This window comes from Cherax quadricarinatus, chromosome 56 (assembly GCF_038502225.1).
Source record: "Cherax quadricarinatus isolate ZL_2023a chromosome 56, ASM3850222v1, whole genome shotgun sequence".
In the NCBI taxonomy this organism is placed as follows: Eukaryota; Metazoa; Arthropoda; class Malacostraca; order Decapoda; family Parastacidae; genus Cherax; species Cherax quadricarinatus.
Window position 1 is genome coordinate 28376591 of NC_091347.1, and position 107377 is coordinate 28483967.

The following is a 107377-nucleotide window of genomic DNA, read 5'->3' on the forward strand; positions in this document are numbered from 1 at the left end:
GACGACTCTATGACTGAAGAAATACTTCCTAACGTCCCTATGACTCGTCTAAGTCTTCAGCTTCCAATTGTGACCCTTTGTTTCAGTGTACCCTCTCTGGAACAACATGTCTCTGTCTACCTTATCTATTCCACGCAGTATTTTGTATGTCGTTATCATGTCTCCCCTGACCCGCCTGTCCTCCAAGGTCGTCATTCCGATTTCCCTCAACCTTTCTTCGTAAGACATACCCCTGAGCTCCGAAACTAGCCTTGTTACAAACCTTTGCACTTTCTCTAATTTCTTGACGTGTTTGCCCAGGTGTGGGTTCCAAATTAGAGCTGCATACTCCAGTATGGGCCTGATGTACAAAGTGTGCAGTGTCTTGAACGATTCCTTACTAAGGTATCGGAACGCTATTCTCAGGTTTGCCTGGCGCCCGTATGCTGCAGCAGTTATCTGGTTGATGTGTGCCTCCGGAGACATCCTCGGTGTTATGGTCACCCCAAGATCTTTCTCCTTGAACGAGGTTTGCAGTCCTTGGCCACCTAGTCTATACTCTGTCTGCGGTCTTCTTTGCCCTTTTCCGATCTTCATGACTTTGCACTTGGCAGGGTTGAATTCGAGAAGCCAGTCGCTGGACCACGTGTCCAGCCTGTCCAAGTCTCTTTGAAATCCTGCCTGGTCTTCATCTGATTTAATTCTCCTCACTAACTTCACATCATCTGCGAACAGGGACACCTCTGAGTCTATCCCTTCCATCATGTCATTCACATATACCAATGTGTGTGTGTGTGTGTGTGTGTGTGTGTGTGTGTGTGTGCGTGTGCGTGTGCGTGTGCGTGTGTGTGTGTGTGTGTGTGTGTGTGTGTGTGTGTGTGTGTGTGTGTGTGTGTGTGTGTACGTATGTGCGTGCCCACGGGTGCCTATCTATACAATTGAAACATTCACGCAGTGTCAAAACTGCATCGTTCACATAACATTTACAAAACATATACTATTCTAATTTTTCAGCTTTATCTATTGTCTCTTTCACATCAATACGCTATACTATATTAATCATTTGACTATTAATGGATGTCTTCTGTGGGTGGCTGACATTTACTAATCTTACTGAAGCAAAAAGTGTCAGTTCTTAGATAGGAATCCGTGGGCTTAAGAACAGTTGTTTGAGATAAGTGTGTGTGTGTATGTATATATATATATATATATATATATATATATATATATATATATATATATATATATATATATATATATATATATATATATATATATATATATATATATATATACTATATATATATGCAAGGAATTCGCAAGAGCAGGCGAAATATACACAAACACTGATCTCTGGCTGCAGGAGACTTGAACTTTACCAATCTACCGACTCGACTTTACCAATCTACCGACTCGACTTTACCAATCTACCGACTCGACTTTACCAATCTACCGACTCGACTTTACCAATCTACCCACACTGGACCAATACCTTGGAGTCCAGCTTGCGCTAGACTTTGATCCAAGGCAGCCAGCTTTCAGGAAGAAGGCTTACAGCTTTTCGTCTCATCCCCTGCATACATCAGCCTTACTAGAGATATTAACAATGCAAGGAATTCGCAAGAGCAGGCGAAATATACACAAACACTGATCTCTGGCTGAAGGAGACTCGAACCTACGAACCTTAGGACAAGGTACGCAGTGCTTTACCAATCACTGCGCACCTTGTTCCAAGGTTCGTAGGTTCGAGTCTCCTTCAGCCAGAGATCAGTGTTTATATATATATATATATATATATATATATATATATATATATATATATATATATATATATATATATATATATATATATATATATATATATATATATGTCGTGCCGAATATGTAAAACTGGTCATTTAGCAAGAACTCATTTAAGATTAAGTCCTTTCTAAAATTTTCTCTTATACGTTTAAAGATATATTTTTTTCATTAATGTTAATGTAAAAATTTATAATTTTGCACCAAAAGGAACTTAGAAAACTTACCTAACCTTATTATAACAAGCTCAATTTATTTTAGCCTAACCCAACTAAATATATTTTAGATTTGTTTACAATAATTTAATACTAAACAAACACAGTGAAATATATTTTTTTCGTTAGGTTCAGAATGATTTTGGCGAAATTATTGCATACACAAATTTTCACTTGTCCTATATGGCAAGATGAGCGTTGCTATTTAAGCCAAGATGGCAAGTTCTGCCTATTCGGCACGACATATATATATATATATATATATATATATATATATATATATATATATATATATATATATATATATATATATATATATATATATATATATATATATATATATATATATATATATATAGTTTACTTTAATACGCATGTTAAGGACTAAAGTATTCTTGTCTGGCGAAGAAAATATTAGGTGCAACCTTGATGATCCTCGTTTAGTGGGTAAGTTTTAAACCCTATTAACCAGAACACAATGGCTCGTTCTAACCAGTGGTAAAGTGAGATTACATTTTCTGTAGCCTTATTTGCACTATCACCACCACCACTGCTAGTACCAACACCGCTATCACCACCACCACTGCTAGTACCAACACCGCTATCACCACCACCACTGCTAGTACTAACACCGCTATCACCACCACCACTGCTAGTACCAACACCGTTATCACCACCACCAATGCTAGTACCAACACCGCTATTACCGCCACCACTGTTAGTACCAACACCGCTATCACCACCACCACTGCTAGTACCAACACCGCTGTTACCGCCACCACTGCTAGTACCAACACCGCTATCACCACCACCACCACTGCTAGTACCAACACCGCTATCACCACCACCACTGCTAGTACCAACACTGCTATCACCACCACCACTGCTAGTACCAACACCGCTATTACCGCCACCACTGCTAGTACCATCACCGCTATCACCGCCACCACTGCTAGTACCAACACCGCTATCACCACCACCACTGCTAGTACCAACACCGCTATCACCACCACCACTGCTAGTACCAACACCGCTATCACCACCACCACTGCTAGTACCAACACCGCTATCACCACCACCACTGCTAGTACCAACACCGCTATCACCACCACCACTGCTAGTACCAACACCGCTATCACCACCACCACTGCTAGTACCAACACCGCTATCACCACCACCACTGCTAGTACCAACACTGCTATCACCACCACCACTGCTAGTACCAACACCGCTATCACCACCACCACTGCTAGTACCAACACCGCTATCACCACCACCACTGCTAGTACCAACACCGCTATCACCACCACCACTGCTAGTACCAACACCGCTATCACCACCACCACTGCTAGTACCAACACCGCTATCACCACCACCACTGCTAGTACCAACACCGCTATCACCACCACCACTGCTAGTACCAACACCGCTATCACCACCACCACTGCTAGTACCAACACCGCTATCACCACCACCACTGCTAGTACCAACACCGCTATCACCACCACCACTGCTAGTACCAACACCTCTATCATCACTATCATCCCCTGATAATCAAAACGTTTTCCTTGAAAACGTTATCTTACATAACACAAGGGTTTCTTTTATAATAGGTCATAATTACACACCTTGTTTTTAAGACTAAGCATTATGATAACCACCATCATCACAGAGCAACCATCACAACAACCATTACCATCATACAAAGTCTTGATAAGATTGTTATTAATTAATTCGTCAGGAAAGAAAACAAGTGACTCCTAACACGAATCTTTATCATTTAGATGACCCATTTTATATATATATTTAGTATATATATATATATATATATATATATATATATATATATATATATATATATATATATATATATATATATATATTGTGATGGTAAGGGCGTAGTGTTGGTGAGATCATAGTGTTGGCGAGGGCGTAGTGTAAGGAACTATGAGAGACACTGACAAATATTAAGAAGACGGTAACCATCCTTATCTTGACTAGTCTCGTGCCGAGAAATACTGGAAAAAAATTAACTTTGCCCTCTGAGATATTAGGATACTAATTAAGGGTGCTACCATCATATCCTATTTTTTTAATGGTTTTTTTAAAACCAGCTAGGATAAGTTGGGGAATCCAAACCTCAAAACAGATAAGGTAACCACTCGTGTCAGGGGACACTGCGCTGATTGCTGACGAATTAAACACCATCTGCAGCACTTCAGGCTGTCCAGAGTTCTCCGTCGAATCCTACCCACAGGGAAGCGATGAGATCACTACTGAGAAATGGTTCTAGTCTGAATGTCCTGGTCTGGCTTGCATTGGAATCCCTATGAATTTCAACCCTTTTGATGCAATGTAGGTAGAAACCACTACAAAATGTCGCTTTTTAATATGTATAACTAAATACAAGTTAATGATTAAAACCAAATTACAAATTAATTATAGTATATACAATTTAATTAAATAACTAAATTAATCAGTACGAGTATTTACATATAACAATAGTTTAACTATAAAGTTTAACATCTATAACGATTTTTTTGACGAATGATTTAGTAAGCAGGCACTGAACACTGTCATTTAACCACATATTTTGCGATATGTTAATATAGTCTACAATATAACTGTTTACATTACCTTGTGCCTGAGGGAGCTGCCGCTGTTAAAATTAGTCATAAAATTAAAGGTCAGTTCGCGTGAGGAACACAGGTATATACACCGAGAAGTGAATTTCTCTCAGTGAATTAATACTGAGAGTTCTTTAATCGCTATTTCAGAGAATAAGGTATTCTTGGGTGGTGAAAAAATGTTATATGCAGTTTTAATATCCCTCGTGTAGTCGATAAGCTTTAAGCCACATTAACCAACCTTTAACGTGATGAATTAATATATAAATTAACACGCATTGCCCGAAAAGACAATCCTTGCCACTATGATACACTTCTTTATCTTCATGTTTAAAATGTGCCATCTTGAAGTGATGCTCATATAACTGTGTTGTAACGTTGGCCATTGTTATGTAGCCTGAACACAATACTATGAAAGTTCTCCATAAAATTCACCAACATACTGAAAAAACAGCTTCGCTATTCTTTAAAAAAAATAGTTTGGAGATGGAGACGCACTTAGTAACAGCAGCGGCGACCAGCTTGCCACAAGGCCAGATGCCCCCGGCCAGAGAGAATTCTCTCTTCCTTTAAACCTTACACTTCTTACTACCACATTTCTCTTGATAACCCACGATTTACTGTTGTGATTTAGCATTTAGACCACTGCCAGAAATGTTCATGTAAATATTATTCATTTACATACTATCGGTATATTGCACCAGTGTATTAACAATATTGCTCATGGTGTCAGTCTCAAAGCACCATTATAAGTTCAACAACAACTCGTGGTTTACAGGTTACACCTGTGTGTTGGCGGCAGCTACCCACGCGGCCCTACCCACATTTTTATACAGGCCAAATTGGCTTGATATTGAGTTTGTATTGCTTGCAGTTGCATCTCCGCTTTTTACATGGAGCCTAATACATTCTAGCTTGTACGTATCAACATACTAAGAGACGTGTTTAACGTGTGCATACATTAACACTCACTTAAAAGAGCTTGGGAGTTCGGCTAAACAAAAATCTGAAGCCAAGACAGAATCTAAGCGTGCATAATAAAGTTAACAGATTTCTTGGATTTATATCAAGAAGTATAAGAAACAGGAATACAGCTCTACTACACTATGCAGTGCAGTTCTGATCTTCATATTACAGAAGATACAAATGCATTAGAGATGCTGAAAAGGATGACTAAATTAATCCACTGTATAAAGAATATTTCATATGATAGACTGAGAGCGCTGGACCTATGTTCTCATCCGAGTTATAATGAGGGGAGACATGATTGAATTCACAAATAACCAGCACTTAGGGCAAGAAACTTATGATGTACAAGTTTCCTCTCTTAAGTGCGAATTATTTGTGAGCTGTTCCAGTCACGCTATTATGACTTATATATGACTGAAGTATACAGGTGGAAGACAAGTGTGGAAAATACTGTATATATTTTCTAGAAATTTAGTATTTATATGTAAATAGATGGCCATACTGTATTTAATAATATTTATATCATAGAAAACGGAAAGCCTGCATATGCGCAGACGAGACTCGCCATCTTGGTTTTGAATTTGGATACAACGTTGGTGTAATGGGAAGAATTTTTCGTGCTCTAGAGGTTAAAATTGTGTTGACACCTCTCAAATAGGAGGCGAAATTGGTGGATGTGCATTCCTGCATAACTTGAGATATCAGATGACTGGACAAGACAGCTCCAGGAACCTCAGATAAGCTCTCTAGATTTGTGTGTAATTCTGGCCAGCATTATTTTCATAGATTTAGTTAGAGTGAGGTTTTCTGAGTATGATACACATTAATCTCCAGTCAAATTGATGAGTGATATTAAGATATATTTTCCTTCTGTTATGAAATTGTGTATATATATAACCATTTATTATTTTTAATATACAGTCCACAAATTTATATATTTACCAGTATTCCTGGTGTATGTATATTTCATTTAATTAATAGGTCCAGAGCAACTTGTGGATATGACAGTGGTAGGTTTCGAAGGGGGACATTTTTGCGACCTAGGTGTCCCAAATTCCTACTTGTCTATGTAACTCTGATAAATAATAATTATCTTTGTTATCATTTACTGTTATGTACATAATGGGTTACATTCAGATAAATGCAATTTTCCACAACAAGTATAAATAAAGGAGAGGAGATATAAATGGGATGGTGAGAATACCCAACCAAGCTATAACATGAAACAACTGACTAGATATAACCACTACCTCGATGCAACCATCTTAAAACATTAGACCATCATTAGGGCGTTTACGCAACCACCGCGATACAACCCTTTCCTTGAGGTGGCCATATTGGGAGAAATGACTAGCTTTCCCCGAGGTGGCCAAATAGGGACAAGACTAGCTTTCCCCGAGGTGGCCAGGTTAACGTTTATCATGAGAGATGATAATTTCAACATAATTTCAACCCCAGCTCTGCTGAGGCAAAACATTTGTAACTCCCATACCTATACAACCATTAGTGAAATACTAACGACATGCTCATCGCTATAACATAGTCAGGCTGATAGATTTTAGTGCCTCATTTATTCACCAACCTTCCTGTGTGGCGGAATATCACAAGGAAACATATCCAGATTTAGTTCCCTAAATGTAACTCGTTAAATAAAACAAGTTTAAGACTAGACCCATGTCGCAGCCATGTTGGAACACAAGACCCCCCTCAGCATAATACACCCACTCACGCCTCACATACCTTTTTTTTTTATCCCTTTAGGAAACTTGTCTGGGGAAAATGGCAAGCGAGGTTTTGCAGAGGAAGTGGGCGGGCCTGTCCGCTCACGCTTCTCACCTTGCTGGAAGAGAAAAAAAAATACTATTGCTATCTCCAACGTAAATGTGACCAGATGAACTTTCATTCAGCTGAAATGTGTCTTTTGTGTATATGCATGTACTTGCCTGTTTGTGGCTGCAGGGGTCGATTATCGGCTCCACTTCACGCCACTCCACTACTCAAGATACAAGTACAAATCTTGATTCATAAAATTATTAGCCATAAGTGTGCTAATACAGAAGTGTATAACTGTTACAGTCACACTATGTTCAGTGTGTCGGTCGCACATTATTGCTGACCGCAGGAACCCTATCATATATGCTGTTAAAACGTTGTATCATGGAATCTACTTCCAGCAAATCCTCGTCCAGATTGCTCCCCTTCCTCCAGCACTGTATGACCCTAGTGGGTTTAGCGCTTCTTTTTTACTATAATTCCTAACCACTTTCAAAATGAAACATCATTTTCTGACACTGTTGTGACATCTGTGTGTGCATGTACGTATTGTTTGGAATTATTACACAATACAAGTGATAGCAAGAATCAGGAGTTTGGAAAAGACAGGCAGTAGAGAGCAGTAAAACAAAAATTGTAATCTCACCACCCACAAGATGGAGATGAGTGAAAAATAAATATGTTAAAAATAAATATGTTAAAAATAAAGCTATTAAAAATAAAGCTATTAAAAATAAAGCTATTAAAAACAAAGCTATTGCAGTAACTAGACAGAAAGAGTTTTAATAGAGTAATTTTAGTAACGAGTGATATTTTTTCCATGTTAATAATGTTATTTTACTAAAATCCGTAACGGTTTTCAAAACGTGTAAACATGTCCTCAAATACTCTCCATTGAATATTTATTTCTATCTGAAGTACATCATGAATGTCGTCAAAAATATCGACAATGAACCAGTCGTCAAACTTTCATCATTTTTAGAAGTTATTTTAGCAAATAATTGCCTTATGTTTTTTAATATTACTGTTATCTGTAATCCTCCAAGTGGGGTGCCTGTTTAAATGTTTATCAAGTGTTCTTGACACCTTATAAGGCCAGTTACCTTTCCCTAACTAGACGCTGTATGAACCCTGTTGGTTTAGCGCTTTGCCATATTAATATTGTCAAGATAATTCCTGTTTTTATGTGACCAAAACCACGCAGGAGTTGCAAAACGAATTTAGTATACAGTTTGTGAGATGACAAGAGTCACAGTACTGTGGCTGCAGCACCTCACAAATACCCCTACACTTCAGAGAGGGAATAAATACAAGGAGAGGTTTCGGTCCCACCTGGACCATTCTCATGTCACATCTTGTACAGTGTGGTCGAGTGGAGGTAGCAGGCTGCTCTGGAGAGGTCAGGGAAGGAGGCAGTGGACACCGGTTGGGCAGGGTTCAACGACTGATAAGCGTGGATAGGACAATACGGTGCGTGGGTGTAGAACACAGAAGTAACCCACGCAGGCCAGCCAGAGCATGTTATGGGAGAGGTAGATCCAAGTTATGTACTGCCGACAACAGTTAGATAAAACACCTATCGGTATCTAAACCCTGAGAATTGTAGGTATCCTTAGTTATATCATATATTAACTGACTACCCTGGCGAGGCTTAACGATAGGCGTCTCCTCATCTGTCTTGCACCTGCCTTCCCCGTTCACCTAGCAGTAAACAGATACTCAAGTTTTCCACTATTGTTGGTCGCATCCTAGGCCAGGACTCCATCTTCCGGTTAGCCAGCGGAAGGCGTCGGTGAGATGACCAAAAGCTCCAACGGCAGGTCATCATCTGACTAAGACCCGCGTCAGAAAACACTTCTCCTGTTTCCTGGCGAACCTTACCTAATCTAACCTTTAAACTTTTGTATTATAGTGAATATTGCTTACAGAAATGTTTGAAATGATTTTGGTTTGTGCAAGTTTTAATTTGCCAGTTTAATTTCCTTGGTTTTCATGCAAATACAGAAGTATACCTCTTATGATCAGCTTTAAATCTTAAATACTGGTGCAAGATACGATCAAATTTTTCGGATTTTTAGCCCAGAGGGTTAGCCATCCAGGGAGCCTTGATGCTGGTTCTTGAACCCGCATCAAGGCTCCCTGCTTGATGGAGTCAGACTCAAGACACCCTCCTTGAACCATTATTATCAAGGGGAGCACTAAACGGATTATACAGAGCCTGTAGGGGGTGAAAAGCATTCAGGGAACTGGAGCACAGATCCAATTCCCTAGATCAAGAGCCCCTCACCAGCGTCAAGGAACCTCCCTTGAGGGGTCTCCTTGAACCAGCATTGAGGCTCCCTCCTTAAAGGAACCAGCATCAAGGTGCTCTTCTGGAAGGGACCAGCATCAAGGCACTCCCTGAAGGAACCAGCATCAATGCACCCTTCTTGAAGAAACCAGTATCAAGGCACCCTCCTTGAAGGAACCAGTATCAAGACACTCCTCGAAGGAACCAGTATCAAGACACCCTCCTTGAAGGAACCAGCATCAAGGCACCCTCGAAGGAACCAGTGTCAAGGCACCCTCCTTGAAGGAACCAGCATCAAGGTATTCTCCTTGAAAGAACCAACATCAAGGTACCCTCGAAGGAACCAGTATCAAGACACCCTCCTTGAAGGAACCAGCATCAAGGTATTCTCCTTGAAGGAACCAACATCAAGGCACCCTCGAAGGAACCAGCATCAAGGTATTCTCCTTGAAGGAACCAGCATAAAGATATTCTCCTTGAAGGAGCCAGCATCAAGGCACCCTCGAAGGAACCAGTATCAAGACACTCCTTGAAGGAACCAGCATCAAGGCACCCTCGAAGGAACCAGTATCAAGACACTCCTTGAAGGAACCAGCATCAAGGGACCCTCAAAGGAACCAGTATCAAGACACCCTCCTTGAAGGAACCAGCATCAAGGTACCCTCGAAGGAACCAGTATCAAGACACTCCTTGAAGGAACCAGCATCAAGGCACCCTCCTTGAAGGAACCAGCATCAAGGCACCCTCCTTGAAGGAACCAGCATCAAGGCACCCTCCTTGAAGGAACCAGCATCAAGGCACCCTCCTTGAAGGAACCAGCATCAAGGCACCCTCCTTGAAGGAACCAGCATCAAGGCACCCTCCTTGAAGGAACCAGCATCAAGGCACCCTCCTTGAAGGAACCAGCATCAAGGCACCCTCCTTGAACCAGTATCAAGACACCCTCCTTGAAGGAATCAGCATCAAGGCACCCTCGAAGGAACCAGTATCAAGACACCCTCCTTGAAGGAACCAGCATCAAGGCACCCTCGAAGGAACCAGTATCAAGACACCCTCCTTGAAGGAACCAGCATCAAGGCACCCTCGAAGGAACCAGTATCAAGACACCCTCCTTGAAGGAACCAGCAGGCAATAGTAATAATCCTAAAAAGTTTTCTAATTCTATCCAGCCGGGAACGTGAAAAAAGAAAATTGGAATTACATATTATAGCTTCCCTTGTATTTTTATCATTTTCTTTTACACCAAGCATTATAGAGAATGTTTTTTTTTCTTCACACAGATATGTGGTATAACATAAACAAATTCGGTTGAATTCTCAGTTTATAGGAAGTCCACTCGCACTGCCAACTATGTTCATTTCTACAGCCACCATTCAATCCAGATTAAGAAGAGCACCATCTCAAGCCGTTCTTACGTGCACCCAGGATATGCAGCCCCTCAAAGTTGGGCCAAGAAAAAAAATCCTTAGAACACAGTTTTCCAAATTAGGATAACCTGCCTGGTTTATTAAACAAGGAGAAAAGAAAGCAAACATCAACCATTACGAAATTTCAGTTCACAAAAACTCAACCCCATCCAGCAAATCTCAACTCATGGAACCCTACCACCAAGGTACAGTCAATCGTCTTACCAAAGTGACTAACATAATCACGTTCTATCCCAACAAACTAGGGAATCTCTTTTCCAATAAACACAAACATTCAGCAACGCAAGACACACCAAGAATTTACCAGATGCCATGTAAAGACTGCAACCAAGCATACATAGGACAGACAGGCCGAACACTATCTACAAGAATCATTGAACACCAGAGGGCAATACGTTATGCACAGGATAATTCGGCCATTTTTCAACATGTCACCATCACTCACAATATTCACTGGGAGGCTGCCACCATCAAACACAAATCACACTGCAGCTACAAACGTAAAATCATAGAATGTACCTTCCTAGCTAACACTCCCAATTTCAACATCTCAGAGGGACAATGGAAACCAGACGTCATTTCAAAATTCGCCCTCAAGAAATACATACCATCGCCCAATCTAACAGAGAGCCAGCACATCAGGGGTTATATAGCACAAAGGAACTTACTACCTAAATTTTTAGCTTCACTTCGGGACCTGTCTTCACCCATCCACTGCCTGACACGTTCCAAACCCACTCACGCGTACGAAGTAAGGTGTAACCTTCCCTATATATTCTTGTCATTTTATTTATGCATCTGCTGAAGAAGACCCCGGAAAGGAATCGAAATATACAGACCCATTAATCTTCTGTTTTTCTGTCCATGTGGGTTATTGCTGAGCACTGACAAGTGTTCATTACACTTTAGTTATCCATAAACAAACATCTTTATTTCTATAAAGTGGAGACTGTATGTTTCATTCACAGATTACGTTAAGATAATATTTGTTTAGATCTGTATCCCGGAGTGTTAGCCACCTAGGATAACGCAATAAAGTCAGTGCGCCATTGAGGACTGCTTGTCTTATTTCCATTGGGGTCCTTTAATCTTGTCCCCCAGGATGCGATCCACACCAGTCGACTAACACTCAGATACCTACTTACTGCTGCGTGAACAGGGGCAACACGTGTAAAGAAACACACCCAACTTTTCCACCCGTGCCGGGGATTGAATCACTAACACTCGGTGTGTGAGGCGAGTGCGTTACCAACCGAGCCACGAGACGTAAGTAGTTTTCAGAAATGGTTGTCCTTTCCTTGATGCTGATAAGGAACTCTTGGTCCAAGGAATTGGATTTGTCCTACTCTTTCTTGAATTGTACCTGATTGCCTCCCAGGTGCTGTATATCCCCATACGGGGTTAGTGCTTCCCTCTAAATAAGCAACCGATGTATGAGGCAAAATATTATTATTGGGATAGTGATGATTACTGATCATGATTTAACCTAATGTAACAAACACAGATAATATATTATTGATTTGTATCCTTTATAGGTCCTTATAAGACCTAATAGATGCTAGTCCATATTAATTACCAATACCACAAGATATATACACCGAGAAGTGTATGTCTCTCAGTGTATATACACTGAGAGGTGCATGTCTGTATATACACTGAGAGGTGTATGTCTGTATATACACTGAGAGGTGTATGTCTGTATATACAGAGGTGTATGTCTGTATATACAGAGAGGTATGTCTGTATATACACTGAGAGGTGTGTCTGTATATACACTGAGGTGTGTCTGTATATACAGAGAGGTGTATGTCTGTATATACACTGAGAGGTGTATGTCTGTATATACACTGAGAGGTGTATGTCTGTATATACACTGAGAGGTGTATGTCTGTATATACACTGAGAGGTGTATGTCTGTATATACAGAGAGGTGTATGTCTGTATATACACTGAGAGGTGTATGTCTGTATATACACTGAGAGGTGTATGTCTGTATATAGAGGTATGTCTCTCAGTGTATATAGGTGTGTATGTCTCTCAGTGTATATAGGTGTGTATGTCTCTCAGTGTATATAGAGAGGTGTGTATGTCTCTCAGTGTTTATACACTGAGAGGTGTATGTGTCTCAGTGTAAATACACCAAGAAGTGTATATGGGCTGAGAGTTTATTTAGTCCCTATTTTAAGGATTACTTAGTCTGGTGGCGAGATGCAGCCTAATGACCCCCCCCCCCCTCCATGCAGTTAATGTAGGTACATGCACAAACCATGACCTTCACGTACACGTCATGGCTTCTGCTAAAGCTGCATGACACATAAATGCTATACTGACCTTAAAACACATGTGTAAAGCCATCACCATGAGGAATTCACCGCTGAAACATCAACCACAAACTTAACACTTCCTCAACCTAACCCTCCAGCCTCCATGCTGACCATTTGTTCTTGTATATACTTATTAAATGTTATAATAATAGGAGAAGCGCAATAAAAACAATCCTATAAATAAATTCTTAAATATTATGTTGATTTTCTGCCAAAATTTCCACTTTAATATTGCGGAATCTTAGTTGCCATGAAATTCAGTCTCGAACGCTACACATTGCAGTCACTCCTCAATAATAATTAATTTCCTGTGAGGGCTCTTCACTTCACTATTACTTGTAGTAATAAAGATTATTATTATTATTATTATTATTATTATTATTATTATTATTATTATTATTATTATTATTATTATTATTATTATGTTTGTACAGAGATGGGTGACATTTGAATGTGCATGCAGAAAACCCATAGATGGCCAGATTTTTTTAATGCGGTACTCACAACAAGTTATTTTAAGTCAAGGGCTCTACCTGACCTAATTGGTAACATATAGCGTGATTTCACTGATGTAGACTGATCAGTCACAATTCTAACCCTCTCTTAATAGGACGGGTTGGGAACTAACAAGGACCCCAGTGGAAATAAGTCACTTTGTCTGAGATAGCTGAGTTACCCTCGATAATTGACACACATGTTATTAAGCATGATAATTGTACTTATGTGCACCTGTTCCTCAGTAAATTTAATCCAATGGAAGTAACTCAAGGATCCCAATGCATCGACACCATGCCTAACCCTTCTAGGGTAGGGTAGGTGCCTGAGCCCGAGCCTTTAGCTCATAAGACTGTCATTCCCATTAGCCCCCTTGGGGCGGGGATGGCAGACCAGAGAGGCCTGGTTTGTGGCTAGGCCTGGGGACAGTTGGTCCCAAAGATGAGGAGGTACTTGTGCCTCCTCCCATGGGAGACTTAGGTCTCAGACACTCCCTAAAGAGGGAGCCAAGGCCGGGCCACCACTTGGAAAAGGCCCGGGCCGGGAGAATACCGGCTAATCTTTAATAATAATAAAGGATCCCAATGGAAATAAATCACTTTGACTTTTTTGGAGGGTTATCCTAAATAATTTACACAGGTATGATAATTTGCGTAACTGTATTTATGTGTACTTACCTACCTGTGCCTAAATAAACCTAGAGGCAGACAGAGTAAGTGAGGTGGGTCGTAGTGGCCCTTAAGTCTCAGTGGATCTTAAGTTTTAGTAGCCCTTAAGTTATAGTGATCTTTAAGTTTTAGTGGCCTTTTAAGACCCCACAACACAGTCACTCCTGGCTGGGTCATAATAATGGCTCTCTCAGCTTTCTCACATACATCCCACACATTATTCACCAGTGTAACCAGGCTATGTATACCCTCCTTAGCCACTTTCATTTGGCCACTGGGTAATTATTGAAGGACTTTAATGGAAATAAGCTTCTTCAAGGCTTGTTTTTATCCTTGTTTAAATTGTATTGTGATTGGTCCTGTGCCGTAATATTTCTTTTTTGTAAAATAAATTTGTGTAATAGTGATTCACACAACTAAATATCAGTCAATTTGATAAATATAAGTGATTAACATCGGTAGTTAATGGGGTAAATATTTTTGTTAATATCAACCAACATTGGTAGAGAACATGAAGTTAAAACTGTTAGTTTAGTTTAATTTTCATATAGTGTATTTTATCATCTATTTGGGGACATTATATATAGATACAGTGCATGTTATAGCCTTTTTCACAAAGCTTGCATCTTTTATGCCTTTTTTTTTAAATAAAATTATGTTAAAGTCTTCCTGTAGAAGATTTTGATTATTAACCCAGGATAAAATGCAGTGTTAATATGTTTGTTCAAATAATAAAACTACAATATACCCTCTTTTTCTTTTTTATCACAATGAGGATTTCATGTTTGATTATTGTGCCATTTTTATGCTGCAAATTAGTAAATTTATTCAGGTATACACAATTACATAATCATACATATGTGTACAGAACCTAGGATAACCCAGAGAAAAGTCAGAGCGACATTTCCATTGGGGTCCTTGCGATAATATTTATATATAAAAGTTAAAAAAGTGTTAAGTATCTTAACTATGTAAAAGCAGATATACTAGGAGAGAGATCCAAATTAGTTATTTTCATACAAGAAATCACTCTCCTCCCTTTCTGTAGCCTTTGCACTATATATTTCTCAATAATATTTTAAAACTAAAAGTTGTCACTCATTCCTGCATACCAAATTCCATTACTGTAGTTTGACCTGGTTTCCTTCTTCGACTTTCCAGGTTCACGTCACCTATATGCTCCAGCTTCAATGGGACTTGAAAACTTTGTATCCCTGAGACAGAAGACTGAGATTCAGTTTACCAATAAGAAAGAAAAATTTAAAGAAAAAATGGATAAGCTGATGCATTCTAATGATAATGTCATGGTATTCACAGAAGATCTTAAGAGTGCTGTATTTCTAGCAGAGGCGACAGAGAAAGATCTTTCTCTGGTTTTAGAAATGGCAAAGAAGTAAGTAGTTCAGTAAGGTTAAAAAATAGAAAGTCAAAATGTATGTCTAATTTTCAGTCTATCCATAGAATTGAAATTGTTAATGAACTTCCAGTATGTGGTTATTTGGTATCTTTGGGGATGTTGCATTTTGGTGGATCTTTTAAATTGTGTTGGTGAACATGTCCTCCTTTGGGTTGCTCTGCCTTGGTGAAAAATGGCCATTGTGTTTAAAAAATAAATACGTATACAGTGGTACCTCGAGTTTCGAACAGCTCCCAACTCGAACAATTACGTAAGTGTATTTTTGTAAGTGCTTTTGTAAGTGTATTTTTGGGGGTCTGAAACAGACTAATCTAATTTGCATTATTCCTTATGGGAACAAATTCATTCGGTAACAGCACTAAAACAGCCTTCTGGAACGAAATATTAGTTAACTATATAAATACAAAACAGTGTCATGTTGGGGTTCAAAGTTGTGCCTTGCACTGTTTAATAGTTCTACAATTAGAATGATATTTGTGGAAAATGAGGAAAATATAAAGCTGATTCACTGTCTGTATATATTTGAAAGAAGCTTATGAGAGTTAAAATAGAAAAAAGTTAGGGAAGGGTTGCGCTGTATGACTCTTGTAGGTTTAGTGCTTCTTTTTCGTTATAATAATAATAGGGAAGGGTTTGAGAGTATAATGATAAAAGAGCAAAAACTTTCACTAAATATTGTAGGACCTAGGAGACCCCAGTAGTGGTGTGGCCAGTTGGTTTGCCCTTGAAGCTTAAGTAACATTAGATTGTATGTTTGCACATTGGTTTTCACATTTGGGAAGGAGGAGGAGGAGGGCTTTTAACTTTTGTGGGAGAGGATAGAGGGGATATGATTAATGGCAATGCTTGTAAAAACTGATGACTGGAGTATGAGACAGCAGTTGCTCTAGAGATTGGTGGAAATGACTTAAGGAACTTAAAGGCAAATACAGATAAAAGAGATAAGCAGTAATATTTGATTAAAGGAACCAGTGTAAAGAAAATGGATAGATGAAGAGCTTGAATAGAGTACATCATTCAAAGTATAGCATGTATATGCAGTAACTTTTGCCAAGATTGCAGGATGAATGTGGGATACCCAAAAAATCTTCAAGATAGATAACTGGCAGGAGTATTGACAAGGGCAGAAATAAGTTTGAAAGTGCAGCTAAGCATGTTGGAAGGCATAATCTGCTTACTGTAATGTATGGGTTTATAATACCAGAATAATATGACTAAGAGGGTATGGAGAGGTAGGGGTCATCCCAGGAAGAGCTAGAGGGTGGGGTAAAGGAAGTTTTGTGTTAGGGGATTGACCGTTCTGCAGTCTTGTTTGAGTTCATTAGATCAGAGTGGTGGCAAGTAATTTTTATGGCTTGATATGCTGTTGGAGTGTGAGCAAAATAACAAAATAACAGACTTGAGTCCTGGAGGTGGAAGATAGTGCCTATGCTTTGAAGGAGAGGTGAGGATGTTGAAGTTCAGAGGAGAATCTGAACTGTGATTTCAGCACACCTCTGGCAGGACAACAGTTGAAAGAAAGATGGTGAATGTGTTTTCTCCCTTTTTTGGGTCACCCTATCTTGGGAAGAGATGGCCTGTGTGTTGCAAAAATGGAATAAAGGTAATGGTAGATATAATAATGATTATAGTACCTAAGAGGATTGGACAGGCAGAGAGAATGTACAGTTGAATGTTTACAAAGTACACGTGAGTTTGAGTATAGTAAGTGACAGAAATCAAAGAGGGAATGTAAAAACTACTGGAAATAATAGGGTGTAAGATTGTAGGTTAAAAAGAGTACTGTACTGTACAGTATTATTATGGAAAAATCTTTTTACATGCCATTTAGAACTTCCTCTATTATTTCATATTTGACACCACTTGGCTACATCAACTGAGATTTCCCATCCATTCTACTAATGATCTTACCTTAACACTTGACTCCATCTGTTGTCTCTCTAACCTACAGATAATTTAAAAGTACGTATTTGCCATGATTCCCAAAATTATGGTTTAAAAGCATCTCTTGATCATTGATTCAAAATCTATGTAGACTGAGCTTTTATGTTAAAAATGTGTTAATACTATACATGTGTATCTAATGTAAATTACTATTTATAAATTCTCATCAATATTCAACTTTATGCACTGAATATCATCACTATACAGCAGAACCTCTGTTTACGAGTGCCCGACCATGTGAGTTTTTCAAGATACAAGCCTTTGCCTGGTCATTTTTTGCTCCTGGATATGAGCCAAAATTCTGGTTGCAAGTTTCTCCCTCAAGGGAGGTTCCTTGATGCTGGTGAGGGGCTCTTGATCTAGAGAATTGGATCTGTGATCCAGTTCCCTAAATTAATAATAATAATAATAATAATAATAATAATAATAATGAGTGAGTTTCAGAACATCGCCACTAGGTGGCACAGCCAATGCCACAATATCAGCTGAGCTGTGCAATGTGTTTGTCGTTGTGGAAGCATTTCTCGTGTTATTATTGCCAAATTTCTTTTTTCTAACCATGGGTCCTAAGAAAGTAAGTGCAAAGGACAGTGCTGAGAAGAAAAAGATGATGATGTCCATGGAAATACAGCATGAAAACATAGATAAACAAGCAAGGGGGTGGCAGTAGGAGCTAGTAGCAAGTAGCCAGCATACGTACACTTTACAAAACTATGTACTTTATTTCTTTACATTCTCTATTATGTTTTTATACAATATTTCTTATTTATGAAACTAGTGCAGTTAGCCTCACAAACACTCTGTTTTCTCTTATAATAAAAGCATGGGAAGATATACTCAGAGCTGGAGAGGGACTGGATGCCGCTGCCACCACTCACCATATTATGGCCTATTTTATTCATGCTAGAGTATATATCATGTTTCTATGTTAATTATATTGTTCATTATGTCATATTAGATGAACTGTGATAGATAAATAACCTGTAGAGTTGATATTAGTGTCGTATTGAAGTATTTTTGTCCTGCCTCTCGAGAGCAAGAATTCTGCTGGAAAGGATTAATGGCATTTTAGTTAGTTTAAATGAGGAAAATTGACTCAGCATGTGAGCAGATTGGGTTACGAGCTAGGTCACGGAATGGATTAAACTCGTAAGCAGAGGTTCCACTGTACTTCCATTTACAATTAAATTTACAATCAACATTAAACAGTACTGTACTTTATTATACTTGTTCCTTCTTCGTATTTGATACTGTCACTTTAAATATTTAATAGTTATCTCCTGATACCCAAACTGTATTGACTTGAAAATCCCAATAAGCTCCCATCAGCTGTATTAGAATTAAGTAGTACTACTCCATTAAGTTCTAGTTTTAACCTGCCTGAAAGTCCTTGCATAACCTTATGCTTTTCAAAAAATGCACAACGGTTTCACAGTATGTACCTTGAAAGGTACAAAGACTCGGGTCCAGTGTCATTACACATTATTCTGTGGCCTCATCAGGTGGACTGAGCAGAGAGAAAAGTGTGTCTAAAGCATATCTACTTATTCCAACTGAAGACACCATGTGGTGTGGTGCAACAATACCAGGTCCAAGTCTTTGTTTATAAACATCTTCATATTTGTCATATCGTTTTGGGAGTGTTATATATTATATACCTTGCAGGTTCAATCAGCAGTATCAGGGTCTTCGTTTTGGAGCATATGTGTTCGGCCCAGTGGTAATGCGAATGTATCATTACCTAAACCAGCCTGATGCAGCTTTAGCAGTAAGTATTTAATAACAAAAATTCATTGCATTTTATCAGTTAAATGTGGGAATAGATGGATAACTAAAGTGTAATGAACACTTGTCAATGCTCAGTAATAACCCACATGGAGACAGACACTCAGAAGATTAATTGGTCTATATATCAATCCCCTTCTGGGATCCTCTTCAGCAGAGGATCCCAAATGGGGATTGAAATACGTATACAGATCAGTTAATTTTCTGATTAATTGATCTGTATACAGTGGAACCTCTACTTGCAAGCGTATCCACGTGCGAGTTTTTCAAAATACAAGCAGTCGATGGGTCCATTTTTTGCTTCCATACACGAGCAAAATTTCCATAAGCGAGCAGACGCTGGTGAGGGGCTCTAGCTCTTGATCTAGGGAATTGTATCTCATTTGTTTGTTGGACTATCTTATTGAAACTTGGACAGTGTATGATGGAAAGATGCTTCTTAACATAATAATAATAATAATAATCATATGTATAATAATAATACTTATAAAAATAATAGTATAATAATATAATACAAGAATAATGATAATAATAATAATAATAATAATAATAATAATATACATAATAATAATACATATATAATAATACATGTAATTATAATGATAGACGACTTCAAAAGGCCGTCACCAGATGGCAGTGTTTACCACAAAGAGGGAGCGGTTGTGGCCGCCTCCACCTGTTACATAATGACATATTTTATGCATTCTGGAGTATATATCAGGTTTCTATGTTATTTATATTGTTTATTATTTCATATTAGATGAACTGTGATAGATAAATAAACCGTAGAGTTGATGATAGCGAAATATTCAAGGAGTATTTTGTCCTGTCTCCAGACAAACTCTCGTCGGTTGCCGCCGCTGCCATATATATAATGACATATTTTATTCATTCTAGAGTATATATCAGGTTTCTGTGTTATTTATATTGTTTGTTATGTCATATTAGATGAACTGTGATAGATAAATAAGCCGTATAGGTGATATTAGCGAAATTATTCAAGAAGTATTTTGTTCGGTCTCCAGACAAACTCTCGTCCACCACCGACACCGCCTGTACCACTACATGAATTACATATTTTATTCATTTTAGAATAGATATCAGGTTTCTGTGTTATTTATAGTGTTTATTATGTCATATTAGATGAAGTGAGATAGATAAATAAGCCCTAGAGTTGATATTAGTGAAATTATTGAAGTACAGAATTCCACTGGAACAGATTAATTTAATTTCAGTTAATTTAAATAAGGAAAATTGACTCTGCAAACGAGCAAATCCAGTTGCAAGCAAAGTCATGGAACGGATTAAACTCGCAAGTAGAGGTTCCACTGTATTTTGATCATCTTTTGGGATCCTCTGCTGAAGAGGATCTCAGAAGGGGATTGGTATATACAGACCAATTAATATTTCGAGTTTATATCTGCATGTGGGTTATTATTGAGCATAGATATATATTATGTGTACCAAAAAGCCTGTGGATTATTCATTAATTATCTTTCAGAAGAAAAAGTCTCAGATGCATCAGCTGCATGCTGTCATTTGTTTTGTGTTGTAGCAGTTTTATTCTATACAAATCATTCTTGTTCACTAATACAGTGGACCCCCGGTTAACGATATTTTTTCACTCCAGAAGTATGTTCAGGTGCCAGTACTGACTGAATTTGTTCCCATAAGGAATATTGTGAAGTAGATTAGTCCATTTCAGACCCCCAAACATACACGTACAAGCGCACTTAAATAAATACACTTACATAATTGGTCGCATTCGGAGGTAATCGTTATGCGGGGGTCCACTGTACAAGTAAGCCCCACTTTACAGTGTTTTGCAAATGCAGTAGTTTTCAGTTTTACCCATTCTTCATTTATTCAGAATAAAATATTCACCACTCACTATAAGCTAAGGATGAAAATATTTTAAAGTTTTGTGTGTACTGTACAGTGGAACCTCAAATATCGAACTTTCTTCGGTCCAGAAGGCTGTTCAGGTGCCGCTACTCAACGAATTTATTCCCATAAGGAATAATGTAAATTAGATTAGTCCATTTCAGACCCTCAAAAATACACTTATAAAAGTACTTACAAATATACACTTACATAATTGATTGAGTTGGGAGCAGTTCGATTTTTGAGGTTCCACTGTATATGCATTTTCTAGGCCTAGCTCAATTGCTCACTGAATATATGAGAGCATAAAAATGTTTTTAGGCTTTTACATCCATTTGACAGAAAAAGGCTTTTTTTTTTTCACTTTACAGTAATTTTTGCTTTGCAGCAGTAGCATGGAACCTAACCCGCTGTATGAGTGGGGCCCGCCTGAACTTAAATTAGGCTTTCATTGTTTTGACAATTATATACGTATGCTATGTTCCATTTCTGTCAAATGTTGTACACAATCATTGTGGTTTGTAAAGTGTATAAAGGCTCCTATTATGCAGTAATAATATTAATAGTAATAATGATATTATTTGAGCATACATACAGAGGTACAAAAAAATACAGGTAAGAGCAGCATGCCAAAGCCACTTGTATGCATAGCATTATGGGCTGGCTTAAAATTAACTTAAGATTAACTAAGCAATGATGTAATCAGTGATAAAACATTATTGTAAACAGATAACAATAAAGCACAAATGAGTATTACAAAGACAGGTCATATGGTTGCATGCATTGCTGTACATTCAGTAGAATGGAGTATTCTGTTAGGTAGTGTATTTAAAAAAAAACAAAGTTAGATTGGGTCTTAGGTTTAACATTTATGTGATATAATTGTGAGAAACATTTAAGATATACAATTTATAAGGTTCAGTTATTCAGTATTTATTTGGTTTTGGGTGAGTAAGTGATCTTTGAGAAGAGACTTGAATTTATAAACAGGTAGTGTTTCTTTTATATTTACAGGTAATGAATTCCAGATTTTAGGGCCTTTTATGAGCATTGAGTTTTTGCATAGCGTGAGATGGACACGAGGAACATCAAAGAGTGATCTGTGCCTTGTGTTATGGTCATGTGTTCTGTTGAGGTTGGCAAGGAGATGTTTGAGGGGAGGGTTAATATCAGAGTTAAGTGTTCTATGTATGTAATAGGTGCAGTAATAAGTATGGATGTTTTGTATGGTGAGTAGGTTTAGTGTTTTGAATATTGGTGGAGTGTGCTGCCTGTAGTGGGAATTTGTTATCATTCTGACTGCAGCCTTTTGTTGGGTAATTAGTGGTCTGAGATGGTTAATTGTTGTTGAGCCCCATGCACAAATTCCATAGGTGAGATAGGGGTAAATAAGAGAGTGATATAGGGCCATAGTACCGTATCTTCGATAGTATGCCTACGGTCTTGGAAATTTTCTTAGAAATTTGTTGTATGTGTGTATGAAATTTAAGTCTATTATCAAGGTGGATTCCTAAGAATTTTCCCTCTGTTAGCTTTGTGATAGGTGATCCGTTTATCATTATGTTAAGAGGGACATCTGTGGCTCTGTTACCAAACTGAATGAAGTAGGTTTTGTCAATGTTTAGTGTAAGTTTGTTAGTCCTCATCCAGGTAGATATTTTTTGTAATTCGGTATTTACAGTATTGGCTAGCGTGACTGGGCTCGGGCGAGAGAAGACGTATGTAGTGTCATCTGCAAATAGTGTGGGTTTGAGTAATTGCGAAGCATTTGGTAGGTCATTTATATATAGGAGAAAGAGAAGAGGGCCAAGGACACTTCCCTGTGGGACACCAACTGTAATTGGTTGTGCGGAAGAGTTTGCTCCATTTGCGTACACATATTGGCTTCTGTTGCTGAGGTATGACTTGAGGTAATTGAGGGAGTGCCCTCTTATACCATAGTGTGACAATTTTATGTGGAGCAAGTCATGGTCAACTGTATCAAAAGCTTTACATAAGTCAATGAAGATTCCCAGTGGGACTTCTTTTTTCTCTATTGCAGTGTATATATGTTCTAGCATGTGTATAATAGCATCATTAGTATTTTTATTAGGCCTGAATCCAAATTGGCAGGGGTTGAGTATGTTTTGGGAGATGAGGTAGGAGTAGATTCGTTTATGAATTAATTTTTCGAAGATTTTTGAGAGAGGGTGTAAGTTGGATATTGGCCTATAGTTATTCAACTCTGTTTGGTCTCCTCCTTTATGGATCAGGGTGACCCTTGCTATTTTGAGAACTGTAGGGAAGGTGGAGGATTCAATGGATTTGTTAAAGAGTGTTGCAATGATTGGTGATAGCACTTGTATGGGCCAGCAGGCCTCCTGCAGTGTTCCTCCTTTCTTATGTTCTTATAAAGGGTGTTAAGGTATTTAAATCTCCTGCCTTGTTTTTTAGTGCGTTGATAATAAGGGAGACTTCGTATGGGTTAGTCGGAGCTAGGAACAGTGTGTTCGGGTAGTTGCCAGTGAGGTAGTCATTTGGTGGGGTATCTGAGCTTGGGATTTTATTGGCAAGGTTTTGTCCTATAGTGGAGAAGAAATCATTGAGTCTGTTTGCTGTTTCTGTTGGTGGGAGTTGGGGTTCATCTGATTTTGCTAATTTTATTTTGCTATTTCGTGATATCTTTTCTGTTCCTAGAATTTCTGATAGGGTTTTCCAGGTTTTTTTTATTTTTATTATTATTATTTTATTATCACACTGGCCGATTCCCACCTCGTAAGTTGGATAATCTGTTCTTATAATACAATTTTTTTGCCCTTCTTATCAGGCTGGTTAGGATTGACGAGTAACGTTTTGTTTGGTCTCTGGTTATGTGACCCATTCTGTACTGTTTTTCATATCGGTGTTTTGTATTTATGGATTTGAGAATGCTGGGTGTTAGCCAGGGACTGTTCAGTCTCTTAGCTGTCATCTGTTTAGTTTTTTTAGGGCAGTGCTTGTTATAGAGGTATTGGGTCTTTTTTAGAAAATTATTAATACATTCGTCAATATCTGTATAGATTTCTAGCTCAGTGTGCCAGTCAATGTTTGTTACTGCTGTTGCGAAGTTATTAATGGCTGCCTCATTGTGAAGTCTGAAGGTGACTTTAGTAGTGTCTTGGGGTAATTTACCAAGAGTTGTTATGAGGAAAGTAGGGTAGTGGTCTGTGGTATTATCTGTAATTATGCCTGATTTTAAAGGGGGATATTGTGTTGGTCCAGATGTGGTCAAGTAGGGAAACACCAGTCTCCGTAACTCTTGTAGGTTTTGTTACTGTTGGTAGCAACATGCAGTTACTCATTGTGTTTGTGAATTCAGTAACGTGTGGGTCCTGGTCTTGCAGGAGATTTATATTGAAGTCACCTGAGAATAGTAAATGATCTTTGTTCATGCGTGCATCAGTTATCATACTTCCTAGGTTTTGACTAAATTGGCTAATGTTTGACTGTAGAACTCTGTAGATGTTTATCAATGTGAGAGGTTTTTGTAGGTATATTTGGATTTGAATTTAGCTATTATATATTCCCCATGTTCATCCCTTGTGCAAGTATTAGTGATACATTCTAGTTGGTCTGAGTAGTATATAGCTGTGCCACCCCCTTGTTGGTCTGGCCTACAGTTGTGTATGGCTGTGTAACCAGGAATGGCATAGACATCTGTAGTATCAGGCTTTAGCCAGGTTTCAGTTAGTGTAATGATGGACATACTGGCATGCAAGGAATTTAGTAATGCTATGAGGTCATCGTAATGCTTGCTTAAAGATCTGATATTGTAGTTAAAGACAGTTATGTTGTTGTTGGCTCTGAGAAGTGCCTTTGATTGTTCTGCTGTGTAGTAATTACATTAACTGTTTGATTCATTTAAGTCATTAAATAAGAGGTTGGTATCAGGATCAATGCTTGTAATCATAAGATTTGTAGTGAATCTATAGTTAGAATTAAGTATAAAACAAAGTAAATAGTCTAAAGCTAAAAAATAGCACCTGAATTATTTAACAAATGTAAAAATAATGAGCTAAGGTAGTTTTTTTTTTAAAGCTAAAATAAAGGAGACAATATAAAAGGGACTAATATGATAGTAGGTAGTACTTTAAAGGTAATTCTTTAAAGTTAGAATTAGGGAAAACAATATAAAAGGGACTAATATAAGTTGTGGTGAACAATAAAGTGGTAATCAAATAAATGAGCTTTGGAATATAATGGCAAAATTGTGAACTTATTACACTTAAGCAGCTGAGTATAGCACCTTGATTATTTTAACAATTGTGAATATATGAACTAGGGTAGTTATATAAAGCTAAAATAAAGGAGAAAATATATAAGGGACTAAAAATTAAGTAATGGTAAACAAAGTTAAATGGACAGATTAATACAGCTACAATGGGCCTGGAACACATCTGTAACATAAAGTAAGATAAAAAATTATTTGATGTGTATATATGGACAGCAAGCAACAATAAATAGACTTGCTGATAAGGCAGTCAACAGGAAAACCTACAAAGGAATGTTAAGCAAGTGTTACATTTGATGCAGACTTTGTTCATCTGCTATTAAAATTAAAATCAAGTAACTACATATTGGGAGGTTAGCTTGAGCTGAATCTTAGTGAACCATACTGTTTATTTGTGTGCTTGGTATTAGACTCTTCATGGAGTTCTGTGAGTTGAATTGGTGCTTACAGTAAATTCTTTTCCATAAATTGTATAAACATTTTTTTCAGGCATTAAAGACCAAGGAGTTGGATGGGTTTTTTGATCAGATGATATCATACCACATAGCAATGGACTTGTTATATAAAAGTGAGAAATACGAAGATGTATTGGATGTGTTTGAACTAGTGCAAGAAAAACGAATTGCTGGAGTAAAATACCCCAAGAATTGCTTCACCATTGCTGTAGCCACTTTCTACAAATTGGTAAGTATATATAAAAGGTATTAAAAGCCATTAATGGAGGTTATCGAAAGTTTTAATACAAGTTACATTCATAGTCATGAATGTTTTTCTACATTCATTGGAAGTAAAAATAAATAAAATATTGTTATACATGTATTTTATAAATTTTTTATATTATTATATATTTTTATATTTTTCCCTTATTTGTATTTATTTTTATTTGTTTGTTTATTTGATATAAAATACATATATACATACATTGTTGTGGTACGTAGTACTAATATGGAACCTGCACCAAAATGCACAGCATGCTAGCGGCTTTCTATTGTGTTGAACAATATTTTATTACACGTAAATTACAAAAAGTTTGTTCGAGAAAGCAAGTTAAGAAACTGGAAAATGTGCAGAGGTGTGCAACAAAGCTTGTTCCTGAGGTAAGGGGCATGAGCTACTAGAATAGGCTAATGGAATTGGACATAATGGCATCGGGGGACAGAAGAACAAGGGGGCATGTTATTAAATAAATGAACAAAAAGGCACAGTACCATGACTGGAACGATACACAAATAACCCGCACATAGAAGAGAGGAGCTTACGACAATATTTCGGTCTGACTTGGACCATTTACAAAGTCACACCAATAACAACAATAATACTCGGGAATTGATAAGATGGACAGGAATAAACTGTTTGAGAAGTGAGAAATGCAACTTGAAAACATCTTTGAAAGTTGAAGGCACCAATGAGCCACAGGGATTTTAGGAAGTATTTCTTCAGTCTCAGAGTAGGCAGGAAGAGGAATGATCACTGGTGGAGGTAGGCTCCATACATAGTTTTAAGAGCAGGTACAAGAGGGTCCACGAGGCTAAGAGGGAGTGAATCTGAAAAATAGCAAGTTAAGAGGCAGGAACAGGATCTAACAATTGACCCCTGCAACTGCAAACAGGTGAGTATAATGCAGTGAATCATTGATTTCATTTGATGACAACCAATTTGCTACTGATTAATTCAAGTACTGTATGCTGATTTTAAATCTAAAATCAGAATTAAGCAAATAGGTAAGGAATTTTAGCCACAGAACACATTTGCAAGAATTGAACAGCATGCACTTGCATCAGTTGTGTAGTGTGCTTGATATTTTAATTATGCTTTAAAAATAATTACTTTTTTGAAAAAATAATTACTTATTTTTTCAAGATGCTCAAAATACCTATATATTTTGAATGCCATTGATGAGCTGGTGACAGTTGAACAGCATGCACATTCATTATTTTTGCAACATACTTGATTTTTTAATAAGCTGTACTTGAAAAAAAAAATACACTTTTCTGTAACAATTAATTCTGACGTACTGAGTAAATTATGACTCAAATTTCAGGTTAGCATACGAGTTAATAAAAGATGTATTTACACACCTCAGCAGCAGACATGTTCTTTTTTTTTTTTCAACCATACCAACTGAACACATCATTTTTTTTATGGTCCCCTTTTGTTTCATATTGCATTTTAACATTATCTATTTAGGTAGTGTATTAAACAAGACTACCAGAGAGTATTAAGTACCAAATGACCAATCACCAGATAATCTATAATCTTTTCTTTCAACAAACTGGCCGTATCCCACCAAGGCAGGGTGGCCCAAAAAGAAAAAGAAAAGTTTCTCTCTAAATTTAGTAATTTATACAGGAGACAGGGCTCAACATGGCCGACACGGCAGGTTGTGTAGCGGGCTAGCTGCGGGATTTTCAAGGATAGCTCCTGGTCAAAGAGGCTGACCAGGTCCCTACTTAACAGAACTCAGTGTGAATGCTTGGAGAAGATACCAGAGCAGCGAACGGACATCCCAGTGCATCGTTTCAGCGTAAATAGTTGAAGTGTTGTGCAGTTTCAGAGGATTTGGTGTTGTTGAGTCAGGACCAGTCAGCGCCTCCCCCCCTCTCCGCTGGGGGGAGGGGGAGGGCGTATGTAGTAAACAGTGACCCTTTCATAACGCCTCAACACCTGCGCGTCTCCCCCGCCTCACCCACCCAACTCCCAGCGCCACCCCATCAGTAGAGGGTACTTCTCCCCTAACCCACGATGTCAGCGATGGCACTGCAGGGAGTGCCGGGCTCACAGGAACTTCCACTACAGGGACAGCATCGTGGAGTTCGACCGCGAGGCAGCTGTCAGGTGTGCCACAGGCAGTGTGTACTCAGTTCCTCAAGCTTCAACATCCGTGCACACGAGGGCCTGGGATCTTCAATCAACTTGGCGTCCACCAGGACGCTGACATGTCCCTAGGGGAGCTCTTCATCGGGCTGCTAACGGAGTCACTGGCTTCTTGGACCTCTTGGGGAGGGTCGATGGTGCTCGTGCAAGCAGCAGATCCCAGGGCAACTTGCTGCTGTTTGCAATGGCTGTCTACCGAGGAGAGACAGGCACCTAGCAACATCTGTTGTTGGGGCAATGGATGAATTCCCTGCTATGTTTGTTTACTGCTCATTACTCTGTAATTTGTCTATGATTGTAATCATGTGATAACGTGTTTATCATTCATTACCTTTGAAACTTGTCATGATTGTGACCAGCTCTACCTGGAGCTCATTACCTTTGTAAATTCTCATGATTAATGTGTTTATGATTCATTACCTTTGCAATTATTCATGAGTGTGACCAGCTCTACCTGGAGCTCATTACCTTTGTAACTTGGTCATGATTATGACCAGATCTAGTTCATTACCTTTGTAACTTGCTCAGCTATCAAAACTTTGGAGTCCAGTCCCTGGACCAATTATGTACCTCTGTAATCTTTTGACTACCGCCCACAGGATGGGTATGGGGTGCATAATAAACATATTAAACTAACTAACTAACCCCTTGCTACTGGCATTTTAGTCGCCTCTTACAACATGCATAACTTATGGAGGAATAATTCTGTTCCACTTCCCTATGGAGATAAGACGAAATAAACAAGAACAAGAACTAGTAAGAAAATAGAAGAAAACCCAGAGGGGTGTGTGTATATATATATATGCTTGTACATGTATGTGTAGTGTGACCTAAGTGCAAGTAGAAGTAGCAAGACGTACCTGAAACCTTGCATGTTTATGAGACAGAAAAATGGACACCAGCAATCCTACCATCATGTAAAACAATTACACGCTTCCGTTTTACACTCACTTGGCAGGACGGTGGTACCTCCCTGGGCGGATGCTGTCTACCAACCTACTACCTAGAATAATCTATAATCTACTATATTAATATTAATTGATAAGGTTTTAACACTGCTCAGCTTTTATTAGTTTAATGCTATACAGGATACTCAAAAAAAAAATTCCAACTTATGGGTAATGGTTATATTATTGTAACCTATTGATTTTCCTTCTGTTTTATCCATTATTAAGTACATGAATGGTGTTTACATTACAGAATTTCATTTCTTTTTCTGTTTTTTTTTTTAAGAATACAGCAAATTTAAATCACCCTCATACACTGGATGAGCTGCAGATTAGCATTATCATACTGTAGAAAGCATATCAAAAAAGATATTAAAACATTGTATGTTCAAAAACATGCATACATTGTCATGTACACTTATGTGAAACCCTTGATGACCAACACATTCAGCAACTTTTATAATTTACTAATAAAGAGCATGTATTCTCCTTTTTTTTTTTAACAAATCGGCAGTCTCCCACCGAGGCAGGGTGACCCAAAAAGAAAGAAAATCCCCAAAAAGAAAATACTTTCATTATCATTCAATACTTTCACCTCACTCACACATAATAACTATTTTTGCAGAGGTGCCCAGAATACAACAGTTTAGAAGCATATACATATAAAGATACGCAACAGTCTGTAGTACTATAAATCAATTTAATTTTGTGTTAAATTTCTTGGAACTAGAAGTATCAATAGCATCAAAGCATGTTTCCTGAAGGTACAAACACAGCTTGACCAAAAAAGTCTTGACACATCTTTTTTTATATTGCTAAAAATTCAGTAAGAAATCATAAATAGTTTTCTCTTTACAGAATACACAAGATAGCTTGATGAAGGTGCTGAACCTGTTTGATAGTGCTGAGGAATATGGCTTATTTATCAACCGCCGCATCATCATGTTTGCAGCAGCACTCGCCCTGAAACAAAACCAGCCTCATATTGCTTTGGAACTGTTGTTGAGAGCAGATTCTGTTACTCACATTTCAATTTGCTCTATGAAAGTAAGTTTTTTTTGTTGTTTCTGTAATTGTACAGGAGGGCCCTGCTGTACAGCGCTTCGCTTTACTGCATTTTGCTAATACAACAGTTTTCAATTACAGTGGACCCCCGCCTTACGAACGCATTGCGTTACGTTAAATCCGCCATACGAAGCATTTGAAGGCAAAAATTTTGCCTCGCCTCACGATAAAAAACTCGCCTTACGTGATTCGTCTGGGACGCGTCCCACATGTGGCCTCAGCGCCAGTGTTTACAAGCCAGCCAGTGCAGTCGCATCTACGCATAAATTCGGTACATTTCACATTATCCCAGTATTTTTAGTGCTTGTAACTGCAAAATAAGTCACCATGGATCCCAAGAAAGCTTCTAGTGCCATCCCTGTGGTAAAAAGGGCGAGAATTAGTATGAAATTGAAAAAAGAGTTTAAGGAAATGTGTGCAAAGTGGGCTGACCTGCAAACCTTTATGGGTGAAAATCACCCTGACACAGCTACTGCAAGCCATGTTGGCAACCTATACAATGACAATGTTATGGCCCATTTTAGGAAAGTCTTAAAGGAACGGGAGGTACAGAGCTCTATGGACAGATTTGTTGTGCGACAGAGGCCCAGTGACTCTCAAGCTGGTCCTAGTGGCATTAAAAGAAGAAGGGAAGTAACCCTGGAAAAGGACTTGCTACCTCAAGTCCTAATGGAAGGGAATTCCCCTTCTAACCAATAACTTCCACACTCTCTCCTCCTCCCATCCCATCAATCATCACCAGGTCTTCAATAAAGGTAAGTGTCATGTATTCTATTCTTAGTAGAGTAGTAATTGTGCATGTCTTCTTCAGTTTGTGTGTATTAAAACTAATATTTCATGTGGTAAAAAAAAAAAAATTTTCATACTTTGGGGTGTCAGGAACGAATTAATTTGATTTCCATTATTTCTTATGGGGAAAATTAATTCGGCTAACGATAATTTCGGCTTACGATGAGCTCTCGGGTATGGATTAATATCGTAAGGCGGGGGTCCACTGTATACACAATATCTTCATTTATTAGATTTCCTACAATATATTCACCACTTACTATAAGCTAAGGATGAAAATATTTTAAGGGAGGGCCCTGCTCCACAGCACTTCGCTTTACGGCATTTTGCTAATACATGTGTACAACAGTTTTCAATTATACACAATATCTTCATTTATTCTAGGTACGTAGTAGGTTGGTAGACAGCAACTGCCCAGGGAGGTACTACCGTCCTGCCAAGGAAGTGTAAAACGAAAGCCTGTAATTGTTTTACATGATGGTAGGATTGCTGGTGTCCTTTTTTCTGTCTCATAAACATGCAAGATTTCAGGTACGTCTTGCTACTTCTACTTACATTTAGGTCACACTACACATACATGTACAAGCATATATATACACACACACCCCTCTGGGTTTTCTGCTATTTTCTTTCTAGTTCTTGTTCTTGTTTATTTCCTCTTATCTCCATGGGGAAGTGGAACAGAATTCTTCCTCCGTAAGCCATGCATGTTGTGAGAGGCGACTAAAATGCCGGGAGCAAGGGGCTAGTAACCCTTTCTCCCATATAAATTACTAAATTTGAAAAGAGAAACTTTCGTTTTTCTTTTCTTTTTGGGCCACCCTGCCTCAGTGGGATATGGCCGGTTTGTTGAAAAAAAAAAAATCTTCATTTATTGGATTTCCTACAATATATTCACCACTTACTATAAGCTAAGGATGAAAATATTTTAAGGGAAGTAATGTGTGTACTGTACATGATAGTATAAACTCGTTATCAGGCTTTTATATGCATTTGAAAGTGAAAAAGGGCTATGATTCACTTTACAGCAGTAGCCTGGAACCTAAACTGATGTATAAGCAGGGCCCTGCTATATCTGTACTTCGTGGATTTTGACTGTATATTTAATGCTTCCCCATCCTAAGGGGTCATCATGTGACAGAGTTCTTTGTCAGGAGATACTTTCCTGTTTCCTGACATATCAAACCCCATCTAAATATGGTGTATAATCAAGACTTTTTTTTTCCCCTCTTAAACTTTTCAATTATAAGTGTCTACTTCTTTTGCTGTGAAGTACTGTACCCCTATATTTTCCTCTTGTACAATATACCTCTGAAGCAAACCATCAGGCATTTGCTCAACATATCTAAACCACAATGGATTATTTCTTTATTCCCACTCTGCAGTCCCACACTTTGCATCTTCAGCCATTTCTACAAACTCATATTTTGCATACATATGCCATTCCACTTATTTTCCCCATATGTATTTCTTAGTTCATTTTAACCCTTTGACTGTCGCGGCCGTATATATACGTTTGTGAGGTACCGTGTTTGACGTATATATACTCATAAATTCTAGCGGCTTCAAATCAGGCAGGAGAAAGCTAGTAGGCCCACATGTGAGAGAATGGGTCTGTGTGGTCAGTGTGCACCACATAAAAAAAATCCTGGAGCACGCAGTGCATAATGAGAAAAAAAAAACTCCGACCGTTTTTTTTAATTAAAATGCCGACTTTGTGGTCTATTTTCGTATAGTATTTGTGGTTGTATTCTCGTTTTCATGGTCTCATTTGATAGAATGGAAACTATATTATAGAAATGGAGGTGATTTTGATTAATTTTACTATAAAAAGAACCTGGAAATGGAGCACAAAGTACAGGAAATGTTTGATTTTTGCCGATGTTCAAAAGTAAACAAATGATGTCATTGTCCAATAAATGTCCAAATAGCCATTCTACATACGCAGTCATGAATGGGTTGATGTAATTTTTACAATTATTACAGTATTGCAGTAGTCTGCATAACAGTAAATCTTCTATTTTTTGTTTGAATAAAATTTCAAAATAAAAAGCAAGAGTAATATCACAGGGACCTGGAGACATGACTGATGAACAAAGAAAATCTTATTTTAGAGCCAGGAATGTCTGCATTGTTCATTCTGGACCTTATTTTGAAATTGTCGTATTTTTTAATTTTCGTGAAATTGGCCAAATTGCAAATTTCTGACCATGTTATTGGGTAGTTGAAATCGGTAAATGGGCAGTTTCTTGTGCTCAATCGATACAAAAAATAGAGTTCTGAAGAAATAGTTATGAGTTTGGTTGACTGGAATAACGGAATTAGCCGAAAATAGGGCTCAAAGTGGGCGAAATTGCCGATTTTTAAATATCGCCGAAGTCGCTAACTTCGCGAGAGCGTAATTCCGTCAGTTTTCCATCAAATTTCGTTTTTTTGGTGTCTTTACAATCGGGAAAAGATTCTCTATCATTTCATAAGAAAAAATAATTTTTTTTTTTTTTTAATATTTTGCGACACCAGGAGCAACTTCAGGATTGGGCCCTTCGACAGTCAAAGGGTTAAAAACTACTGCCTGCTATTGTTATATCTCAGTTATAAACTTTTCCACTTTATCTATATTTTTATCTATTAATATATGTCCTTGAAGAGAGGTTCCTGGAGGCAGTGAGGATGTTATGTTTGGAAGCAATGTATGTGTTGTGGGTATTATGCAGAGAATTTGGAGTGCAGACATTAGAAGATGGTGTGGTTACCAAAAATATAATTCAGAGGGCTGAAGAGGAGTTAAGGTAGTTTGGGAATTTAGAGAGGATGGAACTGAATAAGGTGACTAAGAGGGTACTGTATATAAATCTTTGGTGGGAGGAAGGAGGGGTAAGAGTCATCCTAGGAAAGGATAAAAGTAGAAGGTAAAGGAAGTTTGAATGCTAGGAACTGGAAAACCCAACAGATTTGTGTAAGCATGTTAGATCTGAGTGGAGGATAGTGGTTTTCATGATTTGATGTTCTGTTGGAGCATGAGTACGGCAACATTTATGAAGGGTTTCGAGGAAACTGGTTAGCCAGACTTGTAATACCCTCACAGGTGCCTGCACCTGTGAGGATATTACAGTTCGGATAATCGTATGACCTGTGATGTCAGCAAGCTTCTGGCAAGGCAGCAATTGATAGAGTGACAATGACTATTAATTTTTTGGAGGGGCAATTCGCTCCACCTCAATGGGAGATGGCTAGTGTTAAAAAAATAAGTGTTATTGACAGCATTTTTTTCAATTTCCTATAAATTGAAAGCTCCTGATTAGCAATTCACTGGCTCCTATGTGTGTGTGTCTTTAAATATAAAACCCTCTATTATCTGAGCTGGTACCCTGCTTTTTTGTTGCTTCTCAAAGTGTCCTGTAGTTTAGTTGATAGTATGCTCAACTCAAACATTGAGGTCCATGGTTCGATCCCTGGTACAGGTGGAAACATTGGGTGTGTTTCCTTAAGACACTTGCTGTCCCTGCTCACCTAGCAGTAAATAGGTACCTGCATGTTAGCTTACTGGTGTGGGTCACATCCTGGGGACAAAATTGATCTAATTTACCTGAAATGCTCTGCATAACCAGGGGCTTTTTATATAGCATGTCATTGATGTCAACTAGGTCTGTATAAGCTGTATCATGTACTTGTAGAAATAAATATTATTATTATGCATCCCAGTTTGACTAGTGTTTGTTGACATGTTAACCAGAGAGCCTCAGCCATTTTTGCATACATTTTAATGTAATTATGAGTAAATTGTGATGAGAATCTTAATTCTACATCTGTTTTGCTTGCTGGTGATTGTGATGAGAAATTTCATTATTAAAGGTGTTTAATTATGTCAAGTGGAGACAGTGAAGCAGGTTTTAGGAAATCCATTAATTTTCTGTATAGCAGAAAATTATGTAGATGTGTTGAAAAAAGTAGATCTTGGTGCAAGCATTTCTGCAGCTTACCAAAAAACATTATTTTATATACACAACTACTAGCAGTTGTGTTACAGAAGTGTATCAGAAAGAATAGGTATGAAGACTGTCAAATACAAGATTAGGTTTTGGGCCCACCAATTTGGATTCAATAGAGCTATGACTATACTTGTACCTATATTCATGGTTATACTGTACTTACTTCTGAAAGTTCATTTCCTAAAATACTTTTTTATCCATATGTTTCTCTTTAGATGCTTGATTTTTGATACTTTTTTAAATTGTTTTTCTGTAGGTAATTGCTTTGTGTGAGCTTGACCGGATTGAGGATGCACTTCCTCTCTTGCGCTCACTGATACAGATAGATCTTCCTGCCACCAGCAGATCATCAGGAGATTTTTACATTGTAGAAGAAGCAGTAAGTTGTGTACTAACTTTGCCACCTTACATCATTCAGTGTCTACTGAATCTTAACCTGGAATGATCTCTCTGTTTTTAATATAGTATTTTGGATTCTGAGATTAAATTATACATAAAAACCAAGCCCTAAACCTACAAGGGTCATACAACCTGAGATTAAATGATTATTATAATCATGGGAGAGCGCTGAACCTGTAGGATTATACAGTGCATGTGGGGGGGGGATGGAAGGTATTGGAACCAGAGCACAGATCCAATTCCATAGATCAAGAGCCCCTCACCACCATCAGGGAACCTGCCTTGAGGGGTTAGATTAAATGAAATGAGGCTTTGAAAAATATGTTTTGCATTTTAGATATATAGAGGTAGTAATAATGCATGATTATAATTCAGTAGTATCCCCTTAACAGAGCTTTATTTTGATCCAATTTATTGGACTTCTCCTCCTCCTTGGATCAAACCAAACTGCCTTCTTGGGCTATATGCTATGGTTGTAGTGCTTCCTCCTCAATATATGATAATGCAGTAGTATATAATCAGAATAACAATACAATAGACAAATTAAGAGGGTGAATTAAGATATATGAAGATAGAGATGAAGGGAAAAAAAGAAATTCATTATTTAACCCCTTCAGGGTCCAAGAATTTTCAAAAAAAAAAATTTGTTATTTTTTCTTATGAAATGGTAGAGAATGTTTTTGTGAAGGTAATAAAACAAAAAGTACGAAATTTGATGGAAAATTGACGAAATTATGCTCTCGCGAATTTTGATGTGTCAGCGATATTTACGAATCGGCGATTTTGCCGACTTTGACTCCCATTTTAGGCCAATTACATTATTCCAGTCAACCAAATTCTTAGCTATTTCACTAGTATTACTTCTATTCTATCGATTGAGCACAAGAAATCGCCAAGTCAACTGTTTCAACTACAAATTAAAGTGATCGGAAATTGTTAATTTGGCCAATTTAACACAAAGTTCAAAATATTCCAATTTCAAAATAAGGTCCAGAATAAACAATGTAGGTATTCCTGGAACTAAACTAACATTTCCTCTGTTCATTAGTTACGTTTTGAGGCTTTACAAATAAATTCCATTTTGATTTTTTATTCACATAATGAATTTTTATTCACACCAAAAAATAGAAGATTTACTGTTATGCAATACTGTAATAATGGTATAAATATCATCACCATATTTGTGAATGCATATTAGACCCACCAGCTGGCATGTATTAGACGTGTGAGGTCGTTTGTTTACTCTTGAATATCGGCAAAAATTTAACATTTCTGCTACTTTGAGCTCAGTTTCAAGCCATTTCCAGTGCAAAACCAATCAAAATCATCTCTATTTCTGTAATATGTCTTCCATTCTATCAAATGAGACCAAGAAATCGCAAATAGAACTATAAAAAACATACGAAAAAACACTGCAAAGTCGCTGTTTTAATCGAAAAATCATGATTTCAGTTTTTTCTCTCATTATACACAGCGTGCTGCAGGATCTGTTTTATGTGGTGCACACATACCACATAGATGTATTCTCTCATATCTAGGCCCAAATGTACCACTCACAGTTTATCAGAGTGAGCTGAGCTCATGACGTAGATCTACGGTTTGGACCCTGAACGTAAAGCCGTAGATCTACGGGACGGACCCTCAAAGGGTTAAGGTATTTTACTGTGTTTATGCTGTTTGACCCTTGTGGGTTTAGCACTTAGTTATAATTATAATTATTGTGTACATTACTTAACCAAAGCTTTTCATTTTAAATTATAATTTTCACTTACACTTGCATTTCCAGGTGTTGACAGCAGAAACTGCTTCACAGAAAACTGGGAAAAAAGAATTAATTGCAGAGTTTGAACACATTAAGAAAAGTCTTCTGGAAAACAACAGTATTTCTGATAAGGTAAGATCTATTCTGCAGTTACACAGTAACAAGACCATATTGTTGTAAATTTTTTTTTTTTTTTTCAACAAGTCAGCCGTCTCCCACCGAGGCAGGGTGACCCAAAAAAGAAAGAAAATCCCCAAAAAGAAAATACTTTCATCATCATTCAACACTTTCACCACACTCACACATTATCACTGTTTTTGCAGAGGTGCTCAGAATACAACAGTTTAGAAGCATACACATATAAAGATACACAACATATCCCTCGAAAACTGCCAATATCCCAAACCCCTCCTTTAACCCTTTGAGGGTCGACAGGCCCTCTCCGAAACTCGTTCTCAGGGTCGGCCAAATTTAAAAAAAAAAAAAATTATTTTCTCTTATGAAAAGATAGAGAATCTTTTCCCGATCATAAGGACACCAAAAGTTTGAAATTTGATGGAAAACTTACGGAATTATGCTCTCGCAAAGTTAGCGGTCTTGGCGATGTTTACGCATCGGCGATTTTGCCCACTTTGAGCCCCATTTTAGGCCAATTCCACTGTACTAGTCGACAAAAAACATGAATATTTCGCTAGAACTCCATTTTTTTTATCGAATGGGTGCAAGAAACCACCCATTTATGAAATTCAACTATCCAGTACAGTGGTCAGAATTTAGCAATTTTGCCAATTTCACACAAATTTCAAAAGATGCCAATTTCCGAATAGGGTCCAGAATAAACAAGAAAGACATTCCTGGCACTAAAATGACATTTCCTCTGGTCATTACTCACGTCTCAAGGCCCCTCTTATATTCTTTTGCTTTCCACTTTGAATTTTTATTCTCACAAAAAATATAAGATTTACTGTTATGCAGACTACTGCATTAGTGTAAAAAATGGTATAAATATTATTGGTGCACTTGTGAAAGAATATTAGACTCACCAGTTGACGTGTATTGCACGCTTGGCACGATTTGTTTACTTTTGAAATTTGGTAAAAATCGAACATTTCTGCTACTTTGAGCTCAATTTCAAGGTACCTTTCATTGTAAAACCAGTCAAAATCATCTCAATTTCTGTAACATGTCTTCCATTCTATAAAATGAGACCAAGAAAACTAGAATACAACAATAAATACCATACGAAAATACAGTGCCAAGTCGCTGTTTTATTCCAAAAAAAGGGTCAAAGTTTTCTTTTTCTCATTATGCACTGTGTGCTGCAGGATTTTTTTTAGACTGTGCACACTGACCACATAGACCCATTCTTTCATATGAAGGCCTACCAGCTTTCTCCCACTAGATTTGAGGGCGCTAGAATTTAGGCGTACTAGTACGTCAAAAACCCTGGGTCGTAAGCCGTACTAGTACGTCCGAAACCCTCAAAGGGTTAAAGTGCAGGCATTGTACTTCCCATTTCCAGGACTCAAGACCGACTATATGAAAATAACCGGTTTCCCTGAATCCCTTCACTAAATATTACCCTGCTCACACTCCAACAGATCGTCAGGTCCCAAGTACCATTTGTCTCCATTCACTCCTATCTAACACGCTCATGCATGCTTGCTGGAAGTCCAAGCCCCTTGCCCACAAAACCTCCTTTACCCCCTCTCTCCAACCCTTTCGAGGACGACCCCTACCCCGCCTTCCTTCCCCTATAGATTTATGTGCTTTCCATGTCATTCTACTTTGATCCATTCTCTCTAAATGACCAAAGCACCTCAACAACCCCTCTTCTGCTCTCTGACTAATACTTTTATTAACCTTTTCCTAATTTCCACACTCTGAATTTTCTGCATAATATTTACACCACACATTGCCCTTAAACAGGACATCTCCACTGCCTCCAACCGTCTCCTCGCTGCTGCATTTACCACCCAAGCTTCACACCCATATAAGAGTGTTGGTACTACTATACTTTCATACATTCCCTTCTTTGCCTCCATAGATAACGTTTTTTGACTCCACATATACCTCAACGCACCACTCACCTTTTTTTCCCTCATCAATTCTATGATTAACCTCATCCTTCATAAATCCATCCGCCGACACGTCAACTCCCAAGTATCTGAAAACATTCACTTCTTCCATACTCCTCCTCCCCAATTTGATATCCAATTTTTCTTTATCTAAATCATTAGATACCCTCATCACCTTACTCTTTTCTATGTTCACTTTCAACTTTCTACCTTTACACACATTCCCAAACTCATCCACTAACCTTTGCAATTTTTCTTTAGAATCTCCCATAAGCACAGTATCATCAGCAAAAAGTAACTGTGTCAATTCCCATTTTGAATTTGATTCCCCAAAATTTAATCCCACCCCTCTCCCAAACACCCTAGCATTTACTTCCTTTACAACCCCATCTATAAATATATTAAACAACCATGGTGACATTACACATCCCTGTCTAAGACCTACTTTTACCGGGAAGTAGTCTCCCTCTCTTCTACACGCCCTAACCTGAGCCTCACTATCCTCATAAAAACTCTTTACAGCATTTAATAACTTACCACCTATTCCATATACTTGCAACATCTGCCACATTGCTCCTCTATCCACTCTATCATATGCCTTTTCTAAATCCATAAATGCAATAAAAACTTCCCTACCTTTATCTAAATACTGTTCACATATATGCTTCACCCAGGGAGGTACTACCGTCCTGCCAAGTGAGTGTAAAACAAAAGCCTGTAATTGTTGTACATGATGGTAGGATTGCTGGTGTCTTTTGTCTGTCTCATAAATATGCAAGATTACAGGTATGTCTTGCTACTTCTACTTACACTTAGGTCACACTACACATACATGTACATGTTTATTTATACACACTCATCTGAGTTTTCTTTGATTTTATCTTAATAATTCTTGGTCTTATTACTTTTCCTTTTATATCCATGGGGAAGTGGAATAAGAATCTTTCCTCCGTAAGCCATGCGTGTTGTAAAAGTCAACTAAAATGCCGGGAACAATGGGCTAGTAACCCCTTTTCCTGTAAAGATTACTAAAAAGAATAAGAAGAAGAAAATTGTCAAAGTGGGAAGTCTGAATGTGCGTGGATGTTGTGCAAATGATAAGAAAGAGATGATTGTGGATGTTATGAATGAGAAGAAACTGGATGTCCTGGCTTTAAGTGAAACAAAGCTGAAGGGGTTGGGAGAGTTTCAATGGAGAGGAATAAATGGGATTAGGTCAGGGGTTTCAAATAGAGTTAGAGCTAAAGAAGGAGTAGCAATAATGTTGAAGGATAAGCTATGGCAGGAAAAGAGGGACTACAAATGCATAAATTCAAGGATTATGTGGAGTAAAATAAAGATTGGATGTGAAAAGTGGGTTATAGTAAGCGTATATGCACCTGGAGAAGAGAGAAGTGTAGAGGAGAGAGAGAGATTCTGGGAAATGTTGAGTGAATGCATGGGGAGTTTTGAATCAAGTGTGAGAGTAATGGTGGTTGGGGATTTCAATGCTAAAGTGGGTAAAAATGTTATGGAGGGAGTAGTAGGTAAATTTGGGGTGCCAGGGGTAAATGTAAATGGGGAGCCTTTAATTGAGCTATGTGTAGAAAGAAATTTGGTAATAAGTAATACATATTTTATGAAAAAGAGGATAAATAAATATACAAGGTATGATGTAGCACGTAATGAAAGTAGTTTGTTAGATTATGTATTGGTGGATAAAAGGTTGATGGGTAGGCTCCAGGATGTACATGTTTATAGAGGGGCAACTGATATATCAGATCATTATTTAGTTGTAGCTACAGTTAGAGTAAGAGGTAGATGGGAAAAGAGGAAGGTGGCAACAACAAGTAAGAGGGAGGTGAAAGTGTATAAACTAAGGGAGGAGGAAGTTCGGGCGAGATATAAGCGACTATTGGCAGAAAGGTGGGCTAGTGCAAAGATGAGTAGTGGGGGGGTTGAAGAGGGTTGGAATAGTTTTAAAAATGCAGTATTAGAATGTGGGGCAGAAGTTTGTGGTTATAGGAGGGTGGGGGCAGGAGGAAAGAGGAGTGATTGGTGGAATGATGAAGTAAAGGGTGTGATAAAAGAGAAAAAGGTAGCTTACGAGAGGTTTTTACAAAGCAGAAGTGTTATAAGAAGAGCAGAGTATATGGAGAGTAAAAGAAAGGTGAACAGAGTGGTGAGAGAGTGCAAAAGGAGAGCAGATGAAAGAGTGGGAGAGGCACTGTCAAGAAATTTTAATGAAAATAAGAAAAAATTTTGGAGTTAAACAAGTTAAGAAAGCCTAGGGAAAGTATGGATTTGTCCGTTAAAAACAGAGTAGGGGAGTTAGTAGATGGGGAGAGGGAGGTATTAGGTAGATGGCGAGAATATTTTGAGGAACTTTTAAATGTTGAGGAAGAAAGGGAGGCGGTAATTTCATGCACTGGCCAGGGAGGTATACCATCTTTTAGGAGTGAAGAAGAGCAGAATGTAAGTGTGGTGGAGGTACGTGAGGCATTACGTAGAATGAAAGGGGGTAAAGCAGCTGGAGCTGATGGGATCATGACAGAAATGTTAAAAGCAGGGGGGGATATAGTGTTGGAGTTGTTGGTACTTTTGTTTAATAAATGTATGAAAGAGGGGAAGGTACCTAGGGATTGGCAGAGAGCATGTATAGTCCCTTTATATAAAGGGAAAGGGGACAAAAGAGATTGTAAAAATTATAGAGGAATAAGTTTATTGATTATACCAGGAAAAGTATACGGTAGAGTTATAATTGAAAGAATTAGAGGTAAGACAGAATGTAGAATTGCGGATGAGCAAGGAGGCTTCAGAGTGGGTAGGGGATGTGTAGATCAAGTGTTTACATTGAAGCATTTATGTGAACAGTATTTAGATAAAGGTAGGGAAGTTTTTATTGCATTTATGGATTTAGAAAAGGCATATGATAGAGTGGATAGAGGAGCAATGTGGCAGATGTTGCAAGTTTATGGAATAGGTGGTAAGTTACTAAATGCTGTAAAGAGCTTTTATGAGGATAGTGAGGCTCAGGTTAGGGTGTGTAGAAGAGAGGGAGAATATTTCCCGGTAAAAGTAGGTCTTAGACAGGGATGTGTAATGTCACCATGGTTGTTTAATATATTTATAGATGGGGTTGTAAAAGAAGTAAATGCTAGGGTGTTCGGGAGAGGGGTGGGATTAAATTATGGGGAATCAAATTCAAAATGGGAATTGACACAGTTACTTTTTGCTGATGATACTGTGCTTATGGGAGATTCTAAAGAAAAATTGCAAAGGTTAGTGGATGAGTTTGAGAATGTGTGTAAAGGTAGAAAGTTGAAAGTGAACATAGAAAAGAGTAAGGTGATGAGGGTATCAAATGATTTAGATAAAGAAAAATTGGATATCAAATTGGGGAGGAGGAGTATGGAAGAAGTGAATGTTTTCAGATACTTGGGAGTTGACGTGTCGGCGGATGGATTTATGAAGGATGAGGTTAATCATAGAATTGATGAGGGAAAAAAGGTGAGTGGTGCGTTGAGGTATATGTGAAGTCAAAAAACGTTATCTATGGAGGCAAAGAAGGGAATGTATGAAAGTATAGTAGTACCAACACTCTTATATGGATGTGAAGCTTGGGTGGTAAATGCAGCAGTGAGGAGACGGTTGGAGGCAGTGGAGATGTCCTGTCTAAGGGCAATGTGTGGTGTAAATATTATGCAGAAAATTCGGAGTGTGGAAATTAGGAGAAGGTGTGAGTTAATAAAAGCATTAGTCAGAGGGCAGAAGAGGGGTTGTTGAGGTGGTTTGGTCATTTAGAGAGAATGGATCAAAGTAGAATGACATGGAAAGCATATAAATCTATAGGGGAAGGAAAGAGGGGTAGGGGTCGTCCTCGAAAGGGTTGGAAAGAGGGGGTAAAGGAGGTTTTGTGGGCGAGGGGCTTGGACTTCCAGCAAGCGTGCATGAGCGTGTTAGATAGGAGTGAATGGAGATGAATGATACTTGGGACCTGACGATCTGTTGGAGTGTGAGCAGGGTAATATTTAGTGAAGGGATTCAGGGAAACCAGTTATTTTCTTATAGTCAGACTTGAGTCATGGAAATGGGAAGTACAGTGCCTGCACTTTAAAGGAGGGGTTTGGGATATTGGCAGTTTGGAGGGATATGTTGTGTATCTTTATACGTATATGCTTCTAAACTGTTGTATTCTGAGCACCTCTGCAAAAGCAGTGATAATGTGTGAGTGTGGTGAAAGTGTTGAATGATGATGAAAGTATTTTCTTTTTGGGGATTTTCTTTCTTTTTTGGGTCACCCTGCCTCGGTGGGAGACGACCAACTTGTTGAAAAAAAAAAAAAAAAATATATGCTTCAATGTAAACACTTGATCTACACATCCCCTACCCACTCTGAAACCTCCTTGCTCATTCGCAATCCTACATTCTGTCTTACCTCTAATTCTTTCAATTATAACCCTACCGTACACTTTTCCTGGTATACTCAGTAAACTTATTCCTCTATAATTTTTACAGTCTCTTTTGTCCCCTTTCCCTTTATATAAAGGGACTATACATGCTCTCCGCAAATCCCTAGGTACCTTCCCCTCTTTCATACATTTATTAAACAAAAGTACCAACCACTCCAACACTATATCCCCCCCTGCTTTTAACATTTCTGTCATGATCCCATCAGTTCCAGCTGCTTTACCCCCTTTCATTCTACGTAATGCCTCACGTACCTCCCCCACACTTACATTCTGCTCTTCTTCACTCCTAAAAGATGGTATACCTCCCTGACCAGTGCATGAAATTACTGCCTCTCTTTCTTCCTTAACATTTAAAAGTTCCTCAAAATATTCTCGCCATCTACCTAATACCTCCATCTCCCCATCTACTAACTCCCCTACTCTGTTTTTAACTAACAAATCCATACTTTCCCTAGGCTTTCTTAACTTGTTTAACTCACTCCAAAATTTTTTCTTATTTTCATTAAAATTTCTTGACAGTGCCTCTCTCACTCTATCATCTGCTCTCCTTTTGCACTCTCTCACCACTCTCTTTACCTTTCTTTTACTCTCCATATACTCTGCTCTTCTTATAACACTTCTGCTTTGTAAAAACCTCTCATAAGCTACCTTTTTCTCTTTTATCACACCCTTTACTTCATCATTCCACCAATCACTCCTCTTTCCTCCTGCCCCCACCCTCCTATAACCACAAACTTCTGCCCCACATTCTAATACTGCATTTTTAAAACTATTCTAACCCTCTTCAACCCCCCCACTACTCATCTTTGCACTAGCCCACCTTTCTGCCAATAGTCGCTTATATCTCACCCGAACTTCCTCCTCCCTTAGTTTATACACTTTCACCTCCCTCTTATTTGTTGTTGCCACCTTCCTCTTTTCCCATCTACCTCTTACTCTAACTGTAGCTACAACTAAATAATGATCCGATATATCAGTTGCCCCTCTATAAACATGTACATCCTGGAGCCTACCCATCAACCTTTTATCCACCAATACATAATCGAATAAACTACTTTCATTACGTGCTACATCATACCTTGTAAATTTATTTATCCTCTTTTTCATAAAATATGTATTACTTATTACCAAATCTCTTTCTACACATAGCTCAATTAAAGGCTCCCCATTTACATTTACCCCTGGCACCCCAGATTTACCTACTACTCCCTCCATAACATTTTTACCCACTTTAGCATTGAAATCCCCAACCACCATTACTCTCACACTTGATTCAAATTTCCCCACACATTCACTCAACATTTCCCAAAATCTCTCTCTCTCCTCTACACTTCTCTCTTCTCCAGGTGCATACACACTTATTATAACTCACTTTTCACATCCAATCTTTATTTTACTCCACATAATCCTTGAATTAATACATTTATAGTCCCTTTTTTCCTGCCATAGCTTATCCTTCAACATTATTGCTACTCCTTCTTTAGCTCTAACTCTATTTGAAACCCCTGACCTAATCCCATTTATTCCTCTCCATTGAAACTCTCCATATCCAGCCATATCCCACTGAGCTAGAGTGACCTAAGAAGAAAGCACATTTCCCATCAACCATTCAAGAGTTGTCTTGCCTACTACTTTCCTTCCGCCCGATTTATACACTTGGTCATCTTGTCCTGCTCTGTCCTCACAGAATGCCAGACCCCTACCTCAGCACTCTTAATTATACCTTTTGTATCACTAGGTTAAAATATACTGCATCAGTAAAAACCCATTGAATTGTTAATACAGGATTTCCATCTTTGCCTCAAATTTGTTGTCAGTCTCAGTCAGGAGTGATGCTATTCCTGACTCTTATTTTCTCTCGTGTTTTATCTCCCAGGGAAAAAATTACATTAGTGATTGATAATATCCATTTGCAAACTACAACCCAACTGAGTAGGTACATTATTATTTTAAAATTTCTTCTGTACAATGCTGTTTGGTTCTTTTATTACAAGGTTTCCTAAATTTTAACCTTTCAAAGAAACTGACATCAGGCTTATTATAATTATCAAGGAGTTTCTTTCACAGACATTGGACATGATATTATCAGAGCCCATTGAAACATTCAAGATGCAGGAATCCAGGCAGCAAGAAAAGGCAATGCTAGCTGCCTCATTTTATGGGAGAGGAAAGCGACCAGTACACCATTCTCGCAGACAAGGCTTGTTTGATTATGAGTAATTATGTTAATGTGTGACCTAAGATAATGAGAAAATGAAGCTTCAGTGTACAGCATTTTAAGCATTATTTAGCTATCCACTATTGAGTACCTCAGCTTAATATACATAATTTGTGTTAAATCCATATGGATCATACAGCATTGCTGCCATTTTTCAGGGTTTATATTTTAAGAAGCCTGATCAAAAGCATTAACCAGAGATGCAACAATCAAAAAACTGCAACCAGTGGCATAGCAAATCCATAACATGTTAAGCAGTTTTGCTGCAGCAAAAACCACACCTTAAGCAGTGGCATTTTTGTATTTTATAGGTTTACCTGACTGAAGAAAATTTTACCCTCCTATAACCAGTGCTGACAAGATCTTCATATTAATAATATGTACTATTATAACTCATGGGGAAGCATTGAAGCCATAATGTTTGTAGTACCTGGGATACAGAAATCAGAGGAAAGTTAGTTTCAGTTCCTTGCATCAAGGCATCCTCATCCTTGATTGTATGTAATTATTCAATTTAAAGGAGTTTAATTTCAAATTTTGCCAATGATTACATTACCTTAAGTGTCATTTACTGAACAGGGCCAATAGAAATTACTTTTCCTTTAAAAACCATGTTGCAAAGGAAGGGGTCAGGGGCATTTAGAATTTGTCCAAGGAAAGGGAGATTTAATTCCCCAGATCTAGGACCCCTTTGCCATGGAAAGGCAGCAACTTTGAAAGGTGCCACAGTAGTGGTTTTAATTTGCCTTCATTGGATGAAATCTTTGTTCCCCAGGTGCAACATGTCCTCCACTAGTATAGAACTTCCACTAAGGTACAGCAAATTTAGCCATGCACAAAACCTTAATCTAGGGCATACAGTAGACTAGTGTAGATGTAAAATAGAAACTTAAATTGTACCGTAAGAAATGTGTGCTCGTGTATTTAAATTTTGTTTAGGGATGTTTAGTACATTTGATGTAAAATAAATTTTATATAATTTTTCACAATTGGGTCCTTTATCAGCCATTTAGGAATGTTATTTCTACACAGTTAATGGCTGTAGTCATGATTTTAATCCAAGGAAGGGAAAGGGGCTGAATTTTTCTTTCCACTGCTTTTGCGATTAGTAAAAAAAAACGATCAGACTTTCCCCACAAATGTTCTCCCACTTCCTTCCCTTTCCACACCATGGCTGTGAAACCTCGAACCATTATCAGAAAAATATTCAGTACATTAAAATTACTTATAAAATTCTATGCAGGTGTTGTCAACCCTCTATTCCCAGCATTTTAGTATCCATCAAAGACATGGGAAAACCTTTAAGTTCCCACCAGAGATACCTGGAGTTTACCTGGAGAGAGTTCCAGGGGTCAATGCCCCCGCGGCCCGGTCTGTGACCAGGCCTCCTGGTGGATCAGAGCCTGATCAACCAGGCTGTTGCTGCTGGCTGCATGCAGGAAGGTATCTTGCCTCAATTCACAGGTACTACACCAGATTTCATCCGAGTATAAAGTTTTAGAGGCTATGTTCTAGAAATGCACCACTCGTGGGTTAAAGCATTAGCAGAATGCATCTGTTACAAAAAACGCGATTCTAAAAGCTTAGAGATCTCCAGTGAATACTAGAAAGGACTACCCTCCTAGCATCCAGCCTGTTACTGGGTTTTCGTAACAATTAGTCAGTATCCTTGTCCAATTATCCATTAGAATTCAATAAGAATTAATAGTGCTTCAGGATTACAACTGGTAGGCTACTAACTAGAGAAATTAAAATTTAATAAATTTATTAATTAAGTTGTCTAGGCATATATCAAATTAAATTAAATTAATCACAGTAATCAAAATAATATTAATCACTTCTCTCATGTACAGTATTATTGTGCTGAAAGCACATATCACATTTATAAGTCTTAAGTACCATCTGGTACATTAACATTTAATAATACAATATACAAATAAGTTTATGTGTACGTGTGTAAGTGCTCTAAGTAGTTCACTATGTCTTAAGACTCGACTAGACTTAAACAAGTGACTGACAGAGTCCTCAAACAAACTAACTTCTTGACCAACTGGCAATCAGAACAGTCTGCTTGAACAATAAAAAGAATGCTAAGTCCAATAGCAATATAACAAGCAATTGCGACACAGAATCAGGAACAAGGAGATAATATAACGACATCTAGTAGGGACCATCAGCAGATCCTCCACAAGTCACAAAACTCCCATACTACTGAATCTAAGTTCAGCATAAGAAAATCCCCAACTGTGACAATACACAGATACCAGTACAAATTAGGTCAGAAGCTACAGCTCAGGACCAGAGTTGCTCAGAGTGTCTATGCGACAACCTCAGTACAACGTCCAAAATCACTAAGTCTTTAATTTTCTTCTTTTGCACACCCTACCAAATTCATCCACCAATCTCTGCAACTTCTCTTCAGAATCTCCCAAGAGCATAGTGTCATTAGCAAAGAGCAACTGTGACAACTCCCACTTTGTGTGATTCTTTATCTTTGAACTCCACGCCTCTTGCCAAGACCCTCGCATTTACTTCTCTTACAACCCCATCTATAAATATATTAAACAACCACGGTGACATCACACATCCTTGTCTAAGGCCTACTTTTACTGGGAAATAATTTCTCTCTTTCTTACATACTCTAACTTGAGCCTCACTATCCTCGTAAAAACTCTTCACTGCTTTCAGTAACCTACCTCCTGCAACATCTGCCACATTGCCCCCCTATCCACCCTGTCATACACCTTTTCCAAATCCATAAATGCCACAAAGACCTCTTTAGCCTTATCTAAATACTGTTCACTTATATGTTTCACTGTAAACACCTGGTCCACACACCCCCTACCTTTCCTAAAGCCTCCTTGTTCATCTGCTATCCTATTCTCTGTCTTACTCTTAATTCTTTCAATAATAACTCTACCATACACTTTACCAAGTATACTCAACAGACTTATCCCCCTATAATTTTTTGCACTCTCTTTTGTCCCCTTTGCCTTTATACAAAGGAACTATGCATGCTCTCTGCCAATCCCTAGGTACCTTACCCTCTTCCATACAGTTATTAAATAATTGCACCAACCACTCCAAAACTATATCCCCACCTGCTTTTAACATTTCTATCTTTATCCCATCAATCCCGGCTGCCTTACCCCCTTTCATTTTACCTACTGCCTCACGAAGTTCCCCCACACTCACAACTGGCTCTTCCTCATTCCTACAAGATGTTATTCCTCCTTGCCCTATACACGAAATCACAGCTTCCCTATCTTCATCAACATTTAACAATTCCTCAAAATATTCCCTCCATCTTCCCAATACCTCTAACTCTCCATTTAATAACTCTCCTCTCCTATTTTTAACTGACAAATCCATTTGTTCTCTAGGCTTCCTTAACTTGTTAATCTCACTCCAAAACTTTTTCTTATTTTCAACAAAATTTGTTGATAACATCTCACCCACTCTCTCATTTGCTCTCTTTTTACATTGCTTCACCACTCTCTTAACCTCTCTCTTTTTCTCCATATACTCTTCCCTTCTTGCATCACTTCTACTTTGTAAAAACTTCTCATATGCTAACTTTTTCTCCCTTACTACTCTCTTTACATCATCATTCCACCAATTGCTCCTCTTCCCTCCCGCACCCACTTTCCTGTAACCACAAACTTCTGCTGAACACTCTAACACTACATTTTTAAACCTACCCCATACCTCTTCGACCCCATTGCCTATGCTCTCATTAGCCCATCTATCCTCCAATAGCTGTTTATATCTTACCCTAACTGCCTCCTCTTTTAGTTTATAAACCTTCACCTCTCTCTTCCCTGATGCTTCTATTCTCCTTGTATCCCATCTACCTTTTACTCTCAGTGTAGCTACAACTAGAAAGTGATCTGATATATCTGTGGCCCCTCTATAAACATGTACATCCTGAAGTCTACTCAACAGTCTTTTATCTACCAATACATAATCCAACAAACTACTGTCATTTCGCCCTACATCATATCTTGTATACTTATTTATCCTCTTTTTCTTAAAATATGTATTACCTATAACTAAACCCCTTTCTATACAAAGTTCAATCAAAGGGCTCCCATTATCATTTACACCTGGCACTCCAAACTTACCTACCACACCCTCTCTAAAAGTTTCTCCTACTTTAGCATTCAGGTCCCCTACCACAATTACTCTCTCACTTGGTTCAAAGGCTCCTATACATTCACTTAACATCTCCCAAAATATCTCTCTCTCCTCTGCATTCCTCTCTTCTCCAGGTGCATACATGCTTATTATGACCCACTTTTCGCATCCAACCTTTACTTTAATCCACATAATTCTTGAATTTACACATTCATATTCTCTTTTCTCCTTCCATAACTGATCCTTCAACATTACTGCTACCCCTTCCTTTGCTCTAGCTCTCTCAGATACTCCAGATTTAATCCCATTTATTTCCCCCCACCGAAACTCCCCTACCCCCTTCAGCTTTGTTTCACTTAGGGCCAGGACATCCAACTTCTTTTCATTCATAACATCAGCAATCATCTGTTTCTTGTCATCCACACTACAACCACGCACATTTAAGCATCCCAGTTTTATAAAGTTTTTCTTCTTCTCTTTTTTAGTAAATGTCTACAGGAGAAGGGGTTACTAGCCCATTGCTCCCGGCATTTTAGTCGCCTCATACGACACGCATGGCTTACGGAGGAAAGATTCTTTTCCACTTCCCATGGACAATAGAAGAAATAAAGATGAACAAGAGCTATTTAGAAAAAGGAGAAAAAACCTAGATGTATGTATATATATATATATATATATATATATATATATATATATATATATATATATATATATATATATATATATATATATATATATATGCATGCATGTGCATGTCTGTGAAGTGTGACCAAAGTGTAAGTAGGAGTAGCAAGATATCCCTGTTATCTAGCGTGTTTATGAGACATGTTTATGAGACATCTGAGTATGAAACAGCTTAAGGTGTGTAGTGAGGGGGGGGTCTGCGGCAGGACTGTTCTGCTACTCAGTAACATCGCCCACACAACACTACAAACTCATCACTCGGCTTCTGTCTCCTCCCACATATATCGCCACTACTGTAAATATATAAATAACATAATTAGACACGACAAGAGTATACATAATTAACATGGGCTTGAGAGATTACGTTACTTTACTGAATTTGACATATCAAATAAGAAAAGGTATTTGGGCATAAAATTACGTTAATTTAACCCTTTGACTGTCGCAGCCGTATATATACGTCTTATGAGGTACCGTGTTTGACGTATATATACTCATAAATTCTAGTGGCTTCAAATCAAGCAGGAGAAAGCTGGTAGGCCCACATGTGAGAGAATGGGTCTGTATGGTCAGTGTGCACCATATAAAAAAAATCCTGGAGCACGCAGTGCATAATGAGAAAAAAAAAACTCTGACCATTTTTTTTTTAATTAAAATGCAGACTTTGTGGTCTATTTTCGTATAGTAATTATGGTTGTTTTCTCATTTTCTTGGTCTCATTTGATAGAATGGAAAACATATTATAGAAATAGAGGTGATTTTGATTGATTTTACTATAAAAAGAACCTGGAAATGGAGCTCAAAGTAGGGGAAATGTTTGATTTTTGCCAGTGTTCAAAAGTAAACAAATGATGTCGTTGTCCAATAAATGTCCAACTAGCCATTCTAATATGCAGTCATGAATGGGTTGATGTTATTTATACAATTATTACAGTAGTCTGCATAATAGTAAGTCTTCTATTTTTTGTTTGAATAAAAATTCAAAATAGAAAGCAAGAGTAATATCAGAGGGGCCTGGAGACATGACTGATGAACAAAGAAAATGTTATTTTAGAGCCAGGAATGTCTGCATTGTTCATTCTGGACCTTATTTTGAAATTGTCATATTTTTTAATTTTCGTGAAATTGGCCAAATTGCAAATTTCTGACCACATTATTGGGTAGTTGAAATCGGTAAATGGGCAGTTTCTTGTACTCAATCGATAGAAAAAATGGAGTTCTAAAGAAATAGCTATGAGTTTGGTTGACTAGAACAATGGAATTAGCCGAAAATAGGGCTCAAAGTGGGCGAAATCGCTGATTTGTGAATATAGCCGAGGTCGCTAACTTCACGAGAGCATAATTCAGTCAGTTTTCCACCAAATTTCGTTTTTTTGGTGTCATTACAATCGGGAAAAGATTCTCTATCATTTCATAAGAAATTTTTTTTTTTTTTTTTTAAATTTTGTGGCACCAGGAGACACCTCAGGATTGGGGGTTGCGACAGCGAAGGGTTAAAATGGGGAAGTGCCCAAATACACGTCAAAATGTTCCAAGGACACCACAAGAGCTAGAGCCTCTTTCTCAATAGAGGCATAATTTTTCTGGTGTCGTTTGAGCTTAGATGAATAGTAACATATAGGATGGAAAATGTCAGTGGATGTTGACTGTTGGAGCAGCACAGCCCCCACTGCATAACCACTCGCATCTATATGTAAAAAGAAGGGAAGATTGAAATTAGGACTTTTCAACACAGGAGCAGAGGAGAGCAAACGTTTCAATCCTTTGAACGAGTCTGAACAATCTCTAGTCCAGGTGAGCTGAACTTTGCTACTAGTGAACATAATGAGAGGTGTATGTGCTGGCTTGCCCGTCACTTGACACACGTGGCAACGTCGCACATGATCAGCTACTGTTTCCTTCATCTTTGGCCAAGTAAAATGTTTTGCCAGTTTACCGAGTGTCTTCTTGACACCCAAATGTCCTCCAATGGGACTATTGTGAGCAAAATCAATGGCTTGTTCATGAAATGTAACTGGTAACACTATGAGATGCTTGACTGTGGTGGAAACACTATCAGCTGACAACTTACATGTATTTTTCTCCATCAGTACACCGTTACTATAATAGTAACAATTATCGAGATCCTTTGCTTCACTCTCAGTAACTGCTATATCTCTGTCTTTCCAGTGACTGATCAACAAACTGATCCTTAATTAAATCATCATGAGTTAGAAATTTAACGTCAGTTGTGTTCTGACTAGGTTGATGACAAGGTGGAGTCAGTGTTAATGACCCGAGGCGCAGAGCGTCACTAAACAACATATTCAAGCCCAAATCATTGTCATCCACTAACTCAACAGGAGACAAGGATGGTTGTTGAATCTTTGACATAGCTCTAGTAATTGCGCCGAGAGGAAATAGGCTTCTCTCTACAAGCTTCAACGGCATAATTATCATAAGTGTTATTATCAATCACAAGTGGTTCTTTACATATACCAGCATGAAGGATATCGTTCCCTATCAACATGTCCACTGACCTGACGGAAATACACCACTGGATATACCCACTGAAATATAACCAGTATAATAGCTTGTTTCAATGTAAACTTTGTGCAGAGGCACTTTTATAACAGCCCCACCATAGGCTTCTAACAATACATCTATCTTGCAATAGGTATCATCAGTTATGGGCAGTACATCTCTTAATAACGTGAGATAACTGCCAGTGTCTCTGAAAGTAATTATCTCGGTTAGATGTGATTCATCAAATCCTACTTTATCTCTCGAAAAGTAAAGACTCATCGCTGAACGAATCTTTTCGTCAGATACACTTTCTGACGCTAGTCATCTGTTCTGAGTAATATTATCTAAAACAGTAGGATCAGAGGTATTACTAGGATTTTGGTGCCTTTGTTGCTCGGAAGAGGATACGACTTGAGTGGGGGGCGCCAGCCGCACGACTGCTTCTCGTATCTCTTTCTAACTTATAGCAATACTCTCTAGCATGTCCTTTTCTGTTACAATAGGTACATTTAACTTTCTAATTCTCGATATCAGAGTTCTGTCTAGCCACAGAGACAGATTCAGGATTGAGAGTTTTCCTAGTAAAGGTACAAGAAGTTACAGTAGCAGGTACATCAGGCCGGCAATGAGCAGCTGATTTAGGTTGCCAACTTCTAGGACAATTTTTAGATACCTTGTTTCTCTCTGTTTTAGAACGTACAAGTTTGTGAGAAATCTCGTTATTGTCTGCTAATGCTGCAGTTTCCAGAATATCCGAGGTAGTATGATCGATCAGATATGTCAGCAGACATACAGTTGTTAAACTCTTCATGTAGTAACAACTGAACAAGGCTGTCGTAGTTGTTACATTGAGCAGATCTACTCCATCTCTCAAATGCAACTTTTTTCTCACGAGCAAACTCTACACAAGTTTGATCTTGTCGTCGTTGTAATGTACGAAATGCACGTTGATAACTTACAGGTAACAAGTTATAAGTGTCTAGTTATGACGCTGTCAAGCAAACTATTCTAATGTACTTGGCAAATGGTAAAGCAGCAGTACAAGTTTGAGCTCTTCCTGTCAAAGCTGTGTGTAACAAGGTAGCCCAGTGCTTACGTGGCCAGTTCATAGCACGTGCCTGGTTCTCAAACACATCAAAAGAGGTGTCCAAGTCACTTAAAAAACTTAGGAACCATGAATGCAGCTTTCTGCACATTAAATGTGTCCTGTGATCTATCAGTTTGTCTTCCAAGACGAACATTTTCTCTCTGGAAATCATCTTCGTTCAATTTCCTCTGTGCCTCTATTTGTGCAGTCTGCAACATAACGAGGTGTTCAAACCTCTCAAACTGTTCCTGAGAGATAGGACCAGTGGGTAACTGAGGAGTAAGGAATCTAACGTGGTCTGGACGGTCCTTAGGTCGGACACCTCGTCCAGCCGTCTAGATCTGATCTAGGATAAGTAGATACAGGTGTAGCATACACGGTACTAGCATGAGGCCGAGTCATACTACCAGTTAGGAGGGAAGGCGTGAGCGAGAACTGAGCTACACTAGGCTCACTTCTGCCTTAGTTGCTCTTTCTTCTACGTCATCAATAGTCATACTTCCTAATTGTGACGCTAGGCTTTCTGAATCTGAATCATAATCAGACATCTCTGTATGAGCAGGAAACAATATATCTTTAATTAACGCTCTGACAGTTTCTGCAGTGTAATTCCTGTTATACGTCACACAGAGATATCTGGCTACTCGCCAACACGTCTGAAGTTTTAATGTACTCAACTCAGACAAAGTCAGAGTATCAATTAACCGTTTCACTTTGGCATACATCACGAAAATAATTGTACTACGAGAGTGATTGGAAATTATAATCCTGATAGGAATTTTAGTGTTGGTTGTCTTAGAGCTAGAGCTTATAAACAGTATTTCCATTTCCTTGGATCAAGAGACTCGGTCAGATACATGCATCCACCTGGTATGTTGTACAAGACTAAACTCAGTCTTCAGATTAGGAAAGTACTCAAAGTGTTTGATCATAGTTACTATTATGTCAAACTGGACATTTTCTCCAACACCTTGGATCAAGAGCATCCCGGACAGGCCTCCCATTTGTTACAAAAAAACGCGATTCTAAAAGCTTAGAGATCTCCAGTGAATACTAGAAAGACTTCTAGCATCCAGCCTGTTACTGGGTTTTCGTAACAATTAGTCAGTATCCTTGTCCAATTATCCATTAGAATTCAATAAGAATTAATAGTGCTTCAGGATTACAACTGGTAGGCTACTAACTAGAGAAATTAAAATTTAATAAGTTGTCTAGGCATGTATCAAATTAAATTAATCACAGTAATCAAAATAATATTAATCACTTCTCTCGTGTACAGTATTGTGCTGAAAGCACATCACATATGTAAGTCTTAAGTACCGTCTGGTACATTAACATTTAATAATACAATATACACAAATAAGTTTGTGTACGTGTGTAAGTGCTCTAAGTAGTTCACTATGTCTCAAGACTACTAGACTTAAAGTCCTCAAATAAACTAACTTCTTGACCAACTGGCAATCAGAACAGTCTGCTTGAACAAAAAAAAATGCTAAGCCCAATAGCAATATAACAAGCAACTGCGACACAATCAGGAACAAGGAGATAATATAACGACAGCTAGTAGGGACCATCAGCAGATCCTCCATAAGTCACAAAACTCCCATATGCTGAACTTAGATTCAGTAGTAAGAGAATCCCCAACTGTGACAATACACAGATACCAGTACAAATTAGGTCAGAAGCTACAGCTCAGGACCAGAGTTGCTCAGAGTGTCTATGCGACAACCTCAGTACAACGTCCAAAATCACTAAGTCTTTACAATGTTCTGTGAACAGTCTCTCCAGAACTAACAATAATAAGAGACGATCTTCCAACAAGGGCCAATAAGGGAGATTTAGACACTTCTTGTCTGGAATACGTCCAACCACCAAGCGAGTCTAGACCAGACTGAATACTTCAGGCGAGGTGTAATCACCCCCCCCCCCTCTATCACATGATAGCTGTGGACAGTTGCTGCCCAGCAACAGAAGCCGGCAGAGTAACGAGTCACAAGCGATAATTACAGTAGTTAGACAATCAAGACGAACTTTGAGCACGTGTGTTACATCCTACCTAACAACATAACTAAGTCAAATAATAATATAAAGCAATATATTTATGATTTAGCTATTATCGCAAATATAAGCAATATAAAATTATATGAAAAGGTAATAATTATATACATATACATACATATACATTGTAACCCATTCAGGGGTTGCAACAGCATCCAAGTTTTACAACAATCCCAGTTGACTACTAAAGCTGTAAAAGCTATTGAGTAATTTTTATTTTAGGATTAATTTAGACATTACTTACTTGTAGAAAAATTTATTGCATTTTCTAGTACAAATTCATAAGCAACTTTTGCACTAGTTTCAATTGTGCAATATTTTTAAGTAAAGTAAAATGTCAAACTTATCTCATTGAACAAGTACACAACATTCACTATGCATCATCAGGAGTACTATCTTTTAAAACAGATTCAAAGGGTTCAGATAAGGCCTCAGCACGCGAGTCTACTATCTTCACTTCTGCCACTGGGCGATCCCGACCATCTGTTGGAGTATTCTCAATTTCACGGATGATCCCCTGTAAACGAGATTAATTTGAATAAATGCTTATCAAATTAATGTGCATTGTGAATTTATAAAAATTTCTCTTGGCAGTGACCCATTAGTGGTCAGTAATTGAAATATCCAAACTCCATTGGCAAGCTTAGGATTTCCAGATTATAGAACCATAAGAATGCCAAGTTTATTACTAACCAGTTCCTTTCTAGCAGGATTACATGCAGTCTTTAAGTGCCAAAATTCTACACTACCCTAAAACTTACATCATTCCCAATGCACTTGCCCCCTTCAAGTTAAGGAAAATCTCATTGGTATGTAAAGTTACTTGTGATTACACTTGCCTTCCACTGGCCAGATGGTATAACAAGTTTAGCACTTCAAAAGTCAACCCTCCAAATTTGCAGGACTACTTAGCATTTTCCCCACTGGAAATAATGTAAAATCCAAGTCTTAGTGCCTAGGATGGAGGCATTCAGGGTCATTCTAATGAAGGAAAGGATTAGGGCACCTCTGGGGAAGGAAGGGGGGGGGAGGTACATTTGCTATTCCAGAATTTGAGATTCTGGATAAGTTAGGTACTTTAAGAGACCATCTCTAAATGCCTAAAGCCATTTAATTAACCCTTTCAGGATCAAGACCCTTGATCAAACACTCAGGGTGTATTAAAGTATTAGAGAATCATTTCCAAAAGTAATGAAACCAAAAGTACGAAATTTGATGGGAAACTTAAGGAATTATGTTCTCACAAATTTAGTGGCCTCATACTTATACAGCAGTGATTTTTCCCACTGTGCTCTATATTTAGCTAATTCTATTGTTCCAGTCAACCAACTCAGCCATTTCACTAATATTCCTTCTACTGACTAAGTACAAGAAACCACCCATTTCACTTTCAACTACACAATAGTTATCAAATTGGTAAGTTGGCCAATTTCAAAATTTTTGAATTGCAAATTTAAAAATAGGGTCCAGAATAAACAATGTAAACATTCCTGGCACTAAAACATTTCCTCTGTTCCTTAGTCATCTCGAGGCCCCTCTTATGCTGTCTCAATTTTGAATTTTTCAAATGTGCAAAAAAAAAAAAAAAAAAAAATTATGCAGACTACTGCATTAACAATCATACAAATAATCGCAGTGTATTCCTAAATGCGCATTAGACTGGCAAGCTGGATGCGTATTGGAATATTAGCAAAAATTTAACATTCCTGCTACTTTGAGCTCAATTTCAAGCTACTTTCAGTCCTGAAACCAATCAAAATCATCTCCACTTCTGTAACATGTCTTCCATTCTATCAAACGAGACCAAGAATACAACCACAGAAACCATATTAAAATACTGCTGTCACTGTTTTAAACCAAAAACCCACTGTCAACCCCCCTCTTCCCCCCCATTTTGTACCGTGTGCCAAGATAATTTTTTTTTTCCCCCCACTGTGCACACCTAATGCACAGACCTATTCTCATATCTAGTTGCAAATTTACCTCTCACAACTTACCCAAGCGAGTTGAACTCGTGGCATTGTACAGGACAGACACTGGCTTCGAAGCATTGTATAACGGGAATGACACTGAACGAGTTAATTTTTTTATGTAATCAAGATTTCAGCAGCTAATGAAAAAATGGGCACAAGAACCCCCATCCTTCTCATTTCTTCCAGTAAAAATATGTAAACAGCCTAACAGCAATCTCAAAGTTTTGCAAATTTGGAAGGATAGGAGGGAGGGGGGGGGGATTTTATGTACTCAACCCCTCCACCCCTTACAATCAGTCTGGATATTGCACTAAACAGTTAAGTTCTATCTACATTGTTCCTTCATGCAAAAAACTTGTCAAAAAAGTTTCATGAAGTACAACAGTAGAAAGCTAGTGTCATCAGTTAAACCACTGGCTATTTAACTTGGGGCATAACCCATCTGCTACCCTGTCTAGACTAGCATTACACTAAAAAGGTGCTAAGGGGTCCAACAGCACCTCAAGTAATGGAAGGCATTTAGGTTCAATCCAATCAGCAGTCTGTTCCCTGTAGACAGTCCTTTTCTCTGAGGAGTGTAGACTACAGGTGATGGTACAATAAAGTTATCCTTTTTAATGACTTACCATGCCAGACAAAACCTTGCCAAATACTACATGCTTTCCATCAAGCCAGGGGGTCTTCTTAGTAGTGATGAAGAACTGAGAACCGTTAGTATCTTTCCCAGCATTAGCCATAGAGAGCCAACCTGCACCATAGTGCTTCAGCTTGAAGTTTTCATCTGCAAACCGCTCTCCATAGATACTGCGTCCTGCAAAATGACAAAAGTGTTAATCTCTAAGCACCATGTCAAAAATTAATTTTTCTAATACTTTAAGGTGTCTAAGGAAATGCACTGCAGTTTAATTCAGTGCCCTCTGCTTTCAAAAATTCATGCTTCCAGAGCCTAAAACATCCCATTCCCCACAGATGGCAAGAGCTGGGACATTTATGGAATATCGAGAACTTAAGTTTGCTGGCATTTATAAATTTATATTGGTATAATAACACTGAAGGTAACAGAATGGTACATTTATCTAAAATTTACAGAATTAATACACCAGCTATCATCCACAGAGGCACACAGACCTTTCAGTTTTGTCAGAGGCATGCTAACATTACAGCTTGAATGTTCTTCCAAAACAGCAATATTTCCATCCCTCCTCCAGAGTGCAGGTACTGTACTTGCCACCTCTAGGCTTAGTCCTGCTAACCAGTTTTCCTGAATCTCTTAAAATGTTACTTTGTTTACACCAAAGTAAACCCCCCCCCCCCCACACACATGCACGCCTGTTTAATGCCAAAGCCCCCTTATACAAAAAAAAAAAAAAAAAAAAAAAAAAAAATATCAGCAGTGGGATACAGCCAGTGCAAATTAATTTTTAAATAAAATATATACAAGTAAAAAATAATATTTACAAGTGTTTAAAATAATTTTATTTTTAAAGCTCAAGTTTAAAGATCAGGCGTGGAACCATTCAAAAGCTGCCGTTGGCCCACGAGCTACTCAATGAGGCTATCAACCCAACATGGTAGTGATATTTAAAGTACTACTGAGAGTAAAGTTAATTAGTTAAGTGCCTTTAGTAGAAGACATGCCAATTAAAGAAAAAATACAAAAGTACAGTCTGGCCAGACTAGCATTATCTTTAGTACACAATCCTAGTAGATCTGGCTGCACCCACAAAAATCAAGTACCAGCAATATTGTCAATTGTAAGAATACAAGATATATTGAAATCTGCATTATGTTTTTATTACCTTCCTGCACTATTTCTGAGCATCATATTAATAGACTACATTTTAACTATCTTCATTTTGAGTCACTGTTCCATAAATTCTTGAGGGAGTACTTAAGCTCTTTATAACCCCCTATGGGTTAAGGAAGAAAGTGAAAGTCATTAAAGTTCAATCCATTGAAGGGAAGGTGATCCAGTTTTTAAAGAGCCTTGCCAGTATGAAGGTACCTTTAGAGATTCCAAAAGGAATAAAATACCAAAAGTTAGTTCTAAATATTGTCTTTTAGGAGTTGCATAACATCTCAGCAGCAGGTTGTGGTGTATGGTTAAGCTATCAGCTCTTTACACTTTCTATTAAGGAAAGGCAGAGACCTAAATGCCAGTCTTAACCAGTTATTTTCTTCCCCACTTCGAAAAATGGAGGTAAAAGTCAAATCCTTAATCTACTCCAGCAAGGTCTACTTGAAAATAAGCAGTTTACAGTAACAGCACTGATTAAACTGGATAGTATTTTAAAGAATAGAGTAATTTTTTAACTCATTACAGAGCAGATGGCCATACATCTCCACCACACCTAATATGGCATTCCTGGACAAGTGCAAATTGCGCCCAACAGACTATTCCCAAATGTCTGCCATTTTCATGCTATTAACTATGAAATTAAATACAGCTGAAAGGACAAATTTAAAGAAACCAGTTGTCTAGTTATGTTAGTGGTTCATGAGAGAATTTCCCAGTCTCTCATCTGGCCTAATAGGTTGGAAAGTAAATATTACAGGATTACGAAATTAAAGGTATGCATATACTAAATGCAAGATCAGCAGTCCTACCAGAAACTAAAAAATAACTAGGTTTGCATGTTACCGAGGACAGTGGTGCCTCCCTGGATGGAGGCTTTCCTACCATCCCTATACCTGACCCTGGCCAGGTAGTCAGGTTTGTAACAATAGCCTGACTGATCTGGTCATTGTACCTGGACAACTGCCTCTTCAGCTGTGATGACTAGTTTCAAATTTAATCCTTTCAGGGTCCCCAGGCCCTCTCCCAGACTTGTTCTCAGGGTCACCCAAATTAAAAAAAAAATATATATATATATATATACATTTCTTATGAAAAGAGAATCTTTTCCCGATCATAATGACACCAAAAGTATGAAATTTGATGGAAAACTTGCGGAATTATGCTCTCGCGAAGTTAGCGGTCTCAATGATGTTTACGCATCGGCGATTTTGCCCACTGAGCCCTATTGGCCAATTCCAGTGTACTAGTCGACAAAAATTATAACTTTCGCTAGAACTCCATTTTTTCTATCGAATGAGTACAAGAAACCACCCATTTACCGATTTCAACTATCCAATACAGTGGTCAGAATTTAGCAATTTTGCCAATTTCACACAAATTTCAAAAGATGCCAATTTCCAAATAGGGTTCAGAATAAACAAGACATTCCTGGCACTAAAGTAACATTTCCTCTTTTCATCAGTCACGTCCCTACGCCCCTCTTACGTTCTTTTGCTTTCCACTTTGAATTTTTATTCCAAAAAAAAAAAAAAAAAAAAAAAAAAAAAAAAAAAAAAAGATTAAAGATTTACTGTTATGCAGACTACTGCGTTAGTGTAGAAATGGTATAATATCAGCGCACTTGTGAAAGAATATTAGACTCGCCAGTTGACATGTATTGGATGCTTAGCTTGATTTGTTTACTTTTGAACTTTGGTAAAAATTGAACATTACTGCTACTTTGAGCTCAATTAAGGTACTTTTCATTGTAAAACCAGTCAAAATCATCTCAATTTCTGTAATATGTCTTCCATTCTATAAAATGAGACCAGGAAAACTAGAATACAAAAATAAATACCATACGAAAATACAGTGCAAAGTCGCTGTTTTAATCCAAAAATACTGTCAGTTTTTTTTTTCTCATTACGCACTGTGCTGCAGGATTTTTTTTATACTGCGCACACTGACCACAGACACATTCTTTCACATGTAGGCCTACCAGCTTTCTCACTAGATTTGAGGGCGCTGGAATTTAGACATTAGTACGTCAAAAACCCTGGTGCGTAAGCCGCAATAGTACGTCTTAAACCCTGAAAGAGTTAAAAGCAGCAAGATAAAAGTATCACCTACCTGCCTGCCTGCCACCATATACTGGAGGCCTATCAAGATAAAGGCTAATCGGTAGGTGTCACCACCTGTGGGTATGGGATTCATTTGGTTTTTATTATAATCATGGGGGAGTGCACTTGTAGGGGAAGGGGAGGATGGGAAGATATTCAGGTTTAATTCAGGGAACTGGAGCACATAAAATTCCCTGGATCAAAAGCCATCACCAGCAAGGAATTTCCCTCGAGGGGTCGGGATTTGATCAGAGGAAGGAGAGGCCAAGTCCAGTTCCTCTGATCAAGAACCCCTCATCAGCATTAAGGCACTTCCCTCAAGGGAATTGCACCAAAAACCATGTGCCACTGAAATTGACACCAAAATGCAGAACTTTCATGCTTTTAGAATTTTGTTAGTTTAAATTAAAGTACCTAATTCAAATTTTGTAACCAAGACACTGATTAAATTAAAGTTTATTATACTTACCACCTGTACCATCTCCTTTAGTAAAGTCACCACCCTGGATCATGAAATCTTTTATCACCCGATGGAAGATTGATCCCTTGTAGCCCTGGCCTTCAGGCCGCTGTGCTAGCTCAACAAAATTATTTGCAGTCCTTTCAACAGTGTTTCCAAAGACACCAATCACCACAGTGCCCTTTAACACTCCACCAATTGAAATATCAAAGAAAACCTGAAATTTAAACAAAAGTATCCATTTAAATTTAGAATATCATTGAACAAAGATGGGAAATTATGAATGCAAGGCACAGAATTTAGTAAATTTGATTAAGATTTCTATACCAATTTCAACAGGTAAATTTTAAATAATGGTAAACTATCATACTTTAATAGTTATCTCCCACCAAGGCTGGAGTGACCAAAAATGGGAAACATTCCATAGCAATCTTGTCATTATGATTTTGAGTCATTCTATAGCTATCTTGCCAGAAGTGCATATTCATCACAATTCAAAGTCTCCAAACTATATCTCCCACCCCTTTCAGAGAACAAGCATACTTTCTTCCAGGTCTAGTCCAACCAACCAGTTTTCTTTTAATCCCTTCACATAACCTTCTGCTCCAATGTGGGTTGTCAGCACAAGATGTGTATTAAGCTTGATCCTCTATCTGCTGAGCACAATTATTATTATTATAATCAAAAAGAAGCGCTAAGCCACAAGGGCTATACAGCCTGCCGAGCACAAGACACTTCCTATTTGTACTCTCCTAGATACTACAAAACCATAAAAAATGGCTTCACCCATTCTGATTTAACTTCTATATACCAATGTCATTTTTCCCCACAGCTCAAGTTTTTGATTACTGTACAACTAAATGCTTTAAGCATTACTACTTATTCAATATTAAAATAAAGTTCTAGCCTGTGCTGATCAAGGAATACATGGCCAGAAATGGTTAGTAACAAAGCCAATTACAGTGGACCCCCGCATAACGATTACCTCTGAATGCGGCCAATTATGTAAGTGTATTTATGTAAGTGCGTTTGTACGTGTATGTTTGGGGGTCTGAAATGGACTAATCTACTTCACAATATTCCTTATGGGAACAAATTCGGTCAGTACTGGCACCTGAACATACTTCTGGAGTGAAAAAATATCGTTAACTGGGGGTCCACTGTAATATGGTTTCTTCCATTAAGGATCTTTTTAGGGAATTTAAAAGATTAAACCCACAATAGTAACTGATAAGTAGCAGATTTGAGAGATTTGCCCAACCATCACACCTGGTCTGGGGTTAAATACCACAGCTTAAGCGTTAAATGCATTAAAAGTAAACTTTACCATGATGCTTTGAACAATTTTCTAATTTAAATCTTAGCATAAAACATTTAACCTCAACAGAATTTTAGTACCTAACAATACTTTATTCCATATTTTTAAAATGCCAACTTTGTCCCTGGTGACATTAGTTCCTTCACTTACTACATGGTCTATGATAAGCAGTTATAGCTTGATCCATCCTGGAATACTAGTGCTGTATCCTGTACATACCAGTGTCAGGAAAACTTAATCAAACTTGCCAACACTGGCAAGTGCTCCTGGCAGCCAGACCAAGGGTTATCCAACAATATAATTATGTACTTATGAATAGTATTAATATATAGTATCACTTTCTGAGCCCCCTTTATATTCCTGGACTAAGGGTTAAAATTTTAACTAATGCAGGTCTTATAACTGAAAATATATATTAACATGGACAAAATTCGACAAATATCCAGAAAGTGCAGTACAGCAGTATATACAAAACACTTAAGTTTTGCTTATGGAATCATAGGTTGTAGCCTGCCAAAATGAACATTGAACCTTCATACAACTGATTACCTGGAGTTTACCTGGAGAGAGTTCCGGGGGTCAACGCCCCCGCGGCCCGGTCTGTGACCAGGCCTCCTGGTGGATCAGAGCCTAATCAACCAGGCTGTTGCTGCTGGCTGCACGCAAACCAATGTACGAGCCACAGCCCGGCTGATCAGGAACTGACTTTAGGTGCTTGTCCAGTGCCAGCTTGATTACTGCCTGTGCTGTGGATACTTTGGATTATTATAATCATGGGGGAGTGTTAAACCCGTAGGATTATACAGTGCTACTTTGGGTTCAATACCCGAAAGTAGTTTACAGAGAAAGCTTTCAGTTATGCACAATTCCATGGCAGAATGATGGAACTTACAAAAAAGCTGGTCCATATTAAATGCTCCAAGACTTGCCTGGTTAGCAAGGACATCGCTCAAATTAAGATAAGATTTTGTTCGGAATTTTAACCCCTGAGGGTTAGCCACCCAGGATAACCCAAGAAAGTCAGTGTGTCATCAAGGACTAACATTTCCATTGGGGCCCTCAATCTTGTCCCCCAGGATGTGACCCAAACCAGTCAACTAATACCCAGGTACCTATTTGCTGCTAGGTGAACAGGACAACAGGTGTAAGGAAACACGTCGAAATGTTTCCACCCGCCGGGAATTGAACCTGGGCCCTCCGCGTGTGAAGCGGGAGCTTTAGCCACCAGGCCACCGTTTCTCAAAAAAGTGGGAAATACTTCTGAATATCCTGTATTACAAAGTTTTTTTTTTTATAGTTTTACTGGGATATTCACTTGAGAAAGTGATCCCTGATGCTTGTGACCACAGGCAAGGGTATAGCCATTCAACTAGGTAGAGTACAAGTACGAAGCAGTCTCATGCTTGGCAGACAAATCAATCCTCCAAGTCTCAAGCTGAATGACCCACATGGGTTCTGCACTTAACATTAAGAAAAAACCGAGGATTTTGGCCAACTCATTATCTAGCAGCATCATGATCATGCACTTACTGTTCCAGCAACAGGCATACGTCAAGGATAACTATGTGCTCTTGAGAATGAAGTAAGCAGGTATGATCAGAGGAAAGGAGGAATATCTCCAATTTCTTGGATTAGGAGCTCTACACCAGCACCTAGGCACTCCTTCCCTTTAAGAATACGACTTTTTGGAAGGGCATTATAACACGAGTGCCCATTGCCCTTAAAAATACAGTACTATATCCCTAATACATCTGATGATTTTTTGGAATTTATGTTCATATTGAAATAAAGAACCTTGGCTTGTTAGATCCACAGACTGAATGCAGTCTGCATCTAGATACTGGCCACACCTCTAAATATACCAGTCAGGCAATGACTTTTTGGGGGTTATTCTTGATAATATTCAAAAGGTAAGCCATGGTTAATTGTACTTTTGTGTACCTGTACGTAAATAAACACTTGCTCAGCATGTCTGAACGTTAACCTAACTCACGAAATCGTAATGACACGATTGCAAACAACGTTATTATAGACGCCACTTAAGTTTATTCAGGTATACACAAATACAGTTATATAGATTATTATACATAGCAGCATATGTGTAGAGAACCAAGGATAACCCAAAAAAGTCAGTGACTCGTTTCCACTGAGGTCCTTTTACCTTATTATAATATAAAGGCTATATCTTATTCTATAATGGAGATAACATCTTGTATTAAAAGGACTATATACTACACGAGGGTCATTAAGACTACAGTACGAGTCATTACTAGGAATAACGTAAAATTACACTTAAGTTAGCTAAATAGAAAATCATTCCTCTCCCTTTCTGTAGCTACATTCATCAGACACCTTTTGGCACTCTTCTTGAACTGGTTCACGCTATGACTGGCTCTGACATGTGCGGGTAGTCTGTTCCATTCCTTTATTGCTGTACAATAAAAGGTGTTTGAAGCCTGGCCACTGACTGTGGGTACTACAAAGTTGTGCTCTCTCCCCCTAGTGTACTATGATTGCTTTGCTTCCCAACCTTGACAAAACTGACAGCAAGATATTCTGGACACTGAGCAATTTTATAAACATGATTTAGCTTCACTTTCCATTATTTAATACTGCATTAGTTTATGGAGCAAGTAATAAATAGCTGCGTCTCCCCCTGAAAAGAACATATTAAAAAACAATCCCAAAATAAATGCCTTAAAATTTTAGAACAAGAATATAATAAAGCTTTTGATTACCGGAGTAACCAATTAATCTTACTAGTACTTGTGCCGGTAGCATGAATACCATGACAACTGTACGACCCATGTAGGTTTAGCGTTTAGTTTTGATTGTAATATCATATAACGAGTTCAAATATCAAGAGGAAAAAAGCAATCATTACTGCCTTTAGTAGCCCACCGGGTTATAAACCACGAAGCATTAAAATCTATTAACACAAGTTACGGGGAGTATAAAATACTGTACCCTTTGGGTAACTTTGGGTCCCTTGCCGAGGGTGGTATCTGTCTGTCCATCAACTCGGTTGAAGACAGAGAAGACCACCACCAGAGTAGCCACGACTAGCAGGGCCTTCATGATGAGTTTGAGTCTAGACCTGCCCGCCACCTTGTTAATACTGCAGCTGCCACCCTCCCTGCCGCCCGCCGCCCACCCGGCCACCCAATACCCGCTATATGTATCAAAACCTGCTACACATCTTGTAATGTCATACATTCTTAACCTACCAGTTTTAAAACACGCCTCTCACGCACACATTAGTTCAATGAGAGCATTTCCTGGTCTATAACTTCAAAAACTTAATAAACAAATATGTTTTTCTCTCATAAATATATTTGAAGTGTCCGCTAGCGAGCGCTCTCTATGACGGCAACATTATTGGCGTTCATAGTCATGTTAATGGAAATTATTCCTTTAAAGGAAGTTCATAGGCCAGAAATCACTTATTTTTCAAACAATGGATTATTACATTTATTAATCTAGCCAGGATAACAAATATTTGTGGATATGAATAGTCCATGATTCTCCTGGAAATATTCAATGGTCATAACATTTACAGTAAAAACACAGTTAACGCATCAATATATATTTTTTATAATGACAATAATTATAACGAGGTATAAAACGTTAAATGTGCCCCTGTTATAACGTTAAGACAGCGGCGGAGACACACATGGGAATCGCTGATTGGTCAGAGTCTGTTGTTGCCACTACCACACTGCTTCCCAGGATACATAATTATCAACATATTTTGTAATTTGTATGTGTACACTCAATGTTTATATATCCCAGTGTACATATATATACACACACACAGAGAGAAGATAATTCATTTCATAATATGCTGGGTTAAAGTTTCTTTGGTTTGGTGTTAAACCAAGTTGAATGCGGTCAATAACATCTCTATGTACTGGGCTCCGTATGACCCTTGTGGGTTTAACGCTTAGTTCTGATTATTGTTGTTGTTGTAATAATAATATAAACTGGTCTGGCTCTCAATATACATCCTGATATTGATTATATGCATAACTAATTGGGTTATCTGAATCACTGGAAGTTGCTCATTATTATTTTTTTTAAATTTGGTCGTCAAATACCCAACGAAAATAATTCTGCACTAGCATCATCACTACATTCATCAGAGGAGCGCCAAACCCATACGGGTCGTACAGCTCCTGGGTATGAACGGGTGATAAAACTGGTCAACAATTTTTGAGAAGTTGTATGCTACGTAAATGAAATTAGCTAATCCAAAATATCACCATGAAAAATGCTTATTTGCTATAGATTTAAAGATACGAGACATGTAATATTTGATTATATTATTATAACGTACAATATGTGTCAGTGTTGTTTTAAAGTCTAATCCGTACCTACTATCTGCCTTTCTGCTTGACTCTTGTAGTGGGCTGAAGAATCACCTCTTGCCAGTGTCCAGTAATAATCTTCAAGCATTCTTGTGCCCCATTTGCCCTGGTAGCATTTTTCCATGGTTGAAATATCTTGGTGAAACCTTTCACCATGTTCGTCACTAACTGCCCCACAGTTCGCTGGGAAAAAAAAAATCTAAATACGAGTCCAAAAAGTGGATTTTAAGTGACATGTTACATCCCATGTTCTTGTAAGCCTTGACGAGGTTTTCCACCAGTTCTTCGTAGTTGCTTTCTCTCCTGTTTCCGAGAAATCCCTTCCCCACTAACTTGAATGATTCAAAGTAACCATCTTTAAGAAGCTCTCGAATGTGAGGACTATTGAAGACTCCCTCTCTCATCTTAGCGTCGCTCAGAGAGGCGAATTGTGATGTTAAATACTTGAATCCCTGACCGGATTTGTCCATAGCTTTTACAGTATATATATAAGCTTTTTGTACCATATTATGTAATAAAATATACCTATTGGTAAGAAAGAACGAAAAGATGGGCTGGTAGGGAAAGTGGAATATTCAAACGGCTTCAGGAAGAAATCAAAATATTCTTCCTTGAAGCCTTTTTATCCACTTCTCGGAGGCTATCCTAAGTAGTAGGTTGGTAGACAGCAACCGTCCAGGGAAGTACTACCGTCCTGACGAGTGTAAAACAAAAGCCTGTCATTTTTTACATGATGGTACGATTGCTGGTGTTTTTTTCTGTCTCATAAACATGCAAGATTTCAGGTACGTCTTGCTACTTCTACTTACACTTAGGTCACACTACACATGCATGTACAAGCATATATATACACACCTCTTTGGGTTTTCTTCTATTTACTTACTAGTTCTTGTTCTTCTTTATTTCCTATCTCCATGGGGAAGTGGAACAATTCTTCCTCCGTAAGCCATGCGTGTTGTAAGAGGCAATTAAAATGCCGGGAGCAAGGGGCTAGTAACCCTGTCTCCTGTATATATTACTAAATGTAATAGGAGAAACTTTTATTTTTCCTTTTGGGCCACCCTGCCTCGGTGGGATACGGCCGGTGTGTTGAAAGAAGAAATTATATAAATATATATATATATATATATATATATATATATATATATATATATATATATTTATATAATATATATATTTATATAATATATATATAATATAGGATGGGGTCCACCTCTGGTGTAAATTATGGGACCCATAGCCTCGGAAAAGTGGATAAAAAGGCTTCAAGGAAGAATATTTGGATTTCTTCCTGAAGCCGTTTGAATATTCCACTTTCCCTACCAACCCCATCTTTTCATATTTTTTTTTTTACCAGTAGGAATATTTTATTACATAATATGGTACAAAAGATTTAAGAGATACATTGTTGATATAAAGGTGGCTTATACGGTACATGTTGTTACGTGTGTATCACCAATTATAGGGCGAAAATCTCATCCAGCTCCTCAGAGCTGGGGCGTGTGCCCAAAATACAGCAGGCATTACCCCTTTGAACAGCCGCACTGAGCCGCTGGAACAGAAAACTAGCTGCCCTGGGATCCCTAGTTACCCTGATGAGTCTTTTTCCCAGCTCCTTAAGGAATTTAGATGCATAGTTTCCCCATGAGCCAAGGGTCTCTGAGCCTATGGGAACAAACATATAATGATGGGCAAGTTCTCCATATTTTCTAGACTTTTGGGACTCCCTGAAGCTGGCAGCTGCCCCTCCTTCCTCCCTGGTGTATTGGAGATAGGTATCAGCCAAGGTAGATGCACATGTATAGTCCCACACCACCTGCTTCCCATCTGTCCAGGCTTGAAGGGTGATACCATCTGGATGCTTCTGGGTGCCATCAGATCTGCATAGCTGGGGTGGCTCCCTTACTGCTGGGCATCCGGCTGTTGTGAGGCTCCTCTTGATAATGTTATTAACCTCCTCATGTCTTGCAATCTTTCCCTCGGATTTACGGCACACAAGACCGTGGTACCCGAATCGGTCTGCTGCTTCACTGCCACAAATACACATGAGTTCGGCGAGAATAGGGGCGGCAAGTCGAAGGGCAACACCGATGCGGATGGTCTGTGGGTCGAGGAGTGTGCCAAGGCTGGAGTTGGGAACAGCCAACAGAAAATTCCCCGCATGAGGTGCTCTCACTGCCAGGAGGCGGGCTCTATCCTTCCCTGACACACTCTGAAGCACTGTTGAGGCTATATTTCCCACTATTGGACCATCCCAGTGCGATTGTTTGTAGTTGTTTGGGGGGAGCAGGTCTGGTTTCAGAGCCCGTTAGATTATCCCAGATCATGGCTCCGTCAATGAACTTTTGGTCCTGGACTCCAATCTTGTCCCTAAGATGTTCAGGGACAATCGCTGCTACGAGTCCTCTGGATGCAATACACGAGGACAGAAAAGCAGGTAGCGCAATCTGTATCTATATATAATATATATATATATAATATATATATATATATATGTAAAAAATTTTAATTTTGCACCAAAAGGAACTTAGAAAACTTACCTAACCTTATTATAACAAGAACAATTTATTTCAGCCTAACCCAACTATATATATTTTAGATTTGTTTACAATAATTTAATAGTAAACAAACACAGTGAAATATATTTTTTTCGTTAGATTCAGAATGATTTTGGCGAAATTATTGCATACACAAATTTTCGCTTGTCCTATGTGGCAAGATGAGCGTTGCTATTTAAGCCAAGATCGCAAGTTCTGCCTATTCGGCACGACATTATATATATTCTTTCTTTCAACACACCGGCCGTATCCCACCGAGGCAGGGTGGCCCAAAAGGAAAAACGAAAGTTTCTCCTTTTACATTTAGTAATATATACAGGAGAAGGGGTTACTAGCCCCTTGCCCCTGGCATTTTAGTTGCCTCTTACAACACGCATGGCTTACGGAGGAAGAATTCTGTTCCACTTCCCAATGGAGATAAGAGGAAATAAACAAGAACAAGAAAGAAAATGGCAGAAAACCCAGAAGGGTGTGTATATATAAGCTTGTACATGTGTGTATAGTGTGACCTAAGTGTAAGTAGAAGTAGCAAGACGTACCTGTAATCTTGCATATTTATGAGACAGACAAAAGACACCAGCAATCCTACCATCATGTACAACAATTACAGGCTTCCGTTTCACACTCACTTGGCAGGACGGTAGTACCCCCCTGGATGGTTGCTGTCTACCAACCTACTACCTAAATATATATATATATATATATATATATATATATATATATATATATATATATATATATATATATATATATATATATATAGCTAAAATGCTTAATGCTTGTCAATGCTCGGTAATAACTCACATGGTAACAAACTCATAAGACTAATTGATCTGATACAGAAGTAGAAGTGAAAGGAGATCATGAATTTTATAGGAAGGTTGCGCCTATCACCGTGCAGGTGAGCATGGAGCGTTAGGTCAGCGTGTGGGAGGACAAATCAAGGAGTGCGTGATCACAGGTCTTGAAGGGAAGCTTAAAATTTAGGTAGGAAGCTCCTTTGTGCTATATAATTCCTGATCTTGTGCTGGCATTCTGTATTAGGCTGGGCGCTGTGATGTACTTCTTGAGGGTGAATTTTAAAACGATGCCTGGTTTCCATTGTACCTATGAGAGCAGATTCTATGGTTTTGCGTTTGTAGCTGCAATGTGATTTGTGTTTGATGGTGGCAGCTAACATGTTGAAAAACGGCTGAAATCTGATGTCCATTGTGTATTGCCCTCGGGTGTTCGACGATCATCGTAAATAGTATTCGGCCCGTCTGCCCGATGTATGCCTGGTTGCAATCTTTGCATGGTATCTGTGTAGCACTGGGTAAGTTCACTGGGTGTGGATATACACTGAGAAGTGTATATCTCAGTATATTCAGTATACTCTGAGAGTTTAATCACTGTTTTATAACCTAAAGGTTTCTTGACGTGATGTACAGGTGATGCACAGCCTCAGTGACTCGTGCGATCAGTAGGCCTGAAACCTAACAAACAAATCACTTACTCGGGAATCTGACAGACAGTTGTAACAACTCCCACTTGATATCAGATTCAATATTTTCAAAGCCCGTACTTCTTCCCACCACTTCAGCGCTCAATATTTTACAACCCCGCCTATAATCACATTAAACATCGTATTCCTATATAACCTCTACGGGTTTAAAGCTTGCCCATCAATATAGTAATATTACAATACCTTCCCTCACCACTTTCATTCTCAACTGCCATTTCATTTCTCTCCCAGGCTTTCTCTCATTATTTATCTCTCTCCCTCCTCGAGTATTTCTTGTTCTCAGCCAATTTACTGATGACTCGTGCATATTCTTATCTGTTCTTCGTTCACACTACTTCATATCTCAATTAACTTTTTTTTTCTCTGCCTTTCTTATATCATTTTATATTTTAAGAAACTTTCAATTCCTAACATTTTTCTCCTTTAGCACCCTTCTTTTCTCATCATATTAGTTTTATATTATTTAACCTATTTTATTTGCTTTATTCTAGTTTTTATTGATTTCAGCTGAAATATGAAATACGTAAATGGTGGGATCAAAAAGCGAGACGTACTGTACAACTATCTACAATGGAAAGTATACTCTAGCATGGAGTGAAGAGCTTGAAGGGACTGTACAGTTCAGTCTTCAACTGCTTCCACTATATTAGTCACCTCTATTCGACTGAAGTGGACTGCTGCTCAGGTGAAACGTCCCGGCACTAAAAATACCCAAGTGTTGCTCATGTGTTTTTTTCATCTAATTGTCCATGTTGTACATCGCTAATATGATAGGTATAATTTACTTTATCAGTATTTGCTAAAGCTCTCTACACGGAACAGAAAGTTGTCCCAATGAAATTTTGTTCTACAACTTGTCTTTTTATTTTCATTTTTTTAACCATCTGTGAAATGAAAAGCGGGTTGCCATGGTGAGAAGGCAGGAAGGAATGAGAACGTTAAGAGCTGGGACCAAGTGGTTATCCTACTCTGTACCGTAAATACCTTCTACTACACATGTTACTGCATACTGCGGTTTACCAACAGAGATGCAGATGAATGGAACAAATTACTAAGTAGCGTTATGATAAATAGGTTTCATATGAGTGGGAATGGTAGTGTGAGGTGGACCTGCTTAGAGCATTAATCAGCAGACTCACTGTAGTGATATTCTGCCCAAGCAGAACATTAGGGGAGGGGTACCACGTCCGTGCTGGGTGCTACGTCGGTGCTGGGTATCACGTCCGTGCTGGGCGCCACGTCAGTGCTGGGTACCAAGTCAGTGCTGGGCGCCACGTCAGCGCTGGGCGCCACGTCAGTGCTGGGCGCCACGTCAGTGCTAGGTACCATGTCAATGCTGGGTACCACGTCAGTGCTGGGCGCCACGTGAGTGCTAGGTACCATGTCAATGCTGGGTACCACGTCAGTGCTGGGCGCCACGTCAGTGCTAGGTACCATGTCAATGTTGGGTACCACGTCAGTGCTCACTGGAAAACAAAGAATGCGGATGTAGTATACACAGACTTCGCAAAAGCCTTTGACAAGTGCGACCATGGTGTAATAGCACACAAAATGCGTGCTAAAGGGATAACCGGCAAAGTAGGCAGATGGATCTTCAACTTTCTAACCAATCGCACAGAGAGTAGTGGTAAACAGTTAAATCAGATGCTGCCATAGTGAAGAGCTCTGTCCCATAAGGCACAGTACTCGCACCTATCCTGTTCCTTATTCTCATATCAGACATAGACAGAGATGTAAACCATAGCACTGTATCATCTTTTGCAGACGATACTAGGATCTGCACGAGTGTGTCATCCACTGAGGACACGGCAAAGCTCCAAGAAGATATAAACCAAGTTTTCCAATGAGCAACAGAGAACAATATGATGTTCAATGAAGACAAATTCCAACTACTCCGTTATGGAAAACTGGAGGAAATAATAACTAGGACTGAGTATACTACAAACTCCAATCACACAATAGAACGGAAAAGTAATGTAATGGACCTGGGTATGGTGATGTCCGAAGACCTCACCTTCAAGGGCCACAACAATGCCACTATCACATCTGCTAGGAAACTGATAGGATGGATAATGAGAACATTCAAGACAAGAGATGCTAAGCCAATGATGATCCTTTTTAAATCACTTATTCTCTCTAGGCTGGAATACTGCTGTACATTAACATCCCCATTCAAGGCAGGTGAAATTGCAGAACTAGAAAATGTACAGAGAACCTTTACTGCATGTATAAGTTCCATCAAACACCTTAACTACTGGGAGCGCCTGGAAGCACTTGACTTGTACTCACTAGAGCTCAGGCAAGAGAGAGATATCATAATCTACACCTGGAAGATTCTGGAGGGACTGGTCCCTAACATGTACACAGCAATCACTCCATACGAAAGCAAAAGACTTGGCAGGCGATGCAACATACCCCCAGTGAAAAGTAGGGGCGTCACTGGTACACTAAGAGAAAACGCAATAAGTGTCCGGGGCCCAAGATTGTTCAACAGCCTCCCACCAGCAATAAGGGGCATTACGGGAAGACCCCTGGTTGTCTTCAAGAGGGAGCTGGACAGATACCTAAAGACGGTGCCGGATCAGCCGGGCTGTGGTTCATACGTTGGATTGCTTGCGGCCAGCAGTAACAGCCTCGTTGATCAGGCCCTGATCCACCGGGAGGCCTGGTCGTGGACCGGGCCGCGGGGGCGTTGATCCACGGAATGACCTCCAGGTAGACTCCAGGTAGGTAGGTAGGTAGGTAGTGCTGGGTGCCACGTCAGCACTGGGTCCCACGTCAACGCTGGGTACCAGTTTTATTTCCACAGACAAAACTGGCAGGACCAGGTATATTTAAGATCATGTCCTCACATTTCTACAAGAGTTTCTGGACGAATGGTATATTACCATCTAGCAAAGGTTAAAGTAACAGAAATTAAGCAGGATAGACAGTTTCATTCTTCACATTGAGTTTGTCACGTATATTTAATACCTTCTTATAATGCCTTTGTATATATTTTCAATTATATATATAAATTAAGTAACTCTAAGGACATTTTATAATTAGATAGTGTTTTTTTATAACTACTTCATTGAGTATCCTCAACCATCCTCAAGTCATATATATCAGGTTGTCATGTGATTAAGACCCGCGTCAAGAGATGTCCTGATTCCTGATAAAATAACTAAAACCTTAGAGTTCATGTTAGGATACTGATCCTTTGTGTTTTCAGTAGGGTGTACAACTAGCTGGGGTAGGTCAGCGGATGATGAACCTTTGACGGGTTATCGTCTGATTAACACCCATGTTAGGAGACACTGTGTTGCTTCCTCACGTACAAACGCCATCCTTTAGTCATATACTGTACACAGAGTATTCTTGACGGGTGGTCAAGAGATGCCATTCAGCCTTAATAGCTCTCGTGCAGTCGATAGGCTTTAAAACCAATTAACAACCAACTAAGGCAACAATAAGTTGCTCCAAAGTTTGCAGTGGCATTATCACTCCTCAGGTGCTGTTGCCACATTGTATTACTTAAAAGTATAACGAACCAACGTTGTGGAAGAGTTTTTTCAACGTACATTATGCCGATTATAAGGACAAGTTTGCCTTGGGAAAGGTTGATAACAACGGTTTCCCTGCCAAGGTACACACACTGCAGGGCAAACAAGACACTGTAAATAGTTCTGAATAGCGTAAATCAAGAACGTAAATTATATTACTGTCCTAAGAGAGTTCTGATAGTCATAACAGATAAGAGTTTGATTAGTGTAACAATTTTATTATATATTACATAAAGGATCGAGAGATCCTTTGTTAGGTGAGCAAGTCACAATAACGAACTATTTACAAAACAAATGAATTCAGTTACATTAGTAATACATTGATTACATAATTAGTGAGTTGGGTCACATGGATATTACAATGAAGTCCTTGAGACTGGACAAAAGTGCTCTGTTGATGAAGAAGGAACAATTAAGATTTATTTATAAAAGTTAAGTTAAGGTATTTCGCCATACTGTTTTTATATGACAAAAACGTGTGAAATTTGTACCTAAGTATGTTACTTTAACAAATAAAGCTTAAAGTGACTGAAAAAGAATAGATTAAATTTCGAAAGGGAAGTGGTTGCATTATCAATACTCATATATGGAAAGGTAGCTGTTTACCCTCATGTATTGTGAAAGACATAAGATGGTGATCAGGGAGAGACCTGGCTAGTGATGCAATGTGTGCTAAGTTGATGGATGCTGTAAAATGTTCATACGAGATGAATGAAGTCCAGGTCAATAGTGTTATAAAGTAGGAAAATTTAGCAGTAAAAGTGAGTACTGCCACTATTGTTTTTAATGTTTTTTTTTATAGACAGAGTTTAAAGATAAGCGAGTGTAGGCGAGTAACGCGCTATCATAAGATAAATAATCTGATATTAAATAGTAGATGTCACAGATGCTATTTGCAGATAACAGAACGTTACCGCAAGATTCAGATGAATGAGTCCTGAAGTATGAAGAAAATTAAAAACTTCTTTAGTTAACTGAGGAAACACAAAATTCTGAGCATCATATACATAGTGTTATCACAATTTTTCTATGGAAAGGAAACAGAACATCTGGATATAAGTGAAAATAGTTCGAGCGATGTTCAACTTGTGATATCTGTTTTTTTTTTTAAGTCGTGTAGCCTGTGACTTGCTCCCAGCAACAGCCAGAGTGGGAGCAGGAAAATGCAAGGAAAAAAGAGCTGGACGGGAGAAGGGAAGGAGAGAGTTCCCTACTTTCACATCAAAGTCTGTATGGAGAATAATATATATATATATATATATATATATATATATATATATATATATATATATATATATATATATATATATATATATATATATATATATATATATTATACATAGTCTACAGTCACAACACACAAGAACATTATATACAGTATAACATTACTGTGCATATATTTATCTCAGTTCATTATTTCATACTTAGGTTTACAAATTTCTTTTAAGCATTAACCTCACAAATCTTTCTGGAAATACCGGTAGAGAGTTGTTGAGGAGTTGCAAGGTGAGAGAGAAGGGCATCAGGCAACCAGTCCTGACCAGGTGTTGCAACTCACACATGTAACACATTTATACCAAGACTTGCATTATCATAATGCCACTATTTATTATAATTTAGATATTAATCCATTGCATTAGGGTGATCGAGGGAGGTTACCCCGGTTTTCTGTATCAATATTCACAACAATATAAACAATGGTTTATGAGATATCATTGAGAAGAAAGTACCTCATCCTCATCTTCCCTCTCTTTACCTCCTGTCCAACTTTCACTTTCTCACGCGCGGACACAGTGGACCTAGTAGCGGTCCACCCTGGCAACCACAAATAGGTGAATACACACACACACACTTTTCTGTTTGTGACTGATGAAAATATTCAGATCACAACCCACAGATCCCGTGTTCAGTTAGGTGAAACAACTGGCAGGGTTCCCGACACCCCCTGCTGCCCCACCATTGTTAGTTGACTGAAGTGGGTCGCGTCCTGGGAAAAAACTGCAATGCAAATGTATGAAAAACTCGAGACGTTGTGGAATTATTTAAGTGTTAGTTGAAAGGTACAGACTACATAACGTATATTGTTGTGTATCTCATGTTGCTAATAAAAATGAATAATTTTTACCAGATCTTTGATTAAAGACTCCATATCTATAATTTAAATTCTCAGGTTGCATATAAATTTCAAAATTAAAAATTCGAAAGCTATAATTATCATATATAATTCATGTCTACGATTAAAATTTACAGTTAATTAAGATTAGTATCTATTCAGAACCAAAGAATTCCCACTGCCCTCCCAACTTGTGGACAAATGAAAATTTAGCATATAAAAGTAGGCACCTACAACTGACACTTGTTGCATCAATAAGTTATATTTATTAGAGGACACAAATGTTGCAAGTTGCGCGTGAAAAGAGGCATTATCTAAAGATACAGAAATGAATCTGTAGTTTACCTGGAGTTTACCTGGAGAGAGTTCCGGGGGTCAACGCCCCCGCGGCCCGGTCTGTGACCAGGCCTCCTTAGGTCAGTGTCCCAGGATGCGACCCACACCAGTCGACTAACACCCAGGTACCCATTTTACTGATGGGGAACATAGACAACAGGTGGAAAGAAACACGTCCAATGTTTCTACTCTGGCTGGGAATCGAACCCAGGCCCTCACCGTGTGAAGCGAGAGCGTTAACCACCAGGCCACCAGAGCCAGATTTTGCAAAAGCCTTTAGGTAAGTGCGATCATGTATAACTGAGCACAAAATGCGTGCTAAAGGATTAACTTGCAAAGTGGGCAGATGGATCTTCAACTTTCTAATTAATACAATACAAAGAGCAGTGGTAAACAGAGCTTAATGTCAAAGGATCTTATCTTCAAGGATCACAACAGTGTCACTATCACATCTGCTAGGAAAATGATGGGGTGGATAATGAGAACCTTCAAAATAAGGGATGCCAAGACACTGATGATCCTTTTTAAATCAAGGCAGGTGAAATCGCAGATCTAGAGAATGTACAGAGAACCTTCACTGCACATATAAGCTCCGTCAAACCTTAATTACTGGGAACGCTTGGAATCACCTGTACTCACTGGAGCACAGGTGAGAGATATACCATAATCTACACCTGGAAAATCCTAGAGGGACTGGTCTCAAATCTGCATACAGAAATCACTCCCTACGAAAGCAAAAGACTGGACAGACAGTGCAATATACCCCCAATGAAAAGTAAGGGCGCCGTCAATACACTAAGAGAAAGCAATGAGTAAGGGGCGTAAAACTGTTTAACAGCCTCCCACTAGGCACAAGGGGACTTACCAATAGACCCCTGGTTGCCTTCAAGAGGGAGGTGGACAGATACCTAAAGTCAGTACCCGACTAGCCGGCTGTTGGACTACGTGCGGCCAGCACTAACAGCCTAGTTGATCAGGCTCTGATGCACCAGGCAACCTGGTCATGGACCGGGCCGCGGGGGCGTTGACCCCCGGAATACCCTCCAGGTAACATTGTATCGATCGCATATGCTAGAAAAATGACAGGATGGATAATGAGAACCTTCAAGACGAGGGATGCCAAGCCCATGATGACACTCTTTAGGTCACTTGTTCTATCTAGGCTGGAATATTGCTGCACACTAACAGCACCTTTCAAGGCAGGTGAAATTGCTGACCTAGAAAATGTACAGAGAACCTTCACGGCGCGCATAACGGAGATAAAACACCTCAATTACTGGGAGCGCTTGAGGTTCCTGAACCTGTATTCCCTGGAACGCAGGCGGGAGAGATACATGATTATATACACCTGGAAAATCCTAGAGGGACTAGTACCGAACTTGCACACGAAAATCACTCACTACGAAAGCAAAAGACTTGGCAGACGATGCAACATCCCCCCAATGAAAAGCAGGGGTGTCACTAGCACGTTAAGAGACCATACAATAAGTGTCAGGGGCCCGAGACTGTTCAACTGCCTCCCAGCATACATAAGGGGGATTACCAACAGACCCCTGGCAGTCTTCAAGCTGGCACTGGACAAGCACCTAAAGTCGGTTCCTGACCAGCCGGGCTGTGGCTCGTACGTTGGTTTGCGTGCAGCCAGCAGTAACAGCCTGGTTGATCAGGCTCTGATCCACCAGGAGGCCTGGTCACAGACCGGGCCGCGGGGGTGTTGACCCCCGGAACTCTCTCCAGGTAAACTCCAGGTAGGTTAAAAGACTACTTACGTCAGCAATACCAACCACACCGCACATGTCAGCAATACCAACCACACCGCACATGTCAGCAATACCAACCACACCGCACATGTCAGCAATACCAACCACACCGCACATGTCAGCAATACCAATCACACCGCACATGTCAGAAATACCAACCACACCGCACATATCAGCAATACCAACCACACCGCACATGTCAGCAATACCAACCCCACCGCACATGTCAGCAATACCAACCTCAGTACACTGCACACGTCAACAATATATAATTAATGCTGCTTCGTGAAAAACATTCCTTCCTTAAAAAGATTTATGTAGCTGCCCAAGATTATTTCTCAACCAGAGACTGAACTGAAATTTAATATTGTTTTGCTAGTGAATATAGACCTCTGTGTTTAAATAAATACCTACGTAGCCCATGATGATGATGATGATGATGATGATGATGATGATGATGATGATGATGATGATGATGATGATGATGATGATGATGATGATGATGATGATGATGATGATGATGATGATGATGATGATGATGATGATGATGATGATGATGATGATGATGATGATGATGATGATGATGATGATGATGATGATGATGATGATGATGATGATGATGATGATGATGATGATGATGATGATAGATGATGATGATGATGATGATGATGATGATGATGATGATGATGATGATGATGATGATGATGATGATGATGATGATGATGATGATGATGATGATGATGATGATGATGATGATGATGATGATGATGATGATGATGATGATGATGATGATAGTAGTGGGTGTACTTCATTTTATAAATTCAGACCTGTCATTATTTTTTTTATTGAACTGTACTGGACAGTAAGAAAGGGACTAGCTGGAGTTCCCTGCGTCATTAGATTAATATTAATAATAGGACATATAATTAAGGCAATAACAAATAACTTTAGAAATCAATTATGTATAACTGTGTAAGGGATTTTGACGAACTTTGATCGACTGTGTTTAAAGTCATGTCACCCATTCACCTCCAATCAAGAATATTTTAATACCTAAAATAGGGATTACAATATCTAAAAAATTGTTTCGACTTACATTTCTCGACTTCTCACTTTTCATTCCATTTCTAAAATGTGAAACAAATCGACAATTTGAATTTTCCTTCAAGGAGGATGTTTTGGTGCTGGTGAAAAGCTCTTGATGCAAGGAACTGGAGCTACGCTTTCCTCTGATCAAACCAGATAACCTCCTGCTCAACAGGCGACATTTGACCCTTACGGGTGTAGCGCTACTCAGTGCACATAAACACCAACTGGAATTATGAAAAAAAAACTTGATATCAATTGTGATGAGTAGCAATGAATAGGCGATGGAGAGTCCAGGTCCCCACACGCTTACTCATGGTGAAAGGAACTCATCCTCACTGGCATGTAATAAAAACTTTAATTTTCTTCTCGATACCAAGTGGATTCATGTCAGGAAAATTTATTATAATTATTATTATTAAATTCATGAGGGAAAGCTCAACTCGTAAGGGTCAGACAGCTCCTGAGAGAAAGGGAAGGTGTTCAGGCTCGACTCAAGGTACTGGGAGCACAGGTCCAGTTCCTTAGATCAAGAGCCCCTCACCAGCATCAAGGAACCTCTCTGGGGGAGGTCAAAAAATTTAGTTTTATTTAGGTTAGGCCTAATGGTATAAAATGCCGACGCGATAGTAAAAGATAACATTAGCGAGCCTTTATAGACGACGTTTCGCCCACACAGTGGGCATTACGAGTACCCTCATTGGTGTCCGGAAAAGAGTCACAATTTTGGCTAGGAAAAAAGTCATTGGGAAAAAAGTTACATTTTATTTAAAATAGGTTAGGTTGTGACTTTTCTGGATTCCCCTCCTTTTCCCTCCTGCATTTATACTCATCGTTCGTACCCAGGGTTCTCTTCGTACCCAGGGTTCTCTTCGTACCCAGGGTTCTCTTCGTACCCAGGGTTCTCTTCGTACCCAGAGTTCTCTTCGTACCCAGGGTTTTCTGTCCGTACCCAGGGTTCTTCTCTTCGTAAATTAATAAAGCCCACTGACCGAAACGCCGTTAATAAAGGGGGTGGGAGGCAATCGGGCTCAATTCAGGGAACTGGAGCACAAATCCAATTCCCGAGATCAAGAGCCCCTCACCAGCATCAAGGAACCTCCCCTGAGAGGTATTCAGAAATAAACCGTGTTTTCGTTAATATAAATTCTGTTATGTTTATAAGCACACATATAATCACGTTTATTTCCTCAAATATCTTCAATTAACCTAGCGTAATTATTAGACAAGCTTCATAATCCTTAACATGTTAACTAATGCGCAATTCACAATTAGTGCACATTTCTAGATTAACATTTATAACACAAAACATTAGGTAATAAAATACAGAAGAGGTAAGAGGTGAATAAATGTAGGTTCATTATATGATGATACCTGGATACTCATTATTTCCACAGGTAAAGTTAAGAACTGATCAGTCATGCTATGACTAATAGAGAGAAAAAAAAGGCTGGCAGAATTGCACTCTGAAGATCCAATACCTTTCACAAGAGCACTGAAGTCAGTGTTTCGAAAGCTGTGAAACTGTAAAATGTTATTTATTAAACGTATCTGACTACGTATGATGAAGCGAGTCCGTAACAATACTAGTGTTTGATAACAGTGACGATAAACACCGTCCAGTGTGTCATTGTTAGAGCCGTGGGGAGGCTGTGTAGCCTACACACCTACACTCAGTAATGCATACACTGGTACACAACCGCTGTTTACCTGGAGTTTACCTGGAGAGAGTTTCGGGGGTCAACGCCCCCGCGGCCCGGTCTGTGACCAGGCCTCCTGGTGGATCAGCGCCTGATCAACCAGGCTGTTGCTGCTGGCTGCACGCAAACCAACGTACGAGCCACAGCCCGGCTGATCAGGAACTGACTTTAGGTGCTTGTCCAGTGCCAGCTTGAAGACTGCCAGGGGTCTGTTGGTAATCCCCCTTATGTGTGCTGGGAGGCAGTTGAACAGTCTCGGGCCCCTGACACTTATTGTATGGTCTCTTAACGTGCTAGTGACACCCCTGCTTTTCATTGGGGGGATGGTGCATCGTCTGCCAAGTCTTTTGCTTTCGTAATGAGTGATTTTCGTGTGCAAGTTCGGTACTAGTCCCTCTAGGATTTTCCAGGTGTATATAATCATGTATCTCTCCCTCCTGCGTTCCAGGGAATACAGGTTTAGAAACCTCAAGCGCTCCCAGTAATTGAGGTGTTTTATCTCCGTTATGCGCGCCGTGAAAGTTCTCTGTACATTTTCTAGGTCGGCAATTTCACCTGCCTTGAAAGGTGCTGTTAGAGTGCAGCAATATTCCAGCCTAGATAGAACAAGTGACCTGAAGAGTGTCATCCTGTCCAGAATAGTATGGCATTAATATACAGGGATTAGAATTTTTACACTACAAATATGCAAATGAACGTCGTTTTAATATCTGTACACACACATACACACACAATATATTGAAGATAAAGCAGGACAGATAGGGGTAGATGGATTGCATTTTCCTGGACTGCAAGGAAAGTGTCGACACCAGACCACACTATAAGTTTGAGAAACAGGCTGAGATACCAGGAAATGTATGACAACAGATCGAGGCATACCTGAGGAAAAGAAGACAGAGCCAAGGAAATGTACTTATGTTCATGGGGAAATTAAAACCCGTAAGGGTCATACAACGCTTAGAGAATGAGAAACAATGAGGACTGATCTCAGGGAAAGATAGTAGCTCAGACTCCTTGAATCAAGAGCCCGTCACCAGCCTCATGGAACTTCACTCAACTTGGGGGGGGATTAAGGAAGAAGTACCTGATTAATACATGAGCGTAAACTTCCAAAAGGATTAGACCTATACTGTTCCTGTTATATGCAGACGGGACAGAGGCTTGTGAATGCTGTATAGTTGTCGAGACGTATACGAACAAATGAAGATAAAGACGGATTCCGGAGCGACTTGGAGAGATTACACGAGTGGTCAGACAAGTAGTTACTGGAATTCAACCTCAGCAAGTGCAAATAAAGAATAGTCTACGAGGAAAGAACTCTGAAGGTCACAAACTGGGTAAAGGATCTAGGAATAAATGAAGTATCGAGCACGTTACCAGAAACGAACATCAACCAAATAACTACGGTGGTATATATTAACGAAGGTAAGAAATGACTTTTGGAGCATCAACGGTCATTTAGACCGTTGATGCCCCATTAAATGCGAGGCCCACTGTTGAGTATGCAGCACCAGCTTGTAACTCACTATCATGCACATCTAACATTTTGAAGATCATGTTCAGAGGGTTGCGACAACAACAGTTCCCGAGTTAGAGACATTTGGAACTGGATTTGTTTTGTAAAGTAAAAGGACACAAGTGCAACTAATGTGACATATATTGTGGCAACGTTTCGCTCTCCAGGAGCTTTATCAAGCCATTACCTTGATGTTTTGTTTTGTTTCCCGACAAATCTTACCTAATCAGAGCATTCCACTATGGATTCAGAATTAAGGTAACTAAGATTTCTTTTCAGCAAGACTGGTGTTACTTTTACATGGGGACTACCATTCTGGATGGCATGTGAAACCAAGACTCGGTGAAAAAAAAAAAAAAAGGTGTTTTTTTTTCAAAATTTAGGCAACAGCTTACCATAATTTACCGACTCGCGTAATGACACGATTGCAAACAAACCAAACTAACCCCGCCCGTGGTACGGTTTCTTTACTATAATTTACCTTAAACATTTAATTACAGAAAACGAGACAAACAGTGACTAAAAGAAAACGTAAGTTAATGATAAACCTTTGTAAAACAAGAACTCACGTGGGGCGAGTGGATAGTGGAGACAGAAGAATTGTGGGGGAAGAGGACGGGCTATAATATGAAGAAAAAGAGATGGGGATAGACTCAGCAGCAGAAGCGTTGTTGATGTCAATAGTTCATGATAGTTCGAACTTGGGAGTACAAGATCGGAGGATGTGGCGGCCACCAAAACGCCGTTGCAGAAAGTTCTGTCACACACTACAAAGGCACACGTTCATGGCTATGGTAGCGGCGTGGCAAGGACGGGTAATGGTATATTAACAATATCCCGTGGCTTGGGAGGCCACGCACTCGCTTCACACACTGAGTGTCCGTGGTTCAGTCCCCGCCATGGGTGGAAATGTTGGGCATGTTTCCCTACACCTGCTGTCCTTGTTAAGTAAGTAAATTTATTCAGGTATACACAAATACAGTTACATAGATTATCATACATAGCAGCATATGTGTAGAGAATCTAGAATAACCCAAAAAAGTCAGAGTGACTTATTTCCATTGGGGTCACCTAGCAGCAAGTAGGTACCTGGGTGTTAGTCAACTGGTGTGGATCAAGATTGGACAAGATTGAAGTTCGGACCCCAATGGAAATAAGACAGACAGTCCTCAACGATACATTAACTTTCTTGCGTTATCCCGGGAGCTAACCCTCCGGGTTAAAAATCCGAACTAATCTTTTCTTATGGTACTGGCAAAGAAAACAAGACTTCATTAAATGTACACACCTGTAAATAGCAGGAAGATTATAAACTTGACTCAAGAAATCGTAATGACACGATTGCAAACAAACCATACCCCCGGCCGGGATTGAACCCACGGGCATAGAGTCTCAAAACTCCAGCCCGTCGCGTTAGCCACTAGACCAGCTAGCCACAATAAGATTCATCCAACTAGGTATATTTCTACACCATAGGAAGGTTAGCACAGGCACCACTGTGACCACAAATGCAAGTTTTTACAGACGAATCTCCAGCTAGCGTGGCCGTGACGAACTCTAGCTCAAGTCCCTTCAAAGCATGCCTGCACTTCCGCCATATACCATATCCCACATACCCTGATTCTGTCAACCACTGTCCATCCTAACCCCATCCCCAAGCCCCACCCTATCCAATTACCGACCTCTAGTAACCTTGATTTCACCGTATTAACTCTCATTCCGGTATTCATACCAAACATCTGAATCACTCTACCCACCCTCCTTAACTCCTCCTTACCCCGTAGCAAAACAGTAGTATCATCCACATACCCAATGATGCCCCCTTTGCACCCCCCTCCATCTCCTGTTTGTCCATCACCCTCTCAACAGACTCATAAAAAGGATTCTGCACACACACGCAAAGAGCAGCTGTGACATCGGACAGCCCTGCCTCAAACCTCTCTCCATCGGTACACTTTCACCCAACCTCCCATTGACCTGTACCCTCACCTCTGCCTCAGCATACAGGGTGTTCACCCACCTCACTACCCCCTCCCGAAACCCCTAAGAAATCTCTGTCCACGCAATCATATGCATTCACCCAATCTAAACCTAGTATTCCCCCTTCCGTACATCTCTCTAGAAAATCCCTAATCAAACCATGTCCATCCCTCATCCTTCTTCCCGGAATTCCCAACTGCCCCCTATGTAACACTAAACCCAACACTTTCCTCATTCTGTTGCCCAAAACCTTAGCAAAAATCTTGTAATCCGAGCACATTAACGTAAATGCATGGTAATCATTCAAAACTCAGCATTCCTTCTTTTTGGGCACTAAAACCGTGACACCCGTTCTTTGCGATTTCCCCATCCTCCCACTACTTAACATACAATTCAAAACCCCCACCAGACAATGCCGTACACTCTCCCAATGACACCTATAAAAATCGTTTGGTATGCCGTCTATGCCTGGGGTTTTACCCTGGCACATCCCAAAAACTGCCTCCACCACCTCCTCTACACTAATACTACCCTCGAGTGTCACTGTCCTGCTCACTTAATACCCTATTAAACCCTTCATCCCCAAAACGTCCCTCACCCACTTCCCCGCCAACCCTCCTCCACTTCTCCCTAAACCAAAAATCTGCATACAAACTAATATTTTCCGTGGTGGATAGGCCTTGACCCTCCTCAAAGCCACCCCCCCCCCCTGTACCTGCCTCAATATATGCCAAGATGGTTTTCGCCTGCCGTTCCTTAAACCTCCTTAATACAAAACCCGATGGCCTATCCCCCCTTAAAACATCTTCCAACCCCGCCCTAACTCGAATTGCCTCAAATTTTTCATTGTGAATTTCCGCCAACCTATTTCACAAACGTTCCATGTCCACACTCCGCCCCACCTGTTCCTCTGCATAACAGTCATTTAACTGACCCTCAAGATAATTTTGTAGACCATAGCTCCACCTCGCCATCTCCTTACCCCGTACTTTAAAAAAATTCGCGATTTCAACTTTAGCCCTCATTTCCCACCAATCCAGCAAATCCATTTCCAGTATCCTGCATAAACTCTCACTATGCCATCTACCCTCAAATCTGCTATAACAGCACGATGATCAGAAAAACCCACATCGATAGTCCTCACCCTCTCCACACCTATGCCCTGCCTAACATAAATCCTATCTAACCGTGCCTCATATCCCCTACGAATAAAAGTGTGCTCCACTCCATATCCCCTACTTCCCACCACATCTACCACTCCAACATCTCGCAAAACATCCCGCAGAACCCCCAAAACACAACCCGCCCCCCTCGGAACCACATCACCATCCCTAATGACAATTCCAATCCCCACCAATCACCATAAAAGCAGGTAAACCTCTCAAGTGATATACCAGAACATCACGTACAAAATCCACCTTCACTCTAGCGTTACTAGTTGCTGGCATGTACACACCTACAAAACTAACCCTCCTGGCCCCCCAAAACCCATCCACCCTGACAACCCGCCCCCCCCCCTCCCAACCCAGGATACGCAAAGGACTGGTCTCCTTTACCGCCACAGCCATACCTCCTTTCAACCTCAAAGCATCACTGGTAAACAACCTATAACCTTTCAACAACAACTCACATCCTAACCTATGGTTATGTTCCTGCAAAAAACAGACATCAATACTAAATCTCCTCAAAACCCACTCTAACCATACCCTCTTGACCTCGGTTTTAAGACCGTTTACATTGAAAGTTACACACCTGAATTTTACAAGAATGGCGGCTTACCCCTGTGCTGCTGAGGCTTACTTGGTCCTCCTTTCATAGGTCTCGGTCCTTCTCTATCAATCCCTCGTTCCTGCCCTCCAACCCCTCCCTGTCCCTTCCCGCCGAGCTTCCCATTGCCTTCCCCTCCTCCTGGACTTGCTGTTGCTACCACAGCTGCCCACAGCATCTTCCCAGGCCTCTGCGCTGGTGTGAGGACCTCGTCCATGTCTGATGCCCCCGCTGATCTCTTGCGGGAGCTACCCTCTACACACATATCTTTTGCAACCACATCTTCTTGATGGACCTCCACCACCACATTGCTCTCCTTTCGAACCTCACTCAAGTCTTCCTTACCCTGCTTCTGTTCATCCATCACCTTGACATCACCTGACCTCACATCACTTTCCACACCATGCTCCGACTCTTCCAAAAAATCCTTCAGCACAGCCTCCAAAATCCCTTCCTAAGCTGAATTTGTAGTACCTAACGGTCTGTCTGACAGCAATATTCCCTCCCCCCCCCATGTCCACTGGTAGTGTAACACACGTCTCCAAAACCACCTCTGCTCTGTCGACCTCCTCACTCCACAGGCCTTTACCCCGGCTTTCCACTTCACCCGTCATAACGTCCGCAGCTTCTAATGGCGTATCCTCAGAAGCTGTCTCCTGACGCCTAGGGCCCTGTCTCCTGGAGCATTGTGCCACCATGTGCTCATAAGAGTCACATAAACGGCACGTCTTCCTCTGCCCCACATATTGTACAAAAACCTGTGTTCTATGGCTATGCAATGTGACATATGATGGTATCGGCCTCCTCAGGGTCATTTTCAGTGTGAAGGATTCTTCCGGCATCCCCTCGTAAGGGCCGTCCCTCCACATTCCCATGCTCGCCGAGTGTACAGTCCCATAACCACTGAACACATCTTGTAGGCTGTATGCTGTTGCCTCAAAAGGTACATTCCTTACCTTCACCCAAGTAAAATACTTAGACACATCATGCAAGCATACTTCCACTGCCGAATTGATACTCATCCTCCTTTCTTGAAATTCATCGACGATGGTAGAGTAGAAGTCAGCTCTCATGAACTTCACGAAGACCCTTGACATACCATTCAGAGCCACACCATACAGCTCTTCATTGGGGATGCCATAACAGTCCCTGATAATGCTTGGCAGAAGAACGTTCATCGTGGCACTGCTTAAAGATCCTCTAACCAGCTCAATGCAGACAGTATTTATGCGCTGGTTCATTCGGTCCGCCATCTTGGTGCTAATGCTATGTTTTCCTCACCAGGTGGCGTGCAAGAGAAACTGTAGAAGCGTCCTCTCTCCCCGCAGGTCGAGAGACGAATGTCCTCCACGTATTAGCTGCCTGTGTAAGAACTGATGGAAGATAGCGGTGAACACACGTGTAACACTTCGTTCTGGAGAGATCCGCCTGAGGTGTATGTCTCTCGGTGTATATATGCTCGGAATTTAATCATAGCACTATTTTAGAGATTAAAGTATCCTTGACCGGTGGTGAACTGGTGACATACAGCCTGAATGACCCATTGAGCAGTCAGTAAGCTTAAACCCAATTATCATAAATTTGAGACAGCGTGACTGACACCAGTCAATCCATCTGTATAAGCTACTCCATGTACTTGTAGAAATAAAGATTAATTTTATTATTATTGCTATTATCTATTACAAATCTATCATGCAGGACGAGTCGCATATCTATGAAGACGGCTCCAACAGTCAGCAGATGGATGCCCGTGGTCCGTAATGATCTAAAACACTTAGCTGTGTTTTTATGCGAATATCAAGTAATAGTTAAAAAGAAATAATATCTATAAGAGTCGTTAGTGACGCATAATACCTGCCTATACAGTGAAGGCAGAGGAACAGGTTCGGGAACTTTTTTTTTTTTATATTTTTATTTAAGGACACAGTATACAATCTACATGTTGTTATACATAAAACTTAACAAAAAAAACTCAACACTGAGAAAAAACAAGCCTAACTAGGAATGAAACAGAAGAACCTACACATGAGCATTCCTTAACAAAAAAAGCTACAAAACAATACCTGTTACACTTATGCATATTTTGTATAAAAACTTTATATACAAAACATTAAGTATACACCAAATCATTTCTCATACAATTGTTTTGTATAGTAACATATTACGTACATAGATTCTCGAAAACTAAAACCCCCTGACAATGTTTTCGAGGAGACTAAATCGTACTCCCCACACCCCATATAACCCAAATACACATCATATGGAACTTTGCATACTCTAGAATAAATGATAAATAAGAAAAAATTGTCTAAGATGTGTGCCTCCTCCCATCACCCACAAGGTACACAGTATGAACAGGTGAAATATACCCTTAATCCGTGTGTATATACGTTCCTACCTCATTAACTTCCAAACTGGAAGGAATACTGAATAGGGCAATGTACAATGCCCACTCTCGTACACAGAACATCTAACATTGACAAAGTTAAATATACAGGAAATACATGAGCCTGGTGCATGCAGGCACCTCGCCAGTACTACAGTCGTTAAATAGGATAGGAATCATAACATTAGTCTCTGGGGCAACAAAAACAAACCCCGCATCTTTTACAACACAAATAATTCTTAGCTCATTATTTCCTAAAAATTTTCAGTTTGGTCCGTCTTTGAAAAGTATCGAAAGGACGCCTTGGCGAACCCACAGAAGCAATAAAATCTTACCATAAAACCTCCACCTCTCTCACAGAAGCCCCATTTCAATAACAGAACACCCCACCCACACACACAGACAAACTCACACACAGACATGCACACAGACACACACCACACACACACCACACGCAACAACACACACACTCAACACACACACTCAACACACACACACAAACACACACACACACACACACACACACACAAAGGCCTTCACACAGACATGCCTTACATCATGTTATCTCACATACACCACTGGAGCATCCACCATCTCCTCTCTTCCTTACTACAATCATCTCCAAGTACTCATCACTCACCTCCGGAAGCCAACCCCTTGCTGCCTTTCCCCGGCACCATCTGTAGTAGTCGTGCCACAGTCAGTCCCCGATAACTCTCCGGAAAAAGAGCAACCCACTGACCCCCATATAAGCTCCCATTCCTACCCACCGACCTATAAAAACTCGCCGCTAAGGCCTCGATCCTGACATTACCCCCCACCTCCCTCATTCCCAAGAAACATACAAAAAATCAACCATTATATACCTTAACGCCCTCGCTACCTCATTAGACACTCCTCCCACATCTAAAAGTAAAGCCCTAAGGACCCCCACCCTTCCCCCTCCAAATAATCCAAAAACACCCCTCAACCACACCCTTACATTTTCCAAAAAAGGACAAAAGTACACCACATGGAAAGCATTTTCCACGTCACCACAATGCGCACATGAAGCATCACTCACATATCCCATCTGCCTCAACACCTGTTTTGACGCCAATGTCCCCATGAGGAATCTGTAGACCACTTCTCTCACCCTTGCAGGCATTCTTAGCATTCGAAATTCCTCCCATATTACCCTCCAATTATATGTGGGGAAGACAGCCACCCCTTGCAGCGTCTCCCGACGATACTCAACTCCCACCAGCCTCCCTATTCGCAAATGACGCACATCTCGCACTCTTAACATATACCTCAAGATATCCTCACACACCTCCAGGTCCCTCCCACTCCACCAACAACGTAAGTCCCTCATCACCTCCCCCACACGCCGCCCCCAGACCCCCCCTCACTGAGGTATCTCACCTTGATGTATATTGCCCTCACCCTGGGCCCCAATGCCAACAAACCCAATCCCCCCTGACGCACCCCAGTCATTACTACATCACGTCCCAACCACACCCTCCCATAACCCCATATATACCTTAATGCCCTCCTCTGTATGTCTGTTACATCACAATTTCTCAAGGGATATACTGCCGCCGCTACCCAAACCTTACTGTATACCAACGAATTCACAATCACAGCCCTTTGGTGCAACGTAACATCTCTGGCCCGAAGGCCACGTAGCCTACCCACTGCCCTGTCACTAACTGCCTCTGAATTAATCTTTCTACTGTCCTGCCTGTCCGCTGTGTACCAAATCCCACAAATCTTAATCCGTTCTATGACATTCCATCCAAACCCCTGACCCAATCTCCCGCCTACCCAGGTGCCCACCTCTAACAACATCGACTTGCTTTTGTTTACCCTCATTCCTGTTACGGCCCCAAACTTCTCGATGACTCTACCCACCCTCGAAAAATCCTCCCTTCCACTAAGTAAGATCGTCGTATCATCAACGTAACCCACAACCCCCCCGTCATTCCTCTCAACCCCCTCCCCACACAACTCTCGGTCTACAAGCTCATGAAATGGGTTCTGAATACAAGCAAATAATAGCTGTGAAAGTGGGCAACCCTGCCGCAAATCCCTCTCCATACGAATCCCAGAACCCAACCTACCATTCACCTGCACACGCATGATCGCCCCTGCATACAATGCATCCACCCACCCTACCACCTTGGCACCAAAACCCAGATCACACAAACTCTCACGCAAAAACACCCTGTCCACACAATCATACACATTCTCCCAACCTACCCCTAGAACCCCCCCCCCTCCACACCCCTCAAAGAAATTCCTTATGCGCCCATGTCCATCCCGCATACTCCTCCCTGGAATCCCAAACTGACCTCCGTGTAAAAGCGATCCGAGAACTGCCTTCATTCTATTCCCTAGAATCTTTGTGAACACCTTATAGCCTGCGCACATTAAGGAAATTACCCGGAAAGCACTCTGCGTCTGCGCCCCTTCCTTCTTTGGTACTAATACTGCTATGCTTGTACGTTGTGACTCGCCCATTCTATCCATCTAGCATATTTTTCAAAACCCCAACTAAACAATACCTCATGCACCTTCAATGAGCCCTATGAAAGTCAATAGGCAAACCGTTAATGCCTGGCTCCTTACCCGTGTGCATACTGAAGACAGCGTCTGCCACCTCAGCCTCACTAATATCAGCCTCCAACCCCACCCTATCCTTTTCTCCTATAGCATTATGAACCCCCCTACCGAAAGATGCCTGCCAGGTGCCCCGCCTCCCACTCTCTCTCCATTTTCTCCTGAGCCATTCACCTGCATAAATGCTCATACTCTCAGTGGAGATGAGGACCGCACCTTCCGGGTAACCCCCCACCCCCGCACTAGTCTCTAACTGCAATAACGTGGTCACTCTCCTACGCTCCCTAAACTTATGCAGCACATACCCAGTTGGTTTATCCCCCCACAACACATCGTCCAACCCTGAACGAAAATGTATCGCGTCAAAATGTTCATTATGAATCTCCTCAGTCCTACCTCGAAGCAGTGCTATATCTTCCCCCTCCCCACCCCCCCTCCCATAACATGCCTGCAACTGACCCTCCAAATAATTCTGCAAACCATATCTCCATCTCGCTTCCTCACGGCCCTTGACCCTATAAAAATTCGCTATCCCAGGTTTCGCCCGCAACTCCCACCATTCTACAAGCTCCATAGCCCGATCCCTAGCTCCCCAAAACCCATTCCACCACTCCTCAAAACCCATTCCCCCCCTTCCCCCTGAGCAGCCGCACATTTAACTTCCAATAGCTGGGGTAAATATGCATGGCACCTTCCCACGACAGATCCACTATCACTGCCCTATGGTCCGAGAAACCCACATCAAAAGTCTGCACCCTCCCGACCTCCAATCCCTTCATGACGTAAATCCTGTCTAGTCTTGCAGCATACCCCTTGCGAATGAACGTGTGCTCTACCATATAACCTCCTCCCCCTGCAACATCTACGACACCCGCATCCCTCAACACATCCCTCAGAACACGTAATACACAATCCGCCCCCCTCGGTTCAACATCCTGGCCCCGAATTACACAATTCCAATCCCCACCAATAACTGTGATGCCAGGCAATCCCTGCAGATGGTACAATAAGTCTTCCCTCACAAAATCCGCTTTTACCCGTGTATTGCTCAACGCCGGCACATACACTCCTATGAAACACGCCCTTCTATCACCCCATACACCATCTACCCGCACAACCCTCCCCCCTGCCTCCTCCTCCCAACCCGTGACACGCAAGGGGCTGGTCTTCTTTATCGCTATCACCCCCCCCCTTTCAACTGCCAAGCACAACTAACATACAACTTATACCCATGCAACAACAACTCACTACCAATCTTATGATTGTATTCCTGCAAGAAACACACATCCACCTGGAACCTACGTAAGAACCATACTAACCACACAGTTTTGATCTCAGCCTTGAGACCGTTCACATTTAGAGTGACACACCTGAAATTTATAAGAACGGTGACTTCCCTCTATGCCTCTGTGGCTTGCCTACCATCCCTTTTCCTGTGCATCGACCCGACGCCTCACCAGACTTTCCCCTGGCTCCCTCCCCACCTTTTACCCTTTCACTACATAAATCAGGATCCACTAGATCCTTTTGGTCCAGCAACTCCTCATCCTTTGCCCAAGCTTTTTTGCCCGGCCTCTGCCCCGGCGTGAATACCTCCTTGGCCTCAACCGTGCCAGCTGGCCTTTTCCTAGAACCACTACCCACACACATGTCTTCATCCGACAAATGCTCCTGATGGACCTCCACCTCCACCACTTGCTCTAAGCAAGTTCCACACAATGTTTGTACCACAGACTGCTGTTCCTCCCTCACATCAGCCTCGGCAGCACTTAAGGTGGAGGTTCCCGACCCGTCCAAAAAACCTCTCAACACGTCCTCCAGTAAATCTTCCTGAGGAACATCGTTCCTTCCTGATGGAGCCCCCGACGGTCCTGTCTGCTCCCCCGAGCCTACCGGGAGTGTAACACAGGTACCGACCGTCGGTACTTCCCGATCAACCTCTTCACTCCAACGACCACTCGTCCCTGCTTCCTCCTCTCCCAACTCCGGCATCAACTCACAAGGCCATTGCTCCACTGCCAACGTACCAGGAGCCCTGGTAGGCTGCCTCCTAGGACACTGTGCTGCCATATGGTCGTAGGAGCTACATAATCGACATGTCCTTCTCTGGCCGGCATAGTGCACAAAGACCTGCGTCCTGTAACCCACTAGCATGACGTAGGACGGTATAGGCCTAGCCTCAGGTCGTCCCTTGTATGGCCCATCTTTCCATACTCCCATTGTAGCTGAATGAACTTTACCATAACTGTTGAAGACCTCCTGTATACTATACACAGTCGCCTCGAAAGGGACGTTTCTCACCTTCACCCATGTATAGTACCTAGATACGTCGTGCAAGACGACGTCCACTGCCGAGTTCACAGTCACCTTCCTCTCCTGGTACTCATCAACAAGTCTGTCGTAGACGCCGGTACGATTCAGTTTCAGGAATACTCTGGTCATCCCATTTAAGGCTACACCATATACTTCATCGTTGGGGACACCACAGACGTCTCTGATCATGGCGGGTAGCAATGTATTCATCGTTTCTCCAGTGAGCGTGCCACGTACCAGCTGTATACAAACAGTGTTGATCCGCTGACCCACTCGATACGCCATTTTGCCTTCCAGTTGCTAAAGGTCACCACCAGAGGGCAGGTGTAGCTAAGTGACCCACTGATCAGATCAGATCGACTGGTCCGAACCCTTGACTGGTCCGAACCCTTGACTGGTCCGAACCCTTGACTGGTCCGAACCCTTGACTGGTCCGAACCCTGGACTGGTTTCAAACGGTTTTGTTGGACAATAAAGCAGACTGTAAACGGATGGGGTTGTAGGCGCCCTTATAAACACAAACATTAAATATAAATCAGGAACGTGCACGGAAAGCTGTCCAATATACAAAAACAGTTAGAAACAGAAATACAAATAGCTAGAGCTTCATTTAAGGAGGTTATTAATAGAATATTCAAGAGGTTGCTAGTAGAATTGCAGTAAATCAACCATTCAAATCACTATGAAGCTGTGTGTAGTCTGTGGTCAGTCAAACAAACGGGCTTCCACATGCATAAATTGTCATTTTTGTGGAAATTGGTGTCACACTCCTTGTGCAGATATCCAAGAACTAGCTACAAGCAGTATTAAAACAGGGAAGTGTTTTTGGGTATGCCCAAATGAGATAAATCTGTGGACTAAAATCACAAGGGTATTAAAAGAGGTCAACATCAAAGCTGCTTTCATAGAAAACCTGGAAGCTTTCTACAACAGATGGGAACATAAAAAGTCTGGGCTGAATGGTACTGCCCTTGATACTGGCCATGTAGTCAGAAACTGTAAGGCTGGAGATGATGTCCTGGTAGTCAGTAAATGTGGGGCTGATAGTGCTGTCCTGGGAGACAGTAATGGTGAAGCTGGAGGTGCTGTCCTGGGAGACAGTAATGGTGAAGCTGGAGGTGCTGTCCTGGGAGACAGTAATGGTGAAGCTGGAGATGCTGTCCTGGGAGACAGTAATGGTGAAGCTGGAGATTTTGTCCAGGTAGTCGGGAATTATACGCAGGAAGAAATACATATAAATGACCTCATAGGGGACAAGAGCCACAGTAGGGAAACAAGTGTAGTCAAAGATAAGATAAAACCAATATTACAAACTAGAAATACCGCAGGAAATAGCAAACAAGAGGACTCCACTAGCAATAGTGAGGATATATTACCAAAAACAACTGGTGGGAGCTCCATTGTTGGTGCTAGGAAGGATAGAAGTAAGACAGGGAAACATGCACCAACAGGGAATACAGTCACAGAAACCCAAGGCAAACGGAAACCAAGCCTGTGCACATACTATGCACTCGGTATCTGCTGGCATGGGAAATCTGGAAAAACAGATGGGACGTGCAACTATGACCACCCTAGAAAATGCCATGCCCATATGACAACAGGAAAATGCAAACTCCCTTCCTGTAAGCTTTTTCACCCTGAACTGTGTACCTCTTCAGTACAGGAAAGACTGTGCTATAACTTAAATTGCCAGGCATACCATCTAAAGGGGACAAAAAGATACAAAACATCCAGGCCATGGGAAAACCTGGGTAGCCACAGCCACTCAAGAGGGAGAGGTTTTTTAGTGCCAGGAAGGAAAAAAAACTGGCAGGAAATGGCAGAAATCGTACACCAAAGCCAGTCATTCCTTCAGTGGAACCACAGTCGATGGCCTCCACTCCAAACCAACAGATACAGATACTAATGCCGGAAAAAAATCCCCCCCCCCCAGTACCAACAATACCACCAGTCCGATAACATTCTTCTTTGCAAATATACAGGGTCTAAAGCCAGCAACAAACAACAAAATACCTTTCATCCGTGGACTGCTTGCAGAGGCAAAGGCAATGTTCGCGGCTTTCACTGAGACCCACATAAAGGATCACTTGGACAACGAAATATGGATCCCAGGTTACAACCTATACAGATGTGACAGAGTGAACAGGCAAAAGGGGGGGGGTTGGCCTGTACATAGCAGAGTCACTTGTTTGCACAGAACTGCTAAATGCCTCAAATGATGTAGTGGAAGTTTTAGCAGTAAAGGTCGAGAACCAAAACCTAGTCATTGTGGTAGTCTACAAGCCTCCGGATGCAACATCCCAGCAGTTCCAGGAACAGCTGTTAAAAATTGACCACTGTCTGGAAAATCTTCCAGCTCCTGCACCCAACATCTTGCTCCTGGGGGATTTCAACTTAAGGCACCTAAAATGGAGGAATATAGCAAATAATATTGTTGCAGTAATAACACCAGGAGGCAGCTCTGATGAAAACTCACACTCAAGCGAGCTTTTAAATCTCTGCACAAAATACAATTTAAACCAGCAAATAATAGAGCCTACTATACTGGAGAATACACTAGACCTCATCTTCACTAACAATGATGATCTGATAAGAAATGTCACCATATCAAAAACAATATACTCAGATCACAACATAATTGAGGTTCAGACATGTATGCACGGAGCCCCAGACCGACAAAATGAGATTAGTCACGAGGGAGCATTCACCAAATTCAACTTCAATAACAAAAACATAAAGTGGGACCAAGTAAACCAAGTCCTAACCGATATAAGCTGGGAAGATATACTAAGCAACACAGACCCCAACTTATGCCTAGAACAGATTAACTCGGTGGCACTCGATGTATGCACAAGGCTTATTCCTCTAAGAAAAAGGAGGAGTAGATGTAAAATAGAAAGAGACAGGCGCTCCCTTTACAGGCGACAGAAAAGAATAACAGAGCGGCTAAAAGAGGTCAATATATCTGAAATGCGTAGGGAGACACTGGTCAGAGAAATAGCAAGCATCGAACTAAAGCTAAAAGAATCCTTTAGGAGTCAGGAATCGCGGGAAGAACTAAAAGCCATAAATGAAATCGAAAGAAACCCAAAGTATTTCTTCTCCTATGCCAAATCAAAATCGAGAACAACGTCCAGTATTGGGCCCCTACTTAAACAAGATGGGTCCTACACAGATGACAGCAAGGAAATGAGTGAGCTACTCAAGTCCCAATATGACTCAGTTTTTAGCAAGCCGCTAACCAGACTGAGAGTCGAAGATCAAAATGAATTTTTTTATGAGAGAGCCACAAAATTTGATTAACACAAGCCTATCCGATGTTATCCTGACGCCAAATGACTTCGAACAGGCGATAAATGACATGCCCATGCACTCTGCCCCAGGGCCAGACTCATGGAACTCTGTGTTCATCAAGAACTGCAAGAAGCCCCTATCACGAGCATTTTCCATCCTATGGAGAGGGAGCATGGACACGGGGGTCGTCCCACAGTTACTAAAAACAACAGACATAGCCCCACTCCACAAAGGGGGCAGTAAAGCAACAGCAAAGAACTACAGACCAATAGCACTAACATCCCATATCATAAAAATCTTTGAAAGGGTCCTAAGAAGCAAGATCACCACCCATCTAGAAACCCATCAGTTACACAACCCAGGGCAACATGGGTTTAGAACAGGTCGCTCCTGTCTGTCTCAACTATTGGATCACTACGACAAGGTCCTAAATGCACTAGAAGACAAAAAGAATGCAGATGTAATATATACAGACTTTGCAAAAGCCTTCGACAAGTGTGACCATGGCGTAATAGCGCACAAAATGCGTGCTAAAGGAATAACAGGAAAAATCGGTCGATGGATCTATAATTTCCTCACTAACAGAACACAGAGAGTAGTCGTCAACAGAGTAAAGTCCGAGGCAGCTACGGTGAAAAGCTCTGTTCCACAAGGCACAGTACTCGCTCCCATCTTGTTCCTCATCCTCATATCCGACATAGACAAGGATGTCAGCCATAGCACTGTGTCTTCCTTTGCAGATGACACCCGAATCTGCATGACAGTGTCTTCCATTGCAGACACTGCAAAGCTCCAGGCGGACATCAACCAAATCTTTCAGTGGGCTGCAGAAAACAATATGAAATTCAACGATGAGAAATTTCAATTACTCAGATATGGTAAACATGAGGAAATTAAATCTTCATCAGAGTACAAAACAAATTCTGGCCACAAAATAGAGCGAAACACCAACGTCAAAGACCTGGGAGTGATCATGTCGGAGGATCTCACCTTCAAGGACCATAACATTGTATCAATCGCATCTGCGAGAAAAATGACAGGATGGATAATGAGAACCTTCAAAACTAGGGATGCCAAGCCCATGATGACACTCTTCAGGTCACTTGTTCTATCTAGGCTGGAATATTGCTGCACACTAACAGCACCTTTCAAGGCAGGTGAAATTGCCGACCTAGAAAATGTACAGAGAACTTTCACGGCGCGCATAACGGAGATAAAACACCTCAATTACTGGAGCGCTTGAGGTTCCTAAACCTGTATTCCCTGGAACGCAGGAGGGAGAGATACATGATTATATACACCTGGAAAATCCTAGAGGGACTAGTACCGAACTTGCACACGAAAATCACTCACTACGAAAGCAAAAGACTTGGCAGACGATGCAACATCCCCCCAATGAAAAGCAGGGGTGTCACTAGCACGTTAAGAGACCATACAATAAGTGTCAGGGGCCCGAGACTGTTCAACTGCCTCCCAGCACACATAAGGGGGATTACCAACAGACCCCTGGCAGTCTTCAAGCTGACACTGGACAAGCACCTAAAGTCAGTTCCTGATCAGCCGGGCTGTGGTTCGTACGTTGGTTTGCGTGCAGCCAGCAGCAACAGCCTGGTTGATCAGGCTCTGATCCACCAGGAGGCCTGGTCACAGACCGGGCCGCGGGGGCGTTGACCCCCGGAACTCTCTCCAGGTCTCCAGGTAAACTAGGCGTGCGTCCTCTCTCCCCGGAGGTCGAGAGACGAATGACTGGGGAACAGGTTCGGGAACTTATTGAACAAAACTGAGTGAACCTTAAGGTGTTCGGTCTTCACATGTCCCTAACTTGCGTCAGTCTGTAGGTGACGTGTGTGCTGTGGCTGTAGGTTATATGTTCGCATTAACAAAACGACAACCACACTTACATACTCGTGGCGCCCCGTCTTGTATGATCAATTTATCACAAAATAATTTCAGTATCCGCATACTTATGTGTACGTGCGTATTTATATATGTATTTTTTCAGTGTACAACTTAAGGTGCAATAACATTAGAGGAAAATATTAGCTTTATATATAATATTCTGAAAAGCGTACCTTTCTTGGTTCATGTAGAGAGAGCAGCAGTGTATGCACTGAGTGGGGTATATTATGAACATATATCTCAACATACATGCACCTATAGTTTACGTTAATCCCTACAATGGGCATTAAAGTATCCCTGAGTGGTAGTGTACAGGTGACATGCAGCCTAATAAACCATCGAACCGAAGTAATGACAAATGCACCATTCAAGGGAGGTGCCTTGATACCGATGAACGGCTCTTGATTCAGTAAACTTGATGGATCGAATCTGCCTCCCATTCCCTAGCGCTGTATGACCCTTACGGGTTTAGCGACTGCCCATAAATAACAATATTAATAAGATGCAATAGAGGCCTAGTAAACAAATGGGAAGCTTAAAGCATGCTGCAACAAACGCATTGAAATACCTAAGAAAATGAACGTTAACACTATGAAGGGTTGCATTATTTTTAATTAACATAAATGCGATGCAAAAATATAACTTTATATGTTATTGTAAATGTGGCTAACATATTTCAGGTGATAGAAACAGGTGGAGAACATGGGTGGTGGAGGAACAGTACTGTTGCTGGGCATGTGTGTCCTGTTGTTGGTGGACAGTGCCGCCTCTGAGGACAAGGACCGTGAAGAAGCACAAGGAAGAAAACTAGGAGACGGGGTAGTAAAGAAATGTGAGAAAGGAGGAAAAGAAAAAAAGGGAGGAGGAAAACAAGATGTAGGAAATGAGGGGGAAAGAAAGCCATTGAGCAGAGAAGATAAAGGAGTACAAGAAGGAATGAAAGCGGTAACACAGAAGGTAGAATTGAAGACCAAGGTGCAACACACTTCATCATAGAAAAAACGAGTAGCAGCAGGTGGAGGACTGCTGGGTAGCACAGCAAGGTGATAATAGTTCATTCAAACTGCAAAACAACGATAGCTCTAGACCTTTCGTGTCGTAATCAATACATCATCAGGAGCTTGCAATGTTGCAGAAAAGAGGTCCAAGCAAATACGATCACAGTGCGCGCCTTTGCTCCAGCATGGGCGCTCCCTGTGTTCGGGCGAAAAGCCGAGAGTTATCATTCAATTCCCCCAGTGGTTGTTTTGTATCTTGTATAGCTTGTTCGCGATTTTTGGATAATATATATATTCTTTTATCAACATGCCGGCCGTCTCCCACATATATAAAATTAAATCTCAATTATTTATTATACTGTGCCTAAGAATTTAGAATGTAATTATTTACTAGTCACATTTAACTAGTGTAGGTTACATACTGCCACGTTTACTACTGAAAGTTCCTTTGTTCAATGTTCATTCATTTCCTCACAGCGCAAGACTGGTGGGCGGAGGGCAGATGGTGCACCAGCTCCCTGGCCTGAGTGCGGTAGTAAGGGGCGGTGGTGGTGGTGGTCAGTAGCCACAGTGGTGGTGGCGGGGGAGCTCGTAGTGGTCATCATGGTGGAGGTGGTCATCGCGGCGCTGCTTTTGGTCGTCACGTTGGTGGTTTTGGCTATCATGCTCGTGGTTTTGGTCATCATGGTGGTGGTGGGATCTTTGCAAAATTGCCCAGGCTTAGAAATGAGGGTCCGAGAGATAACGTGGGCCCCAACGGGCCAGAGATTCGATTTTGTCATGCTACTAACCCCTTCGTCTGCCTTAATGACAACGTCTTCAATTCTGAGATTATAGTGCATGGTTCATGCAATATGTAATATACGTAGTTTTGTTTAATATACAAGCTAACCACAAAAGGATCTGTAGTGAGTTGAACTGGCAGTTTGAAAGCTTAGGTATTTGGTAAGCCAACAGAACTCTCAAAACTTAAACACCAGTTTGTAAAAGAGAAAATGTATAGTCCCTGACAATATGTTCTCGTTTTTTTTTTTCAGAGCGCCCGTCTCTGCGTCCCTGAAGGGTTCCAGTGTGAATAATAACACCTGGTGGTGATACTTGGCTAGTCAGAAGAAATGTCTAATATGGCGTGTCTCAGTCATAGGACGACCCCACTTACTGGCAAGCGACAGCTGGCGTTCCCGTGCTAGGGATTCACATCTTAAAAAAATCAACAGATGACACTTACTGCATGAACAACTCTATACTAAAACGACCTTCAAGTTGATAAAGGCTTTATTTGTGTACGTGTTTATGATTGGTAACTAGTTCCCACATAGGAGACTAAAACTTATGACGATCGGTCCGACCTGGACCGTTAGCTAGCCACACAGATCTCTGCTTGACTAGTCGGTCAGAAAAGTCGTCATAAGTTTGTCTCCCACATGTGGGTTGTTTGTTTATTGTTCCAGTTACCGTATTATGCCTCATTAATGGACTGAAACAACGAAAACAGTTATGCCCTGTACCGCTTTCCCCACGAGCTGTTGCGGACCATGGGTAGAGGAAGGGAAGCTTCCCAGAGGCTGTGACACTGGAGTTTCCAGGTGTCTGCGTGTGTTTGCGAAGATCATTCCCCATGTGTGACAAAACCAGGACTTCAGAATGTGTAAACGTAATCTGGTTGAGGTCCTTGTAAGGTCAGTGACTCGGGTTTACCAACTAACCGCAGCAAGGGACTAGCTCCCTTAAGGTTTACTATACTAATAGCAGGAGTGTTAGAAATAAGATAGATGAGCTAAGATTAATTGCAAGTGCAGGAAACATAGATATTATTGCTATAACAGAGACCTGGCTCAATCTGAAAGATAGAGAGATGCCCTCTGAATGTCACATACAAGGCTATAAATTATTCCACACTGACAGGGTCAACAGGAAAGGTGGTGGAGTAGCGATGTATGTCAGAGACAATTTAAATTGTTGTGTTAGACAAGATATTAAATTAGAAGCGTCAGCCACTGAATCTGTTTGGTTACAGCTTCTCGAGGGCCGAGATTTACAGGGCCCCAAATCTTGATAGGGAGTGCAGTAAACTTCTATGGGACGAAATTCGTAAGGCATCTACATACGAAAATGTTGTGCTAATGGGAGATTTCAACTATAGACAGATTGACTGGAGCAATTTGACAGGAAATTTAGAGTCGGGTGACTTTCTTGATACGATCCAGGATTGTTTTTTAAAACAGTTTGTGACAGAGCCAACTAGGGGAAATAACCTCATTGACTTGGTTCTTGCCAGTAGGGAAACACTAATTAATAATCTTGAGGTTAATGATGAGCTTGGGGAGAGTGATCACAAATCACTCAGTTTTAACATATCATGGAATTCCCCTAATAATGGCAATCAAGTCTCCGTCCCTGACTTTCGCTTGGCTGATTTCATAGGACTGAAAAATTACTTAGGTGGGCTGAACTGGAATGACCTGACTAGGGGTCAGGTAGGTGGTGATGGTTGCCGATATGATGCTTTCCAGGGCATAGTTCTAGCTGCTCAGTCAAATTATGTTCCAAATAGGGAAATCAGATCAAACAAAAATGATCCTAAATGGATGAACAATAGATTAAAATATCTGATTGGTCAAAAGAGAGGCATATATAGGCAAATCAAAAGAGGAGAGGGGCAATTAAGAAATCGATATATTCAGTCAAAGAGAGAAATAAAAAAGGGAATTAGAAAAGCAAATAGAGATTATGAGGTTAAAGTTGCAAGAGAATCGAAGACTAACCCAAAAGGATTCTTTCAGGTATACAGAAGTAAGATCAGGGACAAGATAGGCCCACTCAAAAGTTCCTCGGGTCAGCTCACTGACAGTGATAAGGAAATGTGTAGAATTTTTAACACATACTTCCTCTCAGTTTTTACACAGGAGGATACCAGCGATATTCCAGTAATGATAAATTATGTAGAACAGGACGATAATAAACTGTGCACTATTAGGGTCACAAGTGACATGGTCCTTAGGCAAATAGATAAATTAAAACCTAACAAATCCCCAGGCCCTGATGAACTGTATGCAAGGGTTCTAAAGGAATGTAAAGAGGAGCTTAGCACACCTTTGGCTAATCTTTTCAACATATCACTACAAACTGGCATGGTGCCAGATAAGTGGAAAATGGCAAATGTGATACCTATTTTCAAAATAGGTGACAGGTCCTTAGCTTCGAACTATAGACCAATAAGCCTAACCTCCATAGTGGGAAAATTTATGGAATCAATAATTGCCGAGGCAGTTCGTAGCCACCTTGAAAAGCATAAATTAATCAACGAATCTCAGCATGGTTTTACAAAGGGGCGTTCCTGCCTTACGAATTTATTAACTTTTTTCACTAAGGTATTTGAGGAGGTAGATCATGGTAATGAATATGATATTGTGTATATGGACTTCAGTAAGGCTTTTGACAGGGTCCCACATTAGAGACTATTGAGGAAAATTAAAGCACATGGAATAGGAGGAGAAATTTTTTCCTGGATAGAGGCATGGTTGACAAATAGGCAGCAGAGAGTTTGCATAAATGGGGAGAAATCAGAGTGGGGAAGCGTCACGAGTGGTGTTCCGCAGGGGTCAGTGTTGGGCCCCCTGCTGTTCACAATCTACATAAACGACATAGATGAGGGCATAAAGAGCGACATCGGCAAGTTTGCCGATGACACCAAAATAGGCCGTCGAATTCATTCTGACGAGGACATTCGAGCACTCCAGGAAGATTTGAATAGACTGATGCAGTGGTCGGAGAAGTGGCAGATGCAGTTTAATATAGACAAATGCAAAGTTCTAAATGTTGGACAGGACAATAACCATGCCACATATAAACTAAATAATGTAGATCTTAATATTACGGATTGCGAAAAAGATTTAGGAGTTCTGGTTAGCAGTAATCTGAAACCAAGACAACAGTGCATAAGTGTTCGCAATAAAGCTAATAGAATCCTTGGCTTCATATCAAGAAGCATAAATAATAGGAGTCCTCAGGTTGTTCTTCAACTCTATACATCCTTGGTTAGGCCTCATTTAGATTATGCTGCACAGTTTTGGTCACCGTATTACTGAATGGATATAAATTCTCTGGAAAATGTACAAAGGAGGATGACAAAGATGATCCCATGTATCAGAAACCTTCCCTATGAGGATAGACTAAGGGCCCTGAAACTGCACTCTCTAGAAAGACGTAGAATTAGGGGGGATATGATTGAGGTGTATAAATGGAAGACAGGAATAAATAAAGGGGATGTAAATAGTGTGCTGAAAATATCTAGCCTAGACAGGACTCGCAGCAATGGTTTTAAGTTGGAAAAATTCAGATTCAGGAGGGATATAGGAAAGTACTGGTTTTGTAATAGAGTTGTGGATGAGTGGAACAAACTCCCAAGTACCGTTATAGAGGCCAGAACGTTGTGTAGCTTTAAAAATAGGTTGGATAAATACATGAGTAGATGTGGGTGGGTGTGAGTTAGACCTGATAGCTTGTGCTACCAGGTCGGTTGCCGTGTTCCTCCCTTAAGTCAATGTGACCTGACCTGACTAGGTTGGGTGCATTGGCTTAAGCCGGTAGGAGACTTGGACCTGCCTCGCATGGGCCAGTAGGCCTTCTGCAGTGTTCCTTCGTTCTTATGTTCTTATGTTCTTAAGGTTCGATTACGTAAGGTTAGTCAGGAAACAGGACAAGTGTTTCCTGACGCGGATCTTATTATATGATGACCCGCTATTGGAGCTTTTGGTCATCTCAACGAGGCCTTCAGCTGGCTTACCGGTCCACACGTTTAAAACTTAATGGTACCGGACAAGATCTCATGCACTTAAGAATATAATTATTTACATACTAGATTATACTGCTATAACTGAATATAAACCTGATGGCTAATATAATTTCCTGTAACTGTATACTTAATGATCCATATTAGTTTACAACTAACTGTATACATGGTGAAGCATATAACTTATTATACATGAATTGTATACTTTGTATACTTTATTGAACGTATAACCAATGAAACAGATGCAGTCTTATATTTAAGCTGCCATATTTTTTGTATATGCACATAATTATATTATGGATGAAACATGGCAAAATCAATGTTT

The 107377-nt window shown here is 40.0% G+C and overlaps 2 protein-coding genes across 2 annotated transcripts; one reads left to right on the plus strand and one right to left on the minus strand.

Moving 5' to 3' along the window:
* Nucleotides 1–14686: 14686 nt before the first annotated feature.
* LOC128700723 (pentatricopeptide repeat-containing protein 2, mitochondrial) lies at nt 14687–47654 on the plus strand. Its single transcript, XM_053794075.2, has 8 exons — nt 14687–14845; nt 15729–15960; nt 19594–19696; nt 26336–26530; nt 30526–30714; nt 35767–35889; nt 37696–37803; nt 46268–47654. The coding sequence occupies exons 1-8, from the start codon at nt 14749–14751 to the stop codon at nt 46418–46420; spliced, it is 1200 nt and encodes a 399-aa protein (XP_053650050.1). The 5' UTR covers nt 14687–14748; the 3' UTR covers nt 46421–47654.
* Nucleotides 47655–57129: 9475 nt separating this feature from the next.
* Nucleotides 57130–67768, minus strand: LOC128700722 (peptidyl-prolyl cis-trans isomerase 5). The gene is made up of 4 exons (XM_053794074.1): nt 67505–67768; nt 63229–63436; nt 59489–59673; nt 57130–57406 (listed from the first exon to the last, which is right to left on the minus strand). The coding sequence occupies exons 1-4, from the start codon at nt 67751–67753 to the stop codon at nt 57263–57265; spliced, it is 786 nt and encodes a 261-aa protein (XP_053650049.1). The 5' UTR covers nt 67754–67768; the 3' UTR covers nt 57130–57262.
* Between the last annotated feature and the right edge of the window lie 39609 nt (nt 67769–107377).

What these genes read in the sequence shown, in the direction of transcription:
- LOC128700723 (XM_053794075.2), top strand. Translation starts at nt 14,749, where the DNA reads ATGGCTCTCTCAGCTTTCTCACATACATCCCACACATTATTCACCAGT. An exon ending in GTTTTAGAAATGGCAAAGAA is followed by an intron (nt 15,961 to 19,593) that starts GTAAGTAGTTCA and finishes TATACCTTGCAG; the next exon opens with GTTCAATCAGCAGTATCAGG. An exon ending in TAGCCACTTTCTACAAATTG is followed by an intron (nt 26,531 to 30,525) that starts GTAAGTATATAT and finishes TTCTCTTTACAG; the next exon opens with AATACACAAGATAGCTTGAT.
- LOC128700722 (XM_053794074.1), bottom strand. Translation starts at nt 67,753, where the DNA reads ATGTATGACATTACAAGATGTGTAGCAGGTTTTGATACATATAGCGGG. An exon ending in TAAAGGAGATGGTACAGGTG is followed by an intron (nt 59,674 to 63,228) that starts GTAAGTATAATA and finishes GTCATTTTGCAG; the next exon opens with GACGCAGTATCTATGGAGAG. An exon ending in GCAAGGTTTTGTCTGGCATG is followed by an intron (nt 57,407 to 59,488) that starts GTAAGTCATTAA and finishes TCTCGTTTACAG; the next exon opens with GGGATCATCCGTGAAATTGA.